The sequence below is a fragment of the Juglans microcarpa x Juglans regia genome, chromosome 1S, assembly GCF_004785595.1.
Source record: "Juglans microcarpa x Juglans regia isolate MS1-56 chromosome 1S, Jm3101_v1.0, whole genome shotgun sequence".
Classification (NCBI taxonomy): Eukaryota; Viridiplantae; Streptophyta; class Magnoliopsida; order Fagales; family Juglandaceae; genus Juglans; species Juglans microcarpa x Juglans regia.
Genome location: NC_054595.1, coordinates 18,678,918 through 18,821,860, shown reverse-complemented (window position 1 = coordinate 18,821,860; position 142,943 = coordinate 18,678,918). Strand labels below are relative to the sequence as shown.

General features: G+C 35.1%; 14 protein-coding genes and 2 non-coding genes across 22 annotated transcripts; 8 read left to right on the top strand and 8 right to left on the bottom strand.

Moving 5' to 3' along the window:
• Positions 1-1,835: 1,835 nt before the first annotated feature.
• LOC121247374 lies at positions 1,836-2,414 on the top strand. Its single transcript, XM_041145737.1, has one exon. It carries the CDS (start codon positions 1,836-1,838, stop codon positions 2,412-2,414), a length of 579 nt encoding a protein of 192 aa, XP_041001671.1.
• A 13,359-nt stretch (positions 2,415-15,773) lies between these two features.
• Positions 15,774-17,021, top strand: LOC121246717 (protein SRC2-like). The gene has a single exon (XM_041144963.1). The coding sequence runs from the start codon at positions 15,920-15,922 to the stop codon at positions 16,757-16,759; it is 840 nt and encodes a 279-aa protein (XP_041000897.1). The 5' UTR covers positions 15,774-15,919; the 3' UTR covers positions 16,760-17,021.
• Positions 17,022-29,740: 12,719 nt separating this feature from the next.
• Positions 29,741-30,636, top strand: LOC121246718 (60S ribosome subunit biogenesis protein NIP7 homolog). The gene has a single exon (XM_041144964.1). The coding sequence runs from the start codon at positions 29,878-29,880 to the stop codon at positions 30,439-30,441; it is 564 nt and encodes a 187-aa protein (XP_041000898.1). The 5' UTR covers positions 29,741-29,877; the 3' UTR covers positions 30,442-30,636.
• Positions 30,637-37,200: 6,564 nt separating this feature from the next.
• TRNAG-CCC lies at positions 37,201-37,271 on the bottom strand. The gene has a single exon. It is a non-coding gene; the product is annotated as a tRNA-Gly (tRNA).
• Positions 37,272-44,109: 6,838 nt separating this feature from the next.
• LOC121246716 (flowering-promoting factor 1-like protein 3) lies at positions 44,110-44,680 on the top strand. The gene has a single exon (XM_041144960.1). It carries the CDS (start codon positions 44,215-44,217, stop codon positions 44,530-44,532), a length of 318 nt encoding a protein of 105 aa, XP_041000894.1. The 5' UTR covers positions 44,110-44,214; the 3' UTR covers positions 44,533-44,680.
• A 7,511-nt stretch (positions 44,681-52,191) lies between these two features.
• LOC121246715 (vesicle-associated membrane protein 724-like) lies at positions 52,192-54,970 on the bottom strand. Its single transcript, XM_041144959.1, has 6 exons — positions 54,624-54,970; positions 53,718-53,859; positions 53,504-53,624; positions 52,927-52,977; positions 52,603-52,843; positions 52,192-52,413 (listed from the first exon to the last, which is right to left on the bottom strand). Exons 1-5 carry the CDS (start codon positions 54,811-54,813, stop codon positions 52,694-52,696), a joined length of 654 nt encoding a protein of 217 aa, XP_041000893.1. The 5' UTR covers positions 54,814-54,970; the 3' UTR covers positions 52,192-52,413; positions 52,603-52,693.
• A 5,846-nt stretch (positions 54,971-60,816) lies between these two features.
• On the top strand, positions 60,817-64,540 carry LOC121246713. 4 transcript variants are annotated; one of them, XM_041144956.1, is made up of 8 exons: positions 60,821-61,114; positions 61,223-61,261; positions 61,389-61,442; positions 61,881-61,934; positions 63,634-63,687; positions 63,774-63,844; positions 63,966-64,092; positions 64,223-64,540. In XM_041144956.1, the coding sequence occupies exons 1-8, from the start codon at positions 61,061-61,063 to the stop codon at positions 64,343-64,345; spliced, it is 576 nt and encodes a 191-aa protein (XP_041000890.1). In that variant the 5' UTR covers positions 60,821-61,060; the 3' UTR covers positions 64,346-64,540. The 4 variants fall into 4 exon arrangements, with proteins under 4 accessions (XP_041000892.1, XP_041000891.1, XP_041000890.1 ...); XM_041144955.1 differs by having other exon boundaries at positions 60,826-61,114; positions 64,217-64,540; XM_041144958.1 differs by lacking the exon at positions 64,223-64,540 and having other exon boundaries at positions 60,817-61,114; positions 63,967-64,090.
• Positions 64,541-66,003: 1,463 nt separating this feature from the next.
• LOC121246711 (probable protein phosphatase 2C 40) lies at positions 66,004-71,590 on the bottom strand. 2 transcript variants are annotated; one of them, XM_041144952.1, is made up of 4 exons: positions 71,118-71,590; positions 67,975-69,170; positions 66,874-67,138; positions 66,004-66,385 (listed from the first exon to the last, which is right to left on the bottom strand). In XM_041144952.1, exons 2-4 carry the CDS (start codon positions 69,160-69,162, stop codon positions 66,258-66,260), a joined length of 1,581 nt encoding a protein of 526 aa, XP_041000886.1. In that variant the 5' UTR covers positions 69,163-69,170; positions 71,118-71,590; the 3' UTR covers positions 66,004-66,257. The 2 variants fall into 2 exon arrangements, with proteins under 2 accessions (XP_041000886.1, XP_041000887.1); XM_041144953.1 differs by having other exon boundaries at positions 71,113-71,531.
• Positions 71,591-75,787: 4,197 nt separating this feature from the next.
• On the bottom strand, positions 75,788-78,212 carry LOC121246712 (40S ribosomal protein S21-2). The gene is made up of 4 exons (XM_041144954.1): positions 78,094-78,212; positions 77,508-77,595; positions 77,268-77,400; positions 75,788-76,053 (listed from the first exon to the last, which is right to left on the bottom strand). The coding sequence occupies exons 2-4, from the start codon at positions 77,555-77,557 to the stop codon at positions 75,988-75,990; spliced, it is 249 nt and encodes an 82-aa protein (XP_041000888.1). The 5' UTR covers positions 77,558-77,595; positions 78,094-78,212; the 3' UTR covers positions 75,788-75,987.
• Positions 78,213-79,515: 1,303 nt separating this feature from the next.
• LOC121246710 (cellulose synthase-like protein D4) lies at positions 79,516-84,668 on the bottom strand. The gene is made up of 6 exons (XM_041144951.1): positions 84,063-84,668; positions 83,503-83,901; positions 82,532-83,339; positions 81,174-81,578; positions 80,730-81,067; positions 79,516-80,611 (listed from the first exon to the last, which is right to left on the bottom strand). The coding sequence occupies exons 1-6, from the start codon at positions 84,524-84,526 to the stop codon at positions 79,648-79,650; spliced, it is 3,378 nt and encodes a 1,125-aa protein (XP_041000885.1). The 5' UTR covers positions 84,527-84,668; the 3' UTR covers positions 79,516-79,647.
• A 10,486-nt stretch (positions 84,669-95,154) lies between these two features.
• Positions 95,155-98,885, top strand: LOC121246709 (xyloglucan 6-xylosyltransferase 2-like). Of its 3 annotated transcripts, none has more exons than XM_041144949.1 (2): positions 95,155-96,772; positions 98,515-98,885. In XM_041144949.1, exons 1-2 carry the CDS (start codon positions 95,429-95,431, stop codon positions 98,539-98,541), a joined length of 1,371 nt encoding a protein of 456 aa, XP_041000883.1. In that variant the 5' UTR covers positions 95,155-95,428; the 3' UTR covers positions 98,542-98,885. The 3 variants fall into 3 exon arrangements, with proteins under 3 accessions (XP_041000883.1, XP_041000882.1, XP_041000884.1); XM_041144948.1 differs by lacking the exon at positions 98,515-98,885 and adding an exon at positions 98,259-98,303; XM_041144950.1 differs by having other exon boundaries at positions 95,156-96,772; positions 98,289-98,885.
• A 4,703-nt stretch (positions 98,886-103,588) lies between these two features.
• On the top strand, positions 103,589-112,723 carry LOC121246708 (probable histone-arginine methyltransferase 1.3). The gene is made up of 15 exons (XM_041144947.1): positions 103,589-104,021; positions 104,443-104,505; positions 104,854-104,953; positions 106,904-107,047; positions 107,215-107,318; positions 107,473-107,571; positions 107,663-107,732; positions 107,875-107,971; positions 108,538-108,592; positions 109,216-109,299; positions 110,294-110,371; positions 110,698-110,801; positions 110,978-111,150; positions 111,246-111,397; positions 112,465-112,723. The coding sequence occupies exons 1-15, from the start codon at positions 103,821-103,823 to the stop codon at positions 112,564-112,566; spliced, it is 1,626 nt and encodes a 541-aa protein (XP_041000881.1). The 5' UTR covers positions 103,589-103,820; the 3' UTR covers positions 112,567-112,723.
• A 1,168-nt stretch (positions 112,724-113,891) lies between these two features.
• LOC121247928 lies at positions 113,892-114,088 on the bottom strand. The gene has a single exon (XR_005937329.1). It is a non-coding gene; the product is annotated as a U2 spliceosomal RNA (small nuclear RNA).
• Positions 114,089-115,762: 1,674 nt separating this feature from the next.
• LOC121246707 (TOG array regulator of axonemal microtubules protein 1) lies at positions 115,763-117,363 on the bottom strand. Its single transcript, XM_041144946.1, has 5 exons — positions 117,050-117,363; positions 116,816-116,922; positions 116,538-116,685; positions 116,212-116,406; positions 115,763-116,087 (listed from the first exon to the last, which is right to left on the bottom strand). Exons 1-5 carry the CDS (start codon positions 117,248-117,250, stop codon positions 115,854-115,856), a joined length of 885 nt encoding a protein of 294 aa, XP_041000880.1. The 5' UTR covers positions 117,251-117,363; the 3' UTR covers positions 115,763-115,853.
• Positions 117,364-123,289: 5,926 nt separating this feature from the next.
• LOC121247373 (ubiquitin fusion degradation protein 1 homolog) lies at positions 123,290-128,835 on the bottom strand. Its single transcript, XM_041145735.1, has 8 exons — positions 128,787-128,835; positions 126,790-126,900; positions 126,171-126,210; positions 125,963-125,987; positions 123,883-123,907; positions 123,757-123,789; positions 123,530-123,651; positions 123,290-123,424 (listed from the first exon to the last, which is right to left on the bottom strand). The coding sequence occupies exons 1-8, from the start codon at positions 128,833-128,835 to the stop codon at positions 123,290-123,292; spliced, it is 540 nt and encodes a 179-aa protein (XP_041001669.1).
• A 3,962-nt stretch (positions 128,836-132,797) lies between these two features.
• LOC121246706 (ubiquitin-like-specific protease ESD4) lies at positions 132,798-141,964 on the top strand. Its single transcript, XM_041144945.1, has 9 exons — positions 132,798-134,185; positions 137,049-137,125; positions 137,199-137,292; positions 137,467-137,565; positions 138,611-138,703; positions 138,799-138,918; positions 139,924-140,027; positions 140,161-140,233; positions 141,688-141,964. The coding sequence occupies exons 1-9, from the start codon at positions 133,334-133,336 to the stop codon at positions 141,748-141,750; spliced, it is 1,575 nt and encodes a 524-aa protein (XP_041000879.1). The 5' UTR covers positions 132,798-133,333; the 3' UTR covers positions 141,751-141,964.
• The last annotated feature ends 979 nt before the right edge of the window (positions 141,965-142,943 follow it).

The window sequence follows — 142,943 nt, the reverse complement described above, 5'->3', positions numbered from 1 at the left end:
GATTTCGGGTTAGGATTAGGGTTTCAGGTTCGGGTTAGGGTTTGGGTTAGGATTTCGATGCTCTGTGGGCTTCACATTTCAGATTTGGTGTTTGAAGACAACAGGGCTTCGGAGAAGAGGATTCGAGGAGAATAGGAGTAGAAGTGCCTACCTGCTCTGTAGACTTCAGATTTCCGATATGGGGGAGAAGACGACCCGACTTCGTGGCTCTGGTGGAGAAGACCAAGACGATGTGAATGCGGAGAAGAGGGCAGGGTCTGGATCGAGCGGGAGTAAGTGAAATCCGGAACCGGCTTACTTGTTTTGACGCTGACCGAAGTAAAGCGAAGGAACGGCTTACTCATTTCGATGCTGACCGAAGCAGAGTGGAGGAAGACAATGGGAATGGGGAGAAGGGTCTGGATCGAGTGGGAGAGAGTGAAGGAGGGAAATGTGAAAATGCGAAATATGCAGGAAAACGGGTTAACTAATTCAAAATGCAAACAATGTTGTTTTGTGCCACGTAGGACACGGTTGCACGCCGGTTCCCCAAACCGGTTGTAAGTAGCTTTTTTCATACTTTTATTTGTTAGTGAAACCGGTTTGTAGTGTAAAATGTGGAATAATAAACAGTAATGTATAGACTAATTCATGTGGAAATAGATGCACGCACCTAGCATTGTCCTAATTATAATAAAGACTTGATCGGCCTGTAAAAGTAAACCCCCAATATTAATGAGTCTTCGTACGTAAACAACGCGTTTAAAGCCTTCTGACATGACATGCTGATGTCGTGACATGTCCGACGGTGTAGATAAAAAATCAAGAATAGTGATATTCAAGACAATACTTTTTACAATATATTTAAAAATACGCATTATAAAATAAAGATATTTTTATAAAAAGATGTTAGTTTTATAATATAGTTTATAAAAATATTTTTTTAAAAAAATATTATTGTGTAAAGTGTTGTGTGTTTATATTTTTTAAAAATTAAAAACAGAAAGAAAAATGCTTTAAAATAAAACAAAAACAAGAAAAATAGAAACAACGGTATCAAGCATTCCCCCAACTTTTCCCCCATACCTCCGACTTGGACATGAACATTTTTCTCTATAAATTCAGGTTGCGTTTGGATGTTGAACTGAATTGAGTTGAGTTGAATTGAGATGATAAAATATTATTTGAATATTATTTTTTAATATTATTATTATTTTAGGATTTGAAAAAGTTGAATTGTTTATTATATTTTGTATTGGAATTTAAAAAAATTGTAATGATGAGTTGAGATGAATTGAGTTGAGTTTACCTTCCAAACGAAGTCATGAGCTCATTGCCCTCTACGTGAAGATATCTTACGTACAATAACTTTTTTTTTTGGGTTTCCGTATAATACATAGTACATACAAGAACATTAAGCTCGTTGGCCAGAAATGATGAAAGTCTGGGGTTCAAATTATTGCCTAGAATAAAAAAAAAAAAAAACAAGCGCCACAGTCAGAGAGAGACCTTGCCTTACGTGGCGGCGGCTACGGGCGGAGCGACAGTGGCTATAAAGACAGATTGCAAAGATTAGGGAAATTGAGCAGAGCACATTCAGCCTACAATCAAGCAAGATCATTCAAATCAATTTCTGTATATTCTTGTAACCATTGCATTTATTTTAACAAATTTGAAACTGCTGCATAGTTTTAGGCAAATTGATGTACATTGTCGTAAATAGTTTTTCCTAGCTATGTATATATGTCAGGTCTCATTACATCAATAAAGTGTGAAAAACTTCATTGACAACAACAGTGTTAATTCTTTTATATGGTATTAGAAGGCCATTCTCTCAAGAGCATCCGATTCCCAATATGTCGTCCTCCTCAGAGTCCATCCCACTCAATACCCATACCATTTCCGGCACTGATAAACAACTTATTGCCCTCAATATCACTACCCAAATCAATGAAAAGTTAACACCCTCTACCTTTCCTCAATGGCGTGCTCAATTTGAAGCACTCCTTATTGACTATGATTTGCTTGACTATGTCAATGGCATATCTTCTTGCCCTCCTCCAGTCGGCACTTCAACTACCGATCTCAACAAAACTCATTGGGTTCGACAGGATAAACTTATCCTCAGTGCCATCCTAGCCTCTACATCCCCCACAATCACACCGCTCATAGCCACGACAAAAACATCACATGAGGCTTGGAACAAACTCAAGATGTTATATGCTAGCCGTCCAAGAATAAGGGCTATGCAACTCAAGGAGGAACTCACCTTGATTCAACGTGGAAATAGGTCAATTTCTGACTTTTTGCATGTTGTGAAGGCTTTGGCGGATGAAATCGCCATCATCGATCATCCAATTTCTGATGACGATTTAACCCTCTATGTCTTGAATGGGTTAGGGCCTGATTTTCGTGAGATAGCTGCACCGATCTGAGCACGGGAGAAGTCCTTGGTGTTTGAAGAGCTGCACGACCTTTTAGTGGGTCACGAATCTTACCTTCGGCGTCTGGAAGCTGCTACTCAACAAATGGTGATGATGGTAAACTTCACAAACAAAAGCCATCCTTCATCTGGGGTGACTTCTCAAAGAAGTCTTATAAACCGAATGGGCCTTACCGAAATTAAGGCCAAAACTCAGCCCGCCAATCAAATGGCCACCAACGTGATGGACGTTGCTCCAACCATGGGTCTGGGAAGCCCAACAACAATCGGAAATGTTACACGCCACGCTGTCAGTTTTGTGAGCAAATGGGCCATACCGTAAAGCACTGTCCTCAACTCCAGTCCAAAGATTTCACAGTCAACTGCGTAACCTCTTCTAATGGCAAAGACAAAACTTGGCTCATGGACTCAGCGGCCTCGCACAATATAACGGGTGATCTTACAAATTTGTCCATTCACAATGAATATGATGGTACTGATGAAGTGATTCTTGGTGATGGTTCAGGTTTGACTGTCTCACACATTGGTTCTTTGGAATTACATTCACCCAATCGCACTTTTATCCTGAGTGATACTCTTTGTGTTCCAAATCTTGTTCCAAATCTTTCCAAAAATTTAATTTATGTTCATCATCTTACCAAACAAAACAATGTTTTTGTTGAATTTCATCCTTTTCATTTCTTTGTGAAGGGCAAGATCACGGGGGCGATTCTACTTCGAGGAGCATGTGAAAATGGTGTCTACATTTTTTCGGAATCAATGATATTTCTCACTTCCAACATGGTTGCTAATGTGCATGAGCGGACCTCCATTGATGGGTGGCACAAGCGTCTTGGGCATCCATCTCTCCGAATAGTTCATCATCTTGTTAAAAAGTTTTCTCTTCCCGTTGTCAAAGAAAAAAATCTTTCTCAATTATGTAGTTCATGCTCCATTAATAAAGCACATAAACAACCTTTTTCATACCAATAGTCTTCAAAGTCATGCACCACTTGAACTCATTTACACTGATGTTTGGGGACCTGCACATTATACCAGAATCGACGGATCTCGTTATTACCTCATTTTGATTGACCACTTCACAAGATGCATGTGGTTCTATCCAATGGCTACAAAATTCAGGGTGTCTACAATTTTTCCTCACTTCAAAAAATTTGTAGAAACACGCTTCCAAACCAAAATAAAAAATTTGTACTTTGATAATGGTGGGGAATTCATTGCTTTAAAATCATTTTTATTGGTAAATGGTATTGGTCACTATACCACTACCCCACACACCCCACAACAAAATGGTGTCTCCGAGCGTCGTCACCGTCATCTTGTTGAAACAGGTCTCACTCTTCTTCATGACACATCACTACCTTTTTCATATTGGCCTCATGCTTTCCAAACAGCATCCTATTTAATCAATAGGCAACCCACTTCTCTTCTTCAAAATTGATCCCCTTTTGAAACTCTCTTTGGTCAAAAATCAAATTAAGAAAATTAAGAAAATTTGGGTGTCTTTGTTACCCACTTACCCGGCCTTACAACACTCATAAAATGCAACCAAAATTCTCACCCTTTGTGTTTTTCAGCTACTCTCAAACCCAAAATGCCTACAAATGTCTTGATCTTAAAACTCACAAGATTTAAATTTCTAGGCATGTTCTATTTGATGAACCAAACACTCCCACTCTGTCTTCTACCAAACCAAAAACCCACACACCCGAATCTCAAAATACCTCTCTGTTCTTTGATGCCCAAGTGACGCCCGTGCCCTCGCCAACGCCATCTGCTTTACTGCTCGCATCAACGACTTCGGAAGGTGTAGCCGCCGTCGACGCATCCTCCTCAGGTAATCTCGTCAACCCTTCGTCTTCTTCTCCTCCGATTTCATATGAAAATCTAGGTCAAAATTCATTACACTTGAATTCGCTATCTCCTAGTTCTAATCCCAACACTGGTCTGCATGATTCACACCCACTGAGCACTCACGCCTCACCTGTTGAGCAACCAATCGAACAAACTGAAAATTCCCAAAACCCAAATGCCCACATTCTCTCAAACCCACCTGTTTCCCATCTTGACCAAATGACCACTCGGTCAATGAACAAAATTTTCAAACCAAAACAACTCCATTTTGTGTCTAAACATCCACTTCCTGAGACCATTGAACCAACTTGTGTGAGTCGGGCCTTATCTCAACCACAGTGGCGTGATGCTATGTCTAGTGAGCTTACAGCTCTCATGAAGCATGGGACTTGGGATTTAGTACCACATCCTTTGAACTGTAATCCAGTGGGCTGCAAATGGGTGTTCAGGGTCAAGAGAAAACCTGATGGATCAGTAGATCGATTCAAAGCCCGCTTAGTTGCAAAGGGTTATAATCAGCGTCCAAAGCTTGATTACAAAGAAACCTTCAGTCCATTAGTTAAACCAGCCACCATTCGAACTGTTTTATCTATTGTTGTTGCAAATGGTTGGGATTTAAGACAAATGGACGTTAATAATGCCTTTTTACATGGTGCATATCTGAGACTATTTATATGATGCAACCCCCGGGTTTCAAAGATCCATCTAAACCAAATCATGTTTGCAGGCTTAAAAAGGCAATATATGGTCTCAAACAAGCCCCTAGGGCTTGGTACACTACACTGAAAAATGTACTGCTTGAGCTTGGGTTTGAAAATTTCAGAGCTGATTCGTCTTTGTTTATTTATCGAAAGGACTCTATAATCTGTTATTTCTTGGTGTATGTCGATGATCTTGTGCTTACAGGAAATAACAAAAATTTTGTGGCTTCAATCATCAAGAAATTGGGAGATCGTTTCTCTCTTAAGGATATGGGTTTACTTCATTTTTTTCTTGGTGTGGAAGTTGTATCTACTCAGGCTGGACTATTTCTCTCACAACATAAGTACATTCGAGAGTTACTATCAAATACAAACATGAGTGGTGCCAAAGATGTCTCCACTCCTCTTTCAACAACTCAGCCTCTCAAGTTACTTGATGGCACAGCAAATGCAGACAGCACAGAATTTCGAAGGATCATTGGCAGCCTGCAGTACATTTCCTTAACTCGTCCAGATATTTCATTCACAGTTAATAAGTTGTCCCAATTCATGCACAAGCTTACCACCACTCACTTCACCGCAGCAAAAAGACTTCTTCGGTACTTAAAGCAAACCATCTTCCATGGTATACAACTCACAAAATCTAGATCTTCAGCTTTAATTACCTACTTCGATGCCGATTGGGCTGGAAATATTGATGATCGAACCTCCACATCTGCCTATATTAGCTTCTTAGGCCCAAATCCCATTTCATGGAGCTCAAAGAAACAAAGAACAGTTGCAAGATCTACCACCGAAGCTGAATATCGAGCCCTTGCAAATGCGGCATCCGAGACAATGTGGCTCCTTGGACTTCTCCACGAGCTGGGTTTTCCACTCAAAACAGCTCCCTTATTACTCTGTGATAATCTTGGTGCTACGCATCTGAGTTTCAATCCGGTCCAACATTCACGCATGAAACACATACAAATCGATCTCCATTTTGTTCATGATCTGGTTCAACGTGGTTCTCTCCAAATTCGACATGTTCATACACAAGACCAATTGGCTGTTCTGCTGACAAAGCCATTGTCAAGACAAAGAACCGAAATCTTAAGAAACAAGATTGGGTTTGCTGATGGAAGCTCAATCTTGCGGAGGCGTATAAAGACAAATTGCAAAGATCAGGGAAATTGAGTAGAGCACATTCAGCCTACAATCAAGCCAGATCATTCAAATCAATTTTTGTATATTCTTGTAACCGTTGCATTTATTTTAACAAATCTGTAACTGCTGCATAGTTTTAGGCAAATTGATGTACATTGCCGTAAATAGTTTTTTCTAGCTATGTATATATGTCAAGTCTCATTACATCAATAAAGTGTGAAAAACTTCATTGACAACAATAGTGTTAATTCTTTTATAGTGGCGAGTTAGAGAGAGAGAGAGAGAGTGAAGAAGAGGATAGAGAAGGGGATGGGGTTTAATTTTTTGAAAAAGTATATTTGCAGTCGCCGTGCACTAACCTTGTTGAGGATGTTTGTGAATAGTAATAAAAAAGTAACGAAGAAGTAATAATAGAATATTGAATAGTAGTAAAAAGTAGGTGAAAAGTAATGAATAATAAAAAAATAAGTGAAAAGTAATAATAAAGTAAAGAATAATAATGAAAGTATTTGAGAGTAGTTGAGAGACTCTTGGTTGCCAAAACCAGCAATTTCCTGTCTTTTTCATTCAACAAACGGAAAAGGCACGACAAAGTTTTCTCTATAAGATGAACCTTCTCCCTCCCAATTTTTCCTAGCAAGATTAACAGATGAAATCCCACCTACCTCGTGTAAAGTCAAAACGGAAGCTGAAAATCCATCCGACAAGGTTGCACCAGCAGATGCACATACTTTTCCTGACTCACCAGCTTGATCTACTTCACAGGATGCTTTCTTCATGCCTCCTTCTGCGCTTCTTTTTCTTTCCAGTTTATTCTTTGCTTCTTTTTTCCTCTCTAAAAACTTCTATCAGTTGGCTTAGAGTTTTGTCATTCATGAATTGTTGGATTTTAAAGCTAAAATTTTAACTTTTTAAACAAAAATCAAGTTTGTACTAAAAACCGCTCAATAAATGAATACAAATACATTTCGAGTCCGAACTTCTCATTTCAAAACAAACATCAGACTTTCCCACATTTCCTCGACAACCAAATGCTCGAAATCTTATTGTTTATCCTACGTACCCACGGAAAATAAATTATTGCTAACTAAAAATCATTGCATAAAATGAATAGAAATGCATTTCGAATCCAAAATCCTCATTTCAAAACAAACATAAGAGTTTCCCACATTTTCTCGCCAACCAAACACTCGAAATCTTTAAACTCATAATTGAAAAGGTCTCACTCAGTGCAAATCTATGCCGCTTTGGTGCTCAAAGATGACGATAGTGATTCCTTTTTAGAAACCGATGGGAGATTGTGACCCAAAAAGAATTTCTATGATAAAAGAGAGGGAGAGATAAAGAGGCAAAAGGTGCGCGATAGAGAGAGAGAGAGAGAGAGAGGGGGAGACGAGTATGCTTTCTTCTTCTTCTTTTCTCCTATCTGACGACATGGGACCTAGTGTGTTGTCCCAGATTCTGATCAGAATCGGACAAATATCTAAAGCGTCGGGACATGCAATACAAGCTTACCTGCTCCATTCATAACAAATAAAAATACAATATTCCTAATGTGCATCTAACAATATGCTATATTCGTAGCAAATAATCTTTTTTTAGCAATACTATGCAACAAAATATACAGATTCCGAAATCAATACTGTAATTAAGCAACCGTTTCTTTTGAATATTAGTTTCTACCAACTAATAATATTCCAAATGAATCTTAAACATAATACATAAACATTAAAGTGATAGATCTTCTTGATTACAACATGAGTCCAAAAGGTCTATAATCATGAAAGTACTAGAGATTGAGCTCCTTAAGTACAAGCATATACTAAAGTAACTACTAGGCTAATCCATTGAGTAGCTCACGCAACTCAATCAAGGATATCATAATACTAATGATAAATCTGAGCATTGAGACTATGAGCTCCGTGTTGTGCCGTCACCGTCAAATCAACCGTCTCTAGTCGATTAACCTCTGGTACACCTCCTAATCGTGACACATGGTCTACCATTCTGGAGGAATGGTAGTTGAGACTACCACAGTGAGATTTGATTACAAATCTCAGCAAATTAACAGATAACTTGGCATACAATATACAAATGCATGCATGGCAGTAACGGTGTGACGCCCCGATCCCGGAAGTCCAAGGAGTAAACTCCTATTACCTGATAATCAACTTCAATAATGTTAATATATTCTCCAAATCCAAATATATACTTTCAAAGACTCCAAATCAAAATAAATTCCTTTAATTTGATTAACTACACATATTCATCTATCAGATCCTCAATATAATAGACCAGATAAAATAGATCAACTGCTCCACATATCCCAAATAACATAATAAAATGAACTAGAGTTTACATAAATCTCCATAAACCATTTAAACAAACTGAAAATTCATCTACTGAATAAAATAAATCCCCCAACAACGATAATATCCTAAGATACTCAACTACTTTCCCCAACTAATTTTGCCCACGCACTCTATTACTGATTTTCAGCTAAACCATCAAAGTCATTTGAAATATTGTGAAGATAAATGGGTGAGTTATCAATGACTCAGTAAGCAGAGAACACATACTAGTATGTAAACATGAGCATTTAAAGAGTTCAGAATGCAGAACAAAATATTTACTTTCAAAATGTAAAATTAGAAACATGTTATCAAAATATCAGAGCGAAATTTTCATAAAACATTCTTATTCAAAAATATCCTTTGGCATATCATAATCTGAGACATTATTTTCATATCATATCAGAACATCACATTGGGACATAAATCATGCTTAACCCCTGTAGTAGGGTTATAAACCATCGTTATAACCGTGGCGGAGCCGTATACCACTATTATACCTGTGGCAAAGCCGTATACAACTATTATACCTTTGGTAGAACCATATACCACTATTATACCCGTGGTTAGGCCTTAACGAAACAAATTAGAAACAGAACAAAATCAGATACATATACAGAATAAAAAAGTTATGCCAAAAGTTTTCAGATGCCACATCATATCAAAATACAGTACATAATAGAATCACATCATTTCACGTATTCAAAAACAGATTCAAAACATCTTCACTTAATCAACACAAAACTTTTCAGATCTCATATTCGATTTTTTTCGTAGTTCAGAAATAAAATGCTAAAATAAGCTCATATCTACACTAATCATAACAAAACATACTTCCATCTTATACAAAGTTTCATGAGTAATGCAGAACACATGACTGAGATTGTTTTTACATTTATTTTCAAAACATATCATCTGCATTTTCATAAAATCAACCTTAGTCCATTATTTTATACAAAGTCTAGTATATGAACTCTCCCTTATTTGACTCTTGCAGCGTGTTATCTTAGCCTTGAGTCTGACCCCTGGTAATTTCACCACCTAAATCAGAAAAATATTCACAAAGTTTTAATAATTGAAACACACCATGACTAACTCTATCAACTAATCCCGTACAAGAACAAGTCAAACCAAAACAATCATGTAACTCAACTCACGCAGCCACACACACATCTGGCGAACAACCATACTTCCTAGTTAACCAACTTACTCCCGACATGTCCCAAAATCAAATACTCAGTAACATGTATATTAACCTAATCAAACAACCCCAGAGCCACTTATCAACTCCAAAAGTAACTTAAAAACCCACCATAACCAACGTCCAACTCAAACTATCAATATATAAACCCCAACACAGCGCACATATAACTCAAAACAACCAACAGTAACTCCGGACAATCACATAACTCCATATTGCAACACAACCCTGAACGATCACATAATGACCCAAGCAACCAACAACTTCACCCAATTAGCAACAAACAAACCCGAACCTTCACATATCAATCCAACAACCAACACATTAATCCCACCAGCAACACAAAGGGCCTCAATCTCAAATCCAACACAAACACCAATAACACTACCATAAATCAACACCATAACTTCACATAATTCAAGGCTTAATCATACAAATCTACCATCACAGCAGCACATTGCAAAGAGGGGAGAAATTTACGATACCTAATTTCATGCGGTGACTCGTGAAATTAGAGAGCGACACATGCTGCCTAGAGATGAGATTATCTCTCTGTGATTCACCAACAATGTCAAAAGTTGGGTTTATTCAGTGGAAAGCACGTTGCAACAAGGCTAAACTTTGAATACTCATTAGAGAGGAAAATACTTTGGTGGCAAGAGGGGTGGACCTTTGTCTGTCACAATACTTTGAACTGAGCACGGTTGAACGTGAAATACATGAACTTGGAGCTGACTGAAATAACGTGACATAAAATTGATCGCGAAATAACATGAATTGAAACTGAAAGTGAAACTGAAATGAACTAAATGTGGAAGTAAAATGAATTCTGACAATCAAAATGATTTCGCCAGTTGTTTTATCAGGAATAGTGAACAATCAAAATGATTCTTCCCAACATATTCCGTCAGAGATACTCAGACAATCAAAATAATTACGCCATGAGCATTTTAAATGAGATATCCTAACAATCAAAATGATTACAAGATGAGTACCTAGTAATTAGGGTGTAACCGGTTCGGTTCGGTCAGGTTCAGTCTGATTTTTTCGGTATATTATATAATATATATATATATAATATAGCATATATATTATATTATATAATAATATAGTGATAATATATTGTAGTATATTGTAATATATATTAAAAGTATATTATAGACTATAGTAGTATATTATAATATATAATATAGTGATATATTATAGTATATTATAACATATAGTGATATAATATTAGTATAACTACTAATACAATAGACTAAATTGATAATATATAAGATTTTAAAATTTAATATTATATTAACTAGTAATTTATCATATAATACAAAATTATTTTATATATAATTATATATTATAGATAAAAATTATATATAATATAAAAAAATCATATAAAAATATTTTATACAATATAAAAAATTAAAAAATATATATGAACCGGTCTGGTCCAGTGTTAGAAAAAGGAAAATCGGAACCGAACTGATTTAGATCGGTTTTGAAAAAAATAGAACCGGTACCGGACAAAACCGAACCGAACTCGGTACCAGACCAAACCCACCGATTCAGTCAGGTCCGATCTGGTTTACCGCTTCACCGAATTGTTTTCACCTCTACTAGTAATATTTTGACAATCAAAATGATTACGTCAAGAATATTTGACTTTTGAGTAGAGGTATTCTAATAATCAAAATGATTATGCCGGTAGTATCTCATGTGAATTATAAATGGAGATGCTCAGACAATCATTGTGATTACGTCACGAGTATCCCAGGCATGACTGACTGAGAAAATATTATTTGGGTTAATTACATTTTGTCCTCTCCAACTATTACCCAATTCACAATGTGCCCCCAAAACTATTGATTACATCAAAGTGGACCTTCTTACTTTCAAAACGTCCTAACTCCCCATTTCATCTACAATGAGCGTTAAATCGAACGAAAAACTCACCCACGTGCTTCACACATGCTAATCCTTCAATGCAAAAACAAAATCACCCCTCACTCCATCGGCTTCCATTTTCCCAAACTGAACTTCATATTCGAAAATCCCCAACTCCATGGCCAAAACGACTCGTTTTATTAATGCCTGAAAATGGTTTTGTTTCAAAGTGAAGAATGTCTGGCTCGAAGCCATTGGGCACGATGGACAAATAAGCTGAGGCAGACTGCAAAGAAGGTGGGCAACGACGAACTCTAGCAAAGCTGTCGACCATGACGTCGGCATCCCCTTCGAGCTGTCGACGACTCCATTGCAGATGAGTTTTTTGGTAGAACTCTCATTCAAATTGTTTTCTCCCCGTAGGTACCTTAGTGATTTCTCAATTGCAATAAATCTATTACTTGTGTTGACAACAAATCTCCCACCTTGATGTAGCTCAATAATGTTAAAAATGACTATACGTTGTTAGGTGAAAAAATTATTCGAGTTTATTGTAGTTCAAGAATGCTATAAATGATTGCACATTGTAGCTCAATAATGTTCCAATTTATTTGCCATGATATTGATTCGATACCATGTTTAGATAATGTTTCAGTTTAGTTTGTTATGATTCTTTTCTCCTTTTATATAAAGCTGCAGCAGTCTATAAGTAGAAACATCAAAAATGATAATTTAGAGTAAAATTACTATTTTACCCTTTACATATGGAAAACGACCATTTTACCCCTAAGGATTTTATATCCTAACTCCAGAAATGATCAAAACTTACATTCCTCATGTAAATTTTGTCCTAAAATCAAATATAAAATTAGAAAAATTTAAAAATAATCACAACTATGAAAAACACACCATAAGGCCAAAACTTCCAAAGGCCATATTTCTTTCTTTTTTTTGCAATTTCATCTAACTCTAAAACTTATGATCAAATCGAAATATTGTAACAAAGATCCTCACATCTTATGCTTAAAAACATGCTTTAAACATCCAACAAAAATCTACTTCATAAAACACAAAAGTTTTTAAACAAAAGATCCATACTCTTAACCAAAACACAAAACCTTGAATCTCAAGGTTTTGACCTTTATCAAAACATCTCCAAGAACTTTCAAAAATTCAAAACTTTCTTCTAATATGCTCATAACACATTCTTAGGAACTATGATTTGAATCAGCATATAAAAGTTACTCAAAAATCACAAAATCTCACTTGAAGTACTCGGCTCCAACACATAGTTAAAAATAGAATTTTTTTTCTCAACTTTGCTTTAATCAAACACTTAATCTGAGACATACTATTATGAAATTTTCAAACCAAAAACATCATATGGTTTAAAAATATGTCCTAAAGTAGATCCAAGCATTAAATTTAAAATCACATGGCTAACAATAAACCAAAACATGGATTTAGCCAAAATATCACACTTTTGACCCAACCGAGTATTCTCTTATATAAAAATTTATATCTTTGAAACTAACACCAAAATGCTTTAAAATAACATCCTAAGATGTAGATCAAAGGTTTAGGATCATCAAATAAAATCATCAAATTCGTTGGAGTAAGATTCAAACACAAAAGACCCAATCTTTCTCAAAACATAACTTGTTTTTCTCCTTCCAGTTTCTATCCTTAGAGATCTAAGAAAAACTTCCATCAAAGTTTTAATCATGCAACTAATATTTAACCAATATTCATATAAACATGCTAACAAGAATCCATAAAAATTTCGGACCAAGATCTGTCCATTAGCTTGGTCAAAAATTCTAAAATACAACACACTATCCAGATTGACCTCTCCATGGTTAAAACAAATTTTTACTGACTAAATAATCGTGAAATCAAACACAAAAGATACTCATAGAAACTAGATGCAAAGAGGAACAACTTTTATGAAGGAATATTCATGAGATAATACTTTCAAGAGCTTCGAAAACTGAAGGCAAGAAAGGTCAGAAAACTGCCCAAGTGAGGATTCTATGTTCTCTCCAAGAATGTGAATGAAAATGGGTGAAATGAGTAAAATGATGACTCACACGCTTAATACACTTCTGAAGAGTGAAGTGTGGGCTTGAGTAACAGATGGTTAGGTTACAAAAATGTGTAAATAGTGAGTGGTTTTCTGCCGAGAAAACTTCCAAGAGAAGAGTGGTGGTGAGGTGGCCTTATCCTCTCATATCAAGTGACTATTTGAGGCTGTCATTGGCAAAGGTTGGCCTGCCATGGGTGGGTAGAAACTTCCTCAAGAATTTTTGCCAAGGTGACCAAAATTCGTGATCCTTAAACAAGTGGGTTTCATTTTGGGGTTTAAAAAGGGTTTAGTTAGGGTTTGAGATGCTATCAAGTCCAAATCTAAATTTTTTTAGCCTAATCAAATTTCCAAAGTTTAAAAATGGTTGAATAATGATGTCATGACATGTATTTAAGGAATTAATACCATGTGAAAGTGGTTTAATCGAGTGATTAAACACAATGCTAGAAATTGGGTTCAATAGGGTTTTGAAATCAAGTTTGCGGATTGGAGTAACCATTTAGGGTTTCGGTTTCCTACAAGCTCTTGGGGTTTTAATTGGATTTCAGCTATTTAGGGTTTCACTAGAGTTGAAACCCTTTTTGGCTTGGCTCAAAATGGATGATTAGATGGAATAGGATTTTCCTTAGGTGGCATGACCTCACACCTTGATTTCCTTCACATTTCCATCTCATAGTTTCTCTTGGTGCCAAGTGTCCAATATTATTCACCAAGTGTGGCTAAGATCTTGCCAAAAGTCTAAATTAAATTTCTTTAATCTAATTTGGACATTCTACGCTATTATTTTGAAAACACTGCACTTGGTAGCACCATCGAGATTAGTATTCACTCCAGAAAAAGTGAAAATAAACTTTACACTATAAAATCCTAAATATACACAGTAAACTAATTGTGCAATTCTTTTATCGAAATTCAACTTCAAAGTGCTTTGAAATAAACAAAATGCGTTTTCGAACAAGTGTTTCGCCTGAAAATTAAAAATGGGTTTATTGCGCCATAAAATCCTAAATATTCCTTTAAGTCTAATGGTGCAAACTATATCGCATTCTGACACTTCTAACTATCTCAAATAAATAAAATCACGTTTTTGGCACCATAGTGAGTAGTAACACTAACTATACTGACAGACTACAACCTACACGATTGGTCAATTCGTGAGGTTCCTAAAGCCTATAAAAATTCCACCATTGAATTTCTAGCAAGCGGTTACACCTAGCCATGTTAGAGATTAGTGTGCGGCGACTACAATAGTCGATTGTATCTAGCATAATTGATATATATAAGAAAAATTTTACTTATCATTTTTACAACATACAGAAATATGTGATTTATCATTTTTATCTTTCTATTTAAATACACATATATTGATGTGTAAATAAGTATATTTACAAATAAAATAATTGTTCATTTGAAATTAACATGACCTACGTTGATCCTTCCAACCCAATACGGTTACTCAGAGCCGGCTCAATGGTAAGACCATTTAGGCCATTGCCTAAGGTCCTCACCCTATGTAAGGCCCCAAAAATAAAAATGAGGTGGTCTTTTTTATTATCTGTTTTTGAAAAAAAAAAAAAAACCATTTCTTTAAATAAATTTTAAATAATTTTTATAATTTTTGTGCAAGGCCCCATAATACTAAATTTAATATTTAATATAATGAATTTTTTTTTATAAGTAATACAATGATTTATTTATATTTTAAATAACTTTTTTAAGATCTTGCTAAATTGAGGTACAAAATCTCCATTGAAACTTCATTTTAAGTTGTTGTTGTAAATATAAATTCACAAAAATTATATTTAAAGATTTTAAATAAAATCTCATATTATTGAAAAGTTTGAACATATTTCAAATAATAATTTACATTTTATTATATTATAATAATAAATGACTCACTTCAATTTGGCATTAGGCCTCATTTTATGTATTTGAAGTTTTTCTATTTTTTTATTATTATTTTTAAATATTTTTTTAACATTCTTATTCATTAAAAAAAATTAAAAAAATATATAATTTTGTTAATAATTGTTTCTTTAACTATTAAATAAAATAAAAAATAAAAATAATTAAATATAAAAATAATAATAAATAAATAGTAGAGGAAATAACCTATCATTTTCCTCGTTGAAAAGTCTCATCTCATGCGCTTTAACCCGCGCTAGCGTGTTTCTTCCCCAACACCTACATACATACAATATCCGTTAGAACCTTCAGGTCTCTGTATTTTGCAACCCTCCCTCTCTCTCTCTCTCTCTCTCTCTCTCTCAAAGCTCTAACATGGAGTACAGAACCTTAGAAATCAACGTTACCTCTGCCAAAGACCTCAAAGATCTCAACCTCTTCTCGAAGATGGACGTATACGTCGTCGTCTCACTCTCCGGCGACAAGCAAAAGGCCAAAACCAAAGTCGACCGAGAAGGTGGCACCAGCCCCTCCTGGAACTTCCCGGTGAAATTCACCATCGACGAGTCCGCAGCCCGACAAAACCGACTGAACCTCGAGTTCAAACTCCGCTGCGACCGCAGCCTCGGCGGAGACAAAGATGTCGGCGTAGTGTACGTTCCCGTCGCAGAGCTTCTCAACTCCACCGGCGACGGTAAATCCATGCAGTTTGTGAGTTACCAGGTGACCAAACCCTCCGGAAAGCCCCAAGGCATGCTCAACTTTTCGTACAAGTTTATCGAGAAAGTGGCCGCAGGCGGTGAGCCCCTGGTGCCAGAGGCTAAGGCTCACGAGCCTGTTACTGCATATCCCGCTCCTGTGGTGGGGACTAGTGCGCTACCATACGATGGGCTCTATCCTCCGGCTGCCGCTCCTCATCCTCCTCCTCCACCATATGGTATTGGTTACCCGCCGCCTCCACCGGGTTACGGGTACCCGCCGCCTCCGCCGGGTTACGGGTACCCGCCGCCTCCGCCGGGTTACGGGTACCCGCCGCCTCCGCCTCCGCCGGGTTACGGGTACCAACCGGGCGTGCAGCAACCGCAGAAGAAGAACAAGTTTGGGATGGGATTGGGAGCTGGATTGCTAGGAGGAGCGCTTGGGGGGCTGTTGATCGGAGATATGGTGTCCGATGCAGGGTGTGACGCAGGATTTGGTGACTTTGGTGCATTTTGATTTTTTTTTTTCCTTGTGTTTTTGTTTGACTTTTCTAATTAGATGGTTTGGTTGGTTGCGTGGAAAATGGCGGCTTTTGACTTTTGATAACATTGCAATTTTCTGGGACTGTTGGGACATTGTAGGGCACATAGCTTAAGGTTTACATCTGAATTCTTCTTGTTAGTTTATTTTCAGATATTTTGAAGTAGGATAAGGATCATGCGTTGTGTTTGTAACCAAAGTGCTGGGTGTGGATAAGGATCATGCGTTGTGTTTGTAACCAAAGTGCGACAACAAGTACTTTGTCATGTATTTGGGGAAAAATAAAAAAAAGTACTTTGTCATGTGTAGGCATGAAATAATATAGCGGATGCTTCCTCTTACCTAATTGAGAATTAGTGCTTCAATATGTCAATTATTTTATAAAAAATACATTTATTGTAAAATATAATTGGAAAATGAATTATATATCAAAACCCAATTTGTTTAAACTTTTGGATTTAAGATGTCACCAGGCAATCTAGCTCTATTTGACAACACAACATATCTCAAGTATTTAAAATTATTTTCAGATATTTTCTTCCTAACCATTACTCAAAACACAAAACATTATTTTATTTTCAATTTTCAATTTTTAATTTTTTTTATTTAATCATTGTCTAATCATTACTATTTTTCTAAACTCTTAAACAAAACACAAAAAGTAATACTACTTTTTCAAATTTTAAAACAAAAATTATATTAAGATAATTTGTTAAAATTATAATATTTTTATTCAATTTTTCTTTCTCATTTTTCAAAATTCAGTAAAATATCTTAACTGAAATCATTTCATTACTATTCACAAATATATTGAAATATTCTAAATATTTAAACAGGCCTAATCACTATGTAGGATTTTTTTTACCCCTTTTAGGAATGGATATGTCTACGTACAGTCCCAAATCGGGGACTCCGCATGCACTCCTGGGCAATATTGTCATTTGCCATACGTGTGAATGATGATAATGCCCTTGCCCCTGATTCAATCTAGTCGAGATTTTATGAAATCGCACATATGAAATCTCGCTCAAAATTTCCCTCCCTCCTCTCTTCAATCTCTAGCCGGTGTTGACTTGATCTTCTCCTCAGCCGCCAACCACGTGAGGATTCAAAAGATTTTTATTTTTTAAAGCAAATGTCTGGAAAAAAAAAAAAAGGTCAGCTCTAGTTTCACACGAGATCTTCTTACTCGCAACTTTGCAACTGGATATCAAATCTGAAACAACATGAGATTTATTAAACTTGCCTGGATCGAAACCATTAGAGAACAAAATGCAATGATTTCATTTGTCTCAAAGATTTGTACAGAAAGAGAAAGCAAAACAAAACTACCAGCCATTTCCTTTGTAAGTCAATCTTGTTATACTTTGTGTTGTTTGTACAAAAATTTTAATGGGAGAAACTATTGTGATAGCCCACACTCGTATGTTTATTTTATTTTTCAGAGAGAAAGCAAAATAAAACAAAAACTTTTACACAAAGATGGGGATGAAGGACCTCTGTAAGCATGGAAAGGAGGGGAAGAAGGAGGTTAGAACTTAGGGCTCAGAGTATTAGCATTGGTCTATGTATATATATATATGTAAAGTCATATTTGTAAGATTGTGAGAGAGAGAGTGAGAGGAGAGAAAAATAATGATTAAAATATGATTTGTAGGGTGAATAGTAGTTATCTATTCATACGTAGCTAAATATTTGGATATGCATAAGCTAATGTGAAGAATTTTAAGGTCATATTATGTAAATATGACTTTACGTATACATATGCATATATCAATGTTAATGCTCTTATGTGGTTAAGGCTCGGGAAGATGAGAACGAGGCTTAAACGATGCGTTTCATTTGGCTAAAACTTCTCTAGTTTTCATCTATTTAAATGAAACTGTGCGTTTCAATAGAACATTATCTTTTCTGAGTCTCCACTTAAATGAAACTATGCACTTTATAATAGCCACGTAGGGCGTGTTGCGAATTGCAATAAGAATTCATCTTTGGGAACATGAGTTTTATTGGTTTTTATTTTTTCACGTTTAAATTGAGAAAGGCTTATCTTTTACCTTCTTCTTCTTTTTTTTTTTTTTTCTTCTTTTTGTGAGTACTATAGACGTTAGAGGGAGGTTTTAGTGTGGGTACAATTCTTTAATCTTTAACATTTTTTTCGATTTAAATGATAAATCTTTTACATTGTTGATAAGTTAGAATTTGATTGATAAAAAAAAAAAAAAATTAAATATTTTTTTTTTAAATTAAATATTGTTATGTTAACACGTGAGCATTCGAGGAATAATCCCGTGGCATGGAATCGGTCATGTTTTTTTGGATATTGGTTGTCGACCTTAATTACCATCTAAAGCCTCAATGTCAGTGGTGTTTCTTCAAGATCACAAATACTATGCCAAATAAGACCACACGCATATAAATAGGATATTCAAACTTTCAACCATCCCATTATTCAGTCCTCATGATTTCAATGACTATAATTTATTTATTGTAAATATTAATGACTATAATTTATACCGTTTAATTAAGAGATTTTGGTTCTAAGTTGATGCAACAATGTCAAATTTCTCAAAATTAAAATTAAGGGCTTTTTATTTCCGACAAGAGAATTATTTTGTTCTCATGCTCAATAAATCTTAAAGGTTGATACTCTTAATTTTCTTTTTTTTTTTTTTTTGAAAAAGAATAAGATCTCATATTCATAAATAATCACATAGGATGAATACAATGGGGAATTCCCTCCAAAGTAATTCTTTCATCAGAGCGTTTCAATGCATCCCTTGCAAGATTATGAGCCAAAGAATTAAAAGTTCAAGGAATAAAATTGATAGACCAACTAGACATCTTAGAAAATAGCTCTTTGATGTCTCTAACAATCATACCAGCTGTGGTCCAAATCTCGTGAGAGCTCTTGATATCCTTGACCACTTGTTGGGCATTCCCTTCCTATATAATGTGTGTTAGGCCAAGCAGTTGACAAAAGATTATAGCTTTAAGGGCTGCAATTGTCTCTGCCAGGTGAGCATCTGGGAAAGAGTCCCTCTGAGACCTTAAGCTTGCTTGAAATCACTTACTAACTGCTTAGCCAACTTGACTACTACTTCTGGAGACCAAAACTCTTCTTCAAATACCAACTTATTCCTACTTTTCCACACTTGATAAACTATTGTTGCAACCTCATCCATAGTCTCTCCATCCAATACAGTAAACATGTTGGATAAGAGATCTATAAAAGAAGAATCCGCCAGCTTAAGTTTCTATAGTCTTTTGGAACAAACCCCCCAGACATCTTGTACTGAAATACATGACCAAAGAGCATGTGTGGCAGATTCAATCTCAGTAAAACACACTGGATAGAAAGGAGAGTCCACAATTTTCTTTTTGAACAGATTATGTTTTGTGGGCAGAGACTCATGACATGCTCTCCAAAGCATCATTTTTGTAGCATTAGGCACTCCCAATTTCCATATTTTAGGCCAAAGCTCTTGCTTAAAGAAATCAGTTGAAGTCTGCCCCATTGCCCTGCCTTCAACCTCATTAATAAGAGAGTAAGTACTCTTGACAAAAAATTTCTCATCCTTAGTGCATCTCCAAATAAGCTTGTTTGGGGCACTATGAATACTCAAAAGAATTTTACAAATTAGCATAGCTTCCTCAGGCTCAAAGTTTTCAAAAATCAAGGCAATCTTCCATGAACAACTTTCTTTGTCTATAAGGCAGCTGACCAAAGCATTTTCATCCAACTCTCTCCTTACAGACTGAACTCTAAAAGAGCTTGGTTTTGTAACCACTTATCATGCCAAGCTTTCACAATCTCTCCATTCCCAACATTCCAAAACAAACCCTCCACTAGTGCAGGTCGTGCTGCCATAAAGCTCATCCATAGATATGAAGGGTTGCTACCCATCTTGCTATGTAAAAAGTTGGACTTGTGGTAGTATTTAGCCTTGAGTACTTAAGCTACTAAACTGTGAGACTGTTGCACCAATCGCCACCCTTGCTAAGCTAAGAGTACTAAGTTAAAATTCTCGAAATCTCTGTAGTCTAGTCCCTCTTCCTTCTTTGTTTTCCCAAGTTGTTTCCAAGGTAACCGGTGTGTTTTGGACTTGTCACCCCTTGAGCCCCACCAAAATTGTTGCATCAACCTGTTAATGGCTTTCAAAATTGCTTTTGGTAATTTGAAAATGCTCATGCAGTATGTTGGGATTGCTTGCACTATGGATTTGAGGAGCACCTCCTTCCCAGCTTGTGATAAAAATTTCACGGTCCAGTTTTGCATCCGATATCTAATACTTTCCAAAATAGGTTTGAATGCTGCCAATTTGTTCTTGCCTGCATAAGCAAGTAGGCCCAAGTACTTTTCATAGCACCTTGTTTCCCTTAAACTAACAGAATGGAGAATAGCTTCTTTGATGTCCACTCCTATGTTGCTGCTAAAAAACATGGAAGTCTTGTCTAAGCTTAACCTTTGACCTGAAGTTGTTTCATATAGGTTAAGCAACCTAAAAATTCTGTTGCATTCAAGAACATTAGCCTTACAAAAAAATCAGCTATCATCTGCAAAAAATAAGTGGTTGATTAATAAGAACATTAGCCTGAGATGAGACCTTTTCCTTCTGCTTTCTCCAGTATGTTCCTTAGCACTTCTATACATAAGAGAAAAAGATAAGGGAATAGATGATCCCCTTGTCTCAATCCCCTTGAAGGATAAAAACCTTGCTGAGGACACCCATTAAGCAGAATTGAATATTGGACAATGGTCACACATTGCATCATCAACTCAATCCACACTTTTTCAAACCCCATCATGGTCAGGATAGCTTCTAAAAAACTCCACTCAATTATGTCATAAGCCTTACTCATGTCCAACTTCAAAATCATGTAACCTTCCTTCTCACCCCTCATTCTATTTTGCATTGAGTGCATAGCTTCGTAAGCTACAATGATGTTTTCATAAATGAGCTTGTTAGGCACAAAAGCACTCTATGATGGACTGATAATTTCTGGAAGAATCTGCTTGAGTCGATTTGCAAGAACTTTGGAGATCACCTTGTAAAGGACATTGCATAGACTAATTGGTCTATACTCAGAAACCAATGTGGGGTTCTTTTTTGGGATCAAAGCTATAAAGGTTTTGTTAGTGGACTTGAAACCTGTTCTGGAAACTAATACCTCATTCATAGCAAATATCAATTCAGTTTCAACCACTTCCCAATTGTCCTGATAAAACCCAGCAGAAAAGCCATCAGGGCCTGGAGAGCTAAGAGGGTTCAGATCAAACATAGCCTCTTTAATTTCCTCATCTAAAAAACCTCTCCTCCTAATGCAGTTCATCTCCTATGTGACCCAAGGTTCAAGATCATCAATTACTTCCTCAATCCTAGTTGGATTGGATGTATTAAATAATTCTTAAAAGAAAGACTGGAACAGGCTGCTAATGTCTTCCATTCTCTTAACCACATTGCCCCTATCATCTGAAAGCTTCTTTACAGTATTGGTCTGCCTCCTTTGGTATGCATATTTATGAAAAAAGCTTGAGTTCCCGTCACCATCTTTAAGCCACATTTGCTTGGCCTCTGTCTCCATTTCATCTCTTCCCCCTCTAAAATGTCATTAACCTCTTTTTGAAGCTCTTTTATTGTGTCATTAGAGTTACCTGAGTTTTCATCTTGCAGTTGTTGGATCATACCTCTTTTATACTCCAATTGCTTTTTGATATCCCCTCTCGAGGACTTGACCCAGGAGCTCAACTTGTTCTTGCATCTGTTCAAACCTTCTCTAACTCTGTCCATCGTTCCATTTCCCCCTGGACTCCATGCCATGTCAATTAATTTCTTGCACTCAAATTTCTTGGACCAGGATGCCTCATACCTGAACATTTTCCTCTTAACAAACATTGGCCCCTCATTGATAGAACATGAGATTAATAGAGGAGCATGATCTGAAGTGACATCTAGAAGGACATGTGTGGTGCAGCTTCCAAAATACATTGCCCAAGGACTGTTTCCAAAAGCTCTATCCAATCTCCTTAGTGAATTCCATCCTTTCTCTCTTATTACTCCAAGTAAACTTCAGGCCATTATAACCCATATAAGTTAATTCACAGTTATACAAAACTTCTCTAAATCTTTCCATCTGGGAGAAAGACCAGGTGGCAGCCCCCTCTTTTTCTTCATTACATAGAATTTCATTGAAATCTCTTATGCATAACCAAGGACACTGATGTGCAGGCTTGAGTAAGCTCAATAGTTTCCAACTCTCCTTCCTTTTTTCCACCACTGGATTCCCATAAAAACCAGTTAAGAGCCACTGAGGGTCAGCTTCATCCATGACTATCTTTAGAGAAATATGGCTATTAGAGTAAGAGATAAGGTCAGCTACAAGTTCCTTCTTCCACAGCATTGCTAGGCCTTCACTTTTCCCAATGCAATCCATCACAAAACTGCTATCATAACAAATTATGTTTATGATTTTCTCTACTTTGTCTCTTCTACACATTGTTTCTGATAAAAATACCACCCTTGGGATCTTCTCCTTCACCAGAAGATGAAATTCTCGAACTGTTTGAAGGTTCTGAAGCCATCGACAGTTCCAAGCTAAGAGGTTCATGGTGATTGGCAGGGCTGCTCAGCAGCCACTGCCATTGAGTTTTAAGCCCCTCCCTCTTGAATGTTCTTATGCCTCTTTTGACTTGACACACATGCTTTGAAACATACTCAGATTTCCTTTTCCTGTCATCATTAGTCATCTCTAGGTCCTGATAAAAAAAAACCACTTCCATTTCTAGTAATAATCTGCCCCGCACGTGCTTTCCTTTTCCATCTAGTGGAAGAGTGCTCAACCTTTCCACTAGATGTCAATGCCACCTCAGCAACATCATCTCAAGACCTCTTGTCCTAGGTCTGGGGCCCTCCATTCAGTATTCCTTGATTTGAATCATGCAATAAAGATGTCAAATCTTCCATAGTCCCTGGAATCACACCAGTGTTCTGCTGATTGTCAACTTCCTTTGATTGTGCCTCCTTGGTTGACAATCCTACTGCCACCTGTCCTTGAAACTAGGGGTGTAACCGGTCTGGTCCGGTCCGGTTTTGGACAAAATCTAGGACCGAACCGGTATGTACCGGTTTTGTATTTTCTAAAACCGATTACGCACCAGTTACCCTCTTAAATCGGTAATTCCAGTTTTACCAGTTTTCGGTCCGGTCCGGTCCGGTTTTTCAATTTTTTTAAAATGTAAGTTTCACAATTTGTCATTAAAAATTTGTTTATAAAAAAAAAAAAATTGATTTAAAAAAATCTATTTTATACTTTTATTAATATATTAGACTATATAATAGTATTAATATTAGACTATTGTTATAGTTATAAGTTATATATTAGTATTAGTTATAAACTATATATTTAATATTAGTATTACTTATAAACTTTTAGTAAAAACTTGTAGTATTAATTATAAGTATAACTATAGTCATTAGTCTATATTAGACTATTAGTATTAGTTATAAAATTTTAGTGATTTAGTATTAACATTTTATGTAATAATTTATAAATTATAATACGAAACTATTTTCATATATGAATATATATAATTATATATATTATATATAAAAATTTCACATAAAAATTTATAATTATACATAATATATAAAACTTATATATATATTAATATATATATAATATTTTATATAAAACTTATATATACAATAATACAAATATTATTTTTATATATTTTTTTTTTATCAACCGGTTCGATCCGGTCCGGTCCGATTTGAAAAATCCTAAAACTGAAACTGGACCGGAATCGGCCGGTTTTTACATTCTAAGAACCGGTCCCGAACTGGACCGGTTCAAAACCGGTAAAACCGGTCTGGTCTGGACCGATTTTTCGGTTTAAATTTACACCCCTACTTGAAACTGTAAGCCCCCAATTATAGGAACTTGAGAAGGGTCGTGCACCACAAAGTGAGTTTCCATATTTGCCTCTACCTTTGTTGCTTGCTCAAGATTTGTCTTATTGTCAACTTTTCTTAATAGTTCAGAGGAAGTAAACTTGCCTAAGTTATCTCCAGAATTAATATCAATCCCCCCAGGATGGGAATTTGCCTAAACTTCCTCCCCTAATATCGCCCTTTGTAACTTCTTCCCTTTGCTGGAAAGTTCTCTGAGATTCTCTGATGAGGCCTATCTCCGATCATCCTCCGATGAGCCTCCTTCTGCTTCACCTGATCTCTTTGTGTAACCCCCGTGCGAAGGCCTAAAGCTTTGAGCTCTGAGCCAAGTTCCATACTGAGGAGTAAAGCTATTTGACCTACTAGACTACCCCTCTAGTTTGTTGCAACTCCCTGCCATATGGTTGATAATACCACAAGAATAATATAAGTTTGGCAGTTTTTCATACCTAAAAGGTATCCAGTATCTCGAGTTGCCTAAGGTTAGAAATCTGCCCCTGGCTAAAGGCTTGGTGATGTCAATGAGTACTTTAATCCGTGCAAACTTCCCCCAACTTGAACCACCTCCACCATTCTCCACCTTAAGGACTTGTTCCACTGAGTTTCCAAGCCTTTCCCTCGTGCCATAATTCATACATGCAAAGGGTAAGTCATGACATTGGATCCACAATGGTTCCTTCGTAAATTGCATGTCCTTTGAGGATGCATGATCTTCACAACCAACAAGACATATTAAGAACTTGTCAAAAGTCCATGGGCGCCCATGCATAACCCCCCTTTTATCTATGTAGTCTGTAAATTCTATTAAAAACTTGTTCTTCCCCATGTCAGTAATATTTGCTTTGCCTTCAGTTTGCTAGACTTTGATCAGTGTGTTTCTAAAGGCATTCCGGTTTATCTCCTTATTAGCCATGACACAAGCCATTATGCACTTCTTGCTTTTCGCTACAGTCTATCTCACATCCTCTTCATCGATATCTACCTCTTGTTGCTCTTCCTTTGTCAACTTGAGTCCCTCACACAAGCTTGATATATCACTATTCATGCCTCCAAAACTCCACAGGTACAACCCGAGAGAGAAAAATACTCTAGGTTTACCAAGGAAACCTAGAGAGAAAAAAACCTCACTCTCACGCGGTGAGAGGAGTTTTCAAATTTTTCGTAATCACACTTTCGTGGTTGGTACTCTTTTCTTACATTCATAAGTTGGAATTAAATTAAAGATGTTAAAGAGCTAGCAAGGATTCATCAGTATGCAACCCAACGGTCAAAGGACGAATTTAAAATGCAAAAATTCTATACTAGGCGATTTCGCAAACGCCTTGCGGACGAATCACAACTTGGCATTCCCGGTAATAAATGAAACGGGGCGTTTCATTTAAGAGAGAAAGTTGCAGGAGAGCATAGCCATGCGGGCGAGGAACAAAACTTTTTACAAAATAGTGCGTTTTGAAATTTGCCTTCATCTCCTTCCCATTCCTTTTTGTTTGCAAAGTCCTCCACCATCTTCTCGATCCCTAATTCTAACCTATCCTTACCCATTTCCTGTCGTGTTCCCCCGTTCCATTCTTCTCCTTCTCTCCTTCATCTCCTCCCCCATCTTGTTCTACATGACTCGTTCTGACTCAATTTTTTTGATGCTGACTTTCTCTCAGAGACTCATAGCCACCTCTATTATATTTGGAATTTCACTTGTTATTGTTCTTTGGATGTATCTAGTATTTCACTTTCATATGGTATTTCACTTGTTGTTGGTCTTGGAGAAAATGAACAACCTACTAGTTAAATGTATTGAGCTTTTGGCTTTGTTTCGATGCTAAGGGGTTTTACTTGGGTCTAGAATAATTATTTAAGAGATGTGAGATTGTTTCTATTTTCGATATATGAGTCTCAGGACATTGAACATCGAGAAACAGGTCGACAAAGGAAGATGAACAAGAGAGCACCATCCAAACTGTGTTTGAATGATTGTGACCCTTTGAATCCGACAGATTGAACACTGAGAAACAGAGGCCGACAAAGTCTTCATTCTTCTTCTTCGTTGTTTTTCATTTTTTTTTTCTTGTCAAACAGGCGTTGATGTGGCAAAACGCCAAGTCAGATTCGTGCGCATCTTCTTATGCCAAATTTCCTGTACGTAGCAGGACAATTTAAAATGAGATGATATCTTATATTTGATCTAGCATTTGTAGTTTTCTAGATTAACTCAATAAGCATTATATGCTACATTGAGTTGGAATTTTCATCTCAATCGACTTGACACGTATAAAGTGATTTTATAAATTATTTGAAATATAACCCGTCAAATGATATAACATGGTGATAAAACACATGAGGGTGAAAGAATAATATTTCTCTTATAGAAAATAAGTTAATTGTAAATTTAGTAACTAAATATTGCCCAACTTGAAAATGGTCACCTAGGTCTTTTACCGTCATAATGTTGATATGTGATATCTAAAAATTTGTAATTAACAACTTTTGTTTGTCTCCATCTAAGTGTACGCACGTGCAATTGCGGTTAACACTTGTATCTCAATAAAGCAGCCAAGCAATTTTCCAATTAAACGAGAAATGTAAGCAAGTGCGTATGCGATGAGATTAACACTCTTGCTACATCTACCACCAACGAGGTATTTAGAAAAAAGCACTCGAGCTCCATAATCGCCTCATGTGAGTTATCTTAAGAAATGAGTTAAAGGGCTTGACAATTATCTAAAATGGACATATGGAGTCAAATGACTCCATGACCACTTACGCGGGTTATAATAAACAAACTCTAACTTTAACGTTAAAATAACAACAACAGCAACGTAAAACTGTCTCAAGAGGGCAAGAAATCTACTAGCAATGACGAAAACAATATATGAAATATACGCTTTTCGCCAACAATAACAACTACAAGCAATCATCAGTCATATGCTCAATTATCAAGCATGCACTATACAAACGAGCTTTCTAGAAGCCCATCCTCGAAGGCCCTTCCAAGGGGTTTTACAAGTCTCCTCAAGGTCTTCACTTACGGAACTTCGTTATATCGCACAACAACATAAAATCGAGGGTAAGTCCTCATCTCTTATTTTTATACAATTTTCATAGAGTTTTTCTATCATGATTGACTTTTATATTAAAGATTCCCAAGACTTTTTTTTTTTTGGACAAATCTACCTTAAAAATCACAGGGTTATGTTTGATATAAATGAACGAGAGTCCAGCTCATTGGAAAATGAAAACCCATTGTCAAGAATAAAAGGAAGAGATAAAATCAAAGAGTAATGTTACTATACTCCCTAATTTATCTATTTTACTTTGCCCCTTGACGTAGTGATGCAACGTGACTTATTAAAAAAAAAAATTTGAAACATAAACATTCAAAACAAAATGGCACCCGAAAACACAAAAAGATGAATACTAAAATTTTAGATTATTTCTACCATTTTATATTTATATTTATAAATTTTTAATGAGTCACGTGACACTATATCATGGTGCCACATCAATGAGGTAAAGTGAGTGGGATAAATTAGAGGGCATAGTAACATTATTCAAAACTAAAACATGTTGACTAATATACAAAAAGTAAAAGTGACTTAAAGTAAGTAGGACTCAACTACTTTAAAGAAGGAAGAAGGCCTCTATAAAAGAAATGGATCTTTACAAACATTCTCTACACTCTCTTGGGACTCTCCCTATATCTACAAGGACATCATGTGATCATTTCTTTCAACCTCTCCTTAACCCTTTTTTGTTTTATTGTATCGAGAGTTAGCGGGGTCATGAGAAATTGTATACTCACCAAATATAGTGATTTTACAATCAAACGACACATAGACCAAGACTTTTATGTCGAACTATGTAATCATTTGTGTCTCTCTTTATTTATATTTTATATAATTTATTTATTTATTATTTACTTCATGTACGAGCATCCATACTCCATATCAACACCTAAGCATCATTGTGATTTGACCATATTGTTAGATGGAAAAATCTACTATCCCGCCCAAATCATACCACTCGATTTGACCGCTAAGTGTTTTTTTTTTTAACAAATGATGAAGAAAATGATTTTAAATATATTGATGTATTTTTTTATTTTTTAAAAATATTTAAATACATTAAAAAAATGTGAATAGAAAAATTAAAAAAAAATAATAATTTTATAACTAGTGGTAATGCTGAGAGGTGCTACTCAGGCAACAAAGTAGCACCACTCTTGTTAGATTTTGGTCATGTTGTGAATTTGCATCGACAACGGGTGTTACCCAACTAAAAGATAACAACATATCATATTTATTACATATCAACGAATAACAACATAAAAAATATATATAAAAAAATTGATTTAAAATTTCAAAATTGTATCAAACATTGAACTAATTAAAATCCGAAATAAGAAATAAGAAATTTCGAATTAAAAATATAGATTTGAAAAATCAGCCGCAATAACACCCACGAAGAAGAGGACCTCTTCTAAAAAGAGAGTGCCACCTTGTGAGCAAGCCTTCACCTAGCAGCGTGCCACCCGCAAAGGCGGTAGGGTGGGGAGAGGAGGGACTCGGCTCCCTTTTCTCGTTTTTATAAATTTAATTTATTTGTTTTTATTTTTAATTTTCTCAAATTTTTGGTAAAAATTGAATTTTAAAAAATAATTTATTTCTTTATTATGACTTTTATAATAGATTGACTTATGCGTAATAAGTCTGACAGTTTATCACATGGCAAAATACTTTGTTAGATGATTAGACACACATGCTTAAAAATATACATGCTTATCATGTACTGAAAATATATATACAATTATTTATTAAATTATTTATATTTTTAAGTCGGTGTATAATATAATATTTATATTAATTAAATAATAAAATTTAATAAAAAAAAATTAAAATTTTAAAATTTATTATTTAAATTAAATTACCATACGATAAAACTTTTTTTTTTTTTTTGCTCATAGGATAAAACATTTTACTAGCGTTCTTTACGGTCGGCCTTGGAAAGAATTATTCACGTGTAGGGTTAACTTGAAAAAGAAAAGAAAAACGAAAAGGAGACGCAAGAGAAAAACCCTAGGAGGGTTTATTAGCAGCTTCCGGAAGCAGCAATGTTTCTTTCTTCGAAAGCCCAAAGTTCCTTAACGAGATGAGACCTCTGGACGAGAAGGAGACGACCTCAGTCTTCGAGAAGCTCTTCAAGTTCACCGGCAGCAACCTCAAGAACATCGTCGAGAACCCCTCTCACGAGGGCCCCGACTCCGACCCCGGCCGCTACTGCTTCCGCCTCCACAAGAACAAGGTCTACTACGTCAGCGATTCTCTCGTCAAGCGCGCCACCAACGTCGCTCGCCCCCAACTCGTTTCCCTCGGCACCTGCATCGGAAAGTTCACCCACGGCGGAAGCTTCCACCTTACTGTCCAGTCTTTGAGTATCCTCGCGCCCAATGCCAAGCATAAGGTCTGGCTCAAACCCACCTCCGAGATGTCGTTTCTGTACGGAAACCACGTTTTGAAAGGTGGGTTGGGGAGGATTACCGAAAATATCGCTCCCGGTGACGGGGTCGTGGTGTTCTCCATGTCGGATGTGCCCCTGGGTTTTGGAATTGCGGCCAAGAGTACCCAGGATTGTAGGAAGTTGGACCCCAATGGGATTGTGGTGCTGCACCAGGCGGATATTGGGGAATATTTGAGGATGGAGGATGAGCTTTGAGTTTTTCGGCCAGGATTTGGAGGTTATTTGGTGTTTTGGGTGGTTTTGGAGAATGTTGTTTGGGGGATATCTGAGGAATCATGTAAGTCTGTATTATCATATTTTGGTTAATATGGGGTTGTGTTATATAAGATTTTGATTATTATGTTGGATGCCTTCAAAATTATCCATCAAAAGAAATTTTGTTGCATTCTATTCAAATTGCCTTTTGGTTTCTGTTATATGCGTGCAGTATTGATCATCATTCGGTTTTTTCCTTGTTATTAGAAGAGCGCATGGTGTGTTGATTGCGTTAAAAATATGTCGTTAACTTGTAGTTGATATTGTGGGAGACTGGGTGTCTCTGTTTGTGCGGTAGGTTTGGATAGTGAGATGAGAATTTTTGTTTCTAGATGAAAGTTTAAAATATTATTTTTTAATATTATTATTGTTTTGAGATTTGAAAAAGTTGAATTAAGATTTGAATAAGTTGAATTGTTTATTATATTTTGTGTGGAAATTTGAAAATATTGTAATGATGAGATGAGATTGGATGAGAAATCTTGGTCTTGTCTTTGCCCCCAAAAGGTCTGTAAGCATGACGAAATGTTAACTGTTATGCATATCTTCTTTTCTTTATGCATTCTAAACCAAAGTTTTGTTTCAAACTATGGATGGATGGGATTAAGGTTTATTAAATTGCTACAAGATCATCTATGATGTATGAGTCCATACAAAGCCCTCGAGACTGGAATCATTCCATTCTAATCCAAGGAGATTTGACGTCTTTGAGTGGCTTGAGTACTAAGGGAGAGTAAAAATAAAACAGCATGAAAGGCTTTCCAATGCAGGAACTGTAACTGAGGGCCGGCTCAATGCCAAATTAGGCCTTGGGCGAAATTTTTAAAAGGACTTTTTTATATTTTTATTATAATAATTAAATATTTTATTTTGTAAGTAATTATTCATAGCATGTTAGATGAAAGAATGATATATCAACTTTTTGTATTTGATTCATTTTTCTAATTTTCCGTTAAAAAAACTATCTCAAAATAAATAATTTTCAGAATACTTTATTTTCACTTGTCTTTTATTTGCTTTTAAACTTGGGGCCTTCTTTCTTTATTTCTTTAAAAGAAAATAACAAAATATTTTTTAAGGGGTCTTACTAGGGGTATGTAGGCCTTGGGCTACCTACGCCATTGAGCCACCTTGTTGTAACTGCTTTCAATGGCCACCTGCCTTAGGAAATTTGTGCCTCTTTTTCACTGTGCACTGTATATATTAGTGGCAACTACTTGATAAGTCATCCAGACATAGTCAAGTTTCTATCATGTTCATTTTGGTAGGGACTGTTACATGCCTGGAAAATAAAAGGTGGAGAAAAAAATCTGATGGATGGGTTTCCCATTCACCTGATAAATTATCTCTTGAAGGTGTCCATCGTTGCCCGGTTATATGCTCTAATTATTATCCGAGCTACATCTGGACTCCACATGCCAATTGATGTAATCTAGACTAACCAGGAAAAGTAAAACAGTACTTTTTCTCAGTCTAATTGTTCAATTTACGTTTCGTTGATCAATTTTTGTATGAAGCATGATATAACTATACATAGACTCTGAATCAAGGGCAAAAAGGAACTTAGACCCTGATTCAGATAGAAAAAGGATCTAACTAGACCGATAGAGGTTTAAACTGCCATGTCACTATGTTCAGTAGCCTATCACAAGCTAGGCTCTACTGTTTACCTTGGCTACATGATCCAGCAGGGCCCTACCTTATTATTTTGATTGACTTAAAATTTTCATGGGGTCTTGTGGGACCAAGGTCTGCATCTTAGTTAAACATGGTCTCATGTGATCTCCACTACAGCACTTATTTTGCTTAGACAAGTTCAATGATTTCCTGTTTACTACTGCTCATTTTTCTCAGATATGATCCATGTTAAAATGGCATTCACATTCTATGTTAATCTTGTGCTCTCTTGTGGATCATTTACCCTATGCGTCCAAACTAAGCCATCTAGACATGAACGATTCTGTACTTCATTCAAAGTGGTGCCTTTGGACCCTGAGAGAGTAATCCCAATACAGGAACTGCAACTAGTTATCGATGGCCATTCCTATGCCTCTCTCTCTCTCTCTCTCTCTCTGTATATTTATAGATGCTTATTACTTCTCATCCAGACATATTCAAGTTTCTATCTTGGTCATTACGGTTGGGACTTTTACATGTTCATTGTTGCCTTGCTATATGCTCTAATTCGCTACATCTGGACTCCAACATCCCAACCGGTGTAACATATACCACTTACAAAAGAAAGAAAGGAGGCCCCCGCCCGGGGTGTGGGGGGTTTCTCTCCATTACACTGCTGTGAGCCATGGATGCACGATCTTAGGACCCTATCTTCTTTAGATTGACTTGAGAAATAATAGAGTGGTTGGCACCAAATAATGTTGCCTTGCCAGACAAATTTTAGCATCTTTTTCAAACAGGTTGCATGTGATATTGACTACAATACTTATTTTGCCTGGACATGAGTTATGATTTCTCCGGTTTCTGCTGCTCATCTATTCGGTTACTGCTGGTGTTTGATTCAATCTCATTGCTCTCATTACTCCTAATCTGTGTACAATTATTAGGTGATACTCGCTTGTTACCTATAAAAAAAAATTAGGTAATGCTCACTTGTTCTATTTAGGGCTGAGCAAAAATCCGACTCTGAATCTGACTCCGGTCCGGGTCCACTCCGACTCCGACAAGTCGGAGTCAGAGTCAGAGTCGGAGTCATTGACGAACCGACTCCGGCTCCGCTCCGATCCGCCTCTGACTCTGCCTCCGCCTTCGATTTTATACATATTTTATAAAAAGATATGTTTTTTCTATATATTAATCATTTAAATTTTATACAACTATATCTTATATAGTTAGTTAAACTCAATAATATACTAGTTAAATAATATATTTATACTATAATATATAGGCTAAATTGACTAATAAATAATAATAGTTTAGTATATGACTATATATACTAATGAATAAACACTAATCTATAAATTTATAATAACAATAATACTAATGTATAATAACTAAAGTATTATTTATATAAATTTTATATAACAATATCTTGTATTAATTATATTTTTTGACTTAATAAATTCTCAACATATTTCTTTTGATAAATATATTAGTAATACTAATATACATTAGTATATTAATTAGATTTATGGTCTAATACTAATACTATTAGTAATCCACTTTAAGTCTATATATAAATTACTATATAAATCACTATAATATTAATTACTAATACTATATTACTATATGATATTATTAACTATAGTGATATACTAGTATTAGTATACTAATACTATTAGTGATATAGTTAGTATGGTGATTTATACTAATAGTATTATATAATTATACTAAATTAAAATCACTATAGCAAATACTAATAAATAGTTAGGCTAATCACTATAACTAATACTAATACTAATACTAATATAGACTAGTTATAACTTATAGTATTATACCTACACGAAATCACTATAACTTATACTAATATATTATATAGTTATACTAAATCATTATAACTTATAGTAATATAGTTATACTAAATCACTATAACTAATACTAATATTTATACTAATATTAATATAGACTAGTTATAACTTATAGTATTATACCTATACTAAATCACTATAACTTATACTAATATAGTTATGCTAAATTACTATAACTAATACTAATATAGTTATACTAATCACTATAACTATATATAGTATTAATATCACTATTAGTATAATATATAGTATTAATAATAACTAATACTAATATACTAATACTATTAGTGTATTACTAATATTTATATATATTAATATATATATCAAGTATAAGAGATTAGAGATTTAATATATATATATATATATATAATATTAAATCACTAACATACTAATAGTATGATACTATAGTATTAGTAATTATACTATAAGATATAGTAATAGACTAATAGTATATTATAGTAATACCATATTATATATAAAATAGTAATACTATGTTTTGAATCTTCATTTCGTATATGGTGCCTTTTTTTATTTTAATATTCATATATAATAATATATATCATATATTTTTTATGAATCTTCATATATATATAATATATAAAATTAAAAATAGATTCATAGTAATTATAATAGTATACTATAGTAACTATGCGGGGCCTTTTTTTTTTAATCTTCATTTCGTATACAGTGCCTTTGTTTATTGTAGTGATTAATTGGATGTGGATATGGAATCATGGATGATGGAAGTACATGTAAAAATAGGACTTCTTTTTTTTTAAAAAAATTTTTGAATGCATGTTAGCATGTTACTTGTTTTATTTAGATGTATTTTTTGTTATAATCAAAAGTTTAATAAGTTTAGATTGTAATTTTGAGAAAATTAAAATTTGAAAGCTCACAATTTTTTTTTAAAAAAAGTGGGTCAAATATGAAGTTAAAAAAGACAAAAAAAAAAAAAAGGTCCAAAAATCCGACTCCACTCCGACAAGTCGTAGTCGGAGGCGGAGCGGATTCTGCACATCTCGGAGTCGGATTTGACCTCCGACAAAGTCTGAGTCGGAGTTGGAGGTTGGGCCCTCTGACTCCAAAGTGAAGTGGTCGATGCTCAGCCCTAGTTCTATTAACCTTTTATACATTGGAAGTGTTCGTTGTTAATTTTGTGTTCTTGTATTTTAATTTTAAAAGCTTTTGCAATGATTTTATTTTGTTTACTTCATGTTCTGTATACAAGTTAGTTCACCTTTTGTTCACGATAATTAAATTTTAATGGGTTGAGTTTTCATGATTTTCTTGTCTTTTTTTTCTTTTTCTTGTTTGGGGTTCCTCTTGTATTCATTCTTCTTGTGTGCTTGGGTTACGCCTTCTATGTTTCTTTTTAATAAATCTTCGATTTCATATTGAAAAAAAAAAAAAAAAAGATCATTCGGCAAAGAGCCTTCTCATTCTCTGTTTCCGACTCCTGACATTTGGCAATTGGCATTCTATTTGGTTGCTGATGCCTCACCGTTGAATGCAAACCATTGGAGTGGATCACTGGATTGTGCTTTAGAAGACTAACGGAGTTGGAACATGATGTAACACGCACAGGACAACAGACTGTATGAATGTATGTGATGATATAATGTGTAAACTGTCATACCCCATATCTTCAAGTCAGCAGTAGGGAGCATGTATAGGGTCTTGTGTGGCAATATATAGTAAGACAACAGGAGTTATTTCTGCTTCTAATGGGATCCTGGTGTTTATGTTTGAGATAGATATTTGGTGTTCAACATGAAAGATAATTGGTTGGGGAAAGTATAGTGTGAATCCTGCTCCCTATAGGATTTCATGCTTCATCACTCTGAAAACAAGAGATGTATGGTGCAGGAACACCATAGAAGGGAGTTGGATAGCGGGATCGTCTCTCTCTCTCTCTCTCTCTCTCTTCTTTTTTCTTGTTCTTGTTCTTGCTCTGTTCTTTTTCTTCACAGGATTGAATACACATAGGTGAGTGTTATCCAGTGCTATGAAACCTATATCAGTCTGACTGACGATGATTCTGATGAATGCTATTGGTATTCAGAGCATTAGTCTTCTTGACATGCATTCACCGGAATTTTGAATTTATGCCGGTGATGGTTTTAGTCAGAGCACTCTTTTATCTGTCAGGATTTTCCCCCCAGCCGAGCTGTGGTACTTACCTAATCAACAAATATAGACATAAGAACCATTGATAGGGTATAGAAAACCTATAAAATCCAGAAAATTGACTTGATTGGAATATAGATAATTTTGTTAAGGCTTCTGCTTGGTTAGGCTGGGCTTTATATCTAATCTTAGTTGGCTTGGTAGATAGAAAATTTATTGTTTTAAACTTGAAATGGACGACTAAAACCGTGCGTATGCAGGTTTTGGGTGAGATGAGACACAAAATTTTTATTTTATCGCATCATTACATATTTTTCAAATACTTATACAAAATATATAATAAATAATTCAACTTTTTCAAATCTCAATTCACATTTTTTAAATTTTAAAATAATAATAATATTAAAATACAATATTTTAAATTCTTAAATAAAACACAATTTTTATCTCACGCCCCAAACCTACAAACTAGCTATTTTCATTCTAGCAAAGGAACGTGCGAATTGGGCCCTTTTCCAGAGTTTTCAATTTTATCGGCCTGGTTTTTATATCTTGCAACCGAGCTTGAATGTACTTGATATTGCTTTATAGGGTTAATATTTTTTTATAATGCTATTGGGAACCTACCCAGATTTTCCGCCAGGACTTGTTAGGTAAAGCGGTTTGGTGTGCAAAGTTGCGTATCAATACTCATATAACTTTTTATTAAAAAAAAATAAAAGAAAACATTTTTTGAGAGAAGAATAAGATTTTCTGTCTCATAAAAATCATTTTTATTTTTAATTTGTATTGTTTCTAAACGAATGCTTTAAATTTAACATTAGTTTGTAGTTTGGTACGTAAAATCACTTACAAAAAGGTTTTTCCTTTTCAAAATCATAATTTTCTTCTACATCGTCTACAAGTTTTGAGCTGTTGAGTTTCACATACATGCATGCAGCGTTAGTCACTCATGAGGGATGCTACTCATTATTCCACACCACACACTTTATATATTTTAAAATTATTTTTTATTTTATTAGAAGAATTATTGGAAGTTGTATTGAAATCCAGATTTTGGTACCAAAATTAAATGACTGAAAAATGCGCATCCGGGGAATCGAACCCCGGTCAGTACCGTGGGAGGGTACTATGATACCACTACACTAGATGCGCTAATCTGTTTCCCTCAGTTACTATATATATTTTAAAAATCATAAACAATAAGCTCGAGACTATGGGAGCCCAATTCTGCAAGCCCAATAATCATAATTAGGAGCTTCATTCATTTGAGCCTCTTTAGAAGCCCAGGCCCATCCTTATATATTTTTTCCACCATCCCACACTTTGACAAAATAAAAAATCAATATATACTTTAAATAATAATAATAATATATAAAAAAAAGGTTGTGATGTGTAACCATTCATAAAAATATGAGAGTTAAGATTGATGAAAAATGCTAATTCACACGAGTAGTCTTTGGTAATTTAGGTGCATATATATATATATATATATATATATATATATATAAATAAATTCTATAGAGAACAGATACACCAGGCACTACTTAGATGATGATCACAGCTTATTTGTTTTTATCATTCGAGACAAAACGTCGCACTCATATGTACGTAGTAATATCATGTCAAACGAGGAGTTGGCCTAGACAGCTTGATGAAAAGTATTTAATTCGTATTCCTAAAAAGCCTTGTGGTTTCGATCCAGATTCCAGATCAGTACAATGATCCTCATGTCATTTTCAATACATTATATATGGAATACGATGATAATTCATCTATAAATCCTCTTCTAGATTGATTTTTTATTTTATTTTATTTCCCAATTAGAGGGAATTGATCCTACAATATTCCAAATGTTTAGTACTTTATTCCATAATATATCCCTTTTTTTAATTAATATTTAAGCATAAACTTAACATGAATTGATCATATATATATAAGCAAAATATCATATAATATTGTTCTGTATTATTCCCTTTAATATATATAGCAAAGTTCCCTCATTCACTTTGGAAGAAAAGTTGGCAATGATCAGATACCATTAACAAACATCAACACTTTCTTAAGCCCAATGATTGTGATTGCATTATCATATTACTGTAATGGAGAATATATATATATATATATATATATATATAAGTTCAATATAAACAGAACAGCAGGCCGTCCATATGTTATTTATATTACAGATACTAAAACCTAATTAATTTACGGGAATTCCCTTCGATTTTTTAACTATTGTTATTGCATATTCATTCCATGATTTGCCAGCTCTTGGCCTTCTGAATCAGAAGGAAGGAGATCATGATCAAGCTGGCATCATGTCCTCGAGTCCCACCTGCTAGCTAGCAAGCTAGAAGCTTTGAAGAGAACGGTTAAGACTTAATTGGGATCTTTACTGCCATTAGTATTGGAGATGGGTAATTATAAGGACCATGACTAGAAGCTATCTAACTACCTACCTAATATTCACTACAATTAAGGAAAATACTAGAACACATCATTTGTTTCGATATAAAAAATAGTCATTTTGATAAAAAAAAAATAACTGATAGAGTAAATGAACAGTTTTTTTGTAATGATACTATATATATATATATATATACGTATGCATATATATAACATACAAACAGTATATATATATACGACAACTAAAAAAAAATGGGGAAGTAAAAGGAAGAAGAAATGGCACCATGCATGACTAAAGTGGTGGTACTGGCGGGTCCCATGGTTTTTGGCTTAGATATATGCTCTCTATTCGTTGTCAAGAAAAAACCATCTTTGCACAAATTAATAAATGTTATCTGTACGTACGTATGTGTGTTGTAGGGTATTCATATATAGGCAACATGATGCATGAGTAGATAAACCTGATCAATTTACGAATTGCTTGGTTGCAGTTGGGGAGACGATCGAGTAATGGCCTCCTAGCTAGCTAGCTAGCTGGTTAGATATTGTTAGTTGTATTATTGTCAGTTGTCACCTATCAGTGCAAATTAATTATCCACCACGCACGCTAGCTGTTTGTAGTTGTACGTACTACTGTAATTAATTTATTAATTTTAACTATATATCCTACATGCAAAAACTAAATTCCAAATTGCCATACTTATATATATATATATATAATATATGTCAACAATTTATTTATTTTACCTATATTTTTCTTTCACCTTAATTTTCTTATTAATTCTGATCTCATACTTTCAAAGTAATTTAGTTTTGGGTTATATATATAGTAATTATATTCCCCCGAAAATCACATCATTTTCATTTGTACTGCTCCTTAACTTTAGTGTAAGGCAAGTCTTAATTTCAAAATTTAGTCTCCATTAATACTCAATCCCCAGCTCCGTACAAAATACCCGTTAATTATAAAGGAAATAAGTATAAAAGAAAGAAATTACATTAGTACTATTAAAACTAAGTAATTTCAATTAAGTAAATGGTATTTTGTTTTTTATAAATGATCTTAATTGAAGTTATATATAATCTGTGATTTTTTTGGAGATGGGGTCCGTAATTCATCTACCGTAAAATTTTAAATCAAGATCTGAATTGTATTGAGTCAAAGTTTAAAAACTTAATGAGTTACTATATAGAGAAATGATAATTACAATCGTGAGTGTGCAAATATCGTATAATTACTTTAAAAAAAATGAATAAATACGAGACCCACGTGAAAAGAAAATTAATTTTTTAATAGTAGACTCTGCTTTTTTTTCTAAGTGACTACACAGCATTTGCGCACTCCATGACTGTATGTAATATTACTCATATATTCTCCCTTTTTTCACCCACGCAACTTGAGTGATATATATTTTTCACATATGCAACTTGAGAAATATATATATATATATATCCTCTCTCTCTCTCTCTCTCTCTCTCTCTCTCTCTCTCTCTCTCTCTCTCTCTCTCTCTCTCTCTCTCTCTCTCTCTCTCTCTCTCTCTCTGTGCATATAGCTAGGTAAATTAACTATGTAGGCATCATTGGGAATTTGCATAAAGCAAAATGTGAAAATTATTCCATCTCAAATAATTCGATCACTACTCATTAATTAATTACAATTGATGATCTATATATAGTCTATATATGACATTCATATATCCCGGCATAAACCCTATGTCTTTTCACGGATTTATTGTTTGGTGGGAGACCAACAATCAGCTTTGGTCATGATTAAGATCGATCCATTGCTTTTTCTTAAAAAAAGAAGAGGTTACTAGGGAAAGACACACACACACACATTCATAAAAGATGCTACAAATTAATTAAAGTATATTAATAATGCTGATAGTTAGTAAAATGCATGTAGGACTCAAATTTTGGCATTTGTGAGGAACAACCACATGCATGCATTAATACATATGGCTGCTTAATTATGTACTCATGTGGTATCTATTATAAGTAGTGTGATCATGAGAGCTTTATCCTTTTGATGTTGTGGAGACAAGTCCTAAATGATTCTCTCTGAGATATAGGATTAAAGCGAGCATGTTAACAAAGGTGGTCGGGTTGTAGCTAGGGCAATGTTCCCTGCTGCATGGCCAACTGATATATAACTTTATATAAAGTCATGCATGCATGATCAGGAAAAACAAAAAATACAACAAAAGCTAGCTGATCATTGTCATCTGATGTGGAGTATTGTGGAGTAGGATATAGATATGGAGAATATAATATCACCAATTCTGATCATGAGATGTACATCAGTGTAAAACATTTATAATTTGCTGGCGCCACCTCACTATATATATATACGTCATTATCTCTCGAGGAATTTTTCATTATTCTTTCCGTGGTTATGTATTCGATTTCGTACTACTGGAACCCTTCAATATATATCATCAGCTTCAAGCTGAAAAGGATGCAGCTTTGAATAATTAGCTACTACTTTGTAGTAGAAGTGATCTAGTGATATTGTCCATCTCGATTCTTTTTAATTTTTCTTTCTGAAAGCTAGAGAATTTATAAAGAGTATGATACGTACCATGATAGGTGTCATGTTTTCTTTTATTTTAACGTAAAATATGTGTTTAATTTACACTAAATGATTATTATATATATATATATTATATATATATACATATTGGAGTGATTAAATGGAGATCATCAGAATCATATATATGCCTTGATCATGAGGTAGTTCCCATAAGCACATATATGCATATTAATGAAATATTTTAAGGAACTGCTAATATTAGTTGTTTATAAAATTGAGTTTTCTTGATCGATTTAATAATAAATTATAAGTAGCTAGGAAATAATTATAATTAATTAATTTACGTCGGTCGGTCGGGCCAATGAGAAAGAGGTAGTACTGGAATTTGGAGAGAAGCTGACAAGGGGGATATTTAGGATGAAAGATCATTGTCAAGAAAATGGGAATGCTGAATTTGGTCGGGGTGAAGTTTTGCATGCAGGACCGTGTGGCACGAGGAGGTTGTAGGCAAAATCTAGCAGTGTTGAGACCATATATAGTGCTGCATGGATAAAGTTGGAGGAATATGCGTCGTCGTCTTAAGGTCTCCAGATCATCAGTATCCATCAACTTTGCTAATTAATTTGGTGGCATGGCATGGCATGCATGGCCACTTGATAATGTACTATATGCATGCAACGTCACATTTATATATAAATGTCTCATTACTTTTACATGCATATATATATATATATATATCATCATATATATATATATATATATATATGCTGGCTAAGCTACCTAATTAGCTATACTTGTTGCTTTTTCTTTTTAGCAACTTTTCAACTAAGTTAAAAGAGAGAATAGATCATGACCCATGTCCTTGATCAGGAGAAGAAGAAACAATCTTTTTGAAATGTTGCCTGAGCCTAGAGGCCTAGGCACGTGGGTCACGCATGCGTCTCATCCAGTAGTACTACTGATGTATTTATAAAGTGGTGGATCGACAAACCAAAAACTAGTACTGGTGGTGGTGCATGCATGCAGCTTATAATGGGTAGACATTGGCATATATATCAGAGTTTTTAACTTGCAAATATTAAAAGAGGAGGAAAATATCAAAATGAAATGAAAGAAGAAAGAAATGTTGCTAATTTCTCCATAGATACTGCATGCCCATTTTCCAGCTCTCTAGCTGTAGACAAGATGATCAGCTCGAGCGAGGGGGCTCATGCAGCCGCTCAAGGGATACATGGTGCATGCATATTTAACGCACCTATAACATATATATAAATCTTAGAAGAAGTTTATCTGATTACAGGCTTTGATCCGTAATAGATCACTAATAATTTCTTGCAGGTACGTACCAATTTAATCGATAGGAATAAGACTACATATTATAACACATGACTCAATTAAAACCATTGCAGATTCAGGTTTCAAAGATTAATTAGAAATTTCACACGAAGCCTCCTGATCATCTTATAATTATAATAAGTAGAAATATCCATTAAGTAATGTCATGGGAAATTATATATTTACAAAAATCGATGTAGTCATGTTACATATTAATGGACATCATGTTATCTTTTCTGGCCTACCTGTGATTAAATAAAATAAAATAAAATAAAAAAGAAGCAAAAATAATTTAATGTAGTACTGTCGAATTGGAGGCACTGATCTTATATATCATGATCTATAATAATGGAAAAGATAAACCTTTTTATAATTAATGCTACAATTCCATATTTTTTTTAAATGAAAAGTTAAATTTAAACATTAATTCCTAATTCATGGCATATATAGTACTAGTGGAAGCAATTGTACAAGTCAAATAAGTATGTTAATACGCTACAAGAAAAATGAGTATTTATGATTTTTTTTAGATAAAATAAGATTTATTTTAATTTAAAATAGTCATTTCACTAGAAATAACTAATCACAAATAAATAGTTGTCTTATATACTCTAATCAATTCTAGCTAGCCTAAACTTGTTCACATGCCTTTCTCCATTTCCTCTTTTGGCCTTCCTTCGTCCATCCACCATGCATGCATGTCCATAGACTTTAATTTATTTAATTTTCTTTTTTCCTCGCACCCGGCCACCCCAACATGAGTACTACTCCTCATCAGTTGCCAATTTTCTTATATGCATGCCAAACAAATTTTTTTATAAAATGACCAGTACGTAATTAAGATTCATGCACCATCTTAATTACCTAGACTGCGCATAGGCTAGCTTAATGGCCTAGGCTCCCGGCCGTAACTTTTTTTTTTTTTTTTTGAAAAATATCTTTATGATTTTTAATTAATAAAAACTATGTATGCACGCGATGCATGCATATATAAGATCGATCATTGTAAATAATGTTTGAATAAGTTGAATTATAACTCTCAAATATTATATATAAGAAAGATTTAAAGAAACATATATATATATATATATATATAGAAGAGACAATATATAAAAAGCAACAAAGAGACAATACTATTGTGCACGACTCTCCAATATATTATAATATCTTGCTGCCATGCATCAACATCCCAAATTCCTTTGGTCGACTCCCCATATAAATTAAATTATATACATACGAATATCGGCAGTACTGGTAATTATCCGTAAAGATGATCGTGTACAATTTTGACAACTACTACGTCAACAAATACACGATAAAGTCATTTTCTGTTAAACTTTATGATCTTTAATTTCTAGGATAAGACGTCCTAATCTAATTAATATATTTATGTCTACAAACAAAACAAAGATTCCCAAGCTGGCCTGTTAAAGGCTTGGAAGAAAAAAAGGACCACGGATTCCCCTCAATCCGATTATGCCCACAAATCTTATTTCCCAAACACCCTGACCCCAACTGTGTCCTTGGGCCCTCCCCTCATATATAAATATATTATATATATATATATATATATATATCGGACCCCACATGTATGACCTGCGTACATCTTCTACACCCATAAATATTTCAAAACCAAATAAAATTATATATATTAATTTATAATTGCCACGTACGTACTCTTCTTCTCCAATATAAATACACCTACTCGACCCCTTTCCTGCTCATCTCCAAGCTAACAATTAGGTTCGTCTTACATATATATATTCTCACTGAAAACACCTCTCTAATTAAAGAGCTTCTCAGAGAGAGAGAGAAAAAGAATGTCTGGTGTGTGGGTTTTCAAGGACGGTGTTGTTCGCCTGGTTGAGAACCCGGCGGCGGAGTCATTGGATGCACGGCGCAAGGTGCTAGTCCACACGCCTAGCAACGAGGTGATTACCTCGTACGCGGCCCTGGAGCGCAAGCTGTTGTCGCTTGGGTGGGAGAGGTACTACAAGGACCCAGACCTCCTCCAGTTCCACAAACCATCCACTGTCCACCTCATCTCTCTCCCCAAGGATTTCAACAGGTTCAAGTCCATGCACATGTTCGATATCGTCGTCAAAAACCGTAACATGTTCGAAGTCAAGGACATGTAGTAGTTGATCTACTAGTTCTTGTCCGGCCCGGCCCTTGGCCTGTGCTTCCACGTCGTCGTTCGTGCATGGTGTGCGTGCTAGCTAGCTAGCTCCTCACGTGTCAATGCAATATCTCGTCTCTTTATAAGTGTTTGTTTGTGCTCAAGAATTAACTGCTTTATGTTTTTTCTTACGGGAGGTGGGTTTCCTACTTGACCGCGACTATAATAGTTTCGATTATCCCATCATCAGTCTAGTTTGGTTGGTCTCTGATTTCCATTTATCGGTCTTTTCCTGAAAAAAAAAAAAAAAATGATCGTTTAGGTCGTCAAGCTTGTGCATAGGTAGAGAAGCTAATTAATGTAGTTTAAGGGTCTGGTCTTGTACGTCTGGTTGGTGAGCAATGCTTGTAATGTTTCTGTAAATTATCGTTGCCTTTGTTCAATGGAATTTCGATTTCATATATATATATATATATATATATATATATATATATACTACTTTTTCTTCTCCTTATTTATTTTATTTTATTTTCTTTATATAATTCCCATTTTTGCTGTAATTTGATAAAAAAAACCTAGCTAAAAAGATCAAAAGAAGAAAAACTTGCGGAAGGAAATATTGCAGACGTTTGAATAGGAGTACTGGGCATTGGCCATGAATTAGCAGCAGATGATCTGTTTAGTGTGGGAAGGAGGGCAAGAAGTGGGTCATCATGACTTTGGTGGAGCCATCCATTTTGCTTTGGGTCATGAAAAGGTTGTTCTGCGACGTGTTGATACCCAAGTGGACGAGTCTATCCATTTTCTTCTGCACAAGAGAAGGACATGAGTTCGCATCTTTTGTCTGATTTGAATATATATATATATATATATGTATATATAAAGCAATTCGAAATCTCCGAATTGCCCTAGCTAGCTGCTAATTTTAGTACGTACCACAACATCATTAAGTGGTTTTGTAAGGCTGGTGAAACTTTTTGTTCCAAAAAAACTCTCTTTTCGTACCAATAATTCATCCAACAAGATCAGGAAGTTCAAAATTGTTTCTAAATTAATCAAAATTGCTATGTAGTACGTAATCATGTGATCCATCTCTTAACATGACTGATCGATCTTACTGTTCACATGATATTTAATTTCTGCTGGCCGGCTGAGTGAGTGGAAGCATGTACGTACACATGATGATCTGCAAATTGAGCCCATCATGACTAAGTATCATAACTTTTCATGCGAGGGTCACCTCAGCAGACAGTCTGCTCGACCAGCTTGCTAGCTGCAACACTAGTGCATGACTTTTAGAATAAACGTCCCTTCAACTTCTTATTCCTATTGATAAGATGTTATAAAAATTCATAATATTATTAAAAATTATTTTCTTAAACATTAAATTAAAAAATTAAAAAAAAAATATTCGAAAGAAATCTTCAAATCCATTTTCAGAATCCAAAAAAACTTTTTAAAAAAAATAATGATATACACATAACATATTATATAATATATAGTACAACAATATTATAAAATAAAGATATTTTTATAAAATAATATTACTTTTATAAGATATTTTATAAAAATATATCTCATTTAAAATATAATTGTATAAAATGTTATAAAAAATATTGTATGTAAATTATTTTTCTTGTGATTTTTTTTTTAGATAAAAATAATTATTTATAACGTAAATAAATTTATTTTAATTAAAAATAATTAATCGTAAATTAATAATTTTCTTATAGTAAATATTGTAATTGAATTTTCCATTTAATTACCATATCATTACGAGAAATGACTAGTTGTAAGCATGTCTCTTTTCCTGGAATTATGTGCTCATGAATATCAATATATATGATACACGTGAAGGTATGAATTGGTTAATTTGTAACGTCGCTGGCCATGATGTTAATGGGCCTAAAAACTGGAATAATAACAAAAACAAGATTACCTGTAATGCAAGATCAGTTGTCTTGAAGTAGCAAGATTTTATCTGGATTCTGGACATGCCCCCCCGGCGGCAAAAAAAAAAAAAAAACAAAAATATATAGAATAGAAAATCTATCCAGAAATGGGAAAAGGACAACAATTTATCCAAACCAAAGGATGATCGAGCAGGACCAGATCACAGCGCTAGCGTGCTAGGCGTCCATGCATGCCCAAAGAAGTAGGACAATTCCCTTATGGTAAGTTGCCAGCTGGTGCCAACATTACCCAACGTACAAAAATCTCATCCTACGGCCTACGAAACAAACGATATATCACTTACATACTACTATTATATATATATATATATATATATATAAATGCATGCTGCAAATATCTTATAAAAATAAAATAGAATTGGCCTTCAGTGAAAGCAACCTTTCAATATTAATGATTGATTTAGGGATACTTTTTCTGATCTATTCTATCTGACATGCGAGTAGTGTATATATACATACATACATACATACATACGTACATACGTACATACGTATGTATGTATGTATGAGTTTTACTACATAATCTCCATCACATTCCACACTTCATAATTTTTTTAAATTTTTAAATTTTTTCATAATTTTTTTTGAGTTTATTCTTTTTAAATTATTTTAAATTTTATATTCATTATTCATATAATAAATATTTGATAAAAGAAAAAAATAATAAAAATTAAAAAAAATGTAGAGTGTGAGGAAGTTGTAAAGATTTATTCTATATAAATATATAATGAGAATATGCTAGTGGGAAAAAAAATGATTTTGAGTATATATTAATTTATGAGGAAATTATGAACTCCCATATAATCACACCTTCGGCCCTAATTAATCATGTTAAGCCTAAATTAGTACTTTGGAATAAGCAAATCTTAATTGTATCCCATGCATAAATATATATATATAGGATTATAATATATTAATTCACTTAATCATGTTATTACATTAACCAATCAAAATTAACCACCGTCTCATAATACATCGAAAGATTAGTACCGGGCTTAATGTCGTAGCGGACATATATATATATATATAAGACCACTTCCTTTATTAATTATCAAGATCTTGCATGCCCTACTCTTTGTCTGAATTAACCAAGAAATTATTTAGTACGACATAAATGTCAAAAAGAATGCTTCATATTATAATTAATTAATTTTACGACTCATAATATAATAATTATTAATATTGTAACTTCTTTAAAATTACTAAATTTCATATTTTTATAATTTGAATTTTAAATTTTATCGGATTATAATTTAGTACTACGACATATGTCAAAGAGCCCTTTCCTTTCCTTTAATTTCCTCTTTCTCATTCAAATTAGCTAGCTGCTCCCATTCCTTCTTTGAATGGGCTACAATGCACTTTTTCATTGAGTAGTCAGTTCCACCTTGTTCACATTGATACCTTGTTCACATTGGTCTTCATCCACAACTCATCAATGAATATAACTCGTGACAAAAGTCGCTGAGAGAAAGAAAGCTCTTCTTTCTTTCACCCTATCTACAAAGAATGGGGCACTTGAGATCTTTCTCTGTCCTCTCATGCTTGGGGTTTCATTCTTTTTTTTTTTTTTTTAATTTCAGATCCCCAAACGATGTTAACTTGCCCTATCTTTGACCATATATTTTGTATGATCATGAAAATTAGTGGTAATTAGAAAATGAATGCCATGATGATTAGGGGTGTAACTGGTCCGGTTCGGTCTGGTTTTGGATAAAATTTAGGACCGAACCGGTATGTACCGGTTTTGTATTTTTCAAAACCGATTACGCACCAGTTATCCTCCTAAACCGGTACTTCCGGTTTTACCGGTTTCCGGTCCGGTCCGGTCCGATTTTTCGGTTTTTTTAAAATGTAAGTTTCACAATTTGTTATTAAAAATTTGTTTATAAAAAAAAAATTGATTTAAAAACAATTGTTTTATACTTTTATTAATATATTAGACTATATAATAGAATTAATATTAGACTATTGGTATAGTTATAAGTTATATATTAGTATTAGTTATAAACTTTTAGTGATTTAATATTAACATTTTATGTAATAATTTATAAATTATAACAAGAAATTACTTCATATATGATTATATATAATTATATATATTATATATAAAAATTTCACATAAAAATTTATAATTATACATTATATATAAAACTTATATATATTAATATTTAATATATATAAAATATTAAAACTTATATATAAAAATATTATTTTTTATTTTTTTAATCAATCGGTCTGGTCCGGTTCGGTCCGGTCCAAAAAATTCTGGAACCGGAATCGAACCGGAACCGGCCGGTTTTTAGATTTTAAAAACCGGTTCCAGACCGGACCAGTTCAAAACTGGTAAAGCCGGTCCGGTCCGGACCGATTTTCCGGTTTGAATTTACACCTTTAATGATGATGCTTCTATGTAGTTTTGATTTCAAATGAAAAACAAAAATCAAAAAACAAACATGAGCAAGTGTTATCAGAGTTAGGTTATGAGGGAAACCAATCAATTAAGCCATGGAAAGAGCACTATTTGGTTGTGTTTGGTTGTTTGAATGAGCTCAACTCATCTCAACCAATCATTATTAATGAGACTTACTATTTTTTCAACTTACTATAAAAATTTAAACTCATCTCAACCTATTTTATACATTCAAATGCATATCTCAACTTATTTACGTTCAAACATATCTCAATAGGACCCACAAAATACAATTATTCACTGATCATCTTATAAGATCAGTACCTCAGAATCCAAACGTAAGTAGCTAGATCGCTATATTATTGGTATTTTGACACTCTTCTACATGAAAACCTAGATTCTCGACTGATCAATACGTGGGATATTATTTCACTTTAAAGTAATGTTATTCTTCTTCTTGAATTTGTTATCTCTAGTCACATAAACTAATGTTAAGTGATTTAAAAAATAAAACATTGTTTAAAATGCAATAATTCTATATCTATTTAAAGTCTTTACACTACACATCATCCATATGACGTATCATGTCAATTATTAATGTGATTGAAATTAAGAGACAAAATTTAATATGATAAACATTTTTTTTTTTCAAAAAGAAAATGAAGTTAGGCTTCAAACTTAAGTTCATCATTCACGTGTTACAAGAAATTAATTGTTGTTAATTATCTCGATAAAAGAAAAAATAATTAATGTGCGAGTATCCTTTAGTTAATTTTATAAGCATGTTCATGACATACTTTCATAATTATAATTAATTAACAATTGTCCGATGACTTATATGCGAATATATATGCTCCAATTGGCTGACCCATCAAGTTTTTCGGATGCCCAGCCATGACAAGATGCCATGCATGAAGGTTGTCACTTTCCTCCAAATTAAAGCAATCCAAGATGTATTAATATATGTAATCAACACTTTTCAATAGCCAATATTAATAATGCATGCATGATGTCAGTCTATTCCAAAAAGATGAAATATATAGAAACTTGCATATTTTAGTTATACTACTCTACTCTGAGACTCTAATCACCACCGCCCATAAATATTATATGACGAACATCATGAATGAATGAATCATACTCCTCGATGATCAAAAGTGTTTGGATCTTTTTCATGTGTTTTTCAAACTGCATGCTCGCGTGGAACGAATTAGCTACCTATATATATTATTATTCTTCCTAGGATCAGTACTGTGTGCTTAATTTTCCAGCCGGCGCCTAACTTAATTTCATGGGGAAACTCAATTAATTAGTGTGGTAAGGTTGGCAAGCCACGACTTATAATGCTTCTAAGTCATAAAACTTTTTAATAAAATATATATCCATAATTGGACTGTACGTGAATACATTATATATATATATATATATATATATATATATATATATACACGACCTGCCTTTAAAAGAGTTCAAACGTGCATGGGAAGAAAACATGATATACTAGAATACCTGTGAAATTTACCTAATATTATCTCGAAAAGACACAAACTTATCAATTGTTTATGAATATCTTTTATTTCTTGTGTTGAAACAACATAGATATACAAAAAAGAAACCCATAAAGAGAAGTGCTGCAACTATAAAAAAAAAAATTCAATAAAAATAAACTGATATGAACCCGTAGGAAATCTTGGTTCCCATCATAAACTCACAAACTGACATGATTTCATATGATACATTATATCTGTTTTACAAAAATAAAAAAGTTTTACAATTTAACGTATCACATCAATTCACGTCAATTTGTGAGTTTATTTTTATAAAATCTCTTTGTGGCTAAAGTATTTCTCAATAATGTATACACATTTGTTGATATGACGTATTTTAAGTGATTGCCATAAAAGGTCATTAAAACTACACCATATCAATTTGGTTGATTAAGAATATGTTTAGATATTGAGATGAGATGAAAAATCTGTAAAAAGTAGTGATGAAATAATTTATGAATAATAGTTAAATTGTTTGAGTTAAGATCTTTTATGAGGTTTTGGGAAAGGAGAGAGAAAAAGATGAATAAAAATAATATAAAGTTAAAATATTGTTATAATATAATTTTTATTTTGAGATTTGAAAAAGTTGAATTATTTTTTGTATTTTGTTTGAAAGTTTGAAAAAATTATCATAATTAAGTGATGATTAGATGAAAAAGTTAAATATTTGAAATTAAAAAGTATTTATATTTGAGTAATGTTTAGACGTTAAGATGAGGTAAAATTTCTTATCTTATATCACCGTCCAAACACAGCCTAAGATTGAGATTGCTAACGAATTACTAAACTTGGTTTGAGGACATTCACGAATCTGAAAATGAAGTAAGCAAAGCTCCTTGTAATTTTAATTTGGGTTGAGATTCGGCTTAACCCTTGCCGTCAAAATGCGACAAGCTTCAAAGCATGGGGAGCATTTGGACCCCCTATTTGTCAAATTGTCTAACCAACCATGATGGGAGATGTAACACTTGGAAGTGTCAAAGCAAGATGTATCTGTCAGCCCACTTTAGCAGAGTTTTAAAGGCTTTAGTCTTGGGGCCCAATGATGGGTCCAATACGAAAACCACTAGTTGGAATAAATTTGGATCGATTAGAGATTAAAAAAAAAAATCTATTTATAAGTCTGTTTTATAATGTACCAAAACATATTATTAATGTGAAAATACATCACATTAAAATAATTCTACTTAGCATTTTCACACACCATAAATCACATATTTTTTAATTTTTTTTTCTTTTTTCCCATAACAAGTATGTGGTGTATAGATGATAAGTAGAACAACTCAATTAGTTTAACAAGAAAAAAAATTAAAATATGTATGCTATGTAGTGTGGGATGATGAGTAACATAACCCATCACATTAACTAACGTAAAAAAAAAAAAAAAAAAAAAAAAAAAAAAAAAATACGTTCATTGACACTAAACATACAATTTTATAGCTACGTTTGGATGTTGGGATGAATTGAGTTGAGTTGACTTATGAATAGTAGTATTTTGTGGATCCTATTAAGATAGGTTTAACATTTTTAAATTGAGAGAAATTGAACTTTTTACCTTAAAATGTATGAAATAAGTTGAGATGAATTTAACTTTTTTATAAGAAGTTAAAAAACTAGTGAGTCCTATTAATGATTACTTTGAGATGAGTTGAATTTAGTTCAACAACTAAACACAAAAGTTGTTTGTTTACAAATCAAACTTGTAAACAGCTAACTCTTCAATCCATAGTGCTCAATCAGTTGTACCATAAACAGCCCCATTTGAATGCACATTCAATCTACATCAAGACAACTGGCCGGGACAAGTTTTGAGGTACGACACTGTCCCATTCATGTGGTGCGCGCACCTATGTTCTAACAATTGTTTGGTAAAAGTTTTGCAATTTGACGATAAATTTCCCAGCAAAAATGAACCAGAACCTTGAAAACTATTACAAGTATATACATCATATGGGAGTGTATATATATAAAGTAATGTTAGAGAGAAATTATTGTAAAAGTGCACACTTTACACTCACTGCATGGCTGTTTCTAATTGATTGTTCCCAACACTCACTTGGGGAGATGTGTAGTCTAGATGATGCTACATCATGTATGTAAAATGGATGCTCCCAATAGTGACTTCTATCTATATTTATTCATATATATATGATGACGATCGAAGTACTCCACATTGTATAACAACCACACGGATGAGTAATTGATTAAATTGGACCTAAACAAATAAAGAAGAATTTCTTTCTACTAGTTGGTGCAGTCAAATCCACGGCAAATAGAAAGCCAGATTACTAGAATGAGGAGTACTAAGATTCCAAGAAACACCAGCTTTATTTTCATGTTTTGATACCACATCTTCCTTTTAAGTTGTGTTCCACGTAATTTGTACTGTTGGGCCTGCAATTTGCAAATAACAAGTTTGCTCAGTACCAAGCCAAGACAAAGATATATCCAAAACCTGGTCCTGCTCTCTCAATTACCTGATCATGTAAATCTTTAGCCTTGACATCAATTTCCATTATGTGTTCCCCCTAACAAGAACCTGAAACGTGTATACAAAATCAAATAACATAAGCCGCAGCTTCGATCCGTTGTTTGGTTGTGTTATGATGCAAGACACAATCAAATGATGCAACTTAAGCAAGCAAGGATGATGGGTGCAAGAGGACACATACAGCATAAAAAGGGAATTACAACCCACTAGGACATCCAATCCTCCAGATCCGAAGATTTCACCCAAATAATAACAATCTTCTAAAGAGAAATATTGCTTTAGCCACAAAAATATCTTGTAAAAGTATACTCACAAACTGACGCGGTTTAATATAATACGTTAGATTGTAAATTTACTTTTATTATAAAATAGATCTAATGTATCATATGAAGTCATGTCAATCTGTGGGTTTATTTTTGAGAAATTTCTTTTTGACTATAGCAGTACTTCTCTCTTCTAAATAGTTTCAGAAGCCAGTCACATGAACAGCCCATTAAATTCGAGCAAATGCACAGTATGGGGGCAAAGAGAGCATATTATTCTTCAAGACAAAGTATCATTACCTTGTCAATATTCTCCAGCATAATACTTTTAAGTTGTGTAACTTGGGCGTTCACTTTTAACACCTTCTCAATCTCTTCAGCATGGTCAACAATGTACTTCATGTGCTCTTTCATGATTGGCCTGTAGATTTAAATTTACTTCATTTTTCACCCTCTAGTACTAAGAGTTTTAAGTTCAAATGCATGAGTGGGGGGTTTTTATGAATGAACATACGCGAACTTCTTGTTAAGACTTTTGGCATTTGCTGTATCTGCTTTACCACCCCCATATCTTTTCCTAAAGTCCACCTTCATCCGTTCCAAGAATGCAAAGGATATCTGCTTGCCAACAGATTCTTTGGCAACAACACAGTAAGCTGCAAATTCACAAAGACCCAAAATAAGAGGGTCAGCAATACCTAATTAGAAATACCTTTAAGAAAGAAAAAAATAAAATAAAGAAGTTGCCACTGAACTCGGTGTACTGGTAATTTTGCATCTAAACTTTTCATATATTGCAATTAAGATAAGGGGTTGAATTATGGAAACGATCTATATAGGAATTATATATAAAAAAGATGTAATATATGTAAACCATAAACTAAGTTTTGTATTTTGCTGAAGAAAGTATAGCAGTAACGTCATATATTTACAAGTTTTTAAGTCGTACAATTACATACCACGAAGTTAGCTATCCAGTGAACATGGAGTTCTTTTTTTTCATTAAATATGTTTTATATACCCAAATAATTACAAATTTTAAAAGAGAAATAATCTAACGTGAATATATTATATTCTAATTTAATAAAGTTCTTGAAATAAAACAGGAAAAGAAAAAAAAAAATGTAGCTACCATAAAATTTTAAGTGACATCAAATTTTAATTTGATGATATATAAGAAATTAAGACCTATAAACCGAGCTGATTCACTGTCTCATTCAATTCCCCAGCCACCATGCAGAGTACAATGACTTAACTTTAGGAGAAGTCTCTCCTTCATTCCTTGAAAATCAAAAAGACATGGAAGACCAAGTGCAAAAACATGAAAATGAAAGCAAAAACTCTATGTGCGAGCGTTTCAGGTTCAGGCCAGATGCAACTAAACGAGTTAAGTGAAAAGATAAACAATGCGAAATATTACCATAACCATCCTCAACGAGAAAGTTGAAGGTGTGGTGGTCGCAGGTGTAGGTGAACTTGTCGTTGGAGGACCCGAGTTTCTCAAGGCACTGAGCCGCAATCGCTGGGAAGTTGCCACTGAACTCGGTGTACTCGGCCAAGATCACGGTGCCTCGTGCCACGAAGCTGTATATGAACGATTCCTGACTCATTGCTCTGTCTCTCTCTCTCTATGCGTGTGTGTTGAGAACTGAAATAACTCCAAAGCAGGACAGAAATGGAGCAAAACTGGATCGCGAGCGGGCAAGCTTGAGTTCCCTGTTCAACGTTGGCAATTTATGGGATCTAATTTTGGTGTGTTTCTTTGCAGCGAAGTAATTGTCGTTGTGCCGCGTCTTGGAAAATTATTCCTACCCAAAAAAAACGACCGCGTCTTAAGTTTAGAAGTCAGAAACGAACGACAGGATTTGTTTGGATTTATAATATTGATTTATTTGGATTTGGATCCGTCAAGATTGATTTCATTCAAACCCTTTATTTTTTTAAAACAATATAAAAATCCCTGTCAAAAAGTAAACAATTGAAATATAAATAATGTTATATACAGTTATACATTATTCAAGCGTCACGTATTTCCTTTAAAAAATAGTAATATCTATTATGAAAAAGTTATAAATTCTTAATGTGAGTCTCATATTTTTTTATTTTTTTTAAAAAAAATGTGCGACATTTACACAATCTTTAACTGCATTTATTATTTCTCTTGAAATATTTCTTAATAAATAAATATAGTCTATTCAATTTTTAATAAGATATATGTCATGATTTTTGAATTTTTCCAACAAATGTGGACCGACTCTTTCAAAATTATCATACACAACGTATTATAGAATCCACATACGTTAGTGCTTGCTTCCAAAATGAAAGAATTTTCAATTTTTTTTTTCGCTTTTTTCAAGTATTCTTTCTTTTATATATGACTTTTTATTTTCTTCTAGAATAGAAAGAAATCGTATTTTGGCTGCCATGACCCCTACTATGAGATAACCTCACCTTCCCTTCCCCCACAAGGTCAAGAGGTCAATGTTAAAGGTTTGATAACTTTGATCCATTGCTCCTTTGAAACCTCCAATTTATTTATTTATATTCGCTACACTATCATACTTATTTATTGCCCGTTAATCTTTAAAAAAATAAAGATCGCTACCAAATAATCCGCGTGTGGCTCACTCGCCTGCGAGGAATCCAACAGATCTCGTATTAGACTATTGGTATTAACTTCATCAAAGTTATCTCTAAAATTTAATAAAAAGTACATGATTTCTATAAATCTAAAACTTCTTTAGTCATAACTCTACATTGAATTAGCCATTGAATTCATCAAAATAATAATATAATATTATTTTTTTAATAAAAATATTTTTATTTTTTTTCATATTTTACAATTACACTAATCATATGTTGATTAATAATTTAATTTGATTCTTACATTATTATTACAAGACGGTTGGAGATTAAATATGAATACAAAAGACATTTGGAGATTAAAAGTGAATAAAAAATAAATTTGATAAATGAATAGTAGACATTCAAATTTGAAGAAACCTATAGATTTACTGTAGCTCAAAGTTTCACATTTATCTATTTGACTAATCTAATACAGTCATATTTTAATGAAATTCATCAAATTTTACATTTGCCTAGGCTTTTGATGAAGCCAATACCAATGCTCTAATAGGATGAATTCAAAACACATCCTCGACAATCAAATCAGATCAGATAAAGAGGGAAATTCAAATCACTAACTTGATTTAAACAAGAGGTAAGCTTGTCACATTAACAAGTCCTTCCCGATCTCTATATATATGAGAAGGGACGAACGAGCCAAGTAAATAAATGGAATATCCGTTCTGTAACACCCCGTATCCGGAAGGGTCGGAGAATTACTACCTGTCACTTACCAACCTGTCTCTCCAACCACCTAAAACTCCAAGAATTTCATAAATAGCACACAATCTCATATTATCCAAATAACCATAATACAAACTCCATAAGTCATCATTACAAAATAACATAAACCAAAGGAGTCCACAATTTTCTAATAATCTCAATGAAACAAAACGATATATTTTTAAATCTCAATAGGTCCAAACAACTCAAAGTACTTCAATTACTCAAGTTATACCCTTCTACTAACAATGGAACTCGACATTTTATCCATATCTAGACAAGCTCCAATTTCTAATCCTAACTCCTAGCTGGGCAATGAATGTCATCTGAAGATATAAGAAGATAAGGGGATGAGTTATCCACAATTCAATAAGCAGAAAACATATACTAGTATGTAAACATGAATCATTTTTAGAAAGTTTGGTATGTAGAAATAAAACATTTCATTTTCATATGCACATCTTAAAACGTGTTATCAGAAAAATCAGAGCGACTTTTAAATCTTTTCATACTCATAAACTATTTTAATATTCAAAAACCACTTTGGCATAATGTAACTGTACATCTTCATCTTATTATATCATATCGTATCGTATCATGTCATATACCATGTTTAACCCCCGTGGTAGGGTTGTGCTATCTCCGGTGGCCAAACCAGGCAGTGTCATATTATGAAACTTCCCATTTTTCAATCTCGGAACCTCGAGTGTGCACACAAGAAAGAACACATAAAATACTACTTTGTTTCCAAAGTAAGTGAACTCATATCATCTCATATCATGTTGGTACCAACCATATCACGTGAACCACTATCATCATATCATAACCATATTCAAAATCAGAATCAAAACAGATAAGTATGCCAAAGGTTTTCATATCCATATCATATCAAACCACATGCTGAACACATTCATATCATTTTCAGATGATCAATAATAGTTCCAAAATACTTCATATCACATGTATAAAAATCTCAATTTTTCATATTCGCTCTTTTGCACATTTAAGAAACATGTCAAATATTATTCATGTCTACAATTTTCGTGTCAAAAACATTTCTTTAATCTTTCCTACATATTTCATGAGTGAATGCAAAACATATACTGAGGTTATTTTTCACATTTTCTTTTTAAAATAACATGCACAATTTTACAAACCAACCTCAGTTCATTTCTTTTTATGCAAATCTAGCATGAGAACCCCGCTTACCTAGACTTCTTAGTTTTTCGAAAATTTTTTCAAAAGTGTCGAATAAAAATTAATCGTCACCTATAAAATAATCACGTAATTTTCAGTCGATCACTACTTCAATATTTAAGCCTAAAATGTTAGAATAACCTATTTTAATTCCTCAAAAACTTAAATTTCCAATCCTTAGAATATCATCACTTCCCAAATTCTTTAGTATCCAACTTGACCTTTAACTAAAATATTAAATTCTAACTTATTTACTATTGGAGAATCGAACTATCAAATTTAATACTAAATAGAATAATCATACCAAAATATTTTAAATTATATAACAACAATTATTAAATAAATTTGATCATAATAAAATTACAACGTTATCGTTTACCTTTAAAAGAAGTTTTACTAAAAATAAATTTTAACTTACCAAAAATCATTTCTGTAAACACGAGAAAATTTAGAGTTTACAAATACTATTAAAGGTTCAAAGCACAGTGATGAAACTTGTAACTCGTAGGTAATAATGAATTTTTTTTTTTTCATTAGACCGACTATGCAATGGCTTTTGAATATCTATATAAACATATATATATATATATATATAAATATTTAAAATTAAAAACATGACAAGAAAACAGAGAGAGGAAGTGTAGGAGCTTAAGACCAAACCGTGTGTATGCGTGGAGGGGCAAGGCACTGTGGGCTGGCTGGAGGAGCTACGGTGGTGCGATTGGAGTGCAACGGAGGTGTACGGCTGTGAGGCTACCTATGCTGGACGGCGAGAGTGAGAAAGAGACGCACGGTGAGAGAAATGAGGGAGAGACCGAAAGGGAAGAACCTCCAACCAAAAAAAAAACGTGAGCTTACCAGGGGACCTGAGGTGGCGTGCGGCCAACTAGGGTGATGGGGAGTCCTCGATGGCAATTTCTGTGGGGGTCGCCATGCGGATGAGCTTTCGGTGAAGGGTGATAGTGGCAGCTTAAGGTGCCCGAATGATGCCCTATTTTGGATAACAAAAACAGGGGATTTCAAGGCTTGCAAACAGAGGCTACGAGGTGTTGGGAGACAGCTTCGTGCGGCTGGGCACGGTGGTGAGGTCCAGACAGAGGTTCACCGTAGAGCGTGGATGAAATGGTATGGCAGCAACGGCGGTACAGTGGGTGATGGAAGCTGTGGTTGCCGACAAAGCTCCTTGCTAGCACAGTGGAGAGGGGATCTCAGTTTGGCCTTCTGTGAAGAGGAGAACGAGCGGCACTTAATCTAAGGTTGAGGTTGCTTAACATATATATAGACTAAAAATAGAAAACAGATTAAATCTAAATAAAAGGGAAGAAGGAACATGCATGAAAATGAAAAAAAAAAAAAAAAGAAAACAGTGTGAACTCGTGCGACGTATTCTGGAAACGTTTTCCACGTGCATGGTCTGGCAGTGGCGGGGTCTTACACTTTCTCTATTTAACTCACACGAGTCCTCTAACTTAGGTATCAGAGACGTTTCTACACCCTTTAAGCCTTTCTCGATCTCCGTGTTGCAGGTTCGTGGCAAGTGTGTACAGAAGTGCAAAATACGTCCACAACACTAATAGTATCCTGAGTTATATCAAACTACAAGTATAAGCCGTTTGATTTTAATGAGGAAAATTATATACACTACACTCTTATCTTATTTTCATCTTATTATGATGAGGTGACATTGCACATCAATCTTTATATTTATTCTTTAAAAAGATGAAAGATCATTTAAGGGTGATTAAAATGTCACATCTTATATAGTGAGACAAAAATAAGATAAGAGTATGATGTGTAGTATTACTCTTTTAATTATCGCTCTATTTTTGGCTTTTCTTAAATACGAAACTAAATGTAGCAAACATTGGAAATGCCATCAAACGAACAAAAAAAAAAAAAAAAAAAAAAATCGACTTTGGTATAATTTAATACACCGATTATTTAAAAAAAAGCCCTAAAAAGTAACGATTTTGAGTCCAAAGTATAAAAGATGGACGCAAGTCACGCAACATAATTTGTACTGCCTACGTAGTTATGTTAGGACAAATTTGGAGATTGAAATAAAATGAGAATTTTGTAAATAATAGTAAGATAATTTATGAATAGTAATAAGATAGTTTAAGTTGTTTTATGGGGTCTTGGGAGAGGTGAGAGAAAAAGTTGAATAAAAAATATTATAAAGTTAAAATATTGATAAGATATCATTTTTTAATATTATTTTTGTTTGGAAATGTAAAAAAGTTTAATTATTTTTTATTTTTTGTTTAAAAGTTTGAAAAAATTGTAATGATTAGTTTGAAAGTATTTACGCTTGAATGATATTTGAGAAGGAAATAAGATGAGATAAAGTGAAACGAAATTTTTGAGATGAAATTTTTTTCCAAGCAAACCCTAACCTATTGCTTAAAGTTTAGACTGATTATATGTGTGTTATAATATTGGTGTTCTAGATTCTAGTTTTTTCATAGTGGATTCGACTGTTTGTTAAGAGTAATGTACGTCGCTTACATATTCTATAAATATAAATATTATTTTTTTATTATAATCATCATATTGTAAAATTTACTTCTTTGTAAAAAAAATCTAACATATTATATTAGACTACATGAGTATATAAATTTTCTTGAATAAAATTTGTGTATAAATCTCACACTTCTTGTTTTTTACCTAGTTTGGTTTGATAGATGAGATTTTAATTTGATCTCATATAATAATTATAATTTTTTTCGAACTATCACACAAAATATAATAAATAATTCAACTTTTTCAAATTTTAAAATAAAAATTATATTAAAAAATTATATTCTTAGAATTTTATTTAACTTTCAACTTTTATCTCATTTGTATAACTGAATGAGAACTAATATTGCGTTTGGGTAGTGAGTTATTCTCAAGTATTCTATAAATAATAGTGAAAAAATAATGATAAAATATTAAATAATAATAAATAATTATAAAAAAATATATATAAAATAATAAAATAATAAATAGTAACGGTGTATTCTTAGAATATCTTAAAAGTAAACTAGTAAGATGAGATTTTCTCAAGTTGCCATTACTCCGACCGGACCAAGCATTAAACAATTTTCAGATCAAGATAATAGAGCCCGCCCAACACATCCTTTAAACTCAAATTTCAAAATCCCAAGCTTCCTCACACTTCCAGTACTGTCTGGTCCTTTTATACAACCTCGGCCCCAGGCTCTCACACCCTAAACCTTCGAATTACTTCGCAAAATCCTCTCCTAGCATAACCCTCCCCCGCACCCCGCGGGCACAAACCCTAGAAATCTCTTCGGAGCTGTCGATTCCATGGCCAACTCTGATTCCTCCCCTTCTCTTCCTCAAGCCAATCCACTCTCTTCCGTACTCCCTCCCTCTCTCTCTCTCTCTCTCTCTCTCTCTCTCTCTCTGTGCATTTATATATGACTTATTTTGTTTCGGAGATTGATGATCTGTGATTTTTGTTTGCAGAAGAAGGAGAACATAACTCCAATTGGCTCAAAGATCTCGGTAATTTCAACTACCTACCCTTTTTTTGTATTCTTCAATTTAGTTGGCTTGATTGAGGTGTATATATTATTATATATGTAACAATATCAGCTTTAGTGTTCTCATATCAGTTAATTTTGACTCTCAGGAATTAAACGAATCAAGGGCCGAGCTGCTTAATAGAATTCAAGGGTTGAAACAGGTGAATTTAAGCAATGCTGCCTTAGCACGGGGACACAGTTTCTATTGTTTATTCATTTTTTGCTTTTAACATACTTCAGTTCTGAGTGCGGAACTTTTTTATTTATTTGTTTTGTGAAAATAAATATAAATAATTAAATATATCTCTACCTATCAGTTTAAGTTTTTGAGACAAATAATGATTTTATATGGTTTCAAGCTTTTGGAACAAGTAGTAATTTCATATGGTATCAAAGTGAAAGGTCTTGAATTCAAATCTTGACTCTACACTAATCTCATTAATTAAATATTCTACTTGTTGTGCTCACTTATTAAGAGAGAGATTGATCCACATGTGAGGGAGAGTGTTAAAATAATATAAATGATTAAATCTATTTTTACTCATCAGCTTAAGTTTTTAGGATAAGTGATGATTTTACAATTTTTTGGTGCCTATTAGGATTTGCAAAGTTGGAGATCAAAGTTAGACACTCAAGTTAAGGTCTATCGTGATGTAAGTGTTTAATGGTTATCACCAAATTTTTGATATTTATTTTATTTTGTGCTTTATATTTGGAAGTTGTGCGCATGGCTTGGGTCTATTTTGATCCGTTGGAACTTTTTATTTATGGACTATTTCTGCTTGAATAAGATGTCTCACTTACATGGGCGATTAATATAGGAAATTGGCACTTGTTCTTTGATACCTGCTATGGCATTCTAATTCTTTTCCATATTTGGCTCTTATTTATGGCTGGACTAGTTCTCACTTAGAGCTTTTCTAATCAAGTTCTGGAATTGATCTTTGATTATTTATGGTTGAGCTTGTCCATAGATGTATTTTCTTGGTTTGTTGACTAGTCTTCAGTGGAGGCTTTAGGCTTTTCTAATTCAGGCTGGCTGGATTCATTATCACTCGACGATGGCGTTGTCATAATTTCATATAGAGAAATTTTTTAGATCTTATAACTACTTATAGTAAATTTCTGCAATCATTGACTTTGTGCGATGGTCAACTTTTCTGTGGCCTTTTTAATTCAATATGGATTGAATTTAATGCATTATGTAGCTTAGTGGACTTGTTCTCTTGCCATACGTAATGATCCTGATTAATGCTTGATTCTGGTCTCTTTACCTGAGTCTAGGTCAAGAAAAAGTTTATGGGACTTCATAAAACAGTAGTTTCCTCTGATACTTTAGACACTCCATTTATGACGATTGTGATCAACTCTGGAGAAGTGTTAGCAAGAGTGGATTAAAACGTTTCTGCCCCTGGTGCATGGTTTGGTGCTTCAAGAGCTAAACTACAAAGAAAATAAGTACATTTTGAGGGGAGAAATTGGAAAGTTGACAATGATATCATTGATCTCAAATAGGCAGTTAAGCTAGTAATTAGCAATAGGAAAATGCTAAATGTACTTAAGAAAAACTTACAAAAAACTTACTTCTCCACATGTCAATTATTAATATGCTAAAAATCATGAAATTTGAAATTTGAAATTTGAATTTTAAAAGAAAACTAATAAAATGAGTCTTGTAAGTAAAAGTGTAAGTAAAATTATAAGTACAAGCACTATTCTTAAAAATATAACGATATTGGTAGACAGCATGCATCTAATGTAACTAAGCATCATACAAAAGAGGACTGAGGGTTTTAGAATATGTGCTTCTACCTGGAATGTTGATGTGATAACATATTTTCAGAAACAAATGGTGCCTGCAACTGCATGCAAGCAATTAATAGTAGAATTTCCTATTCATCTTTGGTGATAAACTTCTTTAGGCTTAAAAGATGGATGCTTGGCTTTAGAAATTTCTTCTTTACTTGTTACTGCCCATGTTTAAGCAATGATGGGTCCTGTTAGAATTATGAACTTGAACGAAAATGGTATTGGTGTTGAACATTGGTACTTGATATCTAGCATGGGTTACATCCCTAAATTTATAATATGATATTGCTTAATACAGATAAATTTGACTTCAACATATATACATGGTGATTGATGCGACCCAATAAATTTGAAACAGAAAAGGATTGTCCAATTTAGATTATAAATTCATCTTTGCACTGCTCAATGGAGTTTAAAGCTCAATGTTATTTCTCTCTTGCTTTTTTTGGTTTGATTCTAGAACTATGCTTTTAATTGGCATAGAGATCACTTTGTTCTTAATGTAGCAACTTCTTTTATTCAACATTCTCTTATGTAATGCAGGAGCTTTCAGAACTTAAGAAATCACTCAATGTTGAAGTTGAGCAACTTCGATCAGTAAGTGGTGCTCCAGATTTAATCCTTCCGAACTATATTTTTAACATGTATTTGTACATAATTTTTTTTTATCAAATTTGAACTAGGAGTTTCAAGATCTGAGAACCACTCTCCAGCAGCAACAAGACGATGTTACTTCTAGCCTAAAAAATTTGGGGTAAGCTATTACTTGACTAGTTTTCCTATGCCCAGGGTTTGTGTCAGAGATTCCCAGAACTATATTATGCTTTGAGAGTTTATCACTACTACCTGAATTGATTCATACTGAGTTTTTTTCAGCTGCAAGATGTCACAACTAATTCAAAAGATGCCCAGGCTCAAGACGTTGAGGGAAATGACAAAGACCCAAGAACCACTCTCCAGCAGCAACAAGATGATGTTGCTTCTAGCCTAAAAAATTTGGGGGTGAGCTATTCCTTGATTAGTTTTCCTATTTGCAGGGTTTCTGCCAAAGAGAATCGTAGAACTGTATTATGCTTTGAGAGTTTATCACAACCACCTGAATTGATTCATACTGAGCTTTTTTCAGCTGCAGGATGTCACAACTAATTCAGAAGATGCCCAGGCTCAAGACTGTAAGGTTGAGGGAAATGACAAGGATGGACATATTTTGCCTGGGGATAAGAACGATAAAGAAAGTGAAAACCTGATGGATTAACTGTGGCGTACTTATGACTCATTGGTTGTGCCTCAAAAGGAGATGAGCAGTATTCCTTGAATTTGTACCACTGGTGCCTTACCTTTAATTTATAATCAATTACAACCTGTTTGTTGAGCACAACAGAGAACTCATATCTAAGTTAACTGTGGAATTTTGGCTGATTTTGGAATTTGAATTACCTTTCTATTTCAATTGGTTTTGTGGATGCCTGGTTGGGTTCAACCCAAGAAGAAGCTTTTCCCTTGGCTTGTTTATTCCATATTCACTGATGAGAAGTAGTTTCTTAACCAATCTGAGGTAGGAAGATTGCACCTTCCCTTTCCCGGAATAGCTCATTCCCCATTATATTTTCTTAGGAAATGAAGTTTGATGCCTTGATGGAACAGCACATTCCCCATTATATAGGTTTAGTTCAAGCATCTAGCAGGAAAACAAATGGTATTGCCCTTCACACCATTTGAATAGCATCTCTGTTATTCCCTTGTATGGTCAACCCAATGGTCCACACCATTCGAGGTTCCGAGGCTCTGGTCAATGGACAAGCTTTACAACCATTTTGTTTTGTTCTTTCTTTGGTGTATGCATTACATAGTCAATGATTTATATTCCTTTTTCTCTCAAGGAATTCTTTATTACTACACTCCGTGATATCAAGCATCTTACAGATGAGACAAAATTGCTTGGGAGGATGGAATATAACTGTAGTTTTGTGGACTACAATATTTGAAAGAACACTTTTTGTTTGTTGCTCTGCTAGTGCTTTAGAGTGCAAGGACAATATCACTGTAAAAGTTTTTTTCTCTGTTTATTGAGTTATACTACATACAATCACTTTTATATATTTTTTGTATACTTCAGTGATGTGATTGGCTAAAATAATTATTTTATATTAAAAATAAGTGATGCAGCCAATCACATTGATAGAGTGTGCAAGGAATACGTAAAAGTAATTGTATATAAAATTTTTGTACAAAGTATAAGTTCAGATATGAAAGTTTTTCCTAGATCATTAGACTATGGGGGACAAAAAGCTAACATAGTGTAGTTTCGGAGAAACAAGTGGGGATTACATTGATGGAAAGAGCAAGTCGTGGTAAAATTGTAGAACCATTCATCAGGAGAAAAGATATTCTTGAAGAAAAACCAAACAGATGAATGAATTAAATATTTAGACTGTGTTTGAGTGTTGAACTGAATTGAGTTAAGTTGAGATAATAAAATATTATTAAAATATTAATTTTTAATATTATTATTATTTTGAGATTTAAAAAATTTAAATTATTTATTATATTTTGTATTGAAATTTAAAAAATTGTAATAATAAGATGAATTTAAAAACCAAATGAAGCCTGAACTTCAGTTCGTCTAATGGAATTTATTGGTCCATGGGACATTTGACCATTTGCTTGGCAATATTTCTCAATAGAAGAATCGCACAACTTGGGCTTGTTATTTTCAGAGATGAAATGAGATGAATTGAGATTAAAGTTAAAAAGTTGAATAAAATATTATTAGAATATATTTTTTAATATTATTTTTATTTTGAGATTTGAAAAAGTTGAATTGTTTATTTTATTTTGTCTGGGGATTTGAGAAAGTTGTAATGATGAAGTGAGATGAGATGAAATGTTTCTTGAAAACAAACAAGGCCTAAGTTTGCCAAAGTTTCTCACCACATTAATTTCCAATAATAATAAAAAAAGAGAGAATGAATGCTCGCCTTACTTGCATAAAGGCAAAGGCACAAGTGCAATTTGTGAACATCATAAAAAAATGCAGTAATAAAAAGAACTTTTTACAGATCAACAACTACTAGTGTTTCTGACTGACATTGATATGTACCATCTGAAAATTACTCCTATAAGGCAGAAACATTCCACTGCAAGATATAGGATGGCCGCTTCAAATCTTACTTGCAAGTCGATGCCTTTGAGGTGCGCTGGTTTGTTCCGAGGACGATCACAATTACAGTAACATCATCGTGATATTTCCTTCTACTACCAGCTGGAATATTCATTAATTCTTCCAAGCTGAAACCTGCAACAATAAAATAAATTCTTAACAAGCTGGGGAATAGGCTACAAACACCCAATGTTTCTCTCAATGCTCATGTTAAAGTGTTCTCTATGTATTAAGAACAGCTGGAAACCATAATTGGCGTATTTTGACTATCAAGTCAATTGATAGACAATGGAAAAATTAGGCATATGTGCACAATGTTAAATGATGCAACAAATAAACTGTTCAGAATGCATGAACTTTGTTTTATAGGAAATTTGAGGGGTGAGGCCCAGGTAAGGAGGGGATTTGAACCCCCCACGTGACCAAAAAAGGCGCTAAGAGCCCCATGGTCGCTATGGTCCAAGCCCTGGATGCCAATTGACCCATACACCGTTGGCAGAAGGCATGAAATTTAAAATAAATAATGCTCCAAATTTTTATATACTGTTAAGAGAAAGTTTCACAGAAAATTGACTAAATGAAATGCTTATCATGTTACTACATGAAGATATCTAAAGGTTTACCTGCACAGTAGGCTGCTCTCTCAACAAGCTGCTCCAACAGAAACTTTGCTGGATCACCAGATGGATTGCTCAAGATAAAAGAATGGACAAGTTTTACTGCCTCATCATTGCTGAAGAAGTCAAACAAACCATCACTCCCAAGTATAACGAAGCGATCAGATTTTGAAATGGTATGCACATTCAGTGATGGTTCAGTTGATACATATGGAGGGCTTATAAGGTTCCGAACTCGAAGAATACCCATTAGTGCATCGTTCAGTATTTTCTGCAAACCAAATCATGAACCCTTCATGAAGCAGCATAAAATTCTTTGTTGAAACTTAACCAAGTACAATCAATTCTTTACTACCGAGACAATATTTATTACAGATGAAATAGAGAATACAATTGGGCATACCAGAGGGCGAAGACATTTTTTGGCTATAGTAGAGTACTTTCCCCATATAACTTAATAGACTACAGTGGCTTGGAGCAACTTGTAGCTTTGGCCTCTTGTGGAAATACCTTGTGTCATTAAGGAACATAATATTATTTGTATTCCCACACGTGAAGTGCTAGTGGTATAGTAGTAGTAATTGAGACTCCACCACTACTCGAAACGCTGAAGGAACTCCTGAGTCCATGCCTGGTGGCAGTATTGAGTTAGAAAGTACCATGAAACCAAAAGCATAGCTTTGGTTTTTTCCTGGGTGGGTAGTCTGCCTTTGCAGTCCATGATAGTATATTTTCGGTTGAGCCTCACCAGTATTGGACAACTGTCTTTCTAAGCACTGCTTTAGGTAGGTCCTCGATGGGGAAATAAAACAGAGCATCTAATTTAGGCAGAAATGATGTAGTTTGGTTTCTCAATTCAAATGGATCCCTAGTTCATTGGGCATTCGTCTTGTTAAGTGATTGCTAGTTCACTAAGATGATGCTTCACTGTTCTTTGCCAAAAACATCGCTCTGGATATCTTAACCTTGAGACTTTCACATTTGAATAATTCCCCGTTCACTAATATGTGATGCAACTATTGTTAGCTTGATTAAGCAGCCGAACAGAAATAATAATTGAATAATATTAACAATAATTCCTATCTTTGACCAAGAAAAAGTACCTACCTTTTTCAAGTAACCAACTCCAAAAGCACGAGTGACCTTCAGTTTTCCCTTCACTCTTCCAGCTACAATGGTCATTGGGTCATCAGGATGGTCAAGCAGGAGTTGATTTTTTTCTACTTCATTGTCAACAGTATGACTGTCAGTGAGCTGGACAGCTTTCAGTTTCTCATTCCCCTCTGTGTCATCACCTTCACCATTTGTTGCCAACACAGCTCTACTGTCGCCTAAATTGAGTGTATACAAATTGTTCCCATAAAGAAGCACAACTAAAACACAAGATCCTACAGAAACCAAATCAGGACGGTCCTCCATTTCCTGCTCAACCATGTATAAAAAGTCATTCTCAGCCTGATTAAGAGCACGTAGGAGGCTATCAAGTACCCCACGCCGAAACGAGTCAGATGCCAATTCTATTTTAGCAGATGAGCCATGCTTGTTGATATAGTCAAAGCATGAATCTTTGTCACTATGAGTTATTGATGGAAGCTTTTCCTCAGTAACAGTAGTACCGTCGCCTAAAGTATATTGGAAAGACTCATCCAAATACAAACTGTTAGAAGCTCTTGATAAATCATGCTTTGATTCACAGCCTAACAAATTAAAGTAAACTATGACAGTCTCATACAATGTCCCAGCCAGAAAATCAGCTGCATCTCTTCCATTAAAGCCATCATAGATTGCACAAAAGAGCCACCCATTTTCTTCAGAACAAACAGCTTGAACCCTGTCTTCACCAGCAGCCCCACCTGCCACCTGTACTTCCATAGCATTAAGAAAACCTTCACTTGTTGAAGGAGCACTCATAGGTTTCAACAAATAAGATTCGTGATCACTCGGAGGGGAAGGACTGCAACTTAAGTTTGACATGGTGCTCTGAAGAGAAGATGATAATAAGTCCAACCTTGAAAGGGCAGGTGAAGAGGAAACCTTATGAAAGGAATTAGGGGAGTCCAAACTAGGAAGTATTTCTGCTCCTATCAAACCATTGCAAATATTTGTGTTTGCCAGTGTGGCATTGGCACTCAATGCAGCACCAGACAAGCAGGAGAAGCTGCTAGTCTTTTGGATTTTAGGTAGGATTTCATATCCTTTGGAAATCTCAAGAGATCTACCTCTGTTGCCATTGCATTGATAGCCAAAACTTACATTAAGTTCACCTTCAGGTTTATCTCTAGTTTCTCCCCACATGTTTTATGCTGAAACGGTAAGAACATCACCATTGTTAACATTATTGAAGACTAAAAGATAGAATGACCCACCTTACAAATTAGTTTTATAAAAACCATTACATGCACACTTGAGTACCTATCACACTTACAAAGAGCCAGTTCAAACTACGCAAATATACACTTTTTTTTATCAGTAAACAAATGGCAAAGGGTGCATTGGTTGGGACAAAATTGGCAAACATATACCGTAAAGCGTTATTAGCTATTTAACAGTATTCTGTGGACTTAAATCAAGCAAATATTAGGATTTATTCATGTTTAGTTAGTTACTAAGACGATGAAGAGAAAAGAATGTATCTCTACTACTACAAAGGATCTTTGTGCATTGGTGATTCAATTTCCCCCCCACCCCCAAAAAAAACGTTTAAAGCGAGTTGTACTTTTTAGAAAGAAGGCATGAATGTTGAAAAGCACCGCATTCAACCAAACATAACATTATATAAGAAGTTTGTGTGTGTCTGTGCTTTCCAGAGAGAGAGAGAGATTATGTATTTGTTCTCTTATATTTTATGTGGAAAAAGCCTTCCGGGTCTTCACAGCTTTTTTCTTTTTCCTGGCCAAAATGGAACAAAGCTCTTTGACCTCAATTACTGGTACTTGTACACCAGCCTTTTTTGGTCGCAGTGAAAAATCATAAAATAATAAATAAAATAGCATTCAGGTAAGGCATATATCTACAAGAAAACGGTGAGGAAAATTAAATTGCATATAATCTTCAAAGTGAAATTTCAGGTTCAGATTGCTGAATTAGAAAATCATCTAAAAAACAGGCCCTTAAACTTCTGGTTTGAAAGGTTGCATCAGCGACAATGACTTCTAGGCAACTGTGTCAATGAGATTCTGATGAACATAAAGAGTTTCAATGAAAATGTAAAAATTGAGGAATAACTATGATCAGTATTTTCAAGCAGTCTTTCCAAATGCTTGTGTATTTCTTTCATATGGTATCATTATAGTATTGCAAGACATAGTCACAAAACTTCCAAATCCAGAAAAAAAATGTATGTATTCCATATAGTGTCTTTTAATTCGTTCTTGGAATTCCACTCTTTTTTTTTTCCCCTCTTTCAAACAAAGATGACATGCATTTTGCCAAGATGTGTGATCTTTCTATATAAAAACATGGAGAACTTGTACATGAGTCTACCCGGTAAATTTCTCTTTAGTTTAGGTACATGCTTGCTGAGTTCCTCTGTCACAGTATTGGAACAAAGATGATGGCTAGAGGAAGATCCAAGATAAATGAGTCTACCCGGATCCATATCGTAAGCTTTGAAGTGAGACCTTATGAGTTTAAATTGTACTTTTCCATCCATGCAAGCCTAATTCAGATTAAAGCCCCTACTATAATTTATCATATATGTCTCTTATGTTCTATTTAGTGGTAAAAACGTGCATAAAATTCGGCCAAAACGAAATGGACAAAAAGTTCTTAGCCAATAAAATAAAATGCGAGTCTGTTTTTACTCAGAGAGTATATTGCAGGACTTATCTCTTAGTCTTCCAACAAAAACACAAACAAAGATCTCAAAATTCAGCTGAGAGTACTAACTACCACAAATGGTTGATTGGCACCACAAGTTAGACTGGGAGAGGGGGATTTAGACATTTAAAAGAACAGATAATCTAAACATGGACTTAGAAAATGGAAAAATAAATTAATACGAACATAGTGATACCAAGAAGCGATCCCCAAATGGGTTTGAATCATTCTCCTCACCACCACATCAAAACATTCACATGGGCTACACTTTGCTTATCTAGCTGAGTATTTCCAGACAAAATATAGACACCAAGATAATCCACGAACATACCATGAACGAATCAGCAATCCAATCCAAAAATTAAGGGAGCAAACTCGCGCTATCATACAAAAACATAACAAACAGAATTGAAAATCTAAACCCACCTCACCTTTAGTTTTTCCTGAACACGGAACCAAGTGCCGAGAGAAACAACAGCTAACCCAGAATGCAGCCAATATGTATACTAGGACTTGTATATATGGAGACAGAAAGCGATGGAGTGCATAGAGAGGCCAGGTGTGTGGGTTGCGACTTTGCAAAGCTAAAAGCAAACAAGAAAACACAAGCTTTAGCAGATCTCAGAGAGGAAGAGATTGTTGTTGTAGTGGAGAATCTGTATCTGGGTGGTACGTAAAAAGCGCTGGCTTTTGGTGAAGAATTGGATGGTTGGGAATGAATGAAAGAAAGGGTCTTTCCAAATTTTATAGCGGAATTTTTTCTTCGCCTGACGTTTTGGTCTCTTGGCTTCACTGTTACCGGCAATGTCGTTTTTTGAGTTCTATTCGAATTCGGATTCCAAACATGTATACATACATATATATATATATATATTATATATCCAAGTATCTCGTTAGGCTGATCTGAATACTTTTCTTTTGTTACTAACCATCATTCCAGATATGTGAGAATCTGTTGGGAAATATTCTTTACAAAATTTGTTACAAAATAATCATTGGATTTTTCTTTTCTTGTTCATCAAAATTTGAGTATTGACAAACTCCCAACTAAATCCGCATCTTCATATGCTGTCAGCTAATTTGATGGGAATTTGGTTTACCGGTGCAAAAGTGACATGTATAAGATTATCTCATGTATAATTGAAATAATCATAAATCAATAATGAAATATATATTGATTAGACAAAAAAAATGATAGTTGCAGTCAATAATACATAAGCGTCGCGTAATATTTTAAAAAAAGTGAATAGATACGAGATACATATGAAAAAAAAATATTTAATGATAGACCTCACTCTTTTTTAAAATTACTGTATAATACTTACATATTTCATGATTATACTAACATTACTCTAAATAAAACAATCCGTCTTTGCAAGAGAAAGGAAGGTTAGAGTTGTCGTGTTGAAATGACTTGATTCATCTCGCAAATAGATGATTTTTCCAACTCATTTAAAAAATAAAAAATAAAAAATATTTTATCTATAGAAGAATCTACCAAAATTAGATTTTTAAATAAATATATACTTATCATCTCATGTTTAACAGATACTTATCATATTTACATATGAATTGGAGGAAGTTTCTCCGAAACTAATTTGAGAACAAGCCATAGACTATAGTTATCAATCAGCCTAATTTATGGGGTTGCCGTAGGCCACTCCCTCCACCCTAACCACGTGGAAGGTGTACTGTTACATACAATTTTATACGCTTGTCGTGTTTTAATTAAGTTTAAAGTAAATAGTTGATATTTGTAATCAGAAAATATATAAGTATTGTATATTCATTTAAAAAAAATGAATAAATATAAAATTTATATAAAAAAAAAAATTAATTTTTTAATAATAAACTCTACTATTTTTTAAAATAAGTGTATACAATTCATGACTATATATATATAATTACTCATTCAAAATTTATGAATAAAAACATGTAAAAGTCCAAGACTATTTTTAGGAGCCTCACAAAAATCGTGGATGATCTTATCCAAGAAAATAAAAACTGGATATGATTTATTAATAATATTTGAAACTTATAGTGGCCTCATCTATTTACTAAAATTGTTTCAAGTGTAAACAAAAATAGCTCAAATATGGCACAGTATCTACAAGTCTCTTCTCACCGCTCAATGATATAAATGGTCTCTATTCCGCCCGAAAATGGACCACTCATTTAAATTTATCGCTTTATTTTAATTTTTTCTTTTCAGATTATATCATGTAGGAAGTTCATATTTTACACTACAAATTAATATTTATAAAAGAGTAATGTTATATATAATCGTGGAGTGTGTAAACGTCTTGCAATCGTTTTAAAAAAGAGTGTGATCTATTATTAAAAAATTAATTTTTTTTATGTGAATCTTGTATTTATTTATTTTTTCAAATTGATAATACGGTACTTGTAAACTCACGATTGTAATTATTATTTTTTTAAATTTAATATTCAATCAATTGAAGTCTTTTAATTTATTTATTTATACGTTTCCTCTCGTTGACCCTTTAAATACGACAGAATTTTAAAATTTTAGAGCCAATTGTTTGAGACGTCTTTGTTGAAAATAATAATAATAAAAAAAAAAGAAAAAGAAAATATTGCGTGGGAGAGGAGCGAGACGCATAAAAAGAAGGGAGCCGCAAACTAAGTGAGACGTGTATCGTACATGTGGTTGCTATGCATGTATGTGTGTGTTGATGAGTAGGCAGGCGCATTCCAACGAGTTGATTTCAAATTACGAGCGGATTTTTAAATAGTAATATTTTATAAATTTTATTAAAATATATTTAAATATAAATAATTTGAGATATGTATTTAAATGTATAAAATATGTTAAGATGAGTTTAATTTTTTATAAAAAGTTAAAAAAGTAATAGATTTTATCAATGATTAGTTTCGGATGAGTTGAGCTCACTCTAACAACCAAACAAAAAGTTAATACCTTTTAAAAAACTCTACTTATCATATCCTATACCATGCAGACAAGCACCACATATGATTTTTCTTTTTACCAGATATGTGATGTAGAGATAATAAGTAATTCTTTATTTATTTATTTTTTCTATTTATTGAGAATCGTGTTAAAGAGTTATTAAATAAATACATTTGAATGTTAACTGTCACCCTCTTATGGATATGAATATATATTTTTTGAATATAATATTCACCTCAACCCTAAAAATAGATTTGGATTATTATCCATCCAATGTTTAACTCTGGCTATAATACATTTAAAATTCAAATTATTCTGTGGATTCGTTCGAATTTGTAGATTTGCATTTCATTTCCCTAATAAGTAGGTCTCCTTGACATCCCTACTGAGTAGATTTGGAGATCAAAAGCCATATTAACAGGACTCCCTACTCATCAACCACTAAAATTTATACAAAATGAGGAATCAATTAGGGCTAAAAAAAAATCGGAAAGCCGGTAAACCGAATGGTCTCATGTAAAACTAGTTTGGTTCGGTCTGGTTGGTAGTTTTGGTTACAATTTTACAAAACCTCTACTTTTTATAACACCAGATTGGACCGAACTGGACCGTTTCATATATATAGTTGTTTTATAAATATTTATATATTATACACAATTTTTTTATATTATATTATATATATTATATTCTAAATTGCTAATTAATACAACATCAAATTTTAAAATCTTATTATTCATGTCTAATAATCTACTAACATAAAATTAATATAACATTTGATATAATGTAACATTAATATTAAGTTATTAATATAATTAATATTAAGTTATTAATATAAACTTACTTTTGATATATATATATATATATGTATATATATCAAAATACATTTTATGACATAATGAATTATGGCATAAAATATGGCTAAAACCGGATTGAACCTTACTAGTTACTCCCTTAGAATCAATATTCATCAAACTATGTGTAGCCAGCAGCCCTATAAAGGTTTGGTTTATAGATTAAAGAGGAAGTCTTACACTACATACTTCTACCTAATTAGTATATGATTTGTCATATTTGCTCTTTCATTTAAACACATACATATGTAAGCATTAAAATGGAACAACAAAAATGACAAATCACATATTGAGTAGTCTGGTTTGGTTTCACAAACTTTTCAAACCATTTCATCTCAACATCCAATCACCATTCAAATACAAATATTTTTTAATTTTAAATTTTCAACTTTTTTAAATCACAAAAAAAAAAAAATTATATTAAAAAATTATATTCTAACTATCTTTTAACTTTATAATTTTTTTATTCAACTTTTTCTTTTTTATTATCCAAAACTTAAACAATTTCAAAAATTATTTCAGTTCACAAATTTTTCATCATCATTTGTGTAAATAAACCAGATCTAAGTGAAATTGCGTTCTGCAAGACTTCCATTTATAATTTTTCTAGATTAAAAGGATTTTAGAAATGGTAATGTTGAGGGACGCTAGAAACTTGTCACAGATATGTCAAAGATTTATCTCAAGGCTCCGCTTCTAAACAAAGAAAATAAAGAAATGAGTAGAGGGCACTGATGAGGAACCCACAGTTGGGCCTCAATACTAAGACTTGAGGCCCAATAAGAAGCAACTGAATTCGTTATTTTACGTCTCTAAAATCATAACCATTATTTGGTCGAAGTGATATTCATAGGTGCCACGTTGTATAATTTACATTAGGAAAATTAGGAAAATAATTCTTGCGCACCAATACTAACATGTAAAATATTCATTTAATAAAACAATATAAATTAAAGATGGAAATGCTTTTTTGTGAAACATATGACCTTCTTCTCTCAAAATTTTTTTTATTTTATTTCTCCTTTTAATAAAAAATATTATGTCAGCGTTGTATGTGGTCTGGTGTGGTACCTAGCAATCTCCAGGCTTGCAGGAAACTCATGCAGCAGAATGAACATGAGAGGTCTGCTATCTTGTAGGGAACAAGACCGCACCTAATTGCTACATTATTCATAGCAAATCTCAATATTTACTCAGAAATCTCTGAAACCCAAGATAAACGCAGGTGAGAAGTTCATATAGAAGATTAAAAGATGCATTAATTAGTCCTAAAAATCCACAAAGCACAACTTCACTGACCACAACAAGAAGATATAATATAGCAATGCTCAATAACTAAAACAATCTGATATTGAGTACCTTAGCACAGTAACATAAAATATTTTGATTCATGGCAGTTCAAAGAGGTTGCAATATTCGATAATAACTGACGAAAAGGAGTCAGAATCCTTCAACCACATTTTTCTACCCTCAAGCAGAACTTCAAAAACAGAAATCAATTATATTCTCTCCCTTGCTCTACTGTTGTCGAGCTTCGACTTTCTTTTTCTGCCAGAGACGATCCAGCGCACTGTCAGCATCTCCCTGGAAGAGAGTGAAAGAATGTTTTTTGATAAGTAGAAAGTGAAAGAGATTACAAAAAAAAAATAAACAGTCAAATCTGAAATTTCTAACAAACATATGAATATATTCACATGCTTTAAAAAAAGCTGTTCGTTAAGGTCTAAAGGATGTGCTATGGAAGCACCGACTTAAAGAAACAATGGCAAGAAAATACACAAATCATACGTATGAGAAATACTCAACAATAACTAGCACACCAAACAAAATCAAGTATTTAAGTTCAAAGAAGAAAAAAATCAGTTAAATGTCCCGCTGACTTAAAAAATTCAAAGGTTAAAACAACTAATAGACAATCCCTGAACATAATCTACAACATTTAATGCGCAAGACCATCAAACAGGTCATTCAAACAGAAAATTATAAGAAAATATCATACACTACTTGGACCATAAATTAAACAAGCAACTATGCACAAATCCCAGGACTTGCTTAATCTATCAATTAAAGATACATTTAAAAACGACTCAAAAAGAAAAAAGAATTATTGCCTGCTAAATCATCACCAACACATCAATATCTTTTTATGCAAGTACCTAGTTACAGGTTAATCACCATGGTATTAAATACAAGCCCGAGTTTCTGGCTTAGCTCAATATATTTTTAAGCCAATTTTGCTGAACTTGTATTAGCTGCCAGTTCACTTGTCCAGCATTATACTAGTAGTAGTGTCACTGTAGTGATGTAGGTAATACTATCAAAATGACAAACTTGCCATAACCAAGCACATCCCAAATGTTTGACATATAAGGAAGAGATCATCCTTAATTGTTCCAGGTCCCACGGGTGTTTATCAACAAAATCCACTCCAAGAAAAATCATGTACTACAAATTTCTGTCGCGGACTCTTATGGGGCACAGACACTTTATTCAACCAATGCAAAGATCTGGAAGAGCTAAAATGCACTTTGCATGCCACTATCATGTTTTTCTGAAAAGCAACACGATGGGCACTTACATTTCTAGAAGATCTAAAGCCATATTTCATTTGCTCCCCAAAATATCTAGAGGCATTTTCAAAGCAATGCTTTGAATGTTGAAAGCACTCAGCATCATAAACCAAGCAGAGACTTTCAACAACCCTTCGGTACAAATAAACTTGAAGTACCATGATCTAGAGCTAAGCCACCCAAACCAAATTATAGAATTAGAAACTGAAATGAGCAGAGAACAAAAACCTGAGCACGGACGAATCCACACAGAGCAAAGGTGGAGAAATGGCCATTGTACACGCCATTCTCATCCAAATGCCCAACGTTGATCTGAACCGAAGCATGGTCCTTTGATGTAATCAATCTGTTTGTAGCCGAACTGCATTCCCAAGGAATAATTTAGATAAAAAACCAAAATCTGAAAACGTTAGAAAAACATAAAAATTAAAGAAAAATGATAATATAAAATGGCATCATGCTTAATACCATTTCCTGGGAATGTAAAGCTCGGTTATAACCCCCTCTTCGTTTTGCATCTTGGCTTCTGTTTACTGCTTCGTCAACGCTTACCGATCTGAACCAACAAGTTCAAATATTCAAATTTCTAAGAGACAGGAAAAATTTGAAGAAAAACAACAAGACTCCATAAGTGTAGCCTAAAATAAGTTATAACTTTAGCTTATGAAGTTGACACTGAAAAAAAACCCCAACGAAAAGACAAAAGTCGATTAGTATTTGGCTGTTGAGAAAACAAGGTCTCCGGTTCTTAAATATCATCCATTCACAAAAAATAAAAACAAAAACAAAAATAAAACCTGATGCGACTCATATTGATACAGAAGTTCATAATCCTTTGAAAGAAATCATATTCTCAGTTTTCCCTAGCAACCAAGTATATGTTCCCGGAGAGCATAGAACAGAAGATCAAGTTTCTCATGCGTAAAAAGCTCAAATTGTCAGATTTAAAGTAACAAAACCCTAATTACCGAAACAGAGATTTACAAATGGTAACCAGCGCAATCAGATACAAACAGATTCAATGGATAAAAGTGACTAAGAAAAGAGAAAGTACCAGCGAAGAAGAGATGAACAAACGGCAAAAGAGACGACTGCGGGCGAGAGGAAGTTTGAGAGGGAGAGAGGATTTTATATCACTGGGAAGCAAAAACCTACTGGGCCTTCTCTGTCCACAATTATTTATAGGCTTATTTTAACGGCCCAGTTCAAGCCCATGTTTACCTCTCGCTCCATTTTTACTATTTATTTGTTTATATATTTATTAGAAAAAAATTATTTTGCCACCTCTAACTATAAAGCGTTTTTATGTTGCATCCAAAATTATTAAAACTGATACTTTACACAAGATTATAAAAATCTGTCAAATTTCATATTCCATTAAAGTCAAACTTTCAAAATTGTCAAAAATCAACTAGAATGCAAGTGTTAATTTTTTTTTTTTTTGGGTAATTTTAATAGTGCATTAATGCCTCAATTTTAATAGTTTGGAATGCCGAATGTAAAATCAGAGTGAAAATTTAGGAGCGTTCGTCCGGGTTCCGGTTTGGAAACTTGGGTATACTCGGACCATAACTCAGGTTTCAAATCTGGGTCAGACTCGGATGAATTCAGTTTTACAATTCAAAACCTGAGTTTTTTTATTTATTATTATTATTTCTTTAGTTTGAATGTTTTGATTTTTTTTATTCTTTTTCATCTGCTTTCTTTTTATCTGCATCCTTTGCATGTCCAGTGCCATTCATTATCTCTTTGGTGGCAAGCTCTTTGGCCAGGACAGCATGTGGGGGCGGCCTGTCAAGGCATAAATCATAATGTTGGGGTTGGGTAGTGACTATTTAAGTGCATGTATTTTAAAATTTGAAAATGGTGAAATCACACATGTGACATTTGGTGGATCCACTTTCAAATTGAAAAAAAAAGTTACGGTACTCGGATCAGGTGTACCCAAGTTTTGGAACTAGGGTTTCGGCCCATATTTGTTTCGGACCATGCTGAAAAAAAACTCGGATCAACAGTCCTAGAAAATATACTTTCCCTTTATTAATTTATTTTATTTTGGTTTAAAATGTTTGGACATGTACGTAAAGATTGTGTTTATGATTTCCTCAAAATAAGAAAACTTATATTATGATGCTCCGATTCCAATATGATAATAAGTATATCATGTTAAACTATCTTAAAGATCTTGTTGTGCTAATTTTACCCCTCGAAATTTATGAAAGATCAAAGAAATTATATGATACATCATTGATTTTAATTTAATACCGAATTACATTTTTCTAAAAGAAAAAATGATGATAATTCAATAATACAAAGCACGACTCTTGAAGAAGTATTAATATTTTCGAAGAATATCCTTAATTTCTTGTTTGTTCACTTGCAAAAATATATGTAAGCCTTCCAAAAAATAATAATGTGTACAATATTCATTTGTGGAAGTTCATGATGTACGTACCTGCATATATGGACAAATAAATTAAAAAGCTGTCTCTGTCATTTACCAATATGTTACAGCTGCATTAACGTACGTACATGAGTTAGTCACTTGTCCCTGTAAGTTGTAAGGAAAGACGGATCACCAAAAGGGCGGAGGTTTGAAGTCATGGTTTCAAGGGAATTGAAACCCTCCTCCGTTAGCTTCTGTTGAGCTTGCTTTTGGGGGACTAATGGCAACCCAAAGCAAAGAAAGTGTAATTGCAATGAGACCTGACCAAACAAACACAATCGTTGGTGTCTTCCCTCTCCTCCCCATCAAACCTTTGGCAAAAGGATACAGATGAGCCAACACCCAAAAGCTAAAGAATGCTCCACCAACGAACTTGCTCCATTGAGGAACTGTACTGTAGATCGTCCTTGAAAATGCAATGGCAATGGCAATTATATTCACCATTGCAATAACAATTGGTGGAATCATCAACGAAGTCCATTTCACAAGGTACAAGTCTGCAAAGATGTCATCAACGTCTTCTCCTGCCGATTTTGAAGTCAAAGTGAAGGATATTTCAATCCCAGCAATCACTTTGAGCAGCCCCTGCACCACAGCAGCCAAGTGTGCACTGGTTCCAGAAATGAGCCAAAACTGTTCATTCCTCCACCACTCTTCCAATCCTATACCAGCCCATTTCACCTCCAAGATGGCTAGCGAAATGAGGCACACTGTTATTATTAGTAGGTAGACGAGGAACACCACGCTTAGAGTTTGCACGATGAAGTTTCCAGAGATTAGAGAGAGTGCAGGGAGGAAGCAATAGACAATAAGGAATACAGAGGTGAAGGGATAAATGCCAACGTTAAGGTATGCCATACGCTGAAGAAACATCAGGCGCCTCGTAGCCAACAAGGGATTATTTCTAGAGAAGAAAATCTCAACGGAACCTGTAGCCCAACGGAGCACCTGGTGGAGTCTATCTGTGAGGTTGATCGGAGCTGACCCGCGAAATGCATCACGCTTAGTGATGCAGTAGACTGAGTGCCACCCACGGTTGTGCATTCGGTATCCTGTCAAAACATCTTCCGTGACCGAACCGTAAATCCAACCCACTCGGTCACCCCATTCAGTCTTATCCTCGTACCTGTTTATGTAACATGCAACGTAGTACTTATCATGTTAGTTATTGTGTTTAATTAGGTATTGTACAATATATATGTACTCTGATCTTTCTTTCTTTTTATTATTATTGAAAGGCATACCAACAAGAAATGACAGAGACAGCTTCAGCAACAGTCGTGGCGTCAAGAGGATCACGTGGTGCCCTTAGAATACCAGGAGGCCGACCATACTTAACTGCAGAATGATCAGCCAGAGGGCGGCCGTGGTACTCAGCTATAGGTATGGATTCGGATAGCATTATAGAATTTCCAAAACGCTTGGGTAGTCTATTCACATCAAGATCAGGATCAAAGTCATTGGCCTTTAAGGTGTGCATCTCAGAGTCAGTGCTCTGCGAAATCTCATCGGTTTTTGGTGGGTCGAAACCATACAAGGCAAACCGCCTAAACATGCAACCTGTTCCCACATAAACTGGGCCCTGCATATATAGTAGTCATTCATGAGGGTTGCGTAAATCCCAAACTTCTAAGCAAAGTACGTACTACTAGAATTACTTCTATCCAATATATATGCCAAAAAAATACCTGCACTCCGTCGAGGGCGCGCATGTTGCCGTCGAAGAACACTGTATTGTGGTTGGCATACCGATCAGAAGGATCAATGCCTTCAAATCTTTGTGGGAATTGGATGTAGCAAATGTTCTCACCTCCGCGGTCCATCATAAAGCACATTCCTTCACGAATAGCTCTGCAGTTGTAGATGTAGTGGTCACAGTCAAGATTGAGAATGAATGGGCCATTGGAGAGGACGGCAGAAGCTCGCACAAGGGCATTCATGGCACCGGCTTTCTTATTGTGATCATAACCTGGTCGTTTCTCACGTGAAACATAAACGAACATGGGAAGACGTATGTCCACATCGGAGAAGTCTATGATTCTTTCGTCGGCCTCTCCCATTAGTGGATCACAGCTAGGGGGCTTCAACATCACCTGTGCAAATCAATAATGGCTAGCTACAGAATACATAACAATTTGAAATCATAGTCCCCACGTACACACATTAATCATTAAGAAAAAGCTAATTATAATTGGTTTAAATCTCCTCATGTCTCTTATTAATTCATTAACAAAAGTTATTAATTCTAATGGATGGTTGTGAATCGTTGGCTACTACATGCAGGGTGGATCAATCTGGCCTACACATATTTATTTGTTTATTTTTACTTAAGTTTTAAAATTACTTTTTGATCTTTCTAGTTTTCTAATTTTTCTAATTTTTTAATAATTTATTTTATTTATTTAATTTTCAACTTTTTATAGTTTTAGTTTGTAAATTTGAATTAGTTTTTTTTTTAATTTTATTTTGTTTTAACACTAGGGGTTAGTTTGAAAAAACGTCAAACCTAAGGACCTATACAATAATTTTTTCCTAAAATAAGCTAAAATTGATTGAGAACTATTAAGTTTGCAAAGAAAATATACAAAATGTTACCTTACAAACTAACATGGCCTAATATAATATGGACTTAGATCCCCCTATAATTGATCTTGTCCGAACTCTAGAACCTAAATTGAGAAAGATTATATATACAAAGTGGGTCCCACAACAACTATGACTGCTCAAGCGAATTTCTCGGACAGTATTCAATGCTAAACAATACTGTGAAATCCATTTTATATGTTTATCTCTCTCTCACTCTAGACTCTAAAATTTTGATAACAAATACTCTCGAAAATTCAAATCCCTGTGATATACATTCTGTCTACTTTATAACAAATGGATCTTTATATAGTTTAACATATATACAAAATTAACTTACACCAATTTGTAGGTGTTTTTTGTAACTCTTTTATAGTTAAAACATTTCACAAATTGAAGTGACACATATACACATGAATTATCGAACAAAGAAAGTTGTTATCTATGCAAGCCAAGTTTATACCTGAAGAATTCCTGCATGGTCACCTTTGGCATGTTCACTAGCAGGCATAGTCCAAGTACCGGGCCAGTGGGTAGCATCAGCCATCCATGTGGCTTTTTGGACCTTCGACATTACCTCCAAAGGGTCTGCTCCGCTTTCCCTCATGTGCTTCATCATCTTCATTTCTTCCCTCGCATTGAATGCTTCTGATCTCCTCCTAATCGAGTCCGGAAGCCCATTTATCCTTACTTTGAACTCGTCAAACTCTCTCTTCACCTTCCTCCTATCCTTCACAAAATCCAACCTGCTTTTGTTCTTGGTTGGGTCAACTTTTAAGCTGAAATAAGTCTCGGGATTTCTTGGCTCAATATTATGTTTCCGACAGAATGGAACCCATAAGTCAGCAAAGCTTGCAGCCTCGGCCATGGCCTCAAAGGTAAGGAGGGCGCCTCCATCATCAGAAACGTAACATGCAATCTTTTCCACTGGGTAATCAACGGCTAGAATTGAAAGGATGGTACATGCAGTGACAAGTGGCGGTTCTTTCTCAGGATCAGCCGTGGACACAAATAGATCAACACCAGGAAGGTCAGAGCGACCAGTGGGATTGGCGGGTGATGGCATATCAAACTTGTCGTGAAGGACTTGAAGATCTGTGCATCGATTGATGGGGCAAAGCTTAGGAATCTGATCTAGGACCCATGAGAAAGCAAACCACACCTCACACACCACTGACATCAACCACAACCATACTGCATCTTCATTTGGATGTGTCAGCCTCCAATGCAAAAAGAAACATAGGACCACTAGACGGACAAGGACTAGTAACCTGCATGATGTCAAGTTCTTCTTGATTAAGTATATATGCGTACCATCATGATCAATTGTTCAACTAGAGTAATCCCATGTAGAAAAAGTACATATATTTGTGAGAAGATCAACAAATTTCAAACTAAAAGTTCAACTTGGAAATTAATTTGTTAATTATTAACCTGTAAGGACTGATAATGGCGGCTGGAATTGGCATTTTTCGACTTAGGGGCTTCCAAGGTTTATCCATTGATTCCATCATACCCCCCTTGAACCCATCATCATCCCCATCACAGTAGATGTCATCTTGGGGCCAATAGGCATTTCCAACGCCATAGGTGCCTTTTGTCTCAAACAACCACCTGTTGTGATCAAATTCTCCGGTTTGGTTCCTCTTCATCATAGACATATTTTTAGGGTCCCTCTTTGTGCCATTTGGGGCTGGCAATGGTAGTGCTCCACTCGAGAAATCTTGTGGATCGTCCTGATCATAGTCTTCGGCTTTGTATGGCTCCTTGCAACCTGGGCATAAACCACTTCCTTTTTGGGCATCCATGAAGCAGTCTCTACAAATCTTAAACCTAGACAATACGTTTCAACGCAGCATTGTTTTAGTCATCTTATTCCTAGCTAGTTTACATCATCTATATATTCTCAGCATGCATATAATTCAGCAGCATAAAAAATTAGTGAGATTAATCATTGGCCGGCAATGTGTTAGATAGGAAAGAATAGCACACACCTACAATCACAAGGGATCACGTCAGCCCCTCTCTCATCTTTCATCACCTTGCCGTCACATGCTGGCATGGAACAGGCAGAGCCCTTGGCTCCAGCCATCTGAGGATGACTCACCTCCGACTCGATCACCTTGTCCATGAGATGTGCACGAGTTACGCTATTGAATCCTCCTGTGAAAAGGGAATTCGAAACATACTGCTCTTCAGCCTTGGCGGCCACCGACGTGTCCATGGGCTGATTGTCCGGCGTTGGTGGCATGTGTACTGTGTAATTCATGTAGTCCCCAGACAATTCTCCTGACATATCAAGATCTTCTCTCGACAGACTTACATATCGCCCACTTGAAGTTCGTCTTGCAAATTTAACGGTTTGCCCATTGGAATTACGACTTCCCTGAGAACTGTCAGAAGTACCTCTTGCGCTGCGCATGTTCTTCTTTGATGGTTGGCTGGATAGGGACGCCATTATCTTCTCCTATACCAATTCAATGTTCTTTTTCTTCTTTTATTTGGCAATGCTTCCCTTTTTTTCTAGTCTCTTTCCTGATAGATAATGATGCTTAATTATGACACAAACCTCTAAATCATCGAAATCTTTAAAAAATACACAAGGCTTCTTATTGTTAGAGATAATACTCCATTTGACGAAAGGAAAAACCATGTCGTACTAGCAATTGAGGAAGAAAAAGTTCTCCTCCGCCAAGAAAATGGTGTTGCATTTCAATGACTGGAAATTTTGAAGCGAAGCCGAATATCATGTGTCAAAACAAATTACAACTGAATCCTCATACATGCAGTAGGAAGGTAATATCATTCATGGACTTTCTTCAGCACCAACGTGGGAAAACAAATGTTCGGTGCGTTAGGAGTTTTGGTTGGAGAGAGAGAGAGAGAGAGTAGTTGTGGGAACATGGAAGAAGAATGAGGTATGAATTCAAGGAGAGAGACCGAGTCCTTCTATGGCTATTTTTAAGGTGACTCTCGACGGGTTTTAAGGTTTGTGTTTGTGGAGGGAGTAAAGGTGTATGTAAATCCTTCCACATCCTCATCGCATGGCAAAGGCAGCCTATCACTAACAAACATTCAATTGCTAATTAGTCAAAATTCTCAACAGAAATCATTATTGGATCTTCGAGAATCAAGGTATTGTCATAACAATTATTTTTATATCTATAACAACATGCAATCTAATTCTTTTCTGTGTGGTCACATATAACACAAAAGGCATCACCCAATTCCTGCTTTCCTAGAGCTAAGGGAGCCGCTACCAGCCCGTTGGGTGAGATACCCTATTTTACACTCGCGAATGAGGAGCTAACACGTATGGGTTGTATTAAAGTAAACAATACGTCTGCATGCAGAGAATCACGTTATTTTCTTTTATGATACCAGCCCCTCTCTCTCTCTCTTTCTCTCTCCCCTCTGAACCGCCATCTCTCCCTCCCTCTCCTCCGATTGGCCCCCTTAACTAGACGAGAAATAATTTATACAAGTTTTAAATAGACAAGTATCATACAAGTCTTTATAAAAAAATAGACTCTACTTTAAAAAAGTGTAAAAAAAACTATTATTTATTAGTGAGACCCATTATTTTATAAAAAACTTGTATGAAATTTGTCTATTTAGAACTTGTATCTAGCATTACTCTAACCAGACTGATGAACCATCTGGGCCAAAAAAAAAAAAAAAAAAAAAAAAACGTAGCACAATCCTTTGTAGAAAAACCACAACCCAGCTAATAAAAAAAAAATCCAAATTGGCAATGATAATTACAAAACTCTGCTACTTCGAAGGTTTAGCATAATTTGAATAGGTTGATTCAGCTACAAAATAATTAAAATAATGAAATTATGTGTTACGGTTCATGTATTGGATTGGGTGAATTCAATACAGTGAATGAGTGAGAGTGACATGATGACAGGAGGAAGATGATGAAATGGGTTACCATAAATTCATAACTTGAATTTTCGAGGAATTCATAACCTCCAAAACGGAGAAGACAATTCCAAATTTCACATAAAGCTCCAGTGATTCCCTTTCCCAGCCTTATCTCGTGACCCCAAACAAACTGACAAGTAAAATGACATAATACACCCCATACAATATTTGCAGTTAAACATTGTGTTTAATGGAATATTAAAACTACACCGTTTACCCCTAATACAATGAAACAACCAACAATAAATAAACTAACCGTTAAACCCAACTCCCACTTGACGACGCCTTATTGACCCCTCCCACAACGCACCGTTTTGTCAACCTTCACAATTCCCCCAACCCCTTTGACATTTCATTTGCCCAAATCCCTTATGTTGTGCCTTCTCTCTCTTCAACATGAAGACTTTTCCTTTTCGTTCCCAACCTTCATCACTGAGAACCCTAACAACCCCCCATCTTATAAGACCTCGTTCACAAGGTGGAAATCTCCAATTATTATGAAGTGGACATTCAGTGAAAGTGGGCATAATAAATGTACAGCATGGATTAGCACTGTTTTAATAATCTGAGACAAAATGTTTCAATATCAACAAAAAAAAAAAAAATGGTTAATCAAGTAATTTTCAAAAATTTTCGGTTCGGTTAAGCAGGTAAAATGACCGGTTCGGTTAATCGGGTAATATGGTCGAGTCAAGTTGGAACAGTGAGGTCGGGTTGGGTTGAACAACCCTAAGTATCGGCCTCTTCACTATTGATTGAGTCATTTGAAGGCCTAGACCCACTTACATGGCCACAAAAGACGAACTTGTAGTTCGTGAAGCCTAGGGCTTTTGATGCGAAAAAGATCAGATCGCGACTCGGGGGGGGGGGGGGGGGGGGGGGGGGGGAGGGGGGGGAGGAACAACGGTGGCTCTCTGGGAACTATAGGTAAGTGTCCGAACATATTACCCTCTAAGAGTATTGTTGATTCTGTGTTATTCTCTGGGCATTCAACTTTATGTGAACTAAAGAGAATCAAATCCTCTGATACGAATAGTGTAAATGGTGATTTTGTGGAATCAGTAGAGACTGATAATTAACCCCTCCGACAATCATGAAAATACTCAGTTGGAACTCCTGTGGGCTTGGGAACTCACAGGGAGTTCGAGTCCTTCGAGACTTTGCCAAAAGAGAAGCTCGTTATGTGGTTTTCATTATGGAGACTAAATATGCAGCATGTTCTATGGAACATTTAAAGTTTTCATTGGATTTTTCTAGTGTTTTGGCAGTGGATTGTGATGGACGTAGTGGAGGTCTAGTGTTATTTTGGAAAGGGGATATGGATTTAACTTTGTTATCTTACTCTAAGCACCATTTTGATGCTTCAGTTATGAATTGAGACACAGGAGTAAAAAGTAGAATTACAGCAGTGTATGGACACCCTGTGGTTAGTCAAAGATGTTTAGTTTGGAATTTATTGAAACAATTGTCGGGTTGGGCTAATGGTCCTTGGTTATGTTTCGGTGATTTTAATGAGATTATCTTGAATGCTGAAAAAAGAGGGGGTAGGGTTCGTGTTGGTGGTCAAATGCGTACTTTTCTAGATGTAATAGATTTATGTGGTCTGAAAGAGATTGATGTTAATGGTTCTTTATTTACTCAGTCAAACTTACGTGAGGGAGAAGCACTGATTGAAGAACGTCTTGATCATTTTCTTGCTTCTTCAGATTGGCTTTCTATGTTCCCTCATGTTACAATAAATAATTTTCTTACATCGCATTCTGATCACCACTGCATGTTATTAAATATTATTGGCTCTGTTGAACATTTTCAAAGAGGGAGAAGACCATTTCGGTTTGAGGCAATGTGGGTGGGCAATAAGGGTTGTGTAGAAATTATAACTCATGCATGGTAGAAAGCAAATTGCGTTGATGTTGTGAGATCCCAGAATTTTATAAGTTTTAATTATTTTAATTGTGTTATTTTATTTTAATTTATTTTGGTATATTTTTCCTTATATTTTTAAATTTAGTGTATTATTTTAATTATGTTATTGTGTTATTTTAGTTTGGGCTTGTGAATTTTATTGTTTTTATTCTTGGGCTGTGTGTGTGTTTTGTTTGGGTTGTGTGTGTGTTTTAATTGAAGCCCAGCCTGTGCGGCTCGTGAGAACCCAGCCTTGTGATTGAAGCCCAGCCCGTGCGGCCCGTGGGAACCCAGCCCCCCCCCCAACTTATCAATGCGGCGCCGTTTTGGGTCAAGGAAAATTAGGGTTTTATTCTTTTCTCATTTGGCGCCGCACTACTTCTTCTTCTTTCTTCTTATTCCTTATTCTGTTTTCTTCTTTTCCAGCAGCTACCGTGTGTCAATCCTCCTTCTTCCACCTCCTTCTTGCATGAACTCTCGGTGTCGTTTGGTGGAGGATCCTTAGCTTGCTGTCATGCGTGCCGCTCCTCACGGCCACCACCTCTTTCTTCCGCAAGCTTCTTGGTGGCGTTGGGCATGGCTTTCGGGTGGTGCTGACTTTGCCGCCGCATCACGTGTCCACGCGATATGCTTCTCCTCCTCCACGGCTTGTGCTGCCGATTTTCTTTTCTCTACCCGTGTGACACGCGGTCCCTCCAACCGCCACACTTGGCCTATTTAAGGCCACGGATTTCTCAAGTTTTTGAGGGTTTCCGAGTTCCTCAATCTATGTCCCTTTTAAACTTTTCATCCATTTGTAATTGGAGTGTTTGGTCTGTGAATTTTTGGGTGAACCCGAGTGGTTGTGTGGCTTTGCCGAGTGCTTTTGATTCTGAAATTTGTGAGTTTTGGGTGTTAAAAACTGAGACTTAAGATTTTGTTATGCTTGGTTTTGTTCTAATTGAGGGAAAAATTGATCGGTGTTTGTTGTTGCCGTGCAATAAAACCCAATTTTTGGGCACTGTTCCGCTGAGCCGCCACCTTGAGCAAACGTTCTTTCGCTTGATCTTTTAGAAATACCCATCTTCGTGTGTATATAATTTTTCAGTTTTTATTAATAAAGTTGTTGTAATTGTATTTTGTAAACTGTCATTTCTATTGTAACTGTTGATTGTAATGATCTGTTGGATTTGGGCCATGGGCCGTTAAAGCGTTGGGTCGTAACTGTTGTAATTGTTAGAATTGGGCCTTGGGCCGGTTTGGAGGACGGGATTTGACTTGTTTTGTGAAATGGTGAAATTGTAAATAAAGGATTAATTTTATAAATGAATTGTATATTCCTATTAAATGATTGAACTGTATATTTATGGTTTTTATTAAAATGTGCTGTGATGTTACGTGGTCTGTTGCATTGGTTACTGAATATATGGGTGCGTGTGTATCATGACCCCAAGCCGAGATGGGGTATTATCTCGGTGGAGCTCCTCTGGTCACTCGGGAACGTAACTGATTGACTTGACATCCCCTGAATTGTCGCAGGGCGACGACGGGAACTGACGAGACGGTAACGGTCTCGTACCGATTCCGTGACCTTTTGGCTGGCGAGGTTAGAGGATGTTTGGCCATGTACGTGCTGGGCGCGGAACTGGGCATTGCTCGTTACGAAGTCTCATGCACGGACGTTACCCGTGATGTGACGAAGAGAGCCAGGGTGTACGGACGGTCCATAGGGGAGACCGTAGTGCATGCGTAATTTCATAATAAATATGATTGGGACCAAAAATGATATTTTTGGTGTAAGTATAAAAATAGTATTTTTGGAAAATTGAATGTGGGTTGTTATTCTGTCCGTATGGGGATGCGTGGTTATATAAATGTGTTTTAAATCTCTTGGATGTTGTTTTGGTTAATTACTTGCTGAGATGTCATAATCTCATTGTGATGTTTTACCCTACGGTTCCGTTTTATGGTGCCGTAGAGTTTGACGCAGAGCCCGAGTATGAACTTGAAGGACCGACTCCGCCAGAAGCTTAAGTTGCTGATATGTTGTTCAGTGTTTTGGGATTTGTTTCCCTTATGTTATTTGTTTTCTTTAAATTATCTGTTGGAAGACTGTAAAATTTTTGTAAAGTTATTTTACTACTTTTTGAACAATTCTGGTACTTAATAAAAAAAGACTTTTTATTTTCTCCGCTGCGAATATTATTGTGTACATTTATTGCATGTTGTACACACTTTGAGTACTAGTCGTTGGGGTGCGTGATCCGTGTGGTCATCATCCCAGTGTCACGAACTCCATAAAAATAACACGTGGGAGTCGAGGGCGCCACAGATGTTGTGAATGATTTGTGTACTGCAATTTCATCATGTCGGCATGATCTGAAAGTGTGGATTACTATTCAGTTTGGTGATATTAATTCATAGTTGAAAAATAAAATATTGGAGTCATCTCGTGCTACTTGTGGTTCCCAAGCATGTTATTCTAGGTCTTATATTCAATTATTACATTATGATATCAACATGTTATTAGAAAGGGAAGAATTAATGTGAAAACAACGATCCTGTGTGTTATGGTTGGCTTTAGGTGATGAAAATTCAAAATTCTTTCATAGAAAAGCTTCACAAAGAAAGACCAGAAATTTTATTACTAAATTACGGAATGATGTGGGTGTTTGGCATGAGGGGCAAGCTATGGAAAAGATTGTCAATGATTATTTTGAGGCGTTGTTCGCTAGCTCTAATCCCTGTCATATGGAGGCTATTCTTGATGTTATTTCATGGAAAGTAACTGCTGCTATGTATGAGGAGCTAATGAAGCCATATTTTGAAGAGGAGGTCAAATTCACATTATTTCAAATGCAACCTTTGAAGACACCGGGTCCCAATGGTATGTCTCCTTTATTTTTTCAGAAATATTGGTCTATGGCAAGGAGTTTGGCGACAAAGTCTGTTTTATCCTATTTATCTCATCGATCTATTCATGCAGATCTTATTGAGACCTTTGTGGTTCTTATTCCACAAAAGAAGAAATCTGAAAATATGAAGGATTTTAGGCCTATTAGCTTATGTAATACGGTGTATAAGATTATTGCTAAAATCGTTGTTAATAGGCTTAAACTTATATTACCCTAAGTAGTTTCAGATTGTCAGAGTGCTTTTGTATCAGGTCGCCTTATTACAGATAATGTGTTGGTTGCTTTTGAATATGTTCATGCTATTAAGAACAGAAAAAGAGGTCGCAAATGTGTTATGTTAGTGAAGCTTGACATGAGTAAAACTTATGACATAGTAGATGGTGCTTTTTGGAACAAGTTATACTGAAACTTGGATTTAATCATCATTGGGTGGGTTTAATCCTATCTTGTATCAATTCAGTTTCATACAGGGTGTTATTGAATGGGGTTCCCACCTCATCTTTTGCTTCATCCCGAGGATTGAGGCAAGGGAATCCTTTATCACCTTATTTATTTGTTTTATGCACTGAATGTTTATCATCTCTACTATGGAATGTTGAGAGTCGCCGGTTGATTAATGGAGTTAAGGTTTGTTCTTGGGCTCCAGCGGTTAGTCATCTATTTTTTAAAAATGATAGCTTACTATTTTGTCAAGCCACTCATTCTGAAAATGAAGCTTTGCGACAACTATTGGCTACATATGAAACTGCTTCTGGACAACAATTGACTTTGGATAAGACTCAACTGCTTATAAGTCCGACTGTAGGTGTGGAAGAGGTTAACATCATAATGTCTATTTGGAATGTTTCTTCTCTATAGCGCCATTCTCGATATTTGAGACTTCCTTCATTTATGGTGAGATCTAAGAGTGCTACTTTCCAAGATTTGAGAGAAAGGGTGTGGGGTAAATTATAGGGGTGGAAGGAACAATTACTTTCTCAAGCTGTTAGGGAGATATTGATTTGAAGCAATAGCCCAAGCCTTACCAACTTATACAATAAGTTGTTTTCTAATGCCAAAGCGGTTATGTGGAGAGTTAGAAGCAATGTTTGCTCAGTTTTGGCGGGGTCAAAAGAATTCAGAACACAAAATGTATTAAATTAGTTGGAAGCAAATGTGTGTTTCTAAGTTACAAGGAGGGATGTATTTTAAAAATTTGAAGTTGTTTAATTTGGCATTACTTGCTAAACAAGGGTGGAGGTTGTTAACTTGACATCAATCTCCGTTGGCTTGGGTTTTTAAAAGCTAATTACTTTCCTAAAGAAGATTTTCTATATTCAGACTTAATAAGGAAACCATCCTATGTTTGGAGGAGTATTTTTGTAGCTAAGGAGATTTTGTGTTCTGGATGTATTTGGCGAATTAGGAAGGGGGATAAAGTTCATATAATGCAAGTTTGGTGGCTTCCTTTTGATTGTCAGTTGCACTCTCTCTTTTCTCAGCATTTCATTCATCATTCCTCAATAGTAGATTGTTTACTATTGTAGGATCTAACTTTATGGAATAGGGAGTTGGTTTTTTCAATTTTTACTTCGCATGTCGCTGCTACTACTGTTCCTTTTCTTTGCTATCTAGACAGGTGGATGATAGAGTAGTATGGTTGGATAATAAAAATGGTTACTACTCTGTGAAGTCAGTTTATCATATAGCTTTGAAATTGTTTTCTCCATCAAATTTCTAGAACTTAAAGTTGCCTAATAAAGTTTAGAATTTTGTATGGAGGGCGTGTAAATTCAAGACATAATTTATTGAGAAGAGAGATTTTTCCATTAGCTGTTTGTGATCGTTGTAAGTTGTTTGTAGAAGATGGTTACCATTCTCTTTGTGGCTATCCAATTTTACAAGATGTTTGAGCTATCCATTGTCCGCAGCTTTTATCTTATTTAAAGCAGGTTGGGCGATTTTCAGAGTTGGTATGATTTTTGTTGAATTTTGATCCAAAGTTAGTTCCTATTTTCCTTACCATTTCATGGGGTATATGGAAATATAAGAACATTAAGATGTTCCAAAATTTTGAATGCTTTCTTTTAGAAGTAATTGATCATTGTCTTACGTACGTTGAGAGTTATCTTAATATGAAGAATCAGTAAATAGTGGTAAGTAAAGAAAAGTTGCTCTTCTAGAAAGCCCCCTTCAAGGTATGGTGAAGCTTAATTTTGATTAAGCGTTGTTTTGGTCTTTTGAGTCGGTTGGTATTGGAGTCATCCTACGAGACGATTATGGAAATGTTTTTATTGCTTCAAGTCGTAAGAAACATAGTATTTTTGAAGTTCATGGTATTGAAGCTCTAGCAACTTGAAGGGGTCTATAATTAATTTTGCATATGGGTGTGACTAATCTGATTTTTGAAGGGGATTCTTTAACTATTATTGAATCTATTCGTTCTAAAGATACTAATCTATCTAATCAGGGGTCTATGATAGCTGAAATTCAATATCTTCTTTTTCGGTTTGGCTCATATGATGTATGTCATGTTGGTCGTCAAGGGAACGAAGCTGCCCATCTTCTTGCACGACATACTTTATTGAAGATACCTCACAATGTTGGCATGCTTGTCCAGATTTTAGATTCTGCCATGTAATTGTACTGTGTTGGATTATGTTCTTTATCTTCTTTATGAATAAAGGCTTGCTGTTTTATTAAAAAAATAAATAAACAAAGTTCAAACTAATTAAAAAAAAAAAAGCAACGTTACAACATTTTTTATCTAAATTTAGTTATTAAGATGCAAACTAATACATGAACATTACGAAGGAATTAAAAGCCCACGAAGCGGAATCCATATTTTATGTAAATTTCTTAAATTTTGTTGAAGACCCGACTCGTCTAATGTTCGGTCAATTCACTTTATTTGAGTAATTAAACAAGTTAAATGTGTCAACTTTGATAGGAAACAACGTAGTAACAAACAATATTACACATGGATTGATTCATATTTGACTTTGAATCCGACTGATTCAACACGGAGTCCATTCAATCCGACACAAATTTTAAGTCATTATAAATATTATTTTTCCATCAACATCAGATGCTATGCACCGCGTGACACTGTATGAATTCATTACACAAGTCATGATTTTGATTTTCTCGCCGTAAAGGTAGAGATATTTGAAAAATGAGATAATATGTCGTAAGAATTTTGTAAATAATAATAAAATAATTTGAGTTAAAATTTTGTCTCACATTATATTTATTTTTGTGATTGTAATATTTTTTTTTTTATGAAATAGTAATATTTATATTTAAAATAAAAATAAATTCGATTTAAAATTAAACATGTTTAAGAAATTGTGTCTCATTTTTATTCCGAGTGTAATATTTTCATCACGGGAATTAGAGATAGTTCAGTGTAATAAGAAAGACACCATGCAAACCATGTGATTGGAATAAATGCAGCGTTGCTTAGGATTCAAAATAGATAAGATGAGATAGTTTTAAATAAAAATTAAAAAAGTATTATTAGAATATTATTATTTTAATATTTAAAAAATTTGAATTAATATTTAAAAAAATTGAATTATTTATTATATTTTATGTAAAAATTTAAAAAAAATTATAATAATAAAATAAAATAAAACAAAACATTTTTTAATCGAAACCGCCTTGGTAATAATACACATTGCATCCAACGTATGCTCTGGATCCCATTGCCTGTCTATCTTACTTCAAGTCATTGTGTTTTCATTCAATATTAGCTGTACCTTTCAAGACAATTAAATGTCAATGTCAATGACTTTACATTAATTTGATCTCATTCATCTGGTCTCCAAAAGTAAAAAATGATAACAAAATTTAATTATTTAATAGAGTACCTCTATAAGTAAATTACATAAAAAATAATTTTATAAATTAATATAATTTTATTTGATCTGTTATATCTATTTTATAATAAAAATAATTTTATAATATAATAAATTATATCAAGTCATATCAATTTATAAGATTATTTTTATATAATTTCTTTGTAATTAAAGTATTATTTTTTTATTATTTTCAATCATCTACTATCATGTCGGGATAATAAAAAGAAAATTACAATAAGAGCAATTAAATTTTGTATAAAATGATATATGAATGTATGAAATTTAGATAAAAAAAATTTAAGATTAAAAAAATATTTAAAATATTTAATAAAGTGATACGTGGCATTGAATGATTAAAAAAAAAAATTAACTCCCACAGTTTTCCAACTGGTGGGACCTATCAAAAAACGTACGCTGGACAATGCAGTAGTATCTTACGTTATCAACCGCGATTACGTGCGAGAACGAAGAAAACCACAACTATTCTGTAATATAAATTTCTAAAATTAACAAATAAATTATTGACAGGCAACATTCAAGAAAAAAAAAAACAAATAAAACAGAACAGTAGAGACAAAGGTGTCGGAACACACTCAGTTTTTCTTCTCTCTAGTCTCTTCGTCTCTCCTGTGCCTTTCTTGCTTCTTCAGTTCCACCGACGTCTAATTCCCAAAACAACACCCTTTATTTTCTTCCTATTTACTGTCTCTGCCCATCTATCAAGGGCTCCTTTCGAATTGGCACTTTCGTCTGAATCGGTCGCCTCGCCAGCCGTTCAATAGTAGGAAAATGCTGGTGCGGTGCCTGGGGGCCCGCCGAGTCCGCCAGATCCAGCGCGCGATTCGACACAGCACCGTCACATTCCTCTGCCTCTTCCTCACAGTTGTCGTCCTACGCGGCACCATCGGTGCCGGCAAGTTTGGCACACCCGGACAGGACTTCGAGGAGATCCGCGACCACCTCTACTCGCGTGGCCGGCGCGTCGAGCCCCACCGAGTCCTCGAGGAGGTCCAGCCAGACTCCGAGTCCGACCAGTCCAACAACTATGCCACCTTCGATATTTCGAAAATCCTCGTCGACGACGAACCCGAGGATCAAAAGCCCGACCCGAACAAGCCATACAGTCTCGGCCCGAAGATCTCGGACTGGGACCAACAGAGAGCCGAGTGGCTGAGAAACAACCCGGATTTCCCGAGCTTCATCAGACCCAATAAGCCCAGGGTGCTCCTGGTCACCGGGTCCTCTCCGAAACCTTGCGAAAACCCAGTCGGTGACCATTACCTATTGAAGTCCATTAAGAACAAAATCGATTACTGCAGGCTGCACGGGATAGAGGTTTTCTACAACATGGCCCTTCTCGACGCCGAGATGGCCGGTTTCTGGGCGAAACTTCCACTGATTCGGAAACTCCTGCTGTCGCACCCCGAAATCGAGTTCCTCTGGTGGATGGACAGTGACGCAATGTTCACCGACATGGCTTTCGAGGTCCCCTGGGATCGCTACAAAGACCACAACTTCGTTATGCACGGTTGGAACGAGATGGTATACGACGACAAGAACTGGATCGGTCTGAACACTGGTAGCTTTCTGTTAAGGAATTGCCAGTGGTCGTTGGACATTCTTGATGCGTGGGCTCCGATGGGACCCAAGGGAAAAATCCGAGACGACGCAGGGAAGATACTGACCAGAGAGCTCAAAGGTAGGCCGGTTTTCGAGGCCGACGATCAGTCCGCAATGGTGTATTTGTTGATGAAGGAGAGGAATAAATGGGGAGATAAAGTGTATCTAGAAAGCGCGTATTATCTCCACGGTTATTGGGGGATTCTGGTCGATAGGTACGAGGAGATGATAGAGAACTACCATCCGGGACTCGGCGACCACCGGTGGCCGCTGGTCACCCATTTCGTGGGTTGCAAGCCCTGTGGGAAGTTTGGCGACTATCCGGTGGAGAGGTGCTTGAGGCAGATGGACCGGGCGTACAACTTCGGGGACAATCAGATTCTGCAGATTTATGGGTTCACGCACAAGTCCCTTGCTAGTAGGAGAGTGAAGAGAGTGAGGAACGAGACCAGCAATCCGCTTGAAGTGAAGGACGAGCTGGGGTTACTTCACCCTGCATTCAAGGCTGTCAAGGTATCAACGTCTTCTTCAATTTGATCATCACTGCCACATTACCCTTCCTCTGTTCCTCATTTTGTTAAGTTACTGATACAAGTCAATGTTGTATGTTGTTCCAAGTAATGTTATCTTTTTTGCTTTCTTTTAATCTTTTGTGCGTTAGTGATCGAGAACTAGAAATTATATTGATTTTTGGAAGAAATTACAGCCGTTCTTACTTGTATATTAATTTGTTGGAGAATGCAACTGTAGTCTTTACTTAAGCTCTCAGCTAGGTGGTATCCAACGTACCCCACCTAAAATAACCAGTTTTTCCTTCGTTTTTTTTTTTTTTTTTTTTTTTGGGGGGGGTGGATAAGTAGAAACAAATTTCTTTGTACTGGTGCTTCTGAGTTCTGGCTTCTGGACAGTTTGATAGCCAAAAGAGTTGAGGCATGGAAAAGTTCTGGCGTACTATGTATTTGACACATCTTATAAAAAAAGTGCCATATATGATATATGTTACAAATATGAGAAATTGATGACACTAAGATGACCTTCTAGGACACCAGAGTTGTCATTATCAAATAAAGGCAGATGGTTGGACGATGTGCGACTCGTGAGCTAACATACCCTTTCCCCATCCCTTGCTTTACTCGGCAAATATTGTGATTTTCTGATTGCGGCAGTCATTAGCTTTCCCATTGTCTTTAATTCAGGTGTTGCTTTTGGGAATAATTTCTAGATGGTAAGAGGGCTGTTATAAATATGTGATGTTATTTCAGAATTAATCATCTGACATTTTATCTAATGGAAGATGATAGTCATCTAGTCATTGTATGTTAAAACACAAAGATGCAAACTGCATTTAGCAGCAAATTCAAGTCCATTTAGTATACATTGCAACATGAACATATCAATTGGTAGAGTATAGTCGTGGCTTAAAAATTCTCATCAATGTTGCACACACCACTGGATGGAATCTATGACTAATAGCATCTTCGCGAACGTATGAATCTTGGGTTTCCAATAGTGTTGTATAATACATGCAAATTTCTGGAATTATGTTGATGACCGGATGGTTAGGGCTTAGGCAGTAAGGTCAGAGCATTGGATCATAATTAGCTTTCCGTTTCTCCATTTGAAGTATATCGAAAGAGAGTTTATAGCTGCTTCTTAAGGAGAACACTTTCACCTCCCCGATGGATGATTATAGCACCAATCAGTTTAATCTTGATTGCCTCTTGTTCTCCTGGCATCTTTCTCTTTATGCATTGGTGTTTATTTTGCATGTAGCTAAATATTTTCAGTAACCATAAAAATCAAATGGACAAAGCAACTACCATGTGATTGATGAGTATGGTTTCATCAGTCGTTTCTTTACCTCATTTGTTACTGCATTACTGCTGATTTTATAAAGAGAAAATTTTCATACACACAGAAACGGCATTTTGTCATTAAGCATGCCAATTAACGCGAGGTAGTTGGTATTTTATCATTAAATGCCCAAATGCTTTTTAAGGAGGGAAAGATGCTGATTAAGTTTGTTTAGAAAATGACTGGAATTTGAGAAATGGCATGAAGACTCAGAAAGAAGCATGAAGTTTGAGAAATGGCAGAAAGATGGTTAAAGACGCTGGGGATGTCAAACATGGAATACCATTCAAAGTTGAGGTTGGACATGGAAGACAGGGCTATATCTGCGCACCTGGGTGTATGTGAATTTACAGTGTCTCTTGCAACTACAATTCTTGTGAATCTTAGGAATGAATATGCAGGTGAATAGAGCAGTGAGAGTGGAATGAAGGGGCAAATTGTGACGAGGAAAGGGATGCTGTGTAGGGAACAATAGGAATGAATTATAGTTAAGTGAAGGAATAGTGCATGCAGTTTGACTGGGGGGGATCTTTTCTTGAGTTGGGTAACTGGAAATTGATGAGAACGAAATTGGAGAATGGTCTGTGCTCAATGTTAATACGAGGGGTTCCTTTGTTTAGTGGAAGGAACTATGGTAGTGACTTTGAAAATCTTGTTTTACGTGACATCAAATGATTAATAAACGAGTTATTTTATTATCAAGTCGGTGAGTAAAACATATTATCCACATCATTTAAATGATAATATTTGATTTGTAAGATTTAAATTTTAAGTTTTATCTTTAGAATTAAATTATGTCATATAAATATTTTATTACACACCGATTTGAAAATATTTAATTTTTTCTTAACAAATAAATTAAAAATAATCGAAAATCTTTTAGACATCTAATTGCTGGGCAATAGATATTCTAAGTTACATGAATCTCGGTTAGGGGTGAGATTCGGCCGGTCTGGACCGGAAAAAACCGATCGGACCGGCCATTTCGGTCTAGACCAGACTGACTCGGGACTGGGTCCGATCGGTCTCGGTCCAATTTCTATAGAATCAAATATTTTCGGTCCGGTCCAGGACCGAATCAAAATAAATAATATATATTTTTTATTATTTATATATATTATTTATATAATAATTGTATATAATTAATTATATAATTTTTATCTAATCTAATCCTATCACTAACTCACTATTAAGTAATTATTAACAAATACTAATATTTATAATTTTATATTAATACTAATAGTCTGATATGGTATAAAAAAAATACTAATAGCCTAATATAGACTATAATTATACTAAATCACTATAACTAATACTAATATATAGCTATACTAATAGTCTGCTATTAATACTATTATATAGTTCTACTAATTACTATAATTAATACTAATATATAGTTATATAGTATACTTATACAGTTGTACTAACACTATTAGTCTATTATATAGTCTAAATTCTAATATAGTCTATATAGCTATAACTAATACTAATATTTATATTAATACTAATACTCTAGTCTCTAATTTAGTAATGTAGAATATAGTTATACTAAATCACTTCACCATAACTAATATTACTAATATATATCTATATTAATAGTCTAATACTAATACTATTATATAGTTATACTAATCATAATAACTAAATCACTATAAGTCTATAACTATATATATTTAGTATCAATGTATTATAATATTCTTTAATATATAACTATAATATATAGTACTATTATATATTAATATATTAACAGATTATAAATTTGTAAGAGTTATAGTATAAATTATAATATATGTATAAATTTATAATAGTATGGATAATTAAATAATTTATGCTTATTTATAATAGTATGTTAAGTCCGTATCTTTCTCAATTATAGATGTATGGATAATTAAATTATTTATACTTATTGCTTCATATACAAAATGTAAAAAGTTGTATATGGCTCATTATGCATTAACTTAGAACTATCATAATACATTGACATACTCTAAGTTAGTAGCAAAGTAACAATTAACATCATCAATATAATTATAACTAAACTAAATCACTATAACTATAATTATAACTAAATCACTATAAGTCCATAACTATAAGTCTATATATGGTATATTATTATATAGTATTAAATATTAATATCACTATTAGTATAGTATATAGTATTAGTAATAATTTAGTATCAATGTATTATTATATAATATATCATATATATTCCATAATGTATAACATATAATATTAGTATCACTAATGTATGAAGTAAAAGCAATTACATCTTCATCAATTACAAATATTAATATAATTAACTAATGTATGATATGAATATCAATTAACTAACCTATCACCAATTCACCATTAACTAATTATTAACATCTACATCTATAATCTAATTAAAGTTACTAGATAAATTTTTTGTTAAATACCTAAGTTGAAAGTAAATATAAAGCATGTATGTACCTATGGATAATTCAATTATTTATGCTTCATATACAAATGTAAAAGTTTAATATAGCTCATTAATACATTGGCATACTCTAAGTCAATAAAAAATTAGTAATTAACATCATCAATATGATTTTAATTAACTATTTTTTTAATGAGTTAGTTAAATAATCCACATTAAATAGTTTACTTAATTTTAATTTTACTAATTTAAATAATTTTTTTATTAATTTATGTACCAAAAAGATAAAAAAGATTGAAAATCACATTTTAATCATTATAGAAAATGGCGCCGTTTAGTGTAAAATTGGACCGAGCGCTATTTAGGTCCTATGGGAAGGAAATTTAAAACTGGATTGCATGAAATGACATTGTTTCACGCAACCCAATTTATTTTTTTAAAACTTCTTTATGTTGAAATGGCACCGTTTAGGGTTATTTTAACCCCAAACGACGTCGTTTTGGTCTTCATTCTAAAGGAACCCCCCTCCATTCCCTCCATATTCTCCCATAATCCCTAATCCCAGTCCTCTCACCTTTCTCAAGAACCCTAGCCCCTCCGTGACTCTGTTGCTGCCAGCTTGCCACGCTCCCCCTCTCTAGCCCCTTCGTCCGTCCGTCACCTCTCCAACCCATTCGTTGCATGCCCTCCCATAGACCAGCCTCTCCATCGCATCCCCTCCCACAAACCATCCCTTCCGTTGCGACTCACAGCCCCTGCTAGGTTGCCCTCTCTAGTCCCTCCTTCGCAACTCGCAGCCCCTGAAGGTTATAAGCTTATACATTGCAATCTTTTTTTGTTGTTTTTAGGTATTGTATTTTGTATTTGTTGAGGGTAGCCTACCATATATTAATCGTTTTGATCTTGATGTATTTGTTTTGATCTTAAGTATTAATCGTTTTATTTTGATGTATTTGTTTTGGTATTGGTTTGGTCTTAAGTATTAATCGTTTTATCTTGTGTATTTGTTTTGGTATCGGTTTGGTCCTCAACGCGATGGAGGTCTTTGGTTGCTTGCCTATGTATTTGGTGTCATTTTTAATTTGTTCATGTCTCTTGTTTTGTGTAAAAAAGCCTATGCTTCCTATACAATAGCTGTTTTTTTAAAATATCATGCAATCTTGGTGTAAAAACTAAGAAGGTCCCTAATAGTGCAATATGTTAAATGAAAATATGTAGTATTTCAACCACTAAAATACTATCTACTATTTTTATATGTTAAACATGGCCTCATGCATGATGCATGAGCTTCCATGCATGTTGAAGGCATTTTTAGTATTTTTTAACTTAAAAATGTACAAAATGTGAAGTGGGCCGAAAATAATTGAAATTGGACACACAAAAAAAAAAAAAAAATTCAGATTTAGATTGGGCTGAATGACCCATTTTGGGCTTGGTCCAGACCTTAATGATCAGACCAGACCAAAAGGGACCAGTCTAGTCCAGGGTAGAAAAACTCTGGACCGAATAGGTCCTATCTGATCCACAAAACCCCTTGAGGACCGATTGGATTGGACCAAGATCACCCCTAATCTCGATACTTATCAAAAGTTACATTAATTTTTAACAGAAAAATTACATCAAACCGATAGTCGAGTCAAAAAGGGAAAGAATATTTGTATATTGATTGAGGTAACAATCAGCTAGGGTTGCCTTGACAAATAAGAATAACAATGTCCAGATTTTCAAGATGTAATCCTCATCAATTAAAACTAGGGGTTCGGATTTTGCGAAAGATCTATTAAATTGAAGAGTTTAGCTATATAAAGTCATGAGTTGTATAAGCGACGTACATTCTTGATAAAGAGTAAAGAGTAGAATTCACTATTAAAAAATTAATTTTTTAATATAAATATCAAATTTATTCATTTTTTCAAAAAATATTTATATATTCTATAACTATAAATATTATTACTTTAAATCGAAACTAATGTATTTGGATTTAATACAATATGCACCCTTTTGATCCACGCTCAACGAGGTGCAAGTGATCCACAACCCTTTTGATCTATGTGCTAGATACTTTGCTCAAGATCTGTTCGTAGAGGAGACAAGTTTTCCCTTTTAGACCCAATGGACCCGTTACGCAGCCCAGGGGCCAAGCCTAGATAATTGGGCCCCTAGTAAACACACCACACGAGCTATAAACCATAACCAAGGCTCCACGACAGACGAGAGAAGAGCCTTACAAAACCAAGAGATCTCGATAACTCTCCATAGATTAGATAAGCTGCTAGTAACAAGAGGGAAATTCAAATAATGAGCCCCCAATCTGATTTCAAATTAAGGATAAGGGGTCGTTACAAGGCCAAAAGGGAGTACACGTTGCCACTTGATGTATATCCATCAAGTAGCACTCCAAGAGATACGTAAAACATTATTGTTCTATCTTACGACTGATACCAGACAGTTATCTTAACTTATGTATTGGAGGTGTCTCTACACTATTGAGCCTCTTCATTCCTTCTTGTTGTAGGTTGCGAGTGACCGGAGGTGCGAAATACGTTCATAACAGTTTGCATTCTAAAATCCAGCAAGCCATCGATTGTATCAAAACCAACGTTCGAGTGTAATATACTTAGTTTTCGTTTGGTTACTCGGATGAAATGAGATCAGATGAGATAAAAGTTAAAAATTAAATAAAATATAATTTTTTAATTTTTATTTATTTTAAGATTTAAAAAATTGAATTGTTTATTATATTTTGTTTGAGTGTTTGAGAAAATTATAATTATTAAATGAAATGAAATGAAATAATTTATAAAAACAAATGCGTCGTTAGCCTGTATTTGGTGAGTAAAGTAATTTCACTGTTATTAATAAATAGTTCACTATGTCCTATAAAAAAAAAATAGTTTACTATTATTTATAAATTATTTATTTATTTATTTTTATTATTCACAGACTATTTAAAATAATCCTCAGCAATGTCTTAAACGCACACAACGGGTAGCGCGTGAGGAGAAGCGCATGTGTCGTGTCTCCCTCAGAGTACACTCTTGACAGTTTACACTCACGCTGCTCTATAAAACTGAACCTTCTGAACAGTGAACACCCACACACACTATAAAATCCGAAAACTGTCGTATGTATAATTGCTTCTCTCCAGTCTTTTTGGCGGCTCTCAAAGCGGCTTCGAAGATTTCTTCTGCTCCTCATAGAAACCCTAATTCCCTCGCAGCATATATATATACACGTTAATATATGTTTTAATCAATTTTCTTATTCTGAATTTGAAAATTTTTGAACCTGAATTTGGTGAGAACGATAATGGAGGGTCCGATAGGGCAAAAGCAGCAACAGCAAGAGTTCGCTTTGGTCTCGGTCTCTGAGCTTTCTTCGTCTTCTTCAGCATCTCCGTCTGAGCCGGCAGTTGCTCGGTTCTGTTCCGATTCCGGAGTCGCCGAGCTTCGATTTTACAAGGAACCTGAATCGATTGCTGCCAAGAATGTTAATCTTCGGATATCTCAGGTGAGTTTTTGCTTTTTGAAGTTATATTTTGGTTTCATTGCTGGTGTTTGTTGAGAAAGTGGAGGAAAAGAAGGGAATGGGAAATAAAATAGATTAAATGAGCATTATTATTGTTTAGTTATAAATAAGTCATTAATGTTGTTATTTCATTTTTGTGGAGACTGAGCGAAGGAACAAAGTTCTCTGAACCTAATAAGTTCAACCATTATATTAGACAATGTGGTTTTACTATGTTTTCTATGATATAAATTTCTTCCCCCCCCCCCCCCCCCCCCCCCCCCCCTCTACTGTTTCAGTGAACAGATGGAGACATTTTTGTTCTATGTTTTTAATAGATAAAGTTGTGCACTAGATTTGAAACATTTGAAACTGAGCTTCAAAGAAGTATAATATGATTGGCTGTGTTTTTTTTTTTCCCCAGCTTTTCAAACTGGGACCTGTTCGATCAGTTTGCATATCTGAAGGTTCTGATGCCAGCAAGGAGGTACGGAGGACAATTTTTAAGTATATTTGTGATCTAGTTTGTTCACTATATTTATATATACACACACTTCTGTGTGCGTGTGACTGAGAGTGCAGGTTAGTATTCAGCTATATTTTATTTTAATCAAGTGCAAATGTCATGCATTTGAAATCCCCGCATGAAGATAAGCACCATAACTTATTTGGTATTTACCATTCAAAGTGCAATATGTCAGTACATTTCTGCTGCATGTTGTTTTTGAAAATATGAAAATCGATGATTGTGGTCATGTCTGATGTACTTGTAATGTAGGATTGTTGAAGCACAGTGAAATGATTGTGTATTTTAACAGTATTAGTTTTGAAGCAGACATCATATACAAGCGGAGTCACTGTTGAGTTCAGAAACGAGGAGGAGGGCAGGGCCTTCCATTTTGCATTTGAGCAATGGAAAAATGAAGTTATTCAAGGTATTTTGGAAATCTGCTCTCTCTACTCGCCCTGTCTTGGTTTGAAATAGGTGGATATATAAACAAATGTTTAAATAATAATTTTTGAAACCTTAGTTGGTTTTGTAACTAGTTATTTCGTGGTAATTTGGTTGAAGTCTGCTTGTAGAGTGCTTATATTATGCTATAACTTGATTGATATGATATAGCCTTCCCAGCCATGTAAAGGTACTAACTTATTTTTTGGATAAGTAATTCAAATTTCATTAATAGTGCAAAAGAGCACAACTCAAGTACATTGATAGAAAGCACCCAATTTGAATGGAGGAAAACAAGAACTAAGATGGCCTGAACTACTCTAAGCATATATCCATACATAAAGCATTTTCAAAACTAACGAATTTAGCTTGTCCACTGTCTTTACGCAATCTTTGAAGTTCCGAACACTTTGTTCTATCCATAAGCACCACATCAGACATTAATGAACTGGCCTAGAGGCTTCCATACTATAATACTTCGAATTGTGTGATTGTGTATTGGAATTTGGTGAATGGGACCCACATTGCTTTGGAGGGAGAAGTACGAGTCCTTTATAATGATTCCAAGGGACTCTAGTCGTAACATTGACTAATACTTTTGGAGCATGGGTCCATATGTGGTTTAGGCCTCCCTCATGTTGTTACAAATGGTATCAGAGTCAATCCCAACCAGCATAGTGGGACTTGAGTCGTGCCACTTAAGATAGACTTGGCCTAATGAAGATGTCATAGATTTAAGGGGAAGATTGTAATATCCCGCATCATGCATTGGGAGGTGGTGAATGGGATTCCATAGCATATATGCCCTCCTCAACCAAAAATTCAAACCACTTTGCTTCGATCATAATCTCACTCACTTTAGAGTTGGTTATTTGGTGATGAAAACAGGGAGTTGTTCAACATTGAGGGTGTACAAGTTGTAAGGGTCATTAAGCAGTGGATAATCAAGCTTAAAAAAGACAATCAAATCACACAAATTATCACAATAGCTAATTTTTAGGAGCAATTTCTGCTGTCAGACTGTTGTGCATCTTATACTTGATACAAGTTAAGCTATGACCTTGATGGTTGAGTTACTCTTAAAAGTATTGTCCGAAATCTCACCAGTCATTAAATCTTATCGGTCATATAATGATATCAGTTAAATCTTTCTACAAAGTGCTGGCAGGACATCAGCCCATTTGGTTCCCTTGGAAGGGTATTTGGAGAGTCCCCATACCCCTAAAGTTGTATTTTTTACTTGGACTGCAGCTTCAGGAAAGATTTTGACGGTTGATAATTTAAGGAAACGTGGGATGATTGTGATGGAGTGGTGTTACATGTGTAAAAGGAATGGTGAATCGATTGAGCATCTTTTTTTGCATTGTGAGGTGGCAAGGGAGTTATGGGCGGGTATTTTCAGTCGAGCTGGGTTGTCTTGGGTCATGTCCAAGAGTGTGGTGGAACTTTTAGCATGTTGGAATAGGCATCATCATTGCTCCCAACTGGCAGCGACGTGGAGGATGGTTCCTTTGTGCCTATTGTGGTGATGGATGGAACGTAATGAGAGGTGCTTCAACAACAAGGAGAGAACTGTGGGGAAATTATGGAACTTTTTTGTATTTTCTTTGATTCAATGGTTTGCTGCTATTGTATTAAAGGGAGGGAATGCCCATGAGTTCTTGCTTTCTTTTCAGCTTTCTAGAATGTAATTAGGTATCTCTTTTGTATACTTCCTGTGTATATGGGCTGTGCCTAGTTTTATTCAATCAATAAAGTTTCTTACTTGTAAAAAAAAAAAAAATATAATGATATCAGAATGAGTTAAAATTCAATGTCTATACTTATGCTAGCAATTCTTTTGACAGAGTTCTGCTTGCTTTTTGAAGATTTTTTTATATGCCTATCTCCTAATTTTTTGTTTGTTTGTTGTGTGTTTTTTATAATGTTTCAGGAAATCAGTTACCAAATGGAACAGTTTTGGATGCTAGAAGCAAGTTTGATGATAAAATAGAGCCATCTTCAGCTAAAATGTATTTCCATTATTATGGACAACTGTTGCATCAGCAAAATATGTTACAGGATTATGTGAGAACAGGTTATATCATCTTGATCTTGTGTTATGCTCGCGTTCAAATTTCTAGTTGAGAAATTTCTTCTGCCTTACTCATGTTATGCATTGAGATAATTTACCAGTACTTGAAATGTGCCAAAAGAAAGCTCATGTTGTGGATACTTCAAATTTCGTTATGATCATTGTCTCAGGAACTTATTATGCTGCTGTTCTTGAGAACCGATCAGATTTTACTGGTCGTGTAGTTGTTGATGTTGGTGCTGGTAGTGGAATTCTATCATTATTTGCTGTTCAGGTACCTAGCATTTTCAGCCAACAGTTTATCGTACCATGTATAATGTTGCCTGCATCCTTGTGTCTTGTGTGTTGTTACATATGTCTGTGGCTTAATTTATTTTCTTTTGGTTGGTCTCTCCCCACCCCCCCCCCCCTCCCTTTCTCCCAACAAGGCCGGTGCAAAGCATGTTTATGCTGTGGAAGCGTCCGAGATGGCAGAATATGCACGAAAACTTATTGCTGGAAACCCATCTCTGGGTCAACGGATTACAGTAAGATTTTATTTTGTTGTCTCTTACTTTTGCTAGTGTCATTGGTCAGTTATCTAATTGAGTTCATGCACTATGCCATTGTATAATGTAGGTAGTCAAAGGTAAAGTTGAGGAAGTTGAATTGCCAGAGAAAGCAGATATTCTGATCTCAGAACCAATGGGTAAGCTTATAATAGAACTTGCTTTACAACAGAATCAGCAGAAAATATTCCTTTTTTCTTACTTGTCAAAAAAAAAAAAAAAAAATCCTTTTTTCTTACTTAGAGTTTGTTGGATTTTTATTTTTTATCTGTATTTTTATAGGAACATTGTTGGTTAATGAAAGAATGTTGGAGTCCTATGTTATTGCAAGAGATCGATTTCTTACCCCAAATGGGAAAATGTTTCCTACAATTGGCAGGTAAATCTGAGCCTTTAAATGCCTTCTCTTCCTCTGTTATCTGAGAGTCGTACTGTAAGTGTTATCATTGTTGCCAAAGTTTTCTTTGTTCTTGAATTAACAAAATGACTTCTTGTTCGGAAATGATATAGTGGATATGCAGTCTGTACATGAGGGAGTTTTCTTTACTTGATATTTATCTGGGTTTTTGGTGATTTAATTGCTCTATAATAATGCAAATGATGAAATGATGCACTGGCAGCTATTATTGGACATAACAACATTCTATGGATCTTCTTAGAACTTTTCAAAACTTAATTCTTGATTTTGATATGTGAACTTTGTACCCATTAAGTGCAACTCTCATAAACTGATTCACATCCCTGTCCTTCCTCTTTTCATGAGTGCTATTAACTCCTTTTTATGACTAGGTTATATCATAATTATGTTGATGGTTTATGTGAACTTAAGATCCTTGGACTTGCATTTTTTTTTACCTTCCTAGGGTTTCATGAGTTCAAAGATCTATAGTTTTTAAGATTTGTTACTTCTTGGTTCTCATAATTTTTAGTTGATTCCTCTTGTAGGATGCATATGGCACCTTTCAGTGATGAATATTTGTTTATTGAAATTGCAAATAAGGTGTGTATTTGAAGTAATTTTACTCAAGTGTCGTTTATATCTTTATTCTGTCTTGTGCACTTCAATTATGCTATGGTTAAATTCTCAGAATAAGTTGCTCAAAAATATGAAAGGGATTTTGCCTTTTCTATTGGACTTTTCCAGGAATATAAATATTCACTCACCAAGCGTTACTGTTGCACTCCCTTTTTGCCCTTTCTCTAATGACTTATTCAATGCGCCTTGAATTATACTCATTTTGGCGGAACATGTAAAATTAGCATGATGTTCTTTTCCTACAAAACCTGAAAATAAAACAAAAAAAATACGTACTTACCTCACCCCACCTTGCCCCAACAAAGAATAAAAAACATTTAGCAAATTCCTCATCAAGTTACCCACATTTGGTGAGGACATTAGTGATGATCCTGACTTTTTGCTGAGAGACATTCAGTAGCAACATCTTATGTTTTCATGGCATTGCTATTATGGTCAAGTTTTCATTTGTCGCTTATCATCAATTATCAGTTTATATTGATATTCATCTTTTCTTATTCTTACTATCATTCTTTATTTGTGAACTGCAATGTATTACTCTTTTTTTTTTTTTTTTTTCTTTTTTTCCCCCTTATTTTCTGGAGCAGGCCCTATTTTGGCAGCAACGGAATTATTATGGTGTTGATTTGAAGCCCTTACATGGATCTGCATTCCAGGGATACTTTTCTCAGGTCCATAAATCTCGCCGTTAACAAACTGTATCTGTCTTTTAAACTGGAAATTCATTCTGATTGAGTTTAGGTGTAGTTCACTCTTTGAAATTTATAGCACTGGTTTTCCAGGCGACTATCTCAGATATCTCTGTCTAGAGATTAAAATTCAGTAATCTCACACATTATCTCTTCTTCGGAACTTCTTGTTAAAGTTCTGGCTTGTTTAGTCATTTTGAGGGATCTTATGAAATATTTGGGCTCTAAATTCTGTTTCACTATTAGCTCCAAAGAATTCGATAAGTTCAGTATGATACAAAGAGAGTAGAGGGCTGTCTGACCTCGTGTTTTGTAAGGGGATGCTAGAGGAATGAGATGAGAATTTTGTGAAGAAAAAATCTATTTATCATCCATTTTCTTATCCTCTCATCATCCCATGATGTGGCATTAGATGATAGGTTCATAAATGAAATATAATAAATAGTCACCAATCATCTAATGCCACGTCATGGGAGGATGAAATAATGATGAGAATTGGGATGATGAGTAGAATTACTCTTTTGTGAATAGTAGTAAGATGGTTTGTGAATACTAGTGAGATAGTTTGAGTTAAGTATTTATTGGATTTTGGGAAAGTAGAGAGAAAAAGTTGAATAAAAGATATTATAAAATTAAAATATTGTTAGAATATAATTTTTGTTTTAGGATTTAAAAAAGTTGGAGTCTTTTTTGTTTTTTATTTGAAAGTTTGGGAAAGTTGTAATGATTAGTTTGAAAGTATTTGTGTTTGAATGATATTTGAGAAGGAAATGAGATGAGATGAGATGAAAAAAATTTTCAAACATCCCCTAAGTGATAATTAACATGTTTGAAAGCTAAGGTGTTGATACATGCGTGCTTCAAGTGTTTCGTTCTTTGTTGTGGCGGTAATATTTCTCTATTATGTTGTAATAACCATTTACTGTATTTTGCGATGCTTTCATGTTTGATGCATTCTGTTTTCCTCGTCACACAGCCCGTGGTAGATGCTTTTGATCCCAGATTGTTGGTGGCTCCTCCAATATTTCATGTGATAGACTTTATGAAAATTAAGGTATGAGTTAACTTGTTGGAGAAGATCTTATGCGTTTTACTGGCTATATACTCTTCCATACTCTTTGAAATACTAGTCCTTCTAAGAAGGATCTGTCCGAATTTATTTCTCTGTCTTGAGATTTATTTTCAGCCAAACTAGGGCAATTTGGTGTTTCTTATTGAGTTCTATATTTATAGAAATAATTTATTAGAAGCATTTCGAAAGATAATCTTATATTGTCCTACAGTCATGTTATAGTCCATGTAGTTGTATCTTCTTCTTTAATTCAAGTTTTCAATTCTTCACAATAGTTGATTGGTATTTTTTCTTAATTCGTCCTACAGGAAGAGGAGTTATATGAAATTGATATTCCATTGAGATTCATCTCCTCTGTGGGCGCCAGAGTGCATGGGCTAGCTTGCTGGTTTGATGTATTGTTTGATGGGAGGTAATCTGTTGATCGGGATCAATACTATGTGCTTAGATTTGCATAGGCCTGTATCTTCCAAATTTTCTTTACCCTGCAAATACCTGGCTTCCATCTATTTAATCTTCTGTTTTTCCTTTGGCTTCCATCTATTTAATCTTTTTTTTTTTTCCTTTCAAAAATGTTTTGATCTACAGCACCGTACAAAGATGGCTTACTACTGCACCTGGTGCACCAATAACGCACTGGTATCAATTGCGCTGTGTTCTCTCTCAGCCGATTTATGTCATGGCGGGACAAGAAATTACTGGCAGACTCCATATGACCGCGCACAATGCTCAGAGTTATACGATATATCTTACATTATCTGGTTGGTTTCTATCTCTCTCTCTTGCTTCTTTCTCTCTTGCTCTTCTGTGTTGCTGATCTTTGGTTTTCTAACAAGTTATAGTTGACCTTCAACAGCTAAAATGTGGGGCCCTGGTGCTGAACAGGGAGGAATAATTCAGGCATCATCATGCAAACTTGATCTCAAGGAGCCCTACTACAGAATGTCTCAACCGCAGGCTTATCCGTTAGCCCAAGATCAGCAACCACATCAGCTAATAAGCACACAGGTATTGAAAATCCCTCTCATCACATCTCTACCCTTCTGATATTTGATGTGCCCAAGAGCAGAAACTTTTTACTTGGGGCAGGGGTGGTCAATAATTAAGAACTCCTATATATTTTATTCCTCATCTCTACCTTATCTTGCCCTCTTATCAAAACGATACGCCTGCTCCAGTATTTTTTTTTTTTTTTGATGTCGGGGAACCTCTCCAAGGCAGGACCCTTCGGACCCATCCCTGCAGAGAAAACTCCAGTCCCTGCTCCAGTATTTGCATACTAATTTGAGGGCCTTCAATAATATATATATATATATATATATAGATGAACACACACAAAAAGAACAAACTAGATTGAGAATCTTCAATGACAGTTTAAGCAATTGAATCTAAATGGTTTCTTGGACAATTGGTAGTTTCTGTTTTTACCTCTATGTTGTAAGGGAAAGGGAGGGGGTGGGCCTGAGATGGGCACAGCAAGCAATGTCACCCTTTTTCTGGGGCTAGCTATCATTATGCAAAGACCTTTTATCTTACTGGCAAGTTGGACACGCCCTGAGTATGTCATTGGACCCATGTCATCACTTTCCATCCTGTTCTTTTGACAAGGGGAGGTGCTGTTTAAGCTAGAACTCGTCAGTGTAATTGAAGAATTCATTCTGAACTTAGGTCTATGTATGGAGTTTTCTGGTTGGGTTCCCTACACCCACTTAATTTCACTATGATTGATGAGGGCATTTAAAGTTCTGTAGTATAGTTAGTGTTTTTGCAAGAAGGAAAAAAAATTCCAATAGGAGAAACCAATAAAACTCCTGTAATTAATTGGGGTCCTGAAGAGGTACTGTTGAGTCTAAAGTTTTTGTGTACATGTGGGTCAAAATTCTCTTATGTAGTACTCGTAGTGGCATTTCAATCTTAGCAAATTCCATAGTGTTCTTATCTTAACTCCTGGTGTGAGAGGAAACCCAATTATCCATGTGACTTTCAGTTGCACTTTTTCTTGCATTTATGTGCAGCATTATTACTGATTTTGTTGTTCAGTCCGAAGAAAAGAGTTGACAGTCTATTTGTGGCAGGATATACAAGTTTCGTCGCAAGATTTAGAAGAACGTGAATTAATGCAGCAACCATCACCAAACTCTGGCGCGCAGCTCAATTCTATGATGGAAAATATTTAAATTTAGAGGTGCAAAAGGAACATTTTTAACACTTGCATCTGTTCGTAACATAAACCTGCTTTCCCTAGCAGTGCAAGGATAGGCGTCCGTCCAACAAGTTTATTTATGGCCCCACTAGGTCTGATCCCTGTAAATTATTGTGGCATGATTTAACCATGTATTAACTTATAAAGATTTAACCATGTATTATTTGAGTGGTTGTGCAGCAGATCCTGTTCAACCATCATGATTTAACCGTCCAAGTAATAAAAATACCTTTTGGTGCAAAATAAGAGCTCGATAGATTGCCTTCAATTCTTGATAATCTGCTCCTTGGAGGTAATGACCTTAAACTTGAGGAAGAATTAGACAAATTGTGGAACTAGTGCCCCTTAGAATTGGTTTCGACTAGTTGAGGTGTCCCCCAATCCATTTACCCCGGTGAGTTACTCTTCAGGTAATTAGAAGGTGAAACTTAGCCACAACCATTAGGCCTGCTACATGCCACTTGCAGGTGGGCAGCCGGCCACCCCGCTCCCGCACATGGGTAGGGGGCCTAGTTTGGTCCCTATCTCGCAAGAGTTGGTGACTCCGTCCGGATATCGGGCTGTGGATTGTCCTAGTGGTTGTCAACCCACCCGTGATAGCTGTTGTAGCGATGGAGAATGATGTAGCCGTCACACTGGTTGAACTCGAAATTCGAAGAGGCTAGAGACATGTTAGAATGAGGGCGATTCTTACATGAGGGCTGGGAGTGGAAAGTAAGAGATGGAGACGGCAACGACGCGTAGGTCCGTTTGGATAGTGAGGTGATTTCAGATGATCTATAAATAGTAGTAAAAAAGTAGTTAAAAAGTAATGATAAAATATTGAATAGTAATGAATAGTGATAAAAAGTAGTGAAAAATAATGATAAAGTATTAAATAATATTCTACCCAAACACATCTTAAATGGCACTGTTTAGAAAGTTTTATCTGAAGTTCTAGCAAAATCAGAATTCTGAAATTCTGATGCGCAATCGCGTAATCTATAAATACACCAACTCGTAGTTCAAACCCGCTGCATCGTCTCATCCGTTTCACAAGAAGAACAACATTTTCACCGCATATAGCAATCAAGAACCTAATTATTCTCCGTATGTGAAGATCAAGTAGCTTTATATTTAGTCCGTAAAGGAATATCATACAGACAGCACAACCATCTAACTCTGCAACTACTCCGACCTTAACCTTCTTACTAGCCTCCCAGTTGTTCATATACTTTTCCAATGAAAGATTTCAAATTTACGCTCAATTCGTTTGTGCTTGAAGGATCAGCCGAGTGTGTATAATTAAACTAGATTTGGTTGGGGTGCGCCGAGCCCTTGCATTAGTGCAACGCATGGGCGACGCTCGAAGGTCCCAGCAGCAAGCTACTGTGATGAACCTTACCCCCAAGAAAAATTAATTTAATACCATGTGGTCCGATGGACCACGTATCAGATATTAAACTGATAAGAACAGATACTACACTTGATCTTAGCCAAAAGGCCGAGAAAGGTATGCTGTGTTCTCGCACTCTGCTCTGTATTTATAGTTGGCTATTTACTTCGGCTGCGCTTATACCCTCGATGTGGGACTGCAAATTCTTCCGCGCTTAGAATTTTGAGTTTTGAAGACAGATATGTGCAGGTTATTACACTTGCTTCGACCTCTCGAGCAGTAACTTGTTTATGATTTTCAGGCATATACTGGTAACAAATGCTGAAAATGACAATAACTTGTTTATGGCCCTCAAACTGTTTCCCCTCAACAACTCCATTTGGACTCTTCAACCGACCAAATATCCGGCACAAATCGCATGTTGGAGAAGCTGGTGAGGTCGAGGAATTCTGAGTCTCCGTGACCTTGGGGGGAAAAGTTTGGACCATACTTTTTCCCATTTGATTAATTAAGTATAATGAAGTCATTAACAGAGAACATAAACCTATCATGACATGGGAAAGTACTAATTTCTTCTTCATTTGCTTTGGTGTTGGTTGAGGTCCTGTTGTTACATAAATATATATATATATATATATATATATATATATATCTTACGTGATTTTATTGTTCTATGAAAAACTTTCATTTCCAGTGTCTTGAGTAATAATAAGCGTTTTCTGTCTCCAAGATTCCAACTAATCATCGAGTTGATATTCATCCAATTCCTTGCACTACTTGTGTATAGAGGTTCTAAACAGAGTAACTTTGCTTTTGAGGATCGTGGATTCGTACATGGGCACCCCTTGATCCATATAGCGTCTATATGGATAGGAAAGTTGTAAGCAGTTCATTAGCTCCCACCATTGACAGTCGTGTGCATAGAAAAAGCGAGTGAAGGTACAAACAAATGCCTCTCCTCCCTCTCTCTACAATTTTCTAGAGTGATCTTGAAGTATGGAATCATTTTGGGAGTCTCTAATAACCTCCCAAGTCACGTAGAGGTGCAATCATAACAATTTAACATGAGACGAGCAAAGATTCGGGAACTTGTGGGAATTCCGCTCCACTTGAGGTAATTCGAATTAACATCATCATCTAACAGTGTTGACGCCACGTTTCTACTGGAATTATTTCAAAGATCGGCACAATTTTAGTGCTAACATTGTTCCGTTATCAATAAGGATAGATATAATAATTACTTGAATTCCTTGATCTTTGACTTCATACCTTATGCTTTTGTGCGCATTCCACACCTGAGAAGGGTATTTTATGGCTGCTGGGGGATGTTGACCTTGGTCCAGGAGCGTTGGCCGGGGGCTCCATCGCTCCGGGCCTCTTCACTATGTTTTCCTCCATCTGTGCCTTATTCTACCTTCGCTGGTCAAGGGAATTTGATAGTGGCACTTCTGCTTTTGGAAAAGATAGCCTGCAGTTCTCTCTTGTGGTAGTAGAGTGTAGTCAGGATTTGAAATTTAGACCATGTGATATCATGTGAAATTACTTGTTCCAAAAACTTAAGCTCACGAGAGTAGATAAATTTAATTATTTGTATTATATTCTTGATACTAATTTGGTTTTTATTGTGATCTCCGTTTGTTTTGAAATTAATTTATACCAAGCGGCTATTTTTTTAGTGTCGAATGTGAAAAACGACATTCATACAAGTTTCAATATTCCATGTAGAAACTACATAAATCAAGTGGACACAATAAGTTATTGAAAACTACATAAAAACGTGTCACAACATCTTTCCATATGTAAAAGGCAGGCAGCATTTTACAGGAAACAAATGGGACATCTTCACTTTCATTGTATTGTGACAAGACTGCGACCGGCACCATTATCTATTGAGAAGGGATAATCTTGAGCATGGACTGCGCATGAATGGGTGTTAAATTAGACAGGCAAAAGGTTTGCCATGCCTCATGCTTCAGCTCTTCATTTTCTGTAAACGCCTCATATATCGAAATCACAATACTTCTCGCGGCTTCTCTTGCCTCAGGCAGCCTATCTTTCAGCAAGTCTGCTGCCATTTGAACCAATGCCACCAATCCAACCTCTTTCATTCCTTCCAGTTCCTGCCATTTAGACCACACCAATTTTATAACTTGCTTTCATATTTACAACTTGAAAAGCTGCACAAAATTACCACACAAGAAACAAGGAAGCCTAGCTTAATATAGTGTTAAGTGGCAAATTTACCATCTTGGAGACACAGTTTGAAAGAGAAATGGCAGCCTTGGCTCTGACTCTAAAGTTACCATGGCTAACATATGCCCGGAGCTTATTAAACAGAGGCAGAGGAGTCATTGCCTTAACCATTGCGTTCAATGCCTTGTCTGCTTCTTCACACACAAACCGTTTGTCTTGGGACGCTTTCAGTATCAACTGCAGCAACTGTAAACCCACCACAGATAAAAAAAAATATATAAAAAAAAAATAAAAATAAAATTATTAATCATTATACATTCCTTTTGTCCAATCCTTTACCTACACGTGAAATTAAATTGAAAAAAGTGGATACATACCAAGTGGTCAAACGCCTCAGAGGGGAAGGAGTCGAGCAACTTGTCACCAAAAGCGTTGAAAATATCAGATGAAGCCATGATTGAGGTCTTGCACAAAGCGCTTCTTGGATTCTTCATCGCCTTCACCAGCACCAGCACTACTTTTTCTCTGTGCACACCATCCATGTTAGCAAATCCCATCTCGACAACAGAAAAATGGATACCATACGCGATGACACATTCATTTACCCACTTAGCATTGAACGGGGTAAGAAACAAAATGAGGAGAAATATCTTACAAGAGCGGAAGCAAGAGAGTGGAATGATACAGTGCAAACCGCCTGGCATTATTCAGGTACTCGCAGACTTTTGTCCAATCCTTTGAATCTAGCCCTTCAATCAAGCTCTGCATTTCCAATCAATCGAAAGTTACTTAACACACACAAAAACGACTGAACAACAAACGCGTATCATAATAAGAATTTCTGTGTGTAAAATGTCCGAAGGACCGCCTTTTGAAACAGAGGACCTACTTGGATCTTGGTTTCAGGATCTGGTATGACCTTCAGATTCTCAGACAAAACATAATCAACGACGGGATCAGCAGACGGTGGCTTGTTTTCGTCCTTCACAGCAGAATCAGATTGTTTTTGAATCGGAACCACGACCTTGGCTTGCTTTTTGGGCCTTTCTGGTGTTGTTGGGAGAGCATTATCAATTGGTCTTAACGCCATTGTGAAAGAGAAATCGATAAGGGGCAGGTGGGAATGAAAGAGTGTGATTTAAAGGGCTTCCCCGGAGGTGGGTTGGGGGTGGGGTTCTGATCTAGCAGGGGAAAGTAGCGTAAGAAAATCCATCCTTGCATTTTTCGTTTAAATTCAAATTTTGAAAAAGTTTTGGAAAAGAGACGTTGGCCTCTTTCGGCAACGGTTACATGCGGCAGGGTTATTCTGCACTGGCAACATTTGAGTCTGTTTGGACGCGCTGCATTTTGGTTTTGACTATCTGTTGAGCAATCAAGGGCCGTTGATCCTGACATCTGTCACCTTTTAAGGCGGCCTTGATTTTTTCACCCTTTTCTCGTGCCCAATCAGTAATTACATCCATTGAAAGCCTAATTCCACTCCATTCTGGAATACAAAAAATTATTTTATAATATGCTTGATTAGAAAAAAAAAGTCAATTTTACCAGCTGCGTAGAATAAAAAGAAAATTAATTTATAAAAAAATTTTACAAAGATAAATTTACAAATTGAGTTAATTTGATAAATAGTAATGTTAGATACAATCTTACGATAAGGAAGCACCGTCCACTCTCTTTGAAATAGTGGGGTTTACTATTAAAAAAATAAATTTTCATGTGAGTTTTAGATTTACCCACTTTTTTTCAAAAGGAGTGCATGACACTTGTATATTCTAAGATTGCAAATATAATTTCTCTTAGTCAAATTCCTCAGGAGGACAACTTGAAGGCTGATAAATTGGCACGGTTCGTGTCAAACGTGGACAACACAATTCTACCTTGGAAAGTGACCATCAAGACGATATGAATCCCCATTGTTGGGCTAAAAGTCTTGGAGGTAAGATCAGAAATCCATGAATAGGCATTGGATGTGACCAAATTCCTATCCATGGGGAAGCTTCTTGATAACAAATGGGAGGCGAGAAATGTGAAGAATAGAGTGGCCCAATTCACATTGGTGGACGGAGTGTTGTATAAGCGAGACTTCTCCACGCCCCTCCTGAGATGCATCTCGCCAAAATAAGTCTTGAACTCGAGGTCTCGGGTGCTAGGCCTATAAAAAGATACCATAAAAATGAAATTTATAAATTGATGTATTTTAGATAAATGATATTTGCAGTTATAGAGTGCGCAAGCACCGCGCACTTATTTTGAAAAAATTGAGAAAATATGTGACTTATATAAAAATAATTAATTTTTTAATAGTGGATCCCACTTTTTTTCAAAAGGAGTGTTGCTTGCACAACCTGTAACTATATCTAACATTACCCTTCAACTAATATGGGAATACTGTAAACAATCACGCCTCTCCCATACTTGCGGCATATACTTCTTGAGTCTTTCGCCCTTCGCTAGGTATTCCCCTATTACTTGGTTGACCACTACTTCAAAGTTTGCCTTCATATCGACTTCATTGGCGCCCATGGTCTCCACCATGGCGAGTTCTGCCAATATAGCCTTGTACTTTGCTTCGTTGTTGATAACTTTCTTCGTTGTCACTTGCTACTACATGTGAACTGCTCCCTCGCCAATGTGGCAAGAGAAGCCATCGACGTAGATTTGTCAAGACTTGTCGACCAGGGTTCTTGGCACTTCTTCAAAAAAGTTGATAAAATCAATTATAAAGTTTGCTAATAACTGCCCCTTTACTGTGGTCCAGGGAAGATAATCGAGATCGAACTCACTTAGCTTAATTGACCAATTCATTAGGCGGCCCGATGTGTCCGGCCGCCGCAATATCTTTTTAATGGTGCTTTCATTAAACCTTTTTATTGGATGTGCCTGGAAATAAGGTATTAATCGACGAGCGGCTACCACTAGTGCAAATGCCAACATGTCTACTTTGGGATATTTGATTTTAGCTTCTCTCAAGGCTCAGCTTGTGTAATAAAAAGATATTTGTACCTTCTCTTCTTCTAGAACCAAGGCAGCCGACACAACTTCCAGTGAAACTATTATATACGAATACAGGGTTTCCCTTTCTCTGGTTTGGCTCAAGAGTAGAGGATTCAACAAATACCCCTTTAGCTGGACGAACACCCTTTTGCATTTGTCATCTCATTCATGGATCTTCCGCAGAATACATAAGAATGGACATGAACTTGTTGAACGTCACCATTCTTCCTGTCAACTTTTACACCTTGTTCAGGTTTTTGAGTGACTTCATGTCAATGATTGCCTAAATCATCTTTGGGTTGGCTTTGATTCCTCTCTCTAATACAATGAAGCCTAGGAACTTACTCAACCCAACTTTGAAAGCTCACTTGGTCAGGTTGAGCTTCATTTTATATCGCCCCAGTACACCAAAGGCTTCCCGCAAGTCTAGTATATGTTGTTCAGGATTCTTACTCGTAACCAATAGATCATCCACGTATATTTTCATATTTTGGCTAATTTTCTCTTTGAACATCTAATTCACCAACCTTTGGTTGGTAGCGACGACATTTTTTTATCTGAAGGGTATCACTTGGTAGCAATACAACCTCTAGTTTGTTATGAAGATGATCTTTACTTGATCACCTTGGCTCATCCAGATTTGATTTTATCTTCCAGAATAGCGTCCATAAAACTCAGCATCCGGTGGTCTACTGTCGAGTCTACGATTAGATCGATGTGGGGAAGGGGAAATCTATCCTTTAGGCATGCTTGGTCTGTGAGGTCAACGCACATCTTCCACTTGCCGTTTGCCTTCTTGACCAAGACGACATTGGAGAGCCATTCGGGATAGTGGGCTTCCCGGCTAAGAAGTGTTCGAACTCCTCCGCTATCGCGACGTACTTTTCCGTGGTAAGACTCTTCCTTTTTGCTCGAACTTTTTTTACCTCAGGGTCCATAGGCGATGTTCAATCACCTTCGTGTCGATTCCAGCCATGTCCTTATAGCTCCAAGTGAAGATGTCCCTGTGCTCAGTGAGTAACTGTTTCAACTGTTGTATTATTTTGGGCTTCAGTTTGGTGCAAATTCTCATCGTTGCTTCCAAGCGAGCCTTGTTCAATGCGACTAGCTCAAGAGGTTTATTGACCTTGCCTTGTTTCAAATTTCACTCATCTTGGGTCTTGACCTCGCATTCGATGAGCTCGGGTGGCGCTCGTTCGTCGAGCTCGGATGGTTCATCTACCTTCACATCCTTTTTCCTCGTCCCTAAGTTCTTATACATAGCATTCTCTTGCTAATGTGTAACACCCCTCTCCCCAAAGTAAAGAAAGACATTTTTTTTAGAAAATCACGGGAACCGGAGTGCTACTAGTGAATCTGACTTAAAAATTTATTTATTTATTTTTTCTAAAAGGAGTGCTAAGTACAAAGATTCCTTATAATAAATAGAGTCATTTTGAATTAAAATACTAAAATCGTAAATAAGAGTGCACGAAAGTATTTATTAAAATTTCTCAAAGTTCGTGCCATAAAAAAATCATAATTTAAAATCTTTGTACTTGATCTAGGCTATTTTCACACCTTCCTGGACTAAGTTTCGTCCTGCTACTTTACCTTCATAAATATTCTAACATGGGGTGGTTTAAAAATATAAAACAAATTAAAATGAGTCGATGATATAGTAAGACGCCATCATAACATAAATATATTTAACACAAGATTTTTCATAAAATATTTCATGTTGAAAACTTAAAATTATAATTGTTCATATGTATGGTATGATATGCATGACTTATCTTGGCTTATCTTACTTTAACTTACTTATCATAATGGCCCACACACTTAACTATTCATGCAAGGTTGTGCACTAACCCCACATCCCGCGGTCGCAAATGGAGCTACTAATAGTATTCTAGCATACTATGGTGGACCACGCTTAGCTCCGTAGCTTACACATTCACCCATAAATTGTATTGATACCATGCATCTAAATGACCATCTGATTAACTGTTCTAAACTTATCTTACATTTAATCTTATGAAAACTTGCGTCTTTTATGTAATATGAGATGCATGAGATGTATAATATATATACTAGGCGGGAACAACGTGCAAAGCACGTTTGCCTAGTTTTATGAAAATAGTTATTTGTTAAAAAACAGCTAACTGAAGATTCAAGATGAAGGAAAATACCTCCTTTCACGGGTAATGTCCCAAATCAATTGGGTTCTACATCTACATCTCCTCGCACGTTTAAATTCTTGAAATAGGTTACCACACCTTCACACCCGAAGATTAGGAAGTATGCACACTACTATCCCAATATTGTCGAATGAGAATAAAAAATAAAAATAAATTTTATAAAGTGCCTCATCCACCCCTGTTCACAAAATGCTCAACATTAATTATGTCAAGAATTGAGGAAGTTGATAAAAAATAAAATCTCAAAAAAGAAAATGAAAATGAAAATGAAAAACATTAAAGAATTGATCACATTCATTTACTCTTTCCCAAATAATGAACCAAACACCACACTCCCAAGTCCCAACCCATTTAATTTGTTAATAATAACAGTATTTCGCCAGACATTAACAAATTATATATGCTACATCTGATATGTATACGCTTCCACTTGTGACTATCAATACACAACCCCCACCACATCCAAAATTGGTGACGCTAGACAGACTCTGACCAAGAGAGAGAAAAATTCTCATCCATATAAAAGTAGCCTGAAACTGAAATCATATGGCATTTACTTGTACTAATTGTGATAAGGGTTCTCTTCCTCTTCTCTCAAGACATTTGACTGCTTCGCTACGAAGTTCATCCGGTAGTTGCAAGCAGACCCAATCCAGCAATGACTCCAAATCCTTAGCATAGTCAAGTAGATACCAATCTTGTACCTTGGGGATAATGAATTTATTTGTCTTGGTAAAGCCGACTGTTGCCTGCAAGTAGTCCCTCTTTACAACTTCCAACTCTTCTTCCACTTGAGATGCTGTGTACACCCTCACCTTCATTCATAAGTCATTGATTTGACCCATTCCCATGGTTAAGTAATGGTGCAGAACTCCTCTGATACTATTTCTTTCACAAAAGTTATCGTGGAGACTGAGAGATCCTTTTGTACCATTTCTTTTTTTATAGTAATTGATGCAATAGTTACGAGTGTGTGCAGTTACTATATTCTATACAAGCTGGGAAGTAGTATTATGCTAAACTAATTATAAGATAGCACTTTTGCAAGAGATGGAAGTAGCAACATAAGATTCATAAGAAAGACAATCACCAAGTATATAAAATAATTAAACTCAATATAACAGTTTAAAAATTATGACAAGTATTTATATAAAAAAAATCTTGAAAAAGCAAGCTGAGCAATGACAAATATATATATATATATATATATATATATATAGACACACACACTACTACACATTATTCCTATAATACTAAAAATTTTAACTTTTTTAAGTCTGAAGTAAACTATGATTTGACACCGTGACAAAAATAGAAATGACAAATCTCCTTTAATTAGTTTTGCAGTTTTTCACATCTTTATCCATTGAGTATTAGGTTATTTTGGGTTTATTATTTTTCTCCTTTAAGTTTTGACAGTTCTGTCAGTCCACCATTTTCATGCTTTTTCGTTGTATGCTTTTTATTTGGGTTTATTATTTTTATCCTTTATATTTTGCCAAATGTGTCAGTTCAACATTTTTATGTTTTTTGTCTACTTTTTCTGCTCTGCATGTTGAATCAGTGCATGCATATAGGCTACATGGATAGACCACATACATATTACACTGTGGAACAAGGGTTGGGCATGACAAGGAGAGAACAATAAAGTAGCATGTATTATTATTTTAATAAGTTGTTTATATTCTTCTTCTAGCTTACAAGGGTCCTTCATTTTAACTCCGTTCTTCCATAGAGAATCGACAGTGGACCTTTTAGTTCAGAGTAGTAATTGAGCTATCATAATATGGAATATCATAAATGTGTCAAAACCAGGACAAGGGATGATGGATGCATACATTCATAATCAATCAGATCAACTGCATGAATCCCTTTCTTTGCCCAAAAAAAAGTACAGCGGACTCAAAATACCAAATATGCACTAACTAATATCATATAACAAAAAACTCAGCAACTCACATAGCTTCTGGGTTAGAGATATCCAAAAAGTCCTTTGTGTTGGGTTGCAACTTGACATAGGTTCCCTTCGGAAGAGTCATATTTTTTACACGAACAATGTCCCCCTCTTGTAAGAGCATGTTCTCCATCATCTATATAGAAATAATACAAACATAAAAGGAATAAAAAAATGACAGAAAACATCTTTAATAGTAAATTTACCAAGCAAATAATAGAAAACGATTTTGAATCCCCACCCAATAAGGCATATAGATCATGCCTTCTTCTGCAATGAACTCAAGAACCCCACAATGAGAAATCCGCTCAGCAGCATCATTCCGAAGTTCAAACAACATTGGATAATCAATATGTAAAGATGCTGCAAGTTTTTTATCCACATTTAGCATTGTTGATATCTTGAGTACAAACTACATTAAGCGCAAGTATAAGACTGCATATTAGAGGTTAAATTAGACGAACTAACCTAGGCGGTCCAGAGCTGAAGGGGGCATTATAACTGAAACAAAGACTTTTACAAATATATATCAAGAATAAGATGCGTAAAACTGAAATCCAATCATAGCAAATGGGATGAATTTGAAAAACTTACTTTTATCACCGCTTTCGATTTGCGGCTGCAGAAAATATCCCAAAAATAATTAGGATTATAAACAACAGAAAAATTGAGAAAAAGAAGAATGTCAGCTTCCAAAATTAGAGAGAGAGAGAGAGAGAGAGAGAGAGAGAGAGCGTCCTCAGGGCCAAAACATAAATGACCAAATTGGTCGTCTAACTAAAAATGAAAAGGCTAAAAAAGCCTGAAACCTAGAATTAGCTGTGCTACTGATGAAAGTTATCAACCTCGAACACATATGATCTAATGGTGCAGACCAAGTGCATATAATTCACTACTGTAAAGATTGAAAACCTCCCAATGAAAAAGTCAAGCAAGCCTTTCGAGATCATCAAAGGACGACTTTAGCATGAATTTATTTGCTCTATAATGAATTACTATGACACTGAAGAGTTTTAACAAAGCTCAGCCATTGTAGTATTTTTTGACTTCTTTTTTTCCTGTTGATTTTTACTTCTCATCTCTCTTTCTACTGGTTTATAATGTTTACTGCTAATTTTTATAGGTGATTACTTTTCAGCTTCTTTTCCAGTTCTTCTAAAGTGTTCTTAGCTGGAGATTTAAAAAACTGGAACTTTCTGTTGTTCAACCACCGTGAGTGCATGATTGTTTAGTGTAATATTTTCTAATGGTTGTTTAATATAGCGTTTTCTGACTTACTTTTTTTTTTTTTGGTTCATTGATTATTGCTTAGTATTATCTATGAGTTATTTTTAGTGGTTTATTTTCAGATCTTGTTGGTTGAGAACTTTCAGAACTGGACGTTTCTGTTTCTTATCGTTGTAAGTGTATGTTTATTTCATCACGTCGTTTGTTATAACATTTATTTTTTCAAATTTTTAAGCTATTTGTTATTCTATTTTATATTATTTTTTTGGCTTGGTCGATACTGTGTTTAAGAACACTACTGTGTTCAAACAGAATATACAATATATACGAAGTTCTAAATGGAAAGTGTTATGCAAGTATTTAAAATAAGTATTTAAAAGAATCTTGTGTTGTTATAGATGCCTGTTCTTAAAGTAGTAGTGTTCAGTTAGATAGAGACAAAGAAAAGGCATCTATAAGAACACAAGATGATCAAAATCAACAATAAACATTAAAAACCACTAAACAACCAGCAGTAAATCAACGAAAAAAGAAACAGAATAACATTAAAAAAAAAACATTTTTTTACTTCCCTTTTTTTTTCGTTGCCAGATATGTCACATAACAATAACATGTAAAAGAAAGAAAAGATGCCCATCATCCAACTTCAGATCCATATAAATTTTAAGCGAAACAGGCCAACCCTCAAAGCAAACAGCCCAACCTTGTTTGCTCGGCGATTTTTATATACACGCTTTTCTTGGATGATTTTTAAAAATGAGGAAATAATTACTTAATGCTAAATCCAAGTCAAATTTCTATGTATAGATAGGTCAGACAGATATGTCACACATCAATCACATGTAAACAAAAAAAAAACTGCAGATCATCCAACTTTAGATCCATACAAATTTTAAACGAAACAGGCCAACCCTAAAAGCAAACAACCCAAACCTGTTTGCTGGGCGTTTTTTTTTTTTTTTTTTTGATAAGTAAGAGTGATGGGCGATTTTTATATACATGCTTTTGTTGGATGATTTTTAAAAATTTAGGAAATAATTACTCAATGCTAAACCCAATTCAAATTTCTATGTATAGATATGTAAAAAAATAAAAAAAAAACCGCACATCATCCAACTTCATATCCATACAAATTTTAAACCAAACAGGCCAACCCACAAAGCAAACAGCCCAAACCTGTTTGCTGGGCGATTTTTATATACATGCTTTTCTTGGATGATTTTTAAAAATTAGAAAATAATTACTTAATGCTAAACCCAAGTCAAATTTCTATGTATGGGCCTATGTATGACCCACAAAAGAAAATTATTTCCGAGTCCAATTAGTTTTTAGCTAATGAGAAAGAAGCATTACTCTGTTTTCAATAAAATTCTTGAGTTCTAATGGAAAAATAAAAAACTAAAATCCTAAAGAAATGAACGAAAAACAACCGGTACCATACAAAGACCTGCAAACCAGAATCTCGAAACTTCCTGCAATCATACAAACCAGAAAAGCAACTGATCTGATTTTTTCATTTTTTTTAACTAAAAAAAAAAAGAACTAAAAGCCTAAAAACAGAAGGGTACAAAATATATATATATATTCCACAATACATACTCAAAACTCAAAAACAATATACAGATTGAATGAAAAAATTAGAGTCATATACAAACCTCAAAGCAACTGAACTGCAAACCAGAAACTCGAAACTTCCTGCAAGAAACACACCAATAAATCAGATCAATTAAATTGAAAAAATAATAACACAACAATGCGGTGACATGTAAAAATAAATAAAACTCCTATTTCAAAATCGACTGAGACAGAAGAGTTTAAAAAAATAAAAAAAGAAGCATGCACTAAGAAAAGAAACACAGAGTAACACAGAAGGGTAAAAAATCACAAAATAAACATCCACCGAGGAGAGGGGGCTCATGGTGGGGTGCGGCACGGAGGAGAAATAAGGAAATAGAGAAAAGAAGAGAAATAAGAAATAAAGAAAAGAACTTTAGGGTTTTAACAAACGGAAACACGATAAGAAAGGAAAAAAAAAACTATTCCAACTGATATGCATATTATACAGACAAAAAAAAAAAAAAAAAAGAACTATACCTAGATCCAAACCAAAAGATTATCGAGAAATAGAAAGGAGAGAACAAACAACCAAGAAGAGATTCAAATCATTCGCTATCTGAACGAGTCCGATATGCAAGAGATCTACAAGAACTTCAAAATCAAGACAGATACATTTCGCAAGAGCCCAGATGTTTGGACTGAAACAAAAATGTAAACCCAGATCGGCGGATGAGGCTTCTCCCGGTGAGGCTTCTCCCGGTGGTGTGCGTGTTGGACGATGGTCACCGGAGGAGCCGAAACGGCTACCCCCTTTATTCGGCCAAAAACCTAAAAAAAAAAAAAAACTCAACAAAACCACTGAAGATGAAGGGCCGGTGGGGAGAAGGAGGAGGGGAAGAGGAAGAAGAAGCCGAAGCTCCCCTTCCCCCAGCTGGATTCGAACGAACGAGTTTCTAGAGAGAGAGGGTCTGGTTTCTGTCGAGAGAGGCTTTGGTTTCTGTCGAGAGAGGTATGGCTTAATCGAGAGGGCATCAAAACGGAAACTTAACGGAAATTACTGTAATTTCGTTAAAACAAGAATTTCCGTTAAGCTTCGTTAAATAGCCACTTATATATATAGAAGATATAATTATAATATTCAGAATGAAACATGATGAAAGATATGCTTGCAAATATCATGACATGTGTAGTATATAAACACTGACTTTCAAAGAATTGGATTTAATAATAATATATATAACTAGCTAATGTGTACTAATCCTAATTTATGATCAAACTATTTACCTCGCAGTGTTAATCCAATATTTTCGGCATGAAACCGATCACGTGAACTAGAAAGAGAGAGAAAACGTAAGGGATGCTGTGAGAAGAATGAGACAGTCGGTTATTGGTGTGGTGAACGTGGGACATGCACGGTGCTGGATTGAGTATCATGAGTTTGGCATTTACGGAGGTTTATGGTTTTTCTAAATAATATACGGAAGTGAAGATATTTATAGAGAGATTTGGGAGAGGGTGATGACGAGTTCAAGTTTGAGTTTGACTCGGTCCCGATCATTCAAGAAGAAAGTTTGAATTTAAAAGCATGATCTAGTAGTTCATTCAATATATGATTGACATTGACTGAAACTGCATATGAGACTTCAATCAGTGATGATTTTAAATTGAAAAAATTTCTTATGGTCAATCTTTAAATTCTAAAATGAGTTTAACTCGTTCAATAAATAATAAATGTGATTTAACCTAGTTATTGAGTCTAATTAAAACTCATAATCAATTTCAATAATTTATTGCTCGTAAGCTTATCCACTATGACCCATTAAACATAATTTATGTCCAATAAAAATTATCAATATTTCGACTTTAAAATTATTGGGACAGGTTGTTACATAACGCTTGCTTGCCGCCCACCTTTCCGACACTTGCCTCATTAGGGAACTTCCTCTTCAGATGATACATTGAGGTGATAAACTTCAGGTCATTCAAGGTCGGTCACCCGATGATGGCGTTGTAGGATGATTGAGACTTGACTACCAAAACATCAGTCGTGGTGGTGGTCGTGTGTGGCCCGACCCCCACAGATGCTTGTAAGCTGATGGAGCTCATTGGTTGTACCGTTTCTATCGAGAACCCTTTTAGTGAAGTGGTGCTGGGCGCAACTGGCCTTGGTCGTCTTCACAAAGGCATCCAAAAAAAGATGTCGGCTGACTGATGTTGTCGACCAATATTCTTTGGGTGGTGAAATTGGCTACGCACATTATTACTGCTAACGCGTTGTTGTGCAGGTAGATTACCCATTATAGTCGTCGTCGTTGAAAGAGATGACGACTGTTGTTCAGGCTATTGCTTGCTTAGTCGGCCTCCTGATGCTAAAGACTTCCTCATGCCTTGCTCTTTGTGCATAGGCCCTCCTCTTGGATGATGTTGAACTGCCTCCTGCGATCATGCAGATTTGGCCAAGGGGGTGTTGTTCCCTTCTAGGCTTTGGCTAGGGGTTCTCATGGGGCTCTCTCGCTAGGTTCTCCTTCTTTTAAAACTCTCCCTCCAGTGGGGGCCTTTGCTGTCATTCTTGCCTCTTTTCGTCCGTTCGCCTTGGGGGAAAGGAATTCTAGGCAACCAACCACTCTACCACCCATTCTCTTGCATTTCCTCAATCCTCCACTTCAAGAAGTGACAGTTTTCTACCTAGTTCCCTTCGATGTTGTGAGCAATACCGACAGGTTCTTTGAGCATGACCGTTGTCGCCTCAGGTTCTTTCTCCATCCCTGGTTTGCACATTCATGCTAGAATACGTCGCCCTAGTACTCAGGATTCTTGAAAGTGTGTTTCCCTCTCTCCTCCTGTCGTATTGGCCTTTCCTTGCCTTTTGCTCTTTTTCTTAGTCTTTCCTAATTTTGGTTCCCTTGATTGGCTTTCTGCCTGTTCCACCTTTGATTTTCTTGGTGCGGTTAAAGCTCAGAAGGTATCTTCTGTGTTGACGAAGTCATCACCGCTGTTTATAAATTTCCGCAACATGGTTGGGGTTTTTCTCACCAACTCGGCCATGAAGGGGTTTATGGCCTAGATTCCTCCCAATAGCACTGCCAACATGATTTTCTTATCTTGGTCATTATCCATCATGCGTTCATTGTTGAACCTGGCAAGGTAAGCTTTTAGGCTCTCATATTCTCTCTATTTGACAATAAAGAGCTATGCAACGAGTTGTCTCATTCTCCTATTTGCCATGAATTTGGTCAATAACTGTCTGCCTAGCTCTTCGAAACTGTCTATGGAGCTCGGTTGGTGAGCTCCAAACCACCCCCTCTCTACTCATTTGAGGGTCAGGGGAAAGGCTCGACAGACGATCTTGTTTGGAAAGTCGTAGAGCGTCATGTTGGTTTTAAACGTCTCCAAGTGTTCGACTAGGCCTTTCGATCCATCATACATTTCGACCCGTGGAACCTTAAACTTTGGTAGGAGTAGCATTGTCATTATTTATGCAATGTAAGGTAGGTTCATGCTAGTGAGCAGGTGGTCGATGGATGAGGACCCACCTATCCTCCTGGTCATTTCTTCATAGTTGTTCATAAGGTTGCGTAAATCGTGGTGCATCTTTTTCTTCTTGTCATCGTCGAAAAGGGGCCTGCCTATGCTCTATGATTCCACTTCGGCCCGCTCGTTGTGGCTTGGAGCGGCGTCTTCCCTTGAACCATCATTCCGTTGTTTTAGGACTTCGTTCTCATGTTGGAGAGTCTTCATCTCCTGGGTCATCTTTCCAAAATTCTCTTCCATTTATGCGAACCTTCCTTCCATGTTTGCTAAGGTGACCTCCAGATCTTGGGTCACTTGAGAACGCGTTGTGACAGGTATACAAAGAGCAATTTGAATTTACTTCAGTCAATCCCACAGATAGCACCAACTGTTACGAATGTGTTTCTCACTCTTGCCAACAGTGTCCAAGGACCTGCACCATTAAACCAAAGAAAGCTTCAAGTGATAGGGATACTTCCGATGCCTAAGTCAGGATAATACTTGTATGGTATTTATCTCCGGGAAAGAATGATTTTGGAATTACCTTAGGTGGCTGGACCGGAGTTCCATGCCAACACATCTAATAGTCACTCTTTGATCTTGGATTCATGGGTTCTTCATGGTATGGGGATTCGGTCCATTTCCTGAGAGAAGATATTTGTTCCTCCAATATGGTTGAATAACGGTGAATATTATTGGATGATGTGATGCCGAAGGAGGCAATGAAACTAGATAAATATTTGATTAATTACAATAAGAAATGTTTAGTCTACAAATAAATATTGAAATATGCAGTTCGTTAGATTGTAAAGCTTATTTAATTGTAAAATAGATCAATGTCTCGTATTAAGTAATGTTAATTTATAAATTTACTTTTATAGTTTTTTTTTTTTTTAGATATAACACTTTTCGATTAAGATTAAACTTAGAAAAATATTTTAATAACAAAGTGATTACATAAAAATAAATATATAAACTGATGTGGCTTGATGTGGTACGTTACATTATAAAATTACTTTTATTATAAAGTAGATCTAGTAGATTATATAAAACTATATTAATTTATAAATTTACTTTGTATAATCTTTTTATGTCTGTGACAGTTCTCTTAAACTTATCGTTAACTCGTTAACTAAGAGTTCTGATAATATGATAGAATTTAAAATGCAATAAAAGTTGTGTGAGAGAGAGAGAGAGAGAGAGAGAGAGAGGACAAGTGCAAAAGCTACCATGACTCCATCTTTATTAGTATGAATCAACTAAATTGCATAGGTATCTATTTATCTGAAATTTATTGAAAATTATGAAAATCAAATATATTAATAAAGCAAATGATCAAATAACTTTTTTGACTTGGTTTTATTTCCTGGTAATGGCTATGAAGGATGCCCCCGAGATTGTATCGGTGGGTTTCCACGCGTTGGTGGTGTTAAGTGGCATGATCTACCTGTGCCACAAACTGCACCACCTCGATATTATTATAATCGACTGTGGAACAGGCTCTTTGTTGCAAATTATGCTTCCCATTAACTAACTGATATTGTGATATTTTTTTATTTTTTTTAAAGAAAATATGCAAGATTTATACATTTTAAGTATAATCGGTCCAGTTTAGTCTATTTTGGACAAAATTTGAAACCGAATCCATATATATCATTTTTAAATTTAAGAATCGATACGGACCACTTTATCAGTTTCGATTCGACCAGATTAGGGTTGTCAAACAAAAAAAAAAAAAAAACCTAAAAATCGATTTTTTGGTGTGGTACTGATTCTTAAGAACCAAAACCAGTTCTAAACCAGTTTTTAAAATAACTGGTTTAAACCAAACCGGATCGGTATATATATTTTTAATTTTTTATATTATATTATATATATCATATGCCAAATTGCTAATTAATATAACATGAAATTCTGATCTTATTATTCAAGTCTATTACTCTTATAAAATAAAATTAATATAACATTTGATGTAAGTTAGACACTGCTTATACTAGTATAATTAGACACTAATTATACTATTTTAACCTTATTATTCAAGTTTATTAATTTCACTAATAAGTTAGACATTACTTATACTACACAAGAATAATTGAACATTAATGAATTAGTAATTGTTAATAATAAATACTAAATTTTAACAATTAAGTTTAATATTGAAAAATTATAATATTAAACTTATATACACGTGTAAACAATAAACTGAAAAGCCGAACCAGATCAAACCGAAACCAAAAAAATCGAAAGTTTTGGTTTTGGTGATGAATCGGTTTATATTGGTTCAAATTTTCAAAATCAATGTATACTGGTTCGATTCCAAAATTTGTCTAAAACCGAACCAGTTACATCCCTAGGTCTGGTTTACTCTTTACACATGTAGAACTACATAAATTTAGTATTATAATTTTGTCAATACTAAACTTAAATGTTAGAATTTAGTATTTAATATTAATAATTATTAATTTATTAGTGTCTAATTATACTAGTACAATATAAGTATTGTCTAACTTATTAGTAAGATTAATAGACTTGAATAATAAGATTAAAATTTTATGTTATATTAATTAACAAATTAGTATATAATATAATATAACAAATAAAAATAAAAATATATATATATACTGGTCCGGTTCGGTTCAAATCGATTTTTAAAATATAAAAACTGGTACCGAACCGGTTTAGAACTGATTTTGGTTCTAAAAAACAGATACCAAATGTAAGTGGTTATGAACCAGATTGAAACCATCAATTGAGTTGGTTTAATCAATTTTTTGATTTTTTTTTACACTCTTAGGCTGCGTTTGGATGTTAAACTGAGTTGAGTTGAGATGATAAAATATTGTTAGAATATTATTTTTTAATATTATTATTATTTTTAGATTTGAAAAAATTGAATTGTTTATTATATTTTGTAATGAAATTTATAAAAATTGTAATGATAAATTGAAATGAGTTGAGATGGATTTAAGATCCAAACGAAACCTAATCTTAAGGCTATTTAATATAAGTCAAATAATCAGTGTCTCGTTAATCGCTAATGCTTGTTTAGTTATTTTACAATAAAAATGAAAAAAAATTGATTATTGAGTTATTTTATTTAAGTTGATGTATAAAGTATATTTTTTATGTCAACGATATGCCAAAACTTAATTTATAAGATTTTTAATTTTTAATTTTTTTTACAAATTAAATTTTGACATAAAAGATTGTTTTACAAATAAAATTTTTATTGATTGTTTTCCATTTGTGCCGCGAAAACAGAAACCCTTACATCTGAACAGAACATTTTCAACCCGAGAGTCCTTAAAAGATCCGAACAGACTAGACGACACCGATACCACCGTCCAACTCTCCGATTGCTTTCTTTTGCCAAAACAATCCCGAACTTCACTCCCTTCTTTATCCCGAAAATTGATCTTGCTTGCCTTTTGCGTACACTTTCCAGAATTTTTGTTTCAAATCAGCCCCGCTCCCTCCGATGCATTATTAGGGTTTTCGAGTTTCTCAATTCACGGTTTTTTCCTCAGTTTTTGACAATTTGGCTCCAAATAATCTCTCCAGCTCCCTTGTGACCCCCAAAAGACTGATTTCGATTTCAATTGCGTCTCATCTAGGGTTTAGCAAGCTCATAGCGTTCCCCGCCCCAAAATAAAGGCCCTAATTGCCAAATTCCAAATGGTGGTTCTCTCCGACAATGGTTTTCTTTAAATGGGTTTGCGATTTCTAGGGTATAAAATTCCCGGGTCGATCAATGGGTGCCCGAACGACCAACCGTAAGCGCGGTGACGAGTGCTTGAGCTTCAATCACACTTATCCCTATCAGAATTCCTTAGATTTTCACGTTTCAAAGAAACCCAGGTTCTCATCCATCCATCAGACCCCGGTCCGACCCATTGTTTCCTCGATTAGCACCGTTGCAAGGCTTTCTCGGTACCCCGAAGCAACACCACGGCTGGGTAGAGAAGTCCACGCCCCTTGTAGAATACTCAATTACGGGTTTTCCTCAACGTGTTTGAATCGGAACTCGGGGCCGAGGACTAGTGGGATTTATATAAAGGAGGAGCCCCTTGATGAAATGGGCAGTACTTTGAGTTACAAGTACAATAAGGCGAAGAATATTGCACTCCGAACGATTCGGTACTTGACAAAGGAGAAAGAGAAGGAAGTGATCGAAATAGATACGGATAATCAAAAGTATGGGGGAGTGTCTGAAGACTCGAGTATTGAGGAAGTTGAAGTCCTGGAAGATGGGCGAGGTGGCCGGTCCGAGGTGTCGGAACATAGGGAGGTCGACAATGGGGTTGTGGCTAATGTACAGGATGCACATGCCAAGGTTTTGGATCGTGGGCTTTTGCCATCATCGTCTTCAGCCGTTTCAGACTTGACAAATGGGAATAATTTGCGAGTGGACGATGCGGAGAAAATGTTGGATTCTCTGCAGCTGAATCCTGAGCGTGATATGAGTGTCTCGGCATTCAGGAAGTTACTTGAGGTTGCAGAGAGGCGGAATCCGAAGTTGAGAAGCTTGAGTTTTGAGATTGAGCTAAATGAAGAGCGTAGGTCTATGTTTCAATCATTGCGTCCAGCAAAGAAACCGGTGGAGGTGAAATTCTTGTACTTGCTCTCCTAATAAACTGCTTATTGATTATAAGATTCTTTTTAATAAGGCAAGTTTTATTAATGATTGAAAATGTGTTATCCAAGTACACAAACTATTCATCATATATACTTTTTTTTTTAAAAGTAAATTCATCATATATACTTAATTTGAGAAAGTAAAGAGACAGAAAATCCCCAAAGTTAAAGCTAGAGAAACATTGGTGGGTTGCCATTCTTTGGTAAAGTGAATTAATAATGAAAGCGATAACGTCCTCCGTATTCCTTATTCTATCTTCAAAATTTCGATCATTTCATTCTCCTCATGTCTCACATCAAACAAAACGGCACCATTTTCTATGAAACCACCTCACTATGATGTCTTATAAGGACCTATTTGGGATTGTGATAAGAGTCTTAAAAGGTGTTTAAATGGCCTTAAAAGCTCTGTAATGGAAAAATTAGGTTGTTTGGATGATACATATTAAAGCATGTTTTGTCCCAATAGGGCTTGGTGTATATTGGATAGGATTCTAATTTCTCTCTCTTTGGGTGATATTCATTTAGGGGCTCTCTATTATGGGCTAGGTGTTCTCTCTTGTATACACTCAATGTACTTGGTTACGCCTATTGATATTAATATATTTTTACTTATAAAAAAAAAACATATTAAAGCAATTTTTATAATATCAAACGAGTTTTTTTAGATAATGTGGAACGTAATTTGAATTTTAAAAAGACTGTCAATGAGCGCAAATACCCATACAATTTTCAGATAATTACAACTTTCAAGAATATAGTCATAATCTTTAAAAAATCAAATAATCGTCATTTTTACATCAGAAAACACTTTTTAAATTTGTTTTCAAACAAATGTACCATGTTTGGAAGTGCTTTAAACATATGGTTTCCAAATAATAAATTACTTATTAATAATTGAACTTATTAGTTAAGCTATAATCTATAAGTCCTAAAGTTATAAGCTATATTTCCCACTGCAATCATAAACAGGCACTAAATCGCCCTTTGCAATAAGCTAAGAGTTTTACCATCCATCTAGCTATCGCCTAATCTAACCCAATAGGACTAAAAACAGCTTGTCAAAAAGTGCTAGTTACCATAATGGAGTAAAAGATGATCCACGGATTTCTCAATCCTCACACACATACAATATCATTCTATCATCTTAAATTTTTGTTTCTTAATTATCCAAAGTAAGGATCTTCCTTTGTATAACCATCCAAACAAAGAAAGTGGCTTTTAAAACAGACAGACTTCTCCAAATGGTCTTTAATGGGAAAGTATTATTGTCTTGCGGAACGTACACCTTATAGAATGATTTAACCTCAAGCATCCCTCTCTTAGATATGGTCCTACGCAGCTTGGTTTCACTGCTCTATCTCAATCTAAGAGAACACAACCAAGCATAAGATGGGGTTAATGTGGCCCCCCTAGACTTGTGTCGCTCGAACAAGTCCACTTTCCATTGAGGAGAGCCATTTGAAATTTGTGTTATTTGCCACCGATGACTCCTTAACCCTAGCAATGTTCAATAGATCTGAAAAGCTTTTTTGTAAGGGGTTGATCTCCACTCCGCAAATCAAACGAAAACTTTATCTTGGATCTATCTCACACATCATTTTTCCTTTTCTGAGAGAACTCCCCAACCTTTATATGTTCTTCCATGGTCCAACCTCATAGCTTTCGCTCACCCATTGGAACTCCATCCAGCCCATGCTCTATCATATTTCACATCTACCATTGATCCTATCTTGCATTGGCATAACACCTCCTGTAGACAAATACAACCTCTTCCATCCTGATGATTGATGTACTTTAAAATGAGCTCTTGATGGAAGCCTAGGTATGTCATCGACAAAGAAGATACCTACATCCACGTTGCCAATTGGGATTAACTCATTTAGCCAAGTTCACATTCAGTCCTAATACTGCTTCAAAACTGAGGAACATGCTTTTTACAGATGAGACGTGGCCTTTAGAAATTGTTTGCAGTCAAGGGGGAGCATATACCCCAAGACCAGTTCCCTTTCTACTTGAGTCAACTCCTAGGGGTTCATGAGTCATAAAAATTCATTAACGCAAAAGGAACCCCCCAGTACACTGGGTGTGTATAACAGGGTCACTTATCCATAGAAAAAGATACAAGTAAACCATGAAAAAGTTAGCCCATTAAAGCATAGAAAGGCTGTCCTCTATTTTAAGCACGAGTGTAAAATAAGGGACATGTCCTATCAGAAACAGTTTTTAGGGGCCATGTCTGATGATTTACTTGATCCATGTGATGTGAGCGTGTTACACTGGTCCAGGGTCTAATTGGGTAAAAGATATGTTGCGATTGCATGGTCTCTAGGGTTCCTCATCAGTGAAAATAAAGTTTTATAACTAATCAAAAGAAACAGAATGAAGGTGCTCAAGATTTGCCTCACTAAAAATCAGCAGGTTATTTACAAATAAAAAGGTGTGAGATAAGAAGTCCTTCCACATCCCCTTTGAGAAATCCATCCAAAGACCATCATTCACTAATGCTGAAATCATTTTACTAAGGGCCTCCAAAACAATAACAAACAACAGAGGAGGCAAAGGATACCCGTGTCGCAACCCACACAGGCTACTAAAGAAAGCCCTGTGAGTGCCATTCACCAAGACTGAAGTGCTCACTTTTTGAGATGCAGTAAACTGTCAAAGCCACACACTTCACTCCAAAGCCACACCACCTCGACATATTTAGATGCTTTACGGATAGTCTTTGAAGCAGCTTTGTTGCTTCTGAATTGCATCAGGTGCATTTTCTATGATGAAATAATAATATACTGATATGAATCATTTAATTATGTTTACATGTTTTGCAGGATGTACCTGGAGAACCTTTCCTGCCTCTTACAAAGGAAGAAGAGGCTGAAGTTGAACGTGCATTTAACTCCAACAGGTATGGTTCGATGCACATGTTTTGTAATTGAGATTAGTGTCATTCTTATTGTAACACTAGTGGACTCGTATAGGCGGAAGGTGTTAGTCACTCATGAAAACTCGAATATTGAGATTACGGGAGAAATTCTGCAGTGCCTTAGACCGGGTGCATGGTTAAATGATGAGGTAATTATTGGTAATGCAATGATATGTTCTATTACAAGTCATTGAGTCCTTGAATATCTTTGTTATTTAAATGATGAAGGGTTTTTTTATTTGGTGACAGTGGATGAGAATTAGGTGGTTGCGCTGAGCTGGTAATGTAGTTAATTGATATGAATGGTCTTTCTTCTTTTGCAGGTCATAAATGTGTACCTAGAGTTGCTGAAAGAGAGGGAAAATAGAGAGCCACAAAAGTATCTGAAGTGCCATTTCTTCAACACATTTTTCTATAAAAAGGTTGGTTACTGGTGTTCCTACGATTTGCTTCAACTTTGGGTAAACTTTGTTTTATCTTTACGAATGACTTCGTTGATGCACCTAACATTTACATTCATTTTTCTGAAGATTTATAGAAGGTTTTCTTCACGTTGCTTGCTGTTGTATGTTTACTTATGCTCTAGTTGTTGGAGTTCAAGATATTGTCTTCATATCGATTTTTTCTTGGGTCTTAGTTTCTGGTTTTTGAGCATCAAAAGATGAAATTCCGGCTACCTACTTTGTAACGCTTGTGTCTGTGTTTCAAATATTTTGGTAGAACCATAGTCAATCAATCCACTTATCAAAAAACGTAGTCAATCATTTCATTTTTTGTAATGACCCAAGGGAGGTCTAAGCTACATCTGGACCCATACTTCAAAAGGATTAGTCTATGGTACAATTGGAGCCCGTTGGAATCATTATGAAGAGCAAAAACTTCTCCCTTGCAAGTAATGTGGGACACCATTCACCATCTATAATCACTCACTACAGGGTATTACAATCTCCCCCTTCAATTCTTGACATCCTCGTCGTGTCATTCCATCATAGGTGGCACGGTTCAAGTCCCACACTTCTAATTGAGAGTGGTTTTGATACCATTTGTAGCACGCCAAGGGAGCCCAAACCACATCCGGATCCATACTCCAAAGGACTAGTCAATGGTACAATTGGAGCCAATTGGAATCGTTATAAAGAGCAAGAAATTCTTTCTCCCAAGTAACGTGGGATCGTTTTCACCACCTATAATCACTCAGTACAGGGCATCACATATTTTCTAACTTTGATTGCGTTGCATGTCTTCTTAGTTCTTTCTGAAATTAAACTTTCTTTTTTCATTTTTGCGGCTATTATTCATAGGAATTGGTCCACCTTTTTTATATGTTTCCTATTTATGCTTTTACTGCTGCCCTTTTTTATTTTACTTAAAAAAACTACTGCTATTTGTTTTCATTGTTTTATTTCATTTCATCCGGTGCTAATATTGGTGCCTTTTGTTGTTCCTAACACGATTGTTAATGCCTAGTTAATAAGTGGGAAGAATGGATACGATTATAAATCTGTCAGAAGATGGACAAGCCAAAGGAAATTGGGATATGGCCTCATTCATTGTGACAAAGTAAATTATTTATTTGCCTTTATTTGTTTTCTCTGTGTATATTTTGTTTTATTGGCCACTTTGAACTTTAAATTGGATTTTGGCATTGTGTACAGATATTTGTCCCTATCCACAGAGAGATACATTGGTGCTTGGCAGTTATTAATAGGAAAGATGAGAAGTTCCAATATCTCGATTCACTTCGAGGGATGGACAACAAAGTGCTGAAAGTACTGGTATGCTTTTTGGTCATGGGTTCAGCTTTATGTTTCATATCCTGATGTCAGGAAAATAAGTCAAAGAACTATACATCCATGGTGAAAAAGCTGTGGAGATTTTCTTTTAACTAAGCTACAGTTCAGTCAAACAAGTCAGTAGTTTATAAGGTAATAGGGCTGTAAAATTCTATGTAGTTTATAAACGTGAAAATATAGTGAAATCAGGAGCAACCAGTAAATGCCACCAATAACATTTACATATTACCACTGCCCAACTTTACCTGCTGTCACAGTTGCTGCCACCATGATCATTATTATACATGCTAATTATATCTCACCAATCTCATTATCACTTTGTGTGCCACAACCATTGGTGATGCATCATCTATCTATTTATATATAATTTTCAAAGCATGAAGCTTTACTCCTATGAAGTCTCACCACCATCTCACTATATTTTTATTAAACACAAATTAGTCCTATAAAGTCACGTCCTCTACTTTCCATTTGTCTATATTATCAAATAAAATTAAAAGGGGTAAATTCATTTATTGGATCCTGGGGTTTTGCCCAATATTAAATAGTTCCCTAGGGTACATTTTTCGAAAAACAAATCCTTGTGATATATACCAAATTTCAAAAAAGGTCCCTACATGGAACAATTTAAAGGTTCTATTTATTATATGATGCCTCAAGGTATGCTAACTTAGTTCAGAGAGCATTTCATTTAATAAATTTAGCTATACTTGGGCATCAAAACACCAACATGACAATTGTTGTCGTGATGAGCACAATGGGTCTCCAGCAACTGTTGGAAGTTCGATTTTGTCATTAATATGGCATATTACATAATCAGTTTGTTAGTTCTTAGAAGCGCATATTAAGAGTGTGCACGTTTGCTATTTTCTTCTTTATTGTTTGCTTTTCACCTCAATGGTTTTACTTTTTAGAGTTATCTAAAGAAAAACAAGTTTGTTCTACTGATTGAGGTTTGCAGCTAATGTTAATTAATGATTCTTCCAGGCTAGATATTTTGTGGATGAAGTGAAGGATAAGAGTGGAAAAGATGTCGATGTAAGTTCCTGGAAACAAGAATTCGTTGAAGACCTTCCTGAACAGGAGAATGGGTTTGTAATCATATATTTTATGCTATTCAGGCATTTTCTGAAAGCCGCTGGCTTAAAAGTATTACGAGCTTATTATGCAGTGGGAGTGCTGCTTATTGAAATATTTATCTGAATGAATATTATGTGTTAACAGGTTTGACTGTGGGATGTTTATGATCAAATATGCTGACTTTTATAGCAGAGATATTGGCCTTTGTTTCAACCAGGTAAGACGCATTGTAGAAATGTTTCTCTTGCATTATGAGTTCAGCTGTATAAGCAGTTGTGCTCCCTCCATTTATTACTATATAATTTATTCCTAATTGCATCAATTGAAAACCAAAGATAGGAGGGGTGCTGGTAAAAGATATGATGTTCATCTGCCGAAATTGACCAAATATTTTGTCTGGTCTGATGGTTCTTGGCCCATGGACCAATAGAGGGCCCTAGGAACTGTAGTTTCTGAAGCAGTCCAATGGCTCGACTGCTTGTAGAGTCACACTAGGGTTGTCTGCGGAGAGATCATTGCAGAGTAACTCCTCCCCAATCTCCTGCAAAAGAAGAGCTCAACAGTAGACATGTGAGGACATTGTATGTACCATAATGTCATGGATTTGTTGCTTTATGCTTGGGAGGTGTCGCATAGGGGTGATCCATGTGATCCGGAGGGGCGCTAAGATCTACTATAGATCTAACCGCCAAAACAAAAAGAAAACATAAATAAAAAGAAGGGTAGAAAGGGAGTGGGAGAGCAAGAGGAAGGGGAGGGGAGGAGCAGTCTACCACATGGGGAGACACTGGTGGGGCTGGATGGGAGAAAAAGAAGGGGAAAGGGAGAAGGGGAAGAAGAGGGGAGAGGAGAGACTAGAAAAGAGTTAAGATCTAGAAGAGGAGGGCTCTCGGAGGGGGGAGAGGTGTTTTTTCTTTTTTTGGGGGGGGGGGGAGGGGGGGCGGGGGTGAGGAAATTTCACGGGGGAGAGCGTAGTTTTTTACTCTCAATGAAAGCCAAATTCATTGAGGCATGTAAATCAACCCCCTCAACTATTAACACATTGAAATTTTTTTTCCGAATAAGTAAATTATTCAAAAACTCTGTAATGGTTTTTTTATTTTTGGGGGGGGGGGGGGGGGGGGAGGAAATTTCACCAGGGACAGCGTAGTTTTTTACTCTCAATGAAAGCCAAATTCATTGAGGCATGTAAATCAACCCCTCAACCATTAACACATTGAAATTTTTTTCCCGAATAAGTAAATTATTCAAAAACTGTGTAGTCATTTTTTTGTACTCTTTGTGCACTTTGCTAATATGATTGACTGCGTCATTTTTTTTTTAATATAAAATAAATGCTGAGTTCCACCACATCAATGGAGCGCACAAAGAGTGACTGTATGTAGCAGAATTCATAATCATTTCTTGAGAAATGATAGTTGCAATCGCGAGTGTGCAAGCGTCGCGCAATCACTTTGAAAAAAGTGAATAAATATGAGACCCACATGAAAAGAAAATTAATTTTTAATAGTGAACCTCACCTTTTTTCAAACTGGTTGCACGGCGGTTGCGCACTCCACGACTGTATGTAGCATTACTCTTATTTCCTACTTATATTGCTCCTAGTTAACTTGCTTCAATGAATCTACATTGGGGGATGAGTGCACCTGAATCTGTGTTTCTTTTCCGCAGGCACACATGCCATATTTTCGGCAGAGGACTGCAAAGGAGATTCTTAGATTGAGAGCTGACTAATTGAAAATGTCAGCATGTTGCTTTAGATTATGCATGGTGCCCAATTGAATGATGAGTATGAAATTGGTAGCCTTTGCCCTTTGGAAGAGATGCCTTCACTTATATCAAGGATCTTTCTGGTTCGTTCAAATGAAGGATCAAGGGTATCCTGGTGAGCTGATTTAGGAGTGGCATCCCAGGCAGCATACAAGTCTGGAGTGGTAACTTGTATATACCATACAAGAGTGAGCTGACCATTTGAAGCGTTAATTTGCAAAGGCTAGGTTCTGTGGTGATAGCGGTCACATGCAACATCCAGGATCTTTTTTAACCCACCCTTTTTGCCTCTTAAATTCTTTCTGCTTAGTGATTGAAGCCATTTTTTTGCCTGATGCAAGTATTGGAGTTGATTTTACAAATGTAATCATAAGTTTCTGGTGCTCGAGGAAGTGAGAAATCCTTGTTTGATGGTTGTAGACAAGTTATTATGTTTTCACAGGTGGTGTTTCAAATGAGAATTCTTGTGCCAGATTTGTTGAGCACACCCTTTGCTCAAACAGCGCCAGACACTAAAAACTTCTGTAGTTAATAATGTTGCAAATTACCACCTAACGAGGTTAGGCAAACCTGTGCTATAGATGTAAGATTACAATTTTATTTCTCTATTTACCTCCGTGTATTTTTGGAAGGGGATGAACCAAAATTACCAATTTCAAGCTTACATCATTTGCAATGACACGCTTCTCTTTTAGGTTGGCATAACTCCCAGCCTCTAAAATGGAGGTCTGGAGCTAGATACCTCTCTCCCAAATAATATATATATATATATATTGAGTCGAATTTAACTACTTGGTGAATTCTGCAGGCTTAATACACGTGGATTTGTGGTACCGTTCCTGTTGTACGAGCAATTTCATCAGTCACGGTTCTTTAAGACAATGGTCAAATATCATTTGCGGAAGTACATATTCAACGGGTAATTCTACAAATCTGTTCATAAAATCACGATAAAATCCATAAGCAGCGCAAGTGAAATTCATAAAAAAAAAAAATCCAGTGTTCATAAAAGATGTACATTTGGTTATACACTCCAAGAATAATGATGATTTCACAATTTGAAGCCCAACCTCGCCCTTGGTTTACTGTAAGCTTTCAACAGAGTTCTCATAACGAACTAGAACGTAGCCTATTAGCAAAAACAAATATCAGTACAG

What these genes read in the sequence shown, in the direction of transcription:
- LOC121246713 (XM_041144955.1), top strand. Translation starts at nt 61,061, where the DNA reads ATGGCCAACTCTGATTCCTCCCCTTCTCTTCCTCAAGCCAATCCACTC. An exon ending in GAATTCAAGGGTTGAAACAG is followed by an intron (nt 61,443 to 61,880) that starts GTGAATTTAAGC and finishes GGTGCCTATTAG; the next exon opens with GATTTGCAAAGTTGGAGATC. An exon ending in AAGTTGAGCAACTTCGATCA is followed by an intron (nt 63,688 to 63,773) that starts GTAAGTGGTGCT and finishes AATTTGAACTAG; the next exon opens with GAGTTTCAAGATCTGAGAAC.
- LOC121246716 (XM_041144960.1), top strand. Translation starts at nt 44,215, where the DNA reads ATGTCTGGTGTGTGGGTTTTCAAGGACGGTGTTGTTCGCCTGGTTGAG.
- LOC121246717 (XM_041144963.1), top strand. Translation starts at nt 15,920, where the DNA reads ATGGAGTACAGAACCTTAGAAATCAACGTTACCTCTGCCAAAGACCTC.
- LOC121247373 (XM_041145735.1), bottom strand. Translation starts at nt 128,835, where the DNA reads ATGGAGAAAGAACCTGAGGCGACAACGGTCATGCTCAAAGAACCTGTC. An exon ending in CATGCTCAAAGAACCTGTCG is followed by an intron (nt 126,901 to 128,786) that starts GTATTGCTCACA and finishes TTTTTTTTTTAG; the next exon opens with GTTTTTGGCCGAATAAAGGG. An exon ending in TGATCTATATGCCTTATTGG is followed by an intron (nt 123,425 to 123,529) that starts GTGGGGATTCAA and finishes ATTTCTATATAG; the next exon opens with ATGATGGAGAACATGCTCTT.
- LOC121246711 (XM_041144952.1), bottom strand. Translation starts at nt 69,162, where the DNA reads ATGTGGGGAGAAACTAGAGATAAACCTGAAGGTGAACTTAATGTAAGT. An exon ending in GAGTTGGTTACTTGAAAAAG is followed by an intron (nt 67,139 to 67,974) that starts GTAGGTACTTTT and finishes TTTGGTTTGCAG; the next exon opens with AAAATACTGAACGATGCACT. An exon ending in GAGAGCAGCCTACTGTGCAG is followed by an intron (nt 66,386 to 66,873) that starts GTAAACCTTTAG and finishes TTATTGTTGCAG; the next exon opens with GTTTCAGCTTGGAAGAATTA.
- LOC121246707 (XM_041144946.1), bottom strand. Translation starts at nt 117,250, where the DNA reads ATGGCGTTAAGACCAATTGATAATGCTCTCCCAACAACACCAGAAAGG. An exon ending in CTGAGGCGTTTGACCACTTG is followed by an intron (nt 116,407 to 116,537) that starts GTATGTATCCAC and finishes GTGGGTTTACAG; the next exon opens with TTGCTGCAGTTGATACTGAA. An exon ending in CAAACTGTGTCTCCAAGATG is followed by an intron (nt 116,088 to 116,211) that starts GTAAATTTGCCA and finishes TCTAAATGGCAG; the next exon opens with GAACTGGAAGGAATGAAAGA.
- LOC121246710 (XM_041144951.1), bottom strand. Translation starts at nt 84,526, where the DNA reads ATGGCGTCCCTATCCAGCCAACCATCAAAGAAGAACATGCGCAGCGCA. An exon ending in GTGATCCCTTGTGATTGTAG is followed by an intron (nt 83,902 to 84,062) that starts GTGTGTGCTATT and finishes CGTATTGTCTAG; the next exon opens with GTTTAAGATTTGTAGAGACT. An exon ending in GCCATTATCAGTCCTTACAG is followed by an intron (nt 83,340 to 83,502) that starts GTTAATAATTAA and finishes GACATCATGCAG; the next exon opens with GTTACTAGTCCTTGTCCGTC.
- LOC121246709 (XM_041144948.1), top strand. Translation starts at nt 95,429, where the DNA reads ATGCTGGTGCGGTGCCTGGGGGCCCGCCGAGTCCGCCAGATCCAGCGC. An exon ending in CTGCATTCAAGGCTGTCAAG is followed by an intron (nt 96,773 to 98,258) that starts GTATCAACGTCT and finishes ATGCTTTTTAAG; the next exon opens with GAGGGAAAGATGCTGATTAA.
- LOC121246715 (XM_041144959.1), bottom strand. Translation starts at nt 54,813, where the DNA reads ATGAGTCAGGAATCGTTCATATACAGCTTCGTGGCACGAGGCACCGTG. An exon ending in AGTCTTAACAAGAAGTTCGC is followed by an intron (nt 53,625 to 53,717) that starts GTATGTTCATTC and finishes TTAAATCTACAG; the next exon opens with GCCAATCATGAAAGAGCACA. An exon ending in CTAAAGATTTACATGATCAG is followed by an intron (nt 52,844 to 52,926) that starts GTAATTGAGAGA and finishes TGCAAATTGCAG; the next exon opens with GCCCAACAGTACAAATTACG.
- LOC121246712 (XM_041144954.1), bottom strand. Translation starts at nt 77,557, where the DNA reads ATGCAAAACGAAGAGGGGGTTATAACCGAGCTTTACATTCCCAGGAAA. An exon ending in CTTTACATTCCCAGGAAATG is followed by an intron (nt 77,401 to 77,507) that starts GTATTAAGCATG and finishes TTGGGAATGCAG; the next exon opens with TTCGGCTACAAACAGATTGA. An exon ending in GTGGATTCGTCCGTGCTCAG is followed by an intron (nt 76,054 to 77,267) that starts GTTTTTGTTCTC and finishes ACTCTCTTCCAG; the next exon opens with GGAGATGCTGACAGTGCGCT.
- LOC121246708 (XM_041144947.1), top strand. Translation starts at nt 103,821, where the DNA reads ATGGAGGGTCCGATAGGGCAAAAGCAGCAACAGCAAGAGTTCGCTTTG. An exon ending in ACAGGATTATGTGAGAACAG is followed by an intron (nt 107,048 to 107,214) that starts GTTATATCATCT and finishes TCATTGTCTCAG; the next exon opens with GAACTTATTATGCTGCTGTT. An exon ending in GATATATCTTACATTATCTG is followed by an intron (nt 111,151 to 111,245) that starts GTTGGTTTCTAT and finishes GACCTTCAACAG; the next exon opens with CTAAAATGTGGGGCCCTGGT.
- LOC121247374 (XM_041145737.1), top strand. Translation starts at nt 1,836, where the DNA reads ATGTCGTCCTCCTCAGAGTCCATCCCACTCAATACCCATACCATTTCC.
- LOC121246718 (XM_041144964.1), top strand. Translation starts at nt 29,878, where the DNA reads ATGAGACCTCTGGACGAGAAGGAGACGACCTCAGTCTTCGAGAAGCTC.
- LOC121246706 (XM_041144945.1), top strand. Translation starts at nt 133,334, where the DNA reads ATGGGTGCCCGAACGACCAACCGTAAGCGCGGTGACGAGTGCTTGAGC. An exon ending in ACAAAGTGCTGAAAGTACTG is followed by an intron (nt 138,919 to 139,923) that starts GTATGCTTTTTG and finishes TGATTCTTCCAG; the next exon opens with GCTAGATATTTTGTGGATGA. An exon ending in CTTCCTGAACAGGAGAATGG is followed by an intron (nt 140,028 to 140,160) that starts GTTTGTAATCAT and finishes ATGTGTTAACAG; the next exon opens with GTTTGACTGTGGGATGTTTA.